Source organism: Xiphophorus couchianus, chromosome 24, assembly GCF_001444195.1.
Source record: "Xiphophorus couchianus chromosome 24, X_couchianus-1.0, whole genome shotgun sequence".
Taxonomy (NCBI): domain Eukaryota; kingdom Metazoa; phylum Chordata; class Actinopteri; order Cyprinodontiformes; family Poeciliidae; genus Xiphophorus; species Xiphophorus couchianus.
Window position 1 is genome coordinate 12,773,343 of NC_040251.1, and position 144,179 is coordinate 12,917,521.

General features: G+C 39.6%; 4 protein-coding genes and 2 long non-coding RNA genes across 9 annotated transcripts; 2 read left to right on the forward strand and 4 right to left on the reverse strand.

Moving 5' to 3' along the window:
- Nucleotides 1-28,086: 28,086 nt before the first annotated feature.
- Nucleotides 28,087-36,473, forward strand: LOC114141030 (uncharacterized). The gene is made up of 4 exons (XR_003594745.1): nt 28,087-28,097; nt 32,593-32,594; nt 34,918-35,106; nt 35,817-36,473. It is a non-coding gene; the product is annotated as an uncharacterized LOC114141030 (long non-coding RNA).
- On the forward strand, nt 28,334-31,429 carry LOC114141031 (uncharacterized). The gene is made up of 2 exons (XR_003594746.1): nt 28,334-29,456; nt 31,188-31,429. It is a non-coding gene; the product is annotated as an uncharacterized LOC114141031 (long non-coding RNA).
- Nucleotides 33,559-44,164, reverse strand: LOC114141029 (NLR family CARD domain-containing protein 3-like). The gene is made up of 8 exons (XM_028011433.1): nt 44,035-44,164; nt 42,409-42,589; nt 41,866-41,939; nt 38,189-39,941; nt 36,759-36,938; nt 35,598-35,771; nt 34,911-35,061; nt 33,559-34,391 (listed from the first exon to the last, which is right to left on the reverse strand). The coding sequence occupies exons 2-8, from the start codon at nt 42,522-42,524 to the stop codon at nt 34,371-34,373; spliced, it is 2,469 nt and encodes an 822-aa protein (XP_027867234.1). The 5' UTR covers nt 42,525-42,589; nt 44,035-44,164; the 3' UTR covers nt 33,559-34,370.
- A 7,185-nt stretch (nt 44,165-51,349) lies between these two features.
- On the reverse strand, nt 51,350-57,064 carry adamts1 (ADAM metallopeptidase with thrombospondin type 1 motif, 1). Its single transcript, XM_028011432.1, has 8 exons — nt 56,095-57,064; nt 54,859-55,199; nt 54,638-54,770; nt 54,083-54,540; nt 53,790-53,976; nt 53,516-53,694; nt 53,244-53,419; nt 51,350-53,131 (listed from the first exon to the last, which is right to left on the reverse strand). The coding sequence occupies exons 1-8, from the start codon at nt 56,714-56,716 to the stop codon at nt 52,390-52,392; spliced, it is 2,838 nt and encodes a 945-aa protein (XP_027867233.1). The 5' UTR covers nt 56,717-57,064; the 3' UTR covers nt 51,350-52,389.
- A 2,324-nt stretch (nt 57,065-59,388) lies between these two features.
- On the reverse strand, nt 59,389-76,674 carry adamts5 (ADAM metallopeptidase with thrombospondin type 1 motif, 5 (aggrecanase-2)). 2 transcript variants are annotated; one of them, XM_028010405.1, is made up of 9 exons: nt 75,065-76,673; nt 67,361-67,493; nt 66,800-66,967; nt 65,637-65,920; nt 64,322-64,508; nt 64,070-64,245; nt 63,480-63,655; nt 62,949-63,369; nt 62,719-62,863 (listed from the first exon to the last, which is right to left on the reverse strand). In XM_028010405.1, the coding sequence occupies exons 1-9, from the start codon at nt 76,133-76,135 to the stop codon at nt 62,849-62,851; spliced, it is 2,631 nt and encodes an 876-aa protein (XP_027866206.1). In that variant the 5' UTR covers nt 76,136-76,673; the 3' UTR covers nt 62,719-62,848. The 2 variants fall into 2 exon arrangements, with proteins under 2 accessions (XP_027866205.1, XP_027866206.1); XM_028010404.1 differs by having other exon boundaries at nt 59,389-63,369; nt 75,065-76,674.
- A 2,578-nt stretch (nt 76,675-79,252) lies between these two features.
- Nucleotides 79,253-102,896, reverse strand: LOC114140489 (sodium- and chloride-dependent GABA transporter 2-like). 3 transcript variants are annotated; one of them, XM_028010409.1, is made up of 15 exons: nt 102,803-102,896; nt 91,503-91,747; nt 91,291-91,425; nt 89,955-90,095; nt 89,784-89,874; nt 89,562-89,694; nt 88,588-88,722; nt 88,387-88,490; nt 87,972-88,096; nt 86,906-87,018; nt 86,674-86,811; nt 86,343-86,445; nt 84,355-84,455; nt 82,094-82,264; nt 79,253-82,009 (listed from the first exon to the last, which is right to left on the reverse strand). In XM_028010409.1, the coding sequence occupies exons 2-15, from the start codon at nt 91,714-91,716 to the stop codon at nt 81,860-81,862; spliced, it is 1,854 nt and encodes a 617-aa protein (XP_027866210.1). In that variant the 5' UTR covers nt 91,717-91,747; nt 102,803-102,896; the 3' UTR covers nt 79,253-81,859. The 3 variants fall into 3 exon arrangements, with proteins under 3 accessions (XP_027866210.1, XP_027866207.1, XP_027866208.1); XM_028010406.1 differs by lacking the exon at nt 102,803-102,896 and adding an exon at nt 93,466-93,716; XM_028010407.1 differs by lacking the exon at nt 102,803-102,896 and adding an exon at nt 91,874-92,209.
- Nucleotides 102,897-144,179: the final 41,283 nt, after the last annotated feature.

The window sequence follows — 144,179 nt, forward strand, 5'->3', positions numbered from 1 at the left end:
ACATTTTCGACGTCATAGTATAGCATGTCGTTTTTTTTGACATTTTCGACGTCATAGTATAGCATGTCGTTTTTTTGACATTTTCGACGTCATAGTATAGCATGTCGTTTTTTGGACATTTTCGACGTCATAGTATAGCATGTCGTTTTTTGACATTTTCGACGTCATAGTATAGCATGTCGTTTTTTTTGGACATTTTCGACGTCATAGTATAGCATGTCGTTTTTTTGGACATTTTCGACGTCATAGTATAGCATGTCGTTTTTTTGGACATTTTCGACGTCATAGTATAGCATGTCGTTTTTTTTGGACATTTTCGACGTCATATATAGCATGTCGTTTTTTTGGACATTTTCGACGTCATAGTATAGCATATGTCGTTTTTTGGACATTTTCGACGTCATAGTATAGCATGTCGTTTTTTTGACATTTTCGACGTCATAGTATAGCATGTCGTTTTTTACATTTTCGACGTCATAGTATAGCATGTCGTTTTTTTTACATTTTCGACGTCATAGTATAGCATGTCGTTTTTTTGGACATTTTCGACGTCATACTATAGCATGTCGTTTTTTTGGACATTTTCGACGTCATAGTATAGCATGTCGTTTTTTTTTACATTTTCGACGTCATAGTATAGCATGTCGTTTTTTTGGACATTTTCGACGTCATAGTATAGCATGTCGTTTTTTTGACATTTTCGACGTCATAGTATAGCATGTCGTTTTTTTGGACATTTTCGACGTCATAGTATAGCATGTCGTTTTTTGACATTTTCGACGTCATAGTATAGCATGTCGTTTTTTTGACATTTTCGACGTCATAGTATAGCATGTCGTTTTTTTGGACATTTTCGACGTCATAGTATAGCATGTCGTTTTTTTTGGACATTTTCGACGTCATAGTATAGCATGTCGTTTTTTTTGGACATTTTCGACGTCATAGTATAGCATGTCGTTTTTTTGACATTTTCGACGTCATATAGCATGTCGTTTTTTTGGACATTTTCGACGTCATAGTATAGCATGTCGTTTTTTGGACATTTTCGACGTCATAGTATAGCATGTCGTTTTTTTGGACATTTTCGACGTCATAGTATAGCATGTCGTTTTTTGACATTTTCGACGTCATAGGATAGCATGTCGTTTTTTTGGACATTTTCGACGTCATAGTATAGCATGTCGTTTTTTTGGACATTTTCGACGTCATAGTATAGCATGTCGTTTTTTTGACATTTTCGACGTCATAGTATAGCATGTCGTTTTTTTGGACATTTTCGACGTCATAGTATAGCATGTCGTTTTTTGGACATTTTCGACGTCATAGTATAGCATGTCGTTTTTTTGGACATTTTCGACGTCATAGTATAGCATGTCGTTTTTTTGGACATTTTCGACGTCATAGTATAGCATGTCGTTTTTTTGACATTTTGACGTCATAGTATAGCATGTCGTTTTTTTTGGACATTTTCGACGTCATAGTATAGCATTCGTTTTTTTACATTTTCGACGTCATAGTATAGCATGTCGTTTTTTTTGGACATTTTCGACGTCATAGTATAGCATGTCGTTTTTTTGGACATTTTCGACGTCATAGTATAGCATGTCGTTTTTTTGGACATTTTCGACGTCATAGTATAGCATGTCGTTTTTTTGACATTTTCGACGTCATATATAGCATGTCGTTTTTTTGGACATTTTCGACGTCATAGTATAGCATGTCGTTTTTTTGACATTTTCGACGTCATAGTATAGCATGTCGTTTTTTGGACATTTTCGACGTCATAGTATAGCATGTCGTTTTTTACATTTTCGACGTCATAGTATAGCATGTCGTTTTTTTTACATTTTCGACGTCATAGTATAGCATGTCGTTTTTTTGACATTTTCGACGTCATAGTATAGCATGTCGTTTTTTGGACATTTTCGACGTCATAGTATAGCATGTCGTTTTTTTACATTTTCGACGTCATAGTATAGCATGTCGTTTTTTTGACATTTTCGACGTCATAGTATAGCATGTCGTTTTTTGGACATTTTCGACGTCATAGTATAGCATGTCGTTTTTTTGGACATTTTCGACGTCATAGTATAGCATGTCGTTTTTTTGGACATTTTCGACGTCATAGTATAGCATGTCGTTTTTTTGGACATTTTCGACGTCATAGTATAGCATGTCGTTTTTTGGACATTTTCGACGTCATAGTATAGCATGTCGTTTTTTTGGACATTTTCGACGTCATAGTATAGCATGTCGTTTTTTGGACATTTTCGACGTCATAGTATAGCATGTCGTTTTTTTGGACATTTTCGACGTCATAGTATAGCATGTCGTTTTTTTGACATTTTCGACGTCATAGTATAGCATGTCGTTTTTTTGGACATTTTCGACGTCATAGTATAGCATGTCGTTTTTTTGGACATTTTCGACGTCATAGTATAGCATGTCGTTTTTTGGACATTTTCGACGTCATAGTATAGCATGTCGTTTTTTTGGACATTTTCGACGTCATAGTATAGCATGTCGTTTTTTTTGACATTTTCGACGTCATAGTATAGCATGTCGTTTTTTTGGACATTTTCGACGTCATAGTATAGCATGTCGTTTTTTTGACATTTTCGACGTCATAGTATAGCATGTCGTTTTTTTGGACATTTTCGACGTCATAGTATAGCATGTCGTTTTTTTGACATTTTCGACGTCATAGTATAGCATGTCGTTTTTTTGACATTTTCGACGTCATAGTATAGCATGTCGTTTTTTTGGACATTTTCGACGTCATAGTATAGCATGTCGTTTTTTTGGACATTTTCGACGTCATAGTATAGCATGTCGTTTTTTTGGACATTTTCGACGTCATAGTATAGCATGTCGTTTTTTTGACATTTTCGACGTCATAGTATAGCATGTCGTTTTTTTGACATTTTCGACGTCATAGTATAGCATGTCGTTTTTTTGGACATTTTCGACGTCATAGTATAGCATGTCGTTTTTTTGACATTTTCGACGTCATATATAGCATGTCGTTTTTTTGACATTTTCGACGTCATAGTCATGTCGTTTTTTTGGACATTTTCGACGTCATAGTATAGCATGTCGTTTTTTTGACATTTTCGACGTCATAGTATAGCATGTCGTTTTTTTTGGACATTTTCGACGTCATAGTATAGCATGTCGTTTTTTTGGACATTTTCGACGTCATATAGCATGTCGTTTTTTTGGACATTTTCGACGTCATAGTATAGCATGTCGTTTTTTTACATTTTCGACGTCATAGTATAGCATGTCGTTTTTTTGGACATTTTCGACGTCATATATAGCATGTCGTTTTTTTGGACATTTTCGACGTCATAGTATAGCATGTCGTTTTTTTGGACATTTTCGACGTCATAGTATAGCATGTCGTTTTTTTGGACATTTTCGACGTCATAGTATAGCATGTCGTTTTTTGGACATTTTCGACGTCATAGTATAGCATGTCGTTTTTTTTGGACATTTTCGACGTCATAGTATAGCATGTCTTTTTTTTGGACATTTTCGACGTCATAGTATAGCATGTCGTTTTTTTACATTTTCGACGTCATAGTATAGCATGTCGTTTTTTTGGACATTTTCGACGTCATAGTATAGCATGTCGTTTTTTTGGACATTTTCGACGTCATAGTATAGCATGTCGTTTTTTTGGACATTTTCGACGTCATAGTCATGGTGTTTTTTTGGACATTTTCGACGTCATAGTATAGCATGTCGTTTTTTTGACATTTTCGACGTCATAGTATAGCATGTCGTTTTTTTGGACATTTTCGACGTCATAGTATAGCATGTCGTTTTTTTGGACATTTTCGACGTCATAGTATAGCATGTCGTTTTTTTGGACATTTTCGACGTCATAGTCATGTTTTTTTGGACATTTTCGACGTCATAGTATAGCATGTCGTTTTTTTGGACATTTTCGACGTCATAGTATAGCATGTCGTTTTTTTGGACATTTTCGACGTCATAGTATAGCATGTCGTTTTTTTGGACATTTTCGACGTCATAGTATAGCATGTCGTTTTTTTGGACATTTTCGACGTCATAGTATAGCATGTCGTTTTTTTGGACATTTTCGACGTCATAGTATAGCATGTCGTTTTTTTACATTTTCGACGTCATATATAGCATGTCGTTTTTTTGACATTTTCGACGTCATAGTATAGCATGTCGTTTTTTTGGACATTTTCGACGTCATAGTATAGCATGTCGTTTTTTTGACATTTTCGACGTCATAGTATAGCATGTCGTTTTTTGGACATTTTCGACGTCATAGTCATTTTTTTTTGACATTTTCGACGTCATAGTATAGCATGTCGTTTTTTTGACATTTTCGACGTCATAGTATAGCATGTCGTTTTTTTGACATTTTCGACGTCATAGTATAGCATGTCGTTTTTTTGACATTTTCGACGTCATAGTATAGCATGTCGTTTTTTTGACATTTTCGACGTCATAGTATAGCATGTCGTTTTTTGGACATTTTCGACGTCATAGTATAGCATGTCGTTTTTTTTACATTTTCGACGTCATAGTATAGCATGTCGTTTTTTTGACATTTTCGACGTCATAGTATAGCATGTCGTTTTTTTGACATTTTCGACGTCATAGTATAGCATGTCGTTTTTTTGGACATTTTCGACGTCATAGTATAGCATGTCGTTTTTTTGGACATTTTCGACGTCATAGTATAGCATGTCGTTTTTTTGGACATTTTCGACGTCATAGTATAGCATGTCGTTTTTTTGACATTTTCGACGCATCTATAGTATAGCATGTCGTTTTTTTGGACATTTTCGACGTCATAGTATAGCATGTCGTTTTTTTACATTTTCGACGTCATAGTATAGCATGTCGTTTTTTTGACATTTTCGACGTCATAGTATAGCATGTCGTTTTTTTACATTTTCGACGTCATAGTATAGCATGTCGTTTTTTTGACATTTTCGACGTCATAGTATAGCATGTCGTTTTTTTGACATTTTCGACGTCATAGTATAGCATGTCGTTTTTTTGGACATTTTCGACGTCATAGTCATTTTTTTGGACATTTTCGACGTCATAGTATAGCATGTCGTTTTTTTGACATTTTCGACGTCATAGTATAGCATGTCGTTTTTTTGGACATTTTCGACGTCATAGTATAGCATGTCGTTTTTTTTCATTTTCGACGTCATAGTATAGCATGTCGTTTTTTTACATTTTCGACGTCATAGTATAGCATGTCGTTTTTTTGGACATTTTCGACGTCATAGTATAGCATGTCGTTTTTTTGGACATTTTCGACGTCATAGTATAGCATGTCGTTTTTTTTGACATTTTCGACGTCATAGTATAGCATGTCGTTTTTTTGACATTTTCGACGTCATAGTATAGCATGTCGTTTTTTTGGACATTTTCGACGTCATAGTATAGCATGTCGTTTTTTTGGACATTTTCGACGTCATAGTATAGCATGTCGTTTTTTTGGACATTTTCGACGTCATAGTATAGCATGTCGTTTTTTTGACATTTTCGACGTCATAGTATAGCATGTCGTTTTTTTGGACATTTTCGACGTCATAGTATAGCATGTCGTTTTTTTGGACATTTTCGACGTCATATATAGCATGTCGTTTTTTTGGACATTTTCGACGTCATAGTCATTTTTTTTGGACATTTTCGACGTCATAGTATAGCATGTCGTTTTTTTGGACATTTTCGACGTCATAGTATAGCATGTCGTTTTTTTGGACATTTTCGACGTCATAGTATAGCATGTCGTTTTTTTGGACATTTTCGACGTCATAGTATAGCATGTCGTTTTTTTGGACATTTTCGACGTCATAGTCATGTTTTTTTTGGACATTTTCGACGTCATAGTATAGCATGTCGTTTTTTTGGACATTTTCGACGTCATAGTATAGCATGTCGTTTTTTTGGACATTTTCGACGTCATAGTATAGCATGTCGTTTTTTGGACATTTTCGACGTCATAGTATAGCATGTCGTTTTTTTGACATTTTCGACGTCATACTATAGCATGTCGTTTTTTGGACATTTTCGACGTCATAGTATATAGCATGTCGTTTTTTTGGACATTTTCGACGTCATAGTATAGCATGTCGTTTTTTTGGACATTTTCGACGTCATAGTATAGCATGTCGTTTTTTTGGACATTTTCGACGTCATAGTATAGCATGTCGTTTTTTTTTACATTTTTGACGTCATAGTATAGCATGTCGTTTTTTTTGGACATTTTCGACGTCATAGCATCTTTTTTTTGGACATTTTCGACGTCATAGTATAGCATGTCGTTTTTTTGGACATTTTCGACGTCAGTATATCATGTCCGTTTTTTTGGACATTTTCGACGTCATAGTATAGCATGTCGTTTTTTTGACATTTCGACGTCATAGTATAGCATGTCGTTTTTTTGACATTTTTCGACGTCATAGTATAGCATGTCTTTTTTTACATTTTCGACGTCATAGTATAGCATGTCGTTTTTTTTGACATTTTTCGACGTCATAGTATAGCATGCATGTCGTTTTTTTGACATTTTCGACGTCATAGTATAGCATGTCGTTTTTTTGACATTTTCGACGTCATAGTATAGCATGTCGTTTTTTTGACATTTTCGACGTCATAGTATAGCATGTCGTTTTTTTGGACATTTTCGACGTCATAGTATAGCATGTCGTTTTTTTGGACATTTTCGACGTCATAGTATAGCATGTCGTTTTTTTGACATTTTCGACGTCATAGTATAGCATGTCGTTTTTTTTACATTTTCGACGTCATAGTATAGCATGTCGTTTTTTTTGACATTTTTCGACGTCATAGTATAGCATGTGTTTTTTTTGACATTTTCGACGTCATAGTATAGCATGTCGTTTTTTTGGACATTTTCGACGTCATGTTTTTTTTGGACATTTTCGACGTCATAGTATAGCATGTCGTTTTTTTGGACATTTTCGACGTCATAGTATATAGCATGTCGTTTTTTTGGACATTTTCGACGTCATAGTATAGCATGTCGTTTTTTTGACATTTTCGACGTCATAGTATAGCATGTCGTTTTTTGGACATTTTCGACGTCATGTCATTTTTTTTGGACATTTTCGACGTCATAGTATAGCATGTCGTTTTTTTGACATTTTTCGACGTCATCATATAGCATGTCGTTTTTTTTACATTTTCGACGTCATAGTATAGCATGTCGTTTTTTGACATTTTCGACGTCATAGTATAGCATGTCGTTTTTTTGGACATTTTCGACGTCATAGTATAGCATGTCGTTTTTTTGACATTTTCGACGTCATAGTATAGCATGTCGTTTTTTTGGACATTTTCGACGTCATAGTATAGCATGTCGTTTTTTTGGACATTTTCGACGTCATATATAGCATGTCGTTTTTTGGACATTTTCGACGTCATAGTATAGCATGTCGTTTTTTTGGACATTTTCGACGTCATAGTATAGCATGTCGTTTTTTTTGACATTTTCGACGTCATACTATAGCATGTCGTTTTTTTGGACATTTTCGAGTCATGTCGTTTTTTGGCATTTTCGACGTCATAGTATAGCATGTCGTTTTTTTGACATTTTCGACGTCATAGTATAGCATGTCGTTTTTTTGGACATTTTCGACGTCATAGTATAGCATGTCGTTTTTTTGGACATTTTCGACGTCATATATAGCATGTCGTTTTTTTGGACATTTTCGACGTCATAGTAGCATGTCGTTTTTTTGGACATTTTCGACGTCATAGTATAGCATGTCGTTTTTTTGACATTTTCGACGTCATATATAGCATGTCGTTTTTTGGACATTTTCGACCATGTCATGTTTTTTTTGGACATTTTCGACGTCATAGTATAGCATGTCGTTTTTTTGGACATTTTCGACGTCATAGTATAGCATGTCGTTTTTTTGGACATTTTCGACGTCATAGTATAGCATGTCGTTTTTTTGACATTTTGACGTCATAGTATAGCATGTCGTTTTTTTGACATTTTCGACGTCATACTATATAGCATGTCGTTTTTTTGGACATTTTCGACGTCATAGTATAGCATGTCGTTTTTTTGGACATTTTCGACGTCATAGTATAGCATGTCGTTTTTTTGGACATTTTCGACGTCATATTATAGCATGTCGTTTTTTTGGACATTTTCGACGTCATAGTATAGCATGTCGTTTTTTTGGACATTTTCGACGTCATAGTATAGCATGTCGTTTTTTTGGACATTTTCGACGTCATAGTATAGCATGTCGTTTTTTTGGACATTTTCGACGTCATAGTATAGCATGTCGTTTTTTTGGACATTTTCGACGTCATAGTATAGCATGTCGTTTTTTTGGACATTTTCGACGTCATAGTATAGCATGTCGTTTTTTTACATTTTCGACGTCATAGTATAGCATGTCGTTTTTTTGACATTTTCGACGTCATAGTATAGCATGTCGTTTTTTTACATTTTCGACGTCATAGTATAGCATGTCGTTTTTTTGGACATTTTCCACGTCATAGCATGTCGTTTTTTGGACATTTTCGACGTGTCATGTCGTTTTTTTGGACATTTTCGACGTCATAGTATAGCATGTCGTTTTTTTGGACATTTTCGACGTCATAGTATAGCATGTCGTTTTTTTGGACATTTTCGACGTCATAGTATAGCATGTGTCGTTTTTTTTGGACATTTTCGACGTCATAGTATAGCATGTCGTTTTTTTACATTTTCGACGGTCATAGTATAGCATGTCGTTTTTTTTGGACATTTTCGACGTCATATATAGCATGTCGTTTTTTTGACATTTTCGACGTCATAGTATAGCATGTCGTTTTTTTGGACATTTTCGACGTCATAGTATAGCATGTCGTTTTTTTGACATTTTCGACGTCATAGTATAGCATGTCGTTTTTTTGGACATTTTCGACGTCATAGTATAGCATGTCGTTTTTTTGGACATTTTCGACGTCATAGTATAGCATGTCGTTTTTTTTACATTTTCGACGTCATAGTATAGCATGTCGTTTTTTTACATTTTCGACGTCATAGTATAGCATGTCGTTTTTTTGGACATTTTCGACGTCATAGTATAGCATGTCGTTTTTTTGGACATTTTCGACGTCATAGTATAGCATGTCGTTTTTTTGGACATTTTCGACGTCATAGTATAGCATGTCGTTTTTTTTGGCATTTTCGACGTCATAGTATAGCATGTCGTTTTTTTGGACATTTTCGACGTCATAGTATAGCATGTCGTTTTTTTGACATTTTCGACGTCATAGTATAGCATGTGTCGTTTTTTTGGACATTTTCGACGTCATAGTATAGCATGTCGTTTTTTTGGACATTTTCGACGTCATGTCGTTTTTTTGACATTTTCGACGTCATAGTATAGCATGTCGTTTTTTTGGACATTTTCGACGTCATAGTATAGCATGTCGTTTTTTTGGACATTTTCGACGTCATAGTATAGCATGTCGTTTTTTTGACATTTTCGACGTCATAGTATAGCATGTCGTTTTTTTGGACATTTTCGACGTCATAGTATAGCATGTCGTTTTTTTGGACATTTTCGACGTCATAGTATAGCATGTCGTTTTTTTGGACATTTTCGACGTCATAGTATAGCATGTCGTTTTTTTGGACATTTTCGACGTCATAGTATAGCATGTCGTTTTTTTGACATTTTCGACGTCATAGTATAGCATGTCGTTTTTTTGGACATTTTCGACGTCATAGTATAGCATGTCGTTTTTTTGACATTTTCGACGTCATAGTATAGCATGTCGTTTTTTTGACATTTTCGACGTCATAGTATAGCATGTCGTTTTTTTGACATTTTCGACGTCATAGTATAGCATGTCGTTTTTTTGGACATTTTCGACGTCATAGTATAGCATGTCGTTTTTTTGGACATTTTCGACGTCATAGTATAGCATGTCGTTTTTTTGGACATTTTCGACGTCATAGTATAGCATGTCGTTTTTTTGGACATTTTCGACGTCATAGTATAGCATGTCGTTTTTTTGGACATTTTCGACGTCATAGTATAGCATGTCGTTTTTTTGGACATTTTCGACGTCATAGTATAGCATGTCGTTTTTTTGACATTTTCGACGTCATAGTATAGCATGTCGTTTTTTTACATTTTCGACGTCATAGTATAGCATGTCGTTTTTTTGGACATTTTCGACGTCATATATAGCATGTCGTTTTTTTGGACATTTTCGACGTCATATATAGCATGTCGTTTTTTTGACATTTTCGACGTCATAGTATAGCATGTCGTTTTTTTGGACATTTTCGACGTCATATATAGCATGTCGTTTTTTTGGACATTTTCGACGTCATAGTATAGCATGTCGTTTTTTTGGACATTTTCGACGTCATAGTATAGCATGTCGTTTTTTTGGACATTTTCGACGTCATAGTATAGCATGTCGTTTTTTTGGACATTTTCGACGTCATAGTATAGCATGTCGTTTTTTTGACATTTTCGACGTCATAGTATAGCATGTCGTTTTTTTGGACATTTTCGACGTCATAGTATAGCATGTCGTTTTTTTGGACATTTTCGACGTCATAGTATAGCATGTCGTTTTTTTGGACATTTTCGACGTCATAGTAGCATGTCGTTTTTTTGGACATTTTCGACGTCATAGTATAGCATGTCGTTTTTTTGGACATTTTCGACGTCATAGTATAGCATGTCGTTTTTTTGGACATTTTCGACGTCATAGTATAGCATGTCGTTTTTTTGGACATTTTCGACGTCATAGTATAGCATGTCGTTTTTTTGACATTTTCGACGTCATAGTATAGCATGTCGTTTTTTTACATTTTCGACGTCATAGTATAGCATGTCGTTTTTTTGGACATTTTCGACGTCATAGTATAGCATGTCGTTTTTTTGGACATTTTCGACGTCATAGTATAGCATGTCGTTTTTTTGGACATTTTCGACGTCATAGTATAGCATGTCGTTTTTTTGACATTTTCGACGTCATAGTATAGCATGTCGTTTTTTTGGACATTTTCGACGTCATAGTATAGCATGTCGTTTTTTTGGACATTTTCGACGTCATAGTATAGCATGTCGTTTTTTTGGACATTTTCGACGTCATAGTATAGCATGTCGTTTTTTTTGACATTTTCGACGTCATAGTATAGCATGTCGTTTTTTTGACATTTTCGACGTCATAGTATAGCATGTCGTTTTTTGGACATTTTCGACGTCATAGTCATGTTTTTTTTGGACATTTTCGACGTCATAGTATAGCATGTCGTTTTTTTGACATTTTCGACGTCATAGTATAGCATGTCGTTTTTTTGGACATTTTCGACGTCATAGTATAGCATGTCGTTTTTTTGGACATTTTCGACGTCATAGTATAGCATGTCGTTTTTTTGGACATTTTCGACGTCATAGTATAGCATGTCGTTTTTTTGGACATTTTCGACGTCATAGTATAGCATGTCGTTTTTTTGGACATTTTCGACGTCATAGTATAGCATGTCGTTTTTTTGGACATTTTCGACGTCATAGTATAGCATGTCGTTTTTTTGGACATTTTCGACGTCATAGTATAGCATGTCGTTTTTTTGGACATTTTCGACGTCATAGTATAGCATGTCGTTTTTTTGGACATTTTCGACGTCGTTTTTTTGGACATTTTCGACGTCATAGTATAGCATGTCGTTTTTTTGGACATTTTCGACGTCATAGTATAGCATGTCGTTTTTTTTGACATTTTCGACGTCATAGTATAGCATGTCGTTTTTTTGGACATTTTCGACGTCATAGTATAGCATGTCGTTTTTTTGGACATTTTCGACGTCATAGTATAGCATGTCGTTTTTTTGGACATTTTCGACGTCATAGTATAGCATGTCGTTTTTTTGACATTTTCGACGTCATAGTATAGCATGTCGTTTTTTTGGACATTTTCGACGTCATAGTATAGCATGTCGTTTTTTTGACATTTTCGACGTCATAGTATAGCATGTCGTTTTTTTGGACATTTTCGACGTCATAGTATAGCATGTCGTTTTTTTGGACATTTTCGACGTCATAGTATAGCATGTCGTTTTTTTGGACATTTTCGACGTCATAGTATAGCATGTCGTTTTTTTGGACATTTTCGACGTCATAGTATAGCATGTCGTTTTTTTACATTTTCGACGTCATAGTATAGCATGTCGTTTTTTTTGGACATTTTCGACGTCATAGTATAGCATGTCGTTTTTTTGACATTTTCGACGTCATATAGCATGTCGTTTTTTTGGACATTTTCGACGTCATTTTTTTGGACATTTTCGACGTCATAGTATAGCATGTCGTTTTTTTGGACATTTTCGACGTCATAGTATAGCATGTCGTTTTTTTGGACATTTTCGACGTCATAGTATAGCATGTCGTTTTTTTGGACATTTTCGACGTCATAGTATAGCATGTCGTTTTTTTGGACATTTTCAACGTCATAGTATAGCATGTCGTTTTTTTTGGACATTTTCGACGTCATAGTATAGCATGTCGTTTTTTTGGACATTTTCGACGTCATATTATAGCATGTCGTTTTTTGGACATTTTCGACGTCATAGTATAGCATGTCGTTTTTTTGGACATTTTCGACGTCATAGTATAGCATGTCGTTTTTTTGGACATTTTCGACGTCATAGTATAGCATGTCGTTTTTTTGGACATTTTCGACGTCATAGTATAGCATGTCGTTTTTTTGACATTTTCGACGTCATAGTATAGCATGTCGTTTTTTTGGACATTTTCGACGTCATAGTATAGCATGTCGTTTTTTTGGACATTTTCGACGTCATAGTATAGCATGTCGTTTTTTTGACATTTTCGACGTCATAGTATAGCATGTCGTTTTTTTGACATTTTCGACGTCATATATAGCATGTCGTTTTTTTGGACATTTTCGACATTATAGCATGTCGTTTTTTTGGACATTTTCGACGTCATAGTATAGCATGTCGTTTTTTTGGACATTTTCGACGTCATAGTATAGCATGTCGTTTTTTTGGACATTTTCGACGTCATAGTATAGCATGTCGTTTTTTTGGACATTTTCGACGTCATAGTATAGCATGTCGTTTTTTGGACATTTTCGACGTCATAGTATAGCATGTCGTTTTTTTGGACATTTTCGACGTCATAGTATAGCATGTCGTTTTTTTTACATTTTCGACGTCATAATAGCATGTCGTTTTTTTGGACATTTTCGACGTCATAGTCATGTTTTTTGGACATTTTCGACGTCATAGTATAGCATGTCGTTTTTTTGGACATTTTCGACGTCATAGTATAGCATGTCGTTTTTTTGGACATTTTCGACGTCATAGTATAGCATGTCGTTTTTTTGGACATTTTCGACGTCATAGTATAGCATGTCGTTTTTTTGGACATTTTCGACGTCATAGTATAGCATGTCGTTTTTTTGGACATTTTCGACGTCATAGTATAGCATGTCGTTTTTTTGACATTTTCGACGTCATAGTATAGCATGTCGTTTTTTTGGACATTTTCGACGTCATAGTATAGCATGTCGTTTTTTTGGACATTTTCGACGTCATAGTATAGCATGTCGTTTTTTTGGACATTTTCGACGTCATAGTATAGCATGTCGTTTTTTTGGACATTTTCGACGTCATAGTATAGCATGTCGTTTTTTTGGACATTTTCGACGTCATAGTATAGCATGTCGTTTTTTTGGACATTTTCGACGTCATAGTATAGCATGTCGTTTTTTTGGACATTTTCGACGTCATAGTATAGCATGTCGTTTTTTTACATTTTCGACGTCATAGTATAGCATGTCGTTTTTTTGGACATTTTCGACGTCATAGTATAGCATGTCGTTTTTTTACATTTTCGACGTCATAGTATAGCATGTCGTTTTTTTGGACATTTTCGACGTCATAGTATAGCATGTCGTTTTTTTGGACATTTTCGACGTCATAGTATAGCATGTCGTTTTTTTGGACATTTTCGACGTCATAGTCATTTTTTTTGGACATTTTCGACGTCATAGTATAGCATGTCGTTTTTTTGGACATTTTCGACGTCATAGTATAGCATGTCGTTTTTTTGACATTTTCGACGTCATAGTATAGCATGTCGTTTTTTTGACATTTTCGACGTCATAGTATAGCATGTCGTTTTTTTACATTTTCGACGTCATAGTATAGCATGTCGTTTTTTTGGACATTTTCGACGTCATAGTATAGCATGTCGTTTTTTGGACATTTTCGACGTCATAGTATAGCATGTCGTTTTTTTGGACATTTTCGACGTCATAGTATAGCATGTCGTTTTTTTTGACATTGTTGACGTCATAGTATAGCATGTCGTTTTTTTGGACATTTTCGACGTCATAGTATAGCATGTCGTTTTTTTGGACATTTTCGACGTCATAGTATAGCATGTCGTTTTTTTGACATTTTCGACGTCATAGTATATAGCATGTCGGTTTTTTTACATTTTCGACGTCATAGTATAGCATGTCGTTTTTTTGACATTTTCGACGTTATAGTATAGCATGTCGTTTTTTTGACATTTTCGACGTCAAACTATAGCATGTCGTTTTTGGCATTTTCGACGTCATGTCATGTTTTTTTTGGCATTTTCGACGTCATAGTATAGCATGTCGTTTTTTTGACATTTTCGACGTCATAGTATAGCATGTCGTTTTTTTGACATTTTCGACGTCATAGTATAGCATGTCGTTTTTTTGACATTTTCGACGTCATAATTAGCATGTCGTTTTTTTGACATTTTCGACGTCATGTCATTTTTTTGGCATTTTCGACGTCATAGTATAGCATGTCGTTTTTTTGACATTTTCGACGTCATAGTATATAGCATGTCGTTTTTTTGACATTTTCGACGTCATAGTATAGCATGTCGTTTTTTTGACATTTTCGACGTCATAGTATAGCATGTCGTTTTTTTGACATTTTCGACGTCATAGTATAGCATGTCGTTTTTTTGACATTTTCGACGTCATAGTATAGCATGTCGTTTTTTGACATTTTCGACGTCATAGTATAGCATGTCGTTTTTTTGACATTTTCGACGTCATAGTATAGCATGTCGTTTTTTTGGACATTTTCGACGTCATAGTATAGCATGTCGTTTTTTTGACATTTTCGAGGTCATGATATAGCATGTCGTTTTTTTGACATTTTCGACGTCATAGTATAGCATGTCGTTTTTTACATTTTCGACGTCATAGTATAGCATGTCGTTTTTTTGACATTTTCGACGTCATAGTATAGCATGTCGTTTTTTTGACATTTTCGACGTCGCATGTCGTTTTTTTGGACATTTTCGACGTCATAGTATAGCATGTCGTTTTTTTGACATTTTCGACGTCATATATAGCATGTCGTTTTTTTGGACATTTTCGACGTCATAGTATAGCATGTCGTTTTTTTGACATTTTCGACGTCATAGTATAGCATGTCGTTTTTTGACATTTTCGACGTCATACTATAGCATGTCGTTTTTTTTACATTTTCGACGTCATAGTATAGCATGTCGTTTTTTTTACATTTTCGACGTCATAGTATAGCATGTCGTTTTTTTGACATTTTCGACGTCATCCTATATAGCATGTCGTTTTTTTGGACATTTTCGACGTCATAGTATAGCATGTCGTTTTTTTACATTTTCGACTTCATAGTATAGCATGTCGTTTTTTTGACATTTTCGACGTCATCCTATATAGCATGTCGTTTTTTTGACATTTTCGACGTCATAGTATAGCATGTCGTTTTTTTGGACATTTTCGACGTCATAGTATAGCATGTCGTTTTTTTGACATTTTCGACGTCATAGTATAGCATGTCGTTTTTTTGACATTTTCGACGTCATAGTATAGCATGTCGTTTTTTTGACATTTTCGACGTCATAGTATAGCATGTCGTTTTTTTGACATTTTCGACGTCATAGTATAGCATGTCGTTTTTTTGACATTTTCGACGTCATAGTATAGCATGTCGTTTTTTTGACATTTTCGACGTCATAGTATAGCATGTCGTTTTTTTGACATTTTCGACGTCATAGTATAGCATGTCGTTTTTTTGACATTTTCGACGTCATAGTATAGCATGTCGTTTTTTTGACATTTTCGACGTCATAGTATAGCATGTCGTTTTTTTGACATTTTCGACGTCATAGTATAGCATGTCGTTTTTTTGACATTTTCGACGTCATAGTATAGCATGTCGTTTTTTTACATTTTCGACGTCATAGTATAGCATGTCGTTTTTTTACATTTTCGACGTCATAGTATAGCATGTCGTTTTTTTGACATTTTCGACGTCATAGTATAGCATGTCGTTTTTTTTGACATTTTCGACGTCATAGTATAGCATGTCGTTTTTTTGACATTTTCGACGTCATAGTATAGCATGTCGTTTTTTTGGACATTTTCGACGTCATAGTATAGCATGTCGTTTTTTTGACATTTTCGACGTCATAGTATAGCATGTCGTTTTTTTGACATTTTCGACGTCATAGTATAGCATGTCGTTTTTTTACATTTTCGACGTCATAGTATAGCATGTCGTTTTTTTGACATTTTCGACGTCATCCTATATAGCATGTCGTTTTTTTGACATTTTCGACGTCATAGTATAGCATGTCGTTTTTTTGACATTTTCGACGTCATGTCATTTTTTTTGGCATTTTCGACGTCATAGTATAGCATGTCGTTTTTTTGACATTTTCGACGTCATAGTATAGCATGTCGTTTTTTTGACATTTTCGACGTCATAGTATAGCATGTCGTTTTTTTGACATTTTCGACGTCATAGTATAGCATGTCGTTTTTTTGACATTTTCGACGTCATAGTATAGCATGTCGATTTTTTTACATTTTCGACGTCATAGTATAGCATGTCGTTTTTTTGACATTTTCGACGTCATAGTATAGCATGTCGTTTTTTTGACATTTTCGACGTCATAGTATAGCATGTCGTTTTTTTGACATTTTCGACGTCATAGTATAGCATGTCGTTTTTTTGACATTTTCGACGTCATAGTATAGCATGTCGTTTTTTTGACATTTTCGACGTCATAGTATAGCATGTCATTTTTTTGACATTTTCGACGTCATAGTATAGCATGTCGTTTTTTTGACATTTTCGACGTCATAGTATAGCATGTCGTTTTTTTACATTTTCGACGTCATAGTATAGCATGTCGTTTTTTTGACATTTTCGACGTCATAGTATAGCATGTCGTTTTTTTGACATTTTCGACGTCATAATAGCATGTCGTTTTTGACATTTTCGACGTCATGTCATTTTTTTGGCATTTTCGACGTCATAGTATAGCATGTCGTTTTTTTGACATTTTCGACGTCATAGTATAGCATGTCGTTTTTTTGACATTTTCGACGTCATAGTATAGCATGTCGTTTTTTTGACATTTTCGACGTCATAGTAGCATGTCGTGTTTTGGGACATTTTCGACGTCATGTCATTTTTTTTGGCATTTTCGACGTCATAGTATAGCATGTCGTTTTTTTGACATTTTCGACGTCATCCTATATAGCATGTCGTTTTTTGGACATTTTCGACGTCATAGTATAGCATGTCGTTTTTTTGACATTTTCGACGTCATAGTATAGCATGTCGTTTTTTTGGACATTTTCGACGTCATAGTATAGCATGTCGTTTTTTTGGACATTTTCGACGTCATAGTATAGCATGTCGTTTTTTGACATTTTCGACGTCATAGTATAGCATGTCGTTTTTTTGACATTTTCGACGTCATAGTATAGCATGTCGTTTTTTTGGACATTTTCGACGTCATAGTATAGCATGTCGTTTTTTTGACATTTTCGACGTCATAGTATAGCATGTCGTTTTTTTGACATTTTCGACGTCATACTATAGCATGTCGGTTTTTTTACATTTTCGACGTCATAGTATAGCATGTCTTTTTTTTACATTTTCGACGTCATAGTATAGCATGTCGTTTTTTTGGACATTTTCGACGTCATTATAGCATGTCGTTTTTTTGGACATTTTCGACGTCATAGTATAGCATGTCGTTTTTTTGACATTTTCGACGTCATAGTATAGCATGTCGTTTTTTTGACATTTTCGACGTCATCCTATATAGCATGTCGTTTTTTTGGACATTTTCGACGTCATAGTATAGCATGTCGTTTTTTTGGACATTTTCGACGTCATAGTATAGCATGTCGTTTTTTTGGACATTTTCGACGTCATAGTATAGCATGTCGTTTTTTTGGACATTTTCGACGTCATAGTATAGCATGTCGTTTTTTTGACATTTTCGACGTCATAGTATAGCATGTCGTTTTTTTGGACATTTTCGACGTCATAGTATAGCATGTCGTTTTTTTGACATTTTCGACGTCATAGTATAGCATGTCGTTTTTTTGACATTTTCGACGTCATAGTATAGCATGTCGTTTTTTTGACATTTTCGACGTCATAGTATAGCATGTCGTTTTTTTACATTTTCGACGTCATAGTATAGCATGTCGTTTTTTTGACATTTTCGACGTCATAGTATAGCATGTCGTTTTTTTGGACATTTTCGACGTCATAGTATAGCATGTCGTTTTTTTGACATTTTCGACGTCATAGTATAGCATGTCGTTTTTTTGACATTTTCGACGTCATAGTATAGCATGTCGTTTTTTTGACATTTTCGACGTCATAGTATAGCATGTCGTTTTTTTTGGACATTTTCGACGTCATAGTATAGCATGTCGTTTTTTTGGACATTTTCGACGTCATAGTATAGCATGTCGTTTTTTTGACATTTTCGACGTCATAGTATAGCATGTCGTTTTTTTGGACATTTTCGACGTCATAGTATAGCATGTCGTTTTTTTGACATTTTCGACGTCATAATAGCATGTCGTTTTTTTGACATTTTCGACGTCATAGTATAGCATGTCGTTTTTTTGACATTTTCGACGTCATAGTATAGCATGTCGTTTTTTTGACATTTTCGACGTCATAGTATAGCATGTCGTTTTTTTACATTTTCGACGTCATAGTATAGCATGTCGTTTTTTTGGACATTTTCGACGTCATAGTATAGCATGTCGTTTTTTTGACATTTTCGACGTCATAGTATAGCATGTCGTTTTTTTGACATTTTCGACGTCATAGTATAGCATGTCGTTTTTTTGACATTTTCGACGTCATAGTATAGCATGTCGTTTTTTTGGACATTTTCGACGTCATAGTATAGCATGTCGTTTTTTTGACATTTTCGACGTCATAGTATAGCATGTCGTTTTTTTACATTTTCGACGTCATAGTATAGCATGTCGTTTTTTTGACATTTTCGACGTCATAGTATAGCATGTCGTTTTTTTGACATTTTCGACGTCATAGTATAGCATGTCGTTTTTTTGGACATTTTCGACGTCATAGTCATTCGTTTTTTTGGACATTTTCGACGTCATGTATAGCATGTCGTTTTTTTGGAAACTTTCGACGTCATAGTATATAGCATTGTCGTTTTTTTGACATTTCGACGTCATAGTATCGCATGTCGTTTTTTTTGACATTTTCGACGTCAAATATAGCATGGCGTGTTTTGGGACATTTTCGACGTCATTGGTTCATTTTTTGGCATTTCGACGTCATAGTATAGCATGTCGTTTTTTTGACATGTTCGACGTCATCCTATATAGCATGTCGTTTTTTGGACATTTTCGACCTCATAGTATAGCATGGTCGTTTTTTGACATTTTCAGACGTCATAGTATAGCATGTCGTTTTTTTGGACATTTCGACGTCATAGTAGCATGTCGTTTTTTTTGGACATTTTCGACGTCCATAGTATAGCATTTCGTTTTTTGGACATTTTCGACGTCATAGTATAGCATGTCGTTTTTTTGACATTTTCGACGTCAAACTATAGCATGTCGTTTTTTTTTGGACATTTTCGACGTCCATAGTATAGTCATGTCGTTTTTTTGACAACTTCGGACGTCATAGTATAGCATGTCGGTTTTTTTGAACATTTTCGACGTACATACTATAGCATGGTCGGTTTTTTTTACATTTCGACGTCATAGTATAGCATGTCTTTTTTTTACATTTCGAAGTTATAGTATAGCATGTCGTTTTTTTGACATTTCGACGTCATCACTATATAGCATGTCGTTTTTGGACATTTTCGACCTCATAGTATAGCATGTCTTTTTTTTTACATTTTCGACTTCATAGTATAGCATGTCGTTTTTTTGACATTTTCGACGTCATCCTATATAGCATGTCGTTTTTTGGATATTTTCGACGTCATAGTATAGCATGTCGTTTTTTTGGACATTTTCCGACGTCCATAGTATAGCATTGTCGTTTTTTGGACATTTTCGACGTCATAGTATAGCATGTCGTTTTTTTTGGACATTTTCGACGTCATAGTATAGCATGTCGTTTTTTTTGACATTTTCGACGTCATAGTATAGCATGTCGTTTTTTTGGACATTTTCGACGTCATAGCTATAGCATGTCGTTTTTTGAATTTTCGAGCAACTAGCATGTTTTTTGACATCATTTTCGACGTCAAACTATAGCATGTCGTTTTTTTGGACATTTTCGACGTCATAGTATAGCATGTCGTTTTTTTGACACTTTCGACGTCATAGTATAGCATGTCGGTTTTTTGACATTTTCGACGTCATACTATAGCATGTCGTTTTTTTGACATTTTCGACGTCATACTATAGCATGTCGTTTTTTTTGACATTTTTGACATCATATTATAGCATGTCGTTTTTTTGACATTTTCGACGTTATAGTATAGCATGTCGTTTTTTTTGACATTTTCGACGTCATAGTATAGCATGTCGTTTTTTTGACATTTTCGACGTCATAGTATAGCATGTCGTTTTGTGGGACATTTTCGACGTCATAGTATAGCATGTCGTTTTTTTGACATTTTCGACGTCATACTATAGCATGTCGTTTTTTTGTGACATTTTCGACGTCATACTATAGCATGTCGTTTTTTTGACATTTTCGACGTCATAGTATAGCATGTCGTTTTTTTGACATTTTCGACGTCATAGTATAGCATGTCGTTTTTTTGACATTTTCGACGTCATCCTATATAGCATGTCGTTTTTTTGGACATTTTCGACGTCATAGTATAGCATGTCGTTTTTTTGACATTTTCGACGTCATCCTATATAGCATGTCGTTTTTTTGGACATTTTCGACGTCATAGTATAGCATGTCGTTTTTTTGACATTTTCGACGTCATAGTATAGCATGTCGTTTTTTTGGACATTTTCGACGTCATATATAGCATGTCGTTTTTTTGGACATTTTCGACGTCATAGTATAGCATGTCGTTTTTTTGACATTTTCGACGTCATAGTATAGCATGTCGTTTTTTTGACATTTTCGACGTCATAGTATAGCATGTCGTTTTTTTGACATTTTCGACGTCATAGTATAGCATGTCGTTTTTTTGGACATTTTCGACGTCATAGTATAGCATGTCGTTTTTTTGACATTTTCGACGTCATAGTATAGCATGTCGTTTTTTTGGACATTTTCGACGTCATAGTATAGCATGTCGTTTTTTTGACATTTTCGACGTCATAGTATAGCATGTCGTTTTTTTGGACATTTTCGACGTCATAGTATAGCATGTCGTTTTTTTGGACATTTTCGACGTCATAGTATAGCATGTCGTTTTTTTGGACATTTTCGACGTCATAGTATAGCATGTCGTTTTTTTGACATTTTCGACGTCATAGTATAGCATGTCGTTTTTTTACATTTTCGACGTCATAGTATAGCATGTCGTTTTTTTGACATTTTCGACGTCATAGTATAGCATGTCGTTTTTTTGGACATTTTCGACGTCATAGTATAGCATGTCGTTTTTTTGACATTTTCGACGTCATAGTATAGCATGTCGTTTTTTTACATTTTCGACGTCATAGTATAGCATGTCGTTTTTTTTACATTTTCGACGTCATAGTATAGCATGTCGTTTTTTGACATTTTCGACGTCATAGTATAGCATGTCGTTTTTTTGACATTTTCGACGTCATAGTATAGCATGTCGTTTTTTTGACATTTTCGACGTCATAGTATAGCATGTCGTTTTTTTGACATTTTCGACGTCATAGTATAGCATGTCGTTTTTTTGACATTTTCGACGTCATAGTATAGCATGTCGTTTTTTTGACATTTTCGACGTCATAGTATAGCATGTCGTTTTTTTGACATTTTCGACGTCATAATAGCATGTCGTTTTTTTGGACATTTTCGACGTCATAGTCATGTTTTTTTGGCATTTTCGACGTCATAGTATAGCATGTCGTTTTTTTGACATTTTCGACGTCATAGTATAGCATGTCGTTTTTTTGACATTTTCGACGTCATAGTATAGCATGTCGTTTTTTTGGACATTTTCGACGTCATAGTATAGCATGTCGTTTTTTTGACATTTTCGACGTCATAGTATAGCATGTCGTTTTTTTGGACATTTTCGACGTCATAGTGATAGCATGTCTTGTTTTGGGACATTTTCGACGTCATGTCATTTTTTTGGCATTTTCGACTTCATACTATGCATGTCGTTTTTTTGGACATTTTCGACGTCATAGTATAGCATGTCGTTTTTTTGACATTTTCGACGTCATAGTATAGCATGTCGTGTTTTGGGACATTTTCGACGTCATGTCATTTTTTTGGCATTTTCGACGTCATAGTATAGCATGTCATTTTTTTGACATTTTCGACGTCATAGTATAGCATGTCGTTTTTTTGACACTTTCGACGTCATAGTAGCATGTCGTTTTTTTGACATTTTCGACGTCATACTATAGCATGTCGTTTTTTTTGACATTTTCGACGTCAAACTATAGCATGTCTTGTTTTGGGACATTTTCGACGTCATGTCATTTTTTTGGCATTTTAGACGTCATACTATAGCATGTCGTTTTTTTGGACATTTTTGACGTCATAGTATAGCATGTCGTTTTTTTGACATTTCGACGTCATAGTATAGCATGTCGTTTTTTGACATTTTCGACGTCATAGTATAGCATGTCGTTTTTTTGACATTTTCGACGTCATAGTATAGCATGTCGTTTTTTTGGACATTTTCGACGTCATAGTATAGCATGTCGTTTTTTTGGACATTTTCGACGTCATAGTATAGCATGTCGTTTTTTTGACATTTTCGACGTCATAGTATAGCATGTCGTTTTTTTGGACATTTTCGACGTCATAGTATAGCATGTCGTTTTTTTGGACATTTTCGACGTCATAGTATAGCATGTCGTTTTTTTGACATTTTCGACGTCATAGTATAGCATGTCGTTTTTTTGACATTTTCGACGTCATAGTATAGCATGTCGTTTTTTTGACATTTTCGACGTCATAGTATAGCATGTCGTTTTTTTGACATTTTCGACGTCATAGTATAGCATGTCGTTTTTTTGGACATTTTCGACGTCATAGTATAGCATGTCGTTTTTTTGGACATTTTCGACGTCATAGTATAGCATGTCGTTTTTTTGACATTTTCGACGTCATAGTATAGCATGTCGTTTTTTTGACATTTTTGACGTCATAGTATAGCATGTCGTTTTTTTGACATTTTCGACGTCATAGTATAGCATGTCGTTTTTTTTGACATTTTCGACGTCAAACTATAGCATGTCGTTTTTTTTGACATTTTCGACGTCATACTATAGCATGTCGTTTTTTTGGACATTTTTGACGTCATAGTATAGCATGTCGTTTTTTTGACATTTTCGACGTCATACTATAGCATGTCGTTTTTTTGGACATTTTTGACGTCATAGTATAGCATGTCGTTTTTTTGGACACTTTCGACGTCATAGTATAGCATGTCGTTTTTTTGACATTTTCGACGTCATACTATAGCATGTCGTTTTTTTTGACATTTTCGACGTCATACTATAGCATGTCGTTTTTTTGACATTTTCGACGTTATAGTATAGCATGTCGTTTTTTTGACATTTTCGACGTCATCCTATATAGCATGTCGTTTTTTGGACATTTTCGACGTCATGTCATTTTTTTGGCATTTTCGACGTCATAGTATAGCATGTCGTTTTTTTGACATTTTCGACGTCATAGTATAGCATGTCGTTTTTTTGACATTTTCGACGTCATAGTATAGCATGTCGTTTTTTTTGACATTTTCGACGTCATACTATAGCATGTCGTTTTTTTGGACAGTTTTAACGTCATAGTATAGCATGTCGTTTTTTTGACATTTTCGAAGTCATACTATAGCATGTCGTTTTTTTGGACATTTTTGACGTCATAGTATAGCATGTCGTTTTTTTGACACTTTCGACGTCATAGTATAGCATGTCGTTTTTTGGACATTTTCGACGTCATACTATAGCATGTCGTGTTTTGGGACATTTTCGACGTCATGTCATTTTTTTGGCATTTTCGACGTCATAGTATAGCATGTCATTTTTTTGACATTTTCGACGTCATAGTATAGCATGTCGTTTTTTTGACACTTTCGACGTCATAGTATAGCATGTCGTTTTTTTGACATTTTCGACGTCATACTATAGCATGTCGTTTTTTTTGACATTTTCGACGTCATAACTATAGCATGTCGTTTTTTTTGACATTTTTCGACGTTCCAACAAGTTGTTGGACATTTTCGACGTCATGTCATTTTTTTGGCATTTTCGACGTCATACTATAGCATGTCGTTTTTTTGGACATTTTCGACGTCATAGTATAGCATGTCGTTTTTTTTGACATTTTCGACGTCATAGTATAGCATGTCGTTTTTTTGACATTTTCGACGTCATAGTATAGCATGTCGTTTTTTTTGACATTTTCGACGTCATACTATAGCATGTCGTTTTTTTGGACATTTTCGAAGTCATACTATAGCATGTCGTTTTTTTGGACATTTTTGACGTCATAGTATAGCATGTCGTTTTTTTGACATTTTCGACGTCATACTATAGCATGTCGTTTTGTGGGACATTTTCGACCTCACAGTATAGCATGTCATTTTTTTGGATATTTTCGACGTCATAGTATAGCATGTCATTTTTTTGACATTTTCGACGTCATAGTATAGCATGTCGTTTTTTTGACACTTTCGACGTCATAGTATATAGCATGTCGTTTTTTTTGACATTTTCGACGTCATAGTATAGCATGTCGTTTTTTTGACACTTTCGACGTCATAGTATAGCATGTCGTTTTGTGGGACATTTTCGACCTCATAGTATAGCATGTCGTTTTTTTGGATATTTTCGACGTCATAGTATAGCATTTCGTTTTTTGACATTTTCGACGTCATAGTATAGCATGTCGTTTTTTTTGACATTTTTGACGTCATAGTATAGCATGTCGTTTTTTTTGACATTTTCGACGTCATAGTATAGCATGTCGTTTTTTTGACATTTTCGACGTCAAACTATAGCATGTCGTTTTTTTGACATTTTCGACGTCATACTATAGCATGTCGTTTTTTTGGACAGTTTTGACGTCATAGTATAGCATGTCGTTTTTTTGACATTTTCGACGTCATACTATAGCATGTCGTTTTTTTGGACATTTTTGACGTCATAGTATAGCATGTCGTTTTTTTGGACACTTTCGACGTCATAGTATAGCATGTCGTTTTTTTTGACATTTTCGACGTCATACTATAGCATGTCGTTTTTTTGACATTTACGACGTCATACTATAGCATGTCGTTTTTTTGACATTTTCGACGTTATAGTATAGCATGTCGTTTTTTTGACATTTTCGACGTCATCCTATATAGCATGTCGTTTTTTGGACATTTTCGACGTCATGTCATTTTTTTGGCATTTTCGACGTCATAGTATAGCATGTCGTTTTTTTGACATTTTCGACGTCATAGTATAGCATGTCGTTTTTTTTGACATTTTCGACGTCATAGTATAGCATGTCGTTTTTTTTGACATTTTCGACGTCATACTATAGCATGTCGTTTTTTTGGACAGTTTTAACGTCATAGTATAGCATGTCGTTTTTTTGACATTTTCGAAGTCATACTATAGCATGTCGTTTTTTTGGACATTTTTGACGTCATAGTATAGCATGTCGTTTTTTTGACACTTTCGACGTCATAGTATAGCATGTCGTTTTTTGGACATTTTCGACGTCATACTATAGCATGTCGTTTTGTGGGACATTTTCGACCTCACAGTATAGCATGTCATTTTTTTGGATATTTTCGACGTCATAGTATAGCATGTCATTTTATTGACATTTTCGACGTCATAGTATATAGCATGTCGTTTTTTTTACATTTTCGACGTCATAGTATAGCATGTCGTTTTTTTGACATTTTCGACGTCATAGTATAGCATGTCGTTTTGTGGGACATTTTCGACCTCATAGTATAGCATGTCGTTTTTTTCGATATTTTCGACGTCATAGTATAGCATGTCGTTTTTTTTACATTTTCGACGTCATAGTATATAGCATGTCGTTTTTTTTACATTTTCGACGTCATAGTATATAGCATGTCGTTTTTTTTACATTTTCGACGTCATAGTATAGCATGTCGGTTTTTTGACATTTTCGACGTCATACTATAGCATGTCGTTTTTTTGACATTTTCGACGTCATACTATAGGATGTCGTTTTTATTGACATTTTTGACATCATATTATAGCATGTCGTTTTTTTGACATTTTCGACGTTATAGTATAGCATGTCGTTTTTTTGACATTTTCGACGTCAAACTATAGCATGTCGTGTTTTGGGACATTTTCGACGTCATGTCATTTTTTTGGCATTTTCGACGTCATAGTATAGCATGTCATTTTTTTGACATTTTCGACGTCATAGTATAGCATGTCGTTTTTTTGACACTTTCGACGTCATAGTATAGCATGTCGTTTTTTTGACATTTTCGACGTCATACTATAGCATGTCGTTTTTTTTGACATTTTCGACGTCAAACTATAGCATGTCTTGTTTTGGGACATTTTCGACGTCATGTCATTTTTTTGGCATTTTCGACGTCATAGTATAGCATGTCGTTTTTTTGACATTTTCGACGTCATAGTATAGCATGTCGTTTTTTTTGACATTTTCGACGTCATACTATAGCATGTCGTTTTTTTGGACATTTTCGAAGTCATACTATAGCATGTCGTTTTTTTGGACATTTTTGACGTCATAGTATAGCATGTCGTTTTTTTGACACTTTCGACGTCATAGTATAGCATGTCGTTTTTTTGACACTTTCGACGTCATAGTATAGCATGTCGTTTTGTGGGACATTTTCGACGTCATAGTATAGCATGTCGTTTTGTGGGACATTTTCGACGTCACAGTATAGCATGTCATTTTTTTGGATATTTTCGACGTCATAGTATAGCATGTCATTTTTTTGACATTTTCGACGTCATAGTATATAGCATGTCGTTTTTTTTTACATTTTCGACGTCATAGTATAGCATGTCGTTTTTTTGACATTTTCGACGTCATAGTATAGCATGTCGTTTTGTGGGACATTTTCGACCTCATAGTATAGCATGTCGTTTTTTTGGATATTTTCGACGTCATAGTATAGCATGTCGTTTTTTTTACATTTTCGACGTCATAGTATATAGCATGTCGTTTTTTTTACATTTTCGACGTCATAGTATATAGCATGTCGTTTTTTTTACATTTTCGACGTCATAGTATAGCATGTCGGTTTTTTGACATTTTCGACGTCATACTATAGCATTTCGTTTTTTGACATTTTCGACGTCATAGTATAGCATGTCGTTTTTTTGACATTTTCGACGTCATAGTATAGCATGTCGTTTTTTTGGCATTTTCGACGTCATAGTATAGCATGTCGTTTTTTTGACATTGTTGACGTCATAGTATATAGCATGTCGTTTTTTTGACATTTTTGACGTCATAGTATAGCATGTCATTCTTACTGGACACCCGAGAAGGCAGATGGCGACTCCAGCCGATCGATTTGTCCCATGACTGAAGAGAATTTTATCTCCCGTTGCTGCGACCAGAACTTCACGTCAGATGCATCAGAATGAGTTTCCTGTAAAAAGGTGCAGTGTGCTTGTTGTCCTTTACAAAACAAAAAAACTGCTTTCCGTTTAAGTGAGTCTTTTAGTCCCCTTGTGTTAAAAGAAACAAAAGAAAAATCGGTTTTTAATTGAAAAGTAGAACACATGAACACATGAACAAACGGTTTAGCAGAGTGAAAAAAACCTTGAGTGAGAGTTTAACAGAACTGTCCTCTACCTTTCCATATTCATTTCTGCTGCATCTCAGTTCTCAGCTGAAGAAATATCCATGATGCGTTTTCCTTCAATGAACCCAAACGGGCCCTGAAACCCGCAGCTTTGCCTTCTCTTCTTGCTTTTTCAATTTTTGGCCACAGAGCTTGTCTTGCTTTCCAATCTTCTGCTGTCAAATCTTCAGAGAAGCGAACTCCTTCTTCTTTGCAGACTGGAGAAGTTTTAGTTCTCTTCCAGATGTGTCTCTCAAGGCTCGTCTCACAAACAGAATGATGATCTGTCTGTCCCTGTTATGCATCTTTCGACCCACTCTGTGGTCAACATCAACCTCTTCATCCATCTTTGAAGCCAAATCAGGTGCAATTTGCACAGAAGCGCCACAACTTCATCTCCGATGTTCTCACCAGACTTTTCCTTTTATGCGGAGGCTCCACCGTCTTTTATATCTTTCACTGTTCAGGACTCCTTCATGTTCTCTTTGGAGAGTGTATCCACTTGTTTCTCCAATTCTATTATTTTCTTTTTGCAATCGTTTAGCTCCTCTGAGTTGAGCTGAACCGATTTAGCAATAGCCGCTAGCATAGCACTGTGCTGCTTCATTTACATGCCAACTTCTTCCATGCGGTCATCTAATTTCTGTCCTAAGGAACTTATAGCCTCAGTGTTCATTTGATCCTGGGACGAACCTTTAGTTCTTTTTTCCATGTGTGTATTTTTTTCCGGAGTGCTGGTCAGGGTTCTGGTCGGGGTTCTGGTCGGGGTTCTGGTCGGGGTTCTGGTCAGGGTTCTGGTCAGGGTTCTGGCTTCCCTTTCCCGTTTGCCAGCTGCAGCTGATTCCATTGGCACAGAATAGTCGTGATCACTTTTAGACTGCAAAGTCTTGACTGCAGGTGGCATAAACTTATTGCTTTTCTTCATACTTCAAGCTGAGAACTGATTTTTACAAATATTTACTAGTAGTTTTACTATTTTTTTAATGGATCTTTATTGAGAAACAAAGTACATAACAGTACAAACACAGAAATGTCTGCTAGGTGTCACCGACACATACGGTACATCACCATGACGTTACATGAACACTTTTTTTTTTTTTTTAACAAATTAATCAGAAACAAATAAGGCAATTACAGTATGTCAAGAAAACTGGTAGGGGGTTTGAGATCTATCCAGGTACACGCAGAAACAGGTGCATGAAAGCCTGAGAGAAATAAAGCAATCTTGTGTTTTGATTTATAATGATTGAGTGTTTTGATAATGATTAAGTTGAACATGTATGAATACAATAGGTAAAATGACTGTATGTAAGTAATCACTGAATGATTCTGAAGTGTACGAATCATGATCTGTAATAACATGACAACAATGAAATGATTAAGGTTTGATGATTTATAATAAGTGAAAGACATGACAACAATGAAATGATTAAGGTTTGATGATTTATAATAAGTGAAAGAGGTGATTAATGCTTATGATTAATGCTTAATGGAAATCAGCACATAGTTTTAATCAGAGAAAAGCACATAGTTTTAATGTTAAAAGGAAAAGGGGAAAAAGGAGAAGGGTAACTTGTGAGTTCCTGCTGTCGCAAGCAGTTCTGAACAGATGGCCAGACGCACAGGATGGGTGGGGCGGTATGGTTGGCTAAGAACAACACGCTGAGGAAAGGACGGGACTTTCCATCCCAGCCAGCAGACAGGAGGGGCCGACGGGGGTTTCCGTGAAATCAGCAGATGTTCAGGAAACCACGTAAACTAACACTCCCCATACACATACATGGCAGAGAACTGTATATAAGCAGACGGAAAAGGAGAAGTTCTTGTTCTTTGTCTGCGGCACCGAAGTAGAGCTAACACGAAGAAGCAGATCGAGGAAACAACAGCAGACCACACCCTGGAGCCACGGGAAAAGCTGAAGCTTCGTGCCACCAAAGGGAGACAAGTTCCAATCGTCCAACCCGGGTTCCTGATTCGATCGTCGGTCTTACCTCAACCCAAACATTGCAACAGACTTGGAGAAAGGACAAAGGTCCCGGAGGGATAAAGAGTTGGGTTTTCAAAAGCAATTGAGCCCTCTCTACTTTGCTTCCATTCTAAAGAGGATTTTTTCACACAAAGGATAAAGACTCAGACCAAGGTTTTCGGACGTTCCTGTTGCCAAAGATCCACCACCAACTGGGTATGAGTTGAACTCGCTTCCTAAAAAGCTATCTCAGAATCTGCGACATAGGTTAGGGAAAGAGACAGGAGGGTATGATTGTACATGTTGATCTTATTACACTGCTCTTGACTTATATACAATTGATTATTGATTTGTATGTCACATATCCCTGCTTAAGCTTGCTTAATAAATTCTTACTCTAAAATTCTAATGAGGTTGGTGGACATTGGAATTAATTGAGTCATTTAATCATTTTTCAGTTCTTTTAATAAAGGTGAAACTAAGGTACATGGTTCTAGTGAAAAGGAGGCTTCATAATTTCCTTTGGCGAGAGTAAAATAATGACCCAGGGACTTACATCCAAGTCACTAAATTTAATCTAGCCGGTTCCAAGAGCAAGTTATATTTTAGAAAGCGAGCTACCGTTAACAGGAGTGGTTATTGGAATTATGCAGCTGTGAGGGCTACTCAGCTGACTGTTTCTTAACTGAAAAGGGTCGTAACTTCTGGATTGGAGGTAGTTAGAGCTAGACGAATCGCTTTCGACACCAGTTTGAATAGATTATCTCTTATAGATCTCTTTTAGGGTAATACCCAGGTCTTAGAGATTTTCCGGACCTGTTAGACAGAGAACTGGTCAGTAGTCAGCCCCGGAGGGTTGTGATGAAGTGGGCGGGGCTAGCTATTGCAGGATAACGGACAAGTAGTGGAATTCTGTATAAGGCACATATAGAAGAGGCATATTTAAAATGGAATACAGAGTAATATTGATAATAGAAAATTAGTATTACAATAAGTAATAGTGAAACAATAGCTAAAAAAAAAAAGGCAAAGGGGGATTCATGTATTAGGATTAATATACATCAGTGGGCAATTCCATTAATATTTCAGCCAGGGATTCATATGATTCAATACATTTCAAGGATTTCAAATATAACTGGAATTCAGATAAGACGATGTTAAATACTGGGGATGATCTCAGCACTCTTTGTTTATGAATAAAGAATTTTGCCAAACAAAATATTAAGTTACAACAGAGTTCTGTAGTTTTGTTTATTAATAACACTCCAAAAGTTACCATATCTCTAGAAATAGATTCAGGAAGTGTGATTTTTAAACTGATCCACCTTTCTAAGCAATTCCAGAATGTTTTGGTTTGGTTGCATTCATAGAAGATATGGTCTATCGTTTCAATATCACGTTCACAAAATGAGCACTTATTGTCATCGATATTAAAGCGATTTCTTAATAGTTCTTTTGAAGGGTAAATTGCATTTAAAATTTTAAAGTGTGTTTCTTTAGCTTTTGGTTGTATGGGGAGTTTAAAATAAAGAGTTCTTAACGTTTCAATTGATTTATTATCAAACTTACTAGTAGTTTTACTTCATAAAGTAATTTAGAGTCGGGACCTCTTAGGGAGCTCAGAGAAACATGACTGGCCTGTCCGCCATCTTCTCGGAACTGTCTCTGTTAGTTATAAAGCGAAAACAGCGACACCTACTGTCGTTTCTGTAAAATATTTCAATCCGTTCGGCTTTTGCTCCGTTTCACTTGATATTTTTCTCCACTTTCCGCCAGAATGACAACCACCAGCTGACTACAACAACAATGCTCAGTGAGCATGCGCACTGTACACGGTAACATGCTCGCTACTTCTATTCCAAGAGAGAAGAGAAACAGCGCGGCCGCTAGCGCCCCTAGTGGTGTGAGGTCACAACAGCATCCTTACAGAAACATTTTCTACATCCAGGAATACTGATTTTATATTTCATTCATTAATTTAATCCGAGTTATATTTGATCTAAGGGCAGCTTGATAGTTTTGTTCAACAATCCACACTGTAAAAGTGTAAACTTTGTTATTTTGTTTGGTAAATAATGAGATTTTTATGCACACTTACACTAAAACATTACATAAAAAGTCAATTAAAAGTGTAAACCCTGTATAAAAAAAGTGTCATTATTTACAAAATGACATTTCATGACAACATTTATAAAGAATCCTATGTCCTTTTTACGTGCACCCCTTCAAATAAAGTCTTACCAAATTTACTTCCTTGCAACAACATTGTTTTAAATAATATCACACCCTGGTTCACTTACACCTGCTTAGTTGTTTATGCTGTGGATTAATTTCACATTGAAACATTGTAAATAAAACATCAGCAAAACAAGAAGTGAACACTCACCTGATCCAGACGCTGCTCTTCTTCTTCTTCTTCTTTTTTGGCGGTTGGCAAGCAACTTATTGATGTGCATTACCGCCATGAACTGGAATGGAGTGTGGATCGGGATGCTACATATATTTTCCCCCAACACCCCAAAAAAAGAAAAATAAAAGAAACCTTATATCCTTTCTATCAATTTCGTTTTCTTAAGATAATTTATTAAATAACAAAAATATACAGACTCTGCTCTGCTGCTGCATGGAGTCTGAACCGGTTCTGATCCAAACCTGACTAGAGCTGACACACCTGAGGCTCCGCCCCCTGACCCAGCTGAGGCTCCGCCTCCTTCCAGGTGACAACAAACACCTTTATTTTCATGTTTTCCTTTGTATGAGTTGAGCTGTAAAACTTTAGGTCAGATTTGAACTTTTTCAGGTTTTTCTCAGTTTTCTGCTCATTTCCAACCAACATTTTATTGCAGGAAATCATTTCAGGAAGGAACCAGAAGATTCAGGAGTCTGGGAGATGTGACTGTAACCGACCTGAACACTGAGGCCCCAGAGCGCCCCCTGCAGGATCTGCTGCACCATTAACCAGACAGAAATGGCAGTTTTATACAAGTTATTATTCTAATTCAATAGCTGATGTAATTAATCGAGTTTTGATTGAAAAGATTGATTCTCATCTGTTTTATTAAAAAACCATCTTCAGTCTGAATACTGCAAAAATAAACTGCTGGCTAAATTAGTAGCTTAAAGCTGAAATCAACTTGAGATGTTTCTGCTTTTACTAATTTAAGCTGTGAAACTAAATGTGAAAACTTATAATACAGCTAAAACTGGCATGGAGGATTAAAATGAAGGTTTAGTTATTATATGTGTACACAGTCAGCTGCATAAAAAATACACAAAGATTTTTTAAAAACTTTATTTGGTCGTTAAACATCCAGCAACCCACATTGCATTAGAAGAATTATGAAAATCAAACATGAACCAATCAGCACATTATCCCAGTGATTCTCTGAGGTTTGAATAAATCAGTAAAATCACAGTAAAGAGCCTGAAGTTCTCTAGAAAACTCAGAACATGAAATATGGAGTTAAAAAAGTAAAAACCAAAACAGAGAAATTAAAGCTGAGAATCAATGATGACGTAAAACTTCAAGATTTAGCTTTTACAATGAACATAAAATATATAAAATCTATTTTTTTCCAGGTTCCACATGTTCCTGAAAACTGCTCTAAGATCAGAGTTTCTGTAGGACATCCAGTTCTAAACTGGTTAAACTGGTTTCTCTGATGGAAGCTGAAGTTTCTCTGCAGTTTCCAGTAAAGCATCTTTTTATCTGTGGCGCTTTGAGGAACATTTTCATGTCAGCAGAAGGAAGAAGCAGCAGAGAAAAGAGGTTTGAAGTGTCTTTCATTCTCAGACCATTTCTGGTTCCAGGATCAAAATGAATCAGAGAGAAAAAAGATCAACTTTCCAGTTGAATCCAGTTCAGATCAAAACTCCATGAAGCCTCTAAATGGAGCCCAGTTTGAATTGGATCTTTATTGATCCAAAGAGACAAACAATATCAGACACTAAATGACAGACACGAGAAAATAAACGGGAGGAAAACCTTGGAGGTCAGAGGTCATCATCATGATCCAGTCAGAGTCTCTTTAGACTCAAACTGCTGCAGCTTCAACCTCTGAGGATCAGCAGGACACTGAGACCATTCTCTACTTCACAGAGATCAGAACCTGCAGAGAGAAGAAGGAAGGAGAGAGCAGATCAGTGAGTGTTTCCAGCCTCTCTCCAGCAGCAGTCAGTGACGCAGCACATCCACTAGATGGTTTCCAGGCTGCAGTCAGACTGATCTCAGAGCTGTGACCAAGATAAACCTGATCAGTTGTTTCCTGTTGAACTGAGAGAACAAACAGATCTGAGATCAGATCTGCTGCTGCCACAGTTTGATGGATGAGGACCACTGTCTCTAGACATGTTGGACGGCTGGACGCTGGAGTCCAGCTGGACTTCCTGGAGACATGGACACAGCAACAACACTCATCTTCACACCAACACAAACGCAGGAACACAGCAAGCTGCTGCTCCTCTGATTGGCTGATTGCTGTCTCTGTGTCCAATCAGGAAGCCTGAACCATTCTCCTCCCACTGAGAAGCTGCAGCTTTACTGGGAACACTGGATCTTTGCTTTGATGCTAACTGGGTTTAGTTCAATATGCTGACAGCAGCTGGACTCACTACAAACATTTACTTACATTAAAGTCTTTAAGATTCTTCAGCTGCTGAACATCTGAATCCTTCAGGTTGTTTCCTCCCAGGTCCAGTTCTGTCAGGTGGGTCGGGTTGGACTTCAGAGTTGAGGCCAAATAATCACAGCTGATCTTTGACAAACTGCAGCCACTCAATCTGAATAAAGAATAAAATATGTGAGCTGAAGCCAACAGGATGCAGGTTAACCAGTCCAACAGAACCAGTTAAAGATTCTCATCAATATTAATGCCAACAAGCTGCTGCTTCAATAAAGACCTGCTGACTTCAGAACCAGAACCAGAACCAGAACCTGGTACTGGGTCATGTTGTGTTGGAGGATTTTAGTCAGTAAAATCATTCCAGGTTCTGATCAAAGTGTTGAAGCATCAATCATTGATTATTGATTTGTTCCCGTCAGATTCCAGCAATTCACTTTTCTAGACTGGGTTGAATGACCTTTGACCTGCTTCACATGAGGGGCATTTCTACATACTGGTGGTCCGAATGCTGTCCTGTTCTGACCTCAGATCAGCAGGTCCAACTCAGTTACACAGAGGGACTAAATTAAACTCTGGATCCAAGTCCAGGAACAAACTCAGAAAATATTTATTAGAACAGAAGAAATTAATTTGATTTATGATCAATTATATATAATTATTCACAGAAATATCAATAATTATAGAATTACATACTCCAATATCTCCAGTCTGAAGCCTTCAGTCTGTAGAAAACCACAGAGCTCCTTCACTCCAGAACCTTCCAGGTTGGTGCTGTACAGCTCCAGTTCTGTCAGGTGGGTCGGGTTGGACTTCAGAGCTGAGAACAGAGAAGTCCAGCTGGCCTCTGACAAACTGCATTCGTTCAATCTGAATAAAGAATAAAAGATGTGAGCTGAAGCCAACAGGATGCAGGTTAAAACTGAAACATGAACAAATAAATAATAAAAATGTAGAAAATTAATTTCCCTGAATGTAAAAGAAACATGATGAACTGATTCTAACATCTGATCCAGTCAAACTGGTTTAAAGAGTCCAAACCAGCAGAACCAGAACATTTGATCAATAAATAAACTCAAAGTTTTCTATCAGCCTGGATGAGTTGAGCTATTTCTGCTGGTTCCTGATCATCAGCTGGAGACCCGACTTGGTAACTGGATCAGAACCACTCAGTTTGTTCATTAATGGCCTTGGGTTCTTATTAAAGCTGCTGAAAGCCAATGGAGGCCATTATTTCCTAAGGAGACGTGACCTGATGAAGCATCATCACAGAGACGAGGCTCCAACCGACTGACAGCTGTCAGACTGAAGAGGACGGTTCCTCTCTGACCCGGCCCAACAGAACCACAGCTTCAGGACAAAGCTGAGGAACCTGCTGCTGCTGCAAACCTCACTTTCATTCATTTCATCTAGATTTGCTTTTCTACAATCAGTCATTTCTTAGATTTGGTCATTAATGATGATTTGAACTTGTCAGTGTTTGTGGCTCGACTCTGGAGGAACAACATTTCATTCTGGATGTAAAGATGAGAATCAGAAATGAGAAATAAAACAATCTGAATCTTTACCAAACCAAACTGAAACATCTCCATCATTAATTTACATCATTTGAATTATTTTACTCATTTTGTTCATCAGTAAAAAAAATTTTAAAGTAAAAAACTGAAAAACAAAGTTCAATAATCTCAAAGTCTGATATAAGAAAAAAATAATATACAAGGTAAAAAGTTTTAGAGATTTTATTCTGACATTTAAACAGGTTGTTTTAAAATAAAATATATTAGAATAAAAGCATTAATTAAACTAATATTTAAAGTATAAATGAATAATTTTATTGTATAAATAAAGAAAACAAACCTCAGATTCTTCACTTTACTAACTGAACTCTCCAGGATCTCAACCAGAGGCTTCAGATCAGAGTCTCCACAACCATTCATGAGGATCTGATTTATTTCCAGTTCAGTCAGATCTGGGTTGGACTTCAGAGCCGAGGCCAAAACTTCACAATCAGCCTTTAGGAGCAAACAGCCACCAAGTCTGTGATTAGAGAAGAAATAAATTCAGTTCTAATGAAATCAATCTGGATCAGAAACAGACTAAAATATGATAACAGTGATGTCATCATCTGATCAACATCTGATCTTCAATTTACTGAGTTTGACCCCACAGAGAATCTGTGCAGTTCCTGGTTAAAGTCCAGGTTCTGGTTCTGGTCCAGGCTTCATGTCCTCAGACCTTCAGCTGCAGTCAGATGTTGAAGATCTTCTATCATCTGTGAAGGAAAGTTCAGTTTTCTCTGCAGCATCTGATGGAGCTGCAGCATCAGAGCCTCAAAGGAGCTGAAGCAGCTGATGAAGAGGCTGACTGAGCTGATGAAGGAAACTACTGGAGATGATGGAGAGGAGGAGGAACTGCTCACGGCTCGGACTTGGACTAGACCGTTTGGCTCAGAGGAACAAAGGTTTGGATGTTAGAAGAAATTGTTGCTAAACTCTTACAGAGCTGAAGACCAAAACAGAGCGTTTGGGTCCAGCAGCATTTTTCATGGTGAAGCAGTGAAAGTTCTCCAGTAACTAGAAGAGGCTGGGATGTCTAAAGAGTTGAAGCTCATGTCTCTCCAGGTCTTCATGGCTAACAGCTTCAACAAAAGCTGCAGATGAAGAGTTGATGAGGAAAATGGTTCCAGCTCTGGAAGCAGAGTTCTCAGAGCTTTGGGAGGATCTGACAGAAACTAGGACTTTTTCTGGAGCCAGACAACAATCACCACATTTTGCTCTCATTTACAAACTCAGAGGAAACTAGTGGGAGGAGGAAAAGTTGGTTCACTAAGTTTCTAACTGGTTTCCATGACAACAGCAGCAATTATTGGGGTTATTTTAAATTGTCCATCAAACCTAAACAGTGATTTTATTTTAAAAAGACAAAGATCCTAAAAGGAGTAGCGGCTCAATGAGTGAAGAGGAGTTTAAAGTGTAAAAGTCTCTCTGGCTGATTGGATCTTTCAGACAAAATAGATTTTTTTCTAGAGTTCAGGGTTTTCTATTCATTTAAACATGAAAACTGATAAAAAGATAAATATTTTTTAAATGATCAAAATGTCTAAAACCAGAAGCTGCAGCTGTCCTGGATGAGCTGAATGTTTAGATGGTTGAATGGCTGAAATAGTCCAGAGGATGAAGGAAGAAGTTAAAGACCAAAAACATCCAGAAGCAACTTGAAGAAGAAGAAGAAACAGGAGGACAATAGAGCTGAATCAGCATTCACACAATGAAAACATCTGGACTCACCGAGCCTTTCTGCAGTTCCTCACAGCTGGAAACAGTCTCTGTCGTCCATCCCATGATGTGTTGTACTTCTCCAGGTCCAACTCATCCAGAACCTCTGACATCTGCAGCATGAAGGCCAGAGCTGAACAGTCAGTCACTGAGAGCTGCTTCCCTGAATCCAGCAGCCGTTGGATCTCCTGATAAAATGAGACGTCGTTCATCTCCACCAGACAGTAGAAGATGTTGATGCTTCTGTCAGTAGAGATTCTATCAATGTTCATCTCCTTCAGGTTGGTGATGATTCTCTGGATGGTTTCTGGACTGTTCTCTGTATGACCCAGCAGATCTTCTAAGAGTCTCTGGTTGGACTCCACAGTGAGACCATGAAGGAAGCGGACAAACAGGTCCAGGTGGCCATTTTTACTGCTGAGGGATTTCTCCATGACTTTCTTCATGAACTCATCTAGAGATGTTTCTCTGTATTTTTCTCCCAGGAACGTCTTGATCACCTCTGACTTCCTGCTGGTGAAACAGTGGAGCATGTAGACTGCAGCCAGAAACTCCTGGATGCTCAGATGAACAAAGGAGTAGACGGAGATGTCGCACGTCCCTCTCTCTCTTTTAAACATTTCAGTGAACACTCCTGAGAACAACGCAGCATCTTTGATGTTGATGCTGCACTTTTTGAGCTCTTTGTCATAGAAGATCAGGTTTCCCTCCAGCAGCTGCTCAAAAGCCAGTTTTCCTAGAGACTCAATCAGCTTCTTGTTCTCTGGACTCCAGATTGATCTTGTCTTTTTTCCTCCATCATACTTTTCCTTCTTGATTGCGAAGTTAACCTCCAGGAATGCTATGTACATCTCAGTCAGAGTCTTTGGCAGTTTTTCTCCCTCTCTGGTCTTCATCACATCCTCCAGAACTTTAGCAGTGATCCAGCAGAAAACTGGGATGTGACACATGATGTGGAGACTTTTTGATTTCTGGATGTGGGAGATGATCCTGCTGGCCTTCTCTTCATCATCTCTGAATCTCTTCCTGAAGTACTCCTCCTTCTGGGGGTCAGTGAACCCTCTGACCTCTGTTGCCATGTCAACACACTCAGCAGGGATCTGATTGGCTGCTGCAGGTCGTGTGGTTATCCAGAGGAGAGCAGAGGGAAGCAGTTTCCTCCTGATGAGGTTTGTCACCAGAACATCCACTGAGCTGGACTCTGTAACATCAGTCAGGATCGGATTGTTCTTGAAATCCAGAGTAAATCGACTTTCATCCAGACCATCAAAGATGAACAGAACCTGGAACGTTTCAAAGCTGCTGATTTCTTTGGTTTTAGAAAATAATTTATGAATCAGTCCTAATAAGCTGAACTTTTCTTCGTTCAACATATTCAGCTCTCTGAAAGTGAATGGAAATATGAAATCAATGTTCTGGTTGGTTTTGCCTTCAGCCCAGTCCAGAGTGAACTTCTGTGTTAACAGTGTTTTCCCAATGCCAGCCACTCCCATGGTCATCACTGTTCTGATTGGTTGATCTCTTCCAGGTGGGACTTTAAAGATGTCTTCTCTTCTGATTGTTTCTTGTTTCCTGGATGCTGTTTCAATGTGTCTGACCTCATGTTCCTGGTTGACCTCTCTAGTTAACCCCTCTGTGATGTGGAGCTCTGTGTAGATCTGGTTCAGAACGGTTTGATTTCCAGGTTCAGCGACGCCTTCAGAGAGACTCTGGAACTTCTTCTTCAGAAACTCTTTAAGGTCAGGCTGATACTGACCAACAATATCTGAAGAAAGAGACAAAGACAGGAGAGGAGACACTTCAGCTGAACATAAGGAAAACAATAATTTTTTGATATTCTCAGAGACAATTTGTGCATCAGCTTTAATGGATGAGAAAAAAGTAAATCAATAAATAAAAAGCCCAAATTTTATAAAAACTCTGCATGATAAGAATAACGAAAGTCACGACTGTAACTACGGTTCGATGAATCCCAGATGACCACCAGAGGCGGTGATTAAAGCACTGAATGATCTCTCTTGCACAGGTCGAGAATCTGATACCAACATGGTCACATGTGACCCCCGGTGACACCAGTAAGTCTAAATAGTCACGCGACAATGACAGCTCAGTCCCTTAATCTTCTCGTGAAACACGATGATTCTGAGGGACCGAACGCTCTGGCGGTCATCCGGGATTCATAGAACCATAGTTACAGTCAAAACTTTTGTTCTATTTCATTCATACTGACCGCCAGAGGCGGTGATTAAATCACTGGATGACGATTACCGACAGAGTCCTGAGAAATCACACACAGAAAAGAAACAACCCCGAAAACATGCCCACCTCACTGGGATGAAGATGAGCGCTGGGATAGAATCCCAGGTGAAAGGTGGCCCAGTTAACCCTGTAAAACCCAGCAAAGGTATTTGGGGATGACCAAGAGGCTGCTGCACATATAGCCTCCAGAGTGACCCCAGACACCCAGCATCTCACGCTCACAGGACTCGGTCAGGTCGAGCTGAAATCGCCACTCTTGACCCGTAAACCGACGAGCGATTAGGCCAGGAAACACGGCTGCACAATGTAACAAAAGCAAACCTGAAGCAGCTACGATAATAAATAAAGACAAGCCAGATATGGAGGCAGAATATAAGAAAAAGCAATCCCAAAAACGGAAATTAATTGAAACCTTCAATTCATCCATGTGCTGAAGATGTTTGACCATCAATCTGCAGGCTCTCTGTTCTTCTTCATCACAGCATCTATTTTGTTGCGGTCCTTGTCTGCTCTGGTTTGGTTCTTCTCAAGTTTACCTTCTATCTCTGAATGTTTAAAGACGCGATCTGATAGAAGGTCATCAAGGAGCTGTTAACTCTCAATATTATTGGTGAACATTGTGATGAAAATATTGACTGATTAACAAACATTTTCATAATTTTTTTCCTTTCTTTACCATCATCACCAAGTCTTCATCTCAGTCTCTAAGTTTTAGGTTCTCTGTTACCAAATGTTGGAATAAAAGACACAGCAAGTCTTTGCATCTGAGATAATAAATTAGCCATATGTCCTCCTGTATTGAAGTCAAATATGTTTCTAAAAACCTCACAGCTGGTTTTAAATATTCTGTAATTAAGACGGAACTAAGAACCTACAGCAGGTTCGAAGTCTTTAAGTATTTTAGTTTTTGAAGCAGATCAGCTTAAAGATGGTCAAGATAGTGAGAAATTATGTGGAATTGCCCTTTAGTCATTTTCTGAAAACACATAAAACACTTGAATAATATATTAATTGCTTAAAAGATTAAATGTCAAAATTAAAACCTGGATCTGCCCACAAATAATCAATTATTACACAACCATTATCTGATTGATGATCTCTTTATCCATCCTGTCTGCATTTAATTCCTCTGAACCCTGTGATTTCTCATCATATTGATCCTATAAAGTGTTTCACTAGAGCTGGTGGCATGGGTTATGGTGCAAAGCGACCCTTCAGAATAAAATCAATTGTTTATTTTTCTGAACAGGCTCCAATTAAATGAGGACCAAGTTAACCAGAGTTACCAGCACATGAGTTCCAGTTACACCAGCTGAAATAATTGATCACTAAAAGACTTTTAAACCTTAAATTTCCAAATCTCAACTAAAGACGTGGATCTGGTCCAACAGAGACGACAGGAGGCTCTGATTGGAGGAGTTCAGTCTCACCTGGAGAACAGCTGCTCTGATTGGCTGTCGGCCGTTCAGCTCCTGTTCTGGGTCTTTCTTCACACTCACAGCTCCTGTAAAGACATTTCTTCATCAGTGAAATATTTCACTATCAACAGGCTGGAGCTGAACATGTTCATGAAGGTCCACCACAAACTAGAGACCAGAACTGGGTCAGAACAGAACCTGAGATCATTGATGATCTCTGGTGTGAAGTTCTTCATTGTATCATATCTGGTATCATGACTGATACCAGTGTTCCCAGTCTGGAAGCTCCAGTGCTTCACTGGGTTTAGAGACAATCTGAGTCGTTGCTCCTCACATTGTTGGTTGTTTTTGTTTTTATGCAACATTTTCATCATCAATTCATTCAGACTTTCATTCAAACTCCGATTTACTGACCAACATCCTTCATGACTAACTTTAAATTAATATCTCAGAAAATTAAGTTACTGTTTATTAAAACACTGAGATCAACCAGTTAATATCTTTTATTTTATATCTCTATAGATTCACATGAATCAGTTAGAAAATGGTTCTTACTTTTTGTCTGATGGTTCAGGTTCATTACTGAAGACTGGAGGATCATCTTTGGACCGGTCACTCCTCATAGATGGACTGATGGGTCCTGGAGGTTCTGCTCTGTCCTGATCTTCCATCTTCTGGCCTTTTGGAGAGAGAAACCAGAACCAGTCAGTCCAGTGATCCGGTTCCAGTAACTGTCCTGTGAAGCAGAAAGCTGGTTCCCATCATGTGTTCAGAGGATCAGAGTGAATCATTTGAATGAATGAGTGAACATTTCCTATGAACTAGTGAACTTATTTAGCTCCCAGTGGACTTGAACGCATCATGACTCTATTGTAGCTCTGTATGGAGGGAGTCAGTGAGCAGAAGGTTCTGAGGGAGCAGCAGCTCAGGTCGGGTCCACAGCTCTCCTCCAGACAGAACCGGGTCCAGCTGGGATCTCAGCAACATGTCAGCCTCTGTGTGCAGCTCAGCAGGATTTCCTCTCAGCTCAAGAGACACAAAGCAGCTTTCAGGGACCACAGCATCCAGCTGAGGTACCAGCTGGACCCACTGCAAGGAATCATGGGTAAACAGCTGCTTCAATAGGGGGATGAAGCCCCCAAACACTCAGCGAGGCCTGAAACATATTTAGTCTATTGATCTGATTGAACTTCAAAATAAAGAGACACATTAATGCAACTCTTTTAGTTAGAAACTAGTTTGTTACAACTGATCTAAAATGTTTGTGAAATTATTTATTTTATTATTATTGCTCCATTTAAAAGTTTTGTTATTTTTAGGGTTGAACCGACTGCAGTTTTCTGGCTGATCGATTCCAATTTTGCAGATACTGATTGCTAAACACAGCAACCTTTCAGGTAAGAGTCAGTCTGGATCTGGATGCATTTTTCCAGCAGAGCTTTGAGAGACAAAGAGTTTCTTCCTGCTGAAAGGAGCAACAAGAGGAAAACCTGGAAAAAGATCAAACTCAGTGAGGAGGAAGAGAGGAAATCTGTGGACGGCTTAAAGCCGGTTCTGATCCACAGACAAGAGAAACATCAGTTTCTGCTGAACCCCAGACTGATGAGGGAGGGAGTGATGTGATTCACTTCCTGCTGATTTCAACAAGCAGAGAAACTAGTTTACAATGTTTTAGTTCTGCTTTTTAGGTTAAAACACCAGAGAGAGTCGCTGCAGCAAGAACTGATGGACTGTAAAAGTTACATTAAGTTCTCAGTTTATTTAGATTAAATCTGAAAAGTTCATTATTGCTCCACACAAACAGATCAGCTTTAGATGCTGCTGTCATGGTAGATCATAGCTGATCATTCACCAGGTTAACTGCGCAGTAACTGAGCTGTGTGTTTATAGTGTGTTCAATATTTCTCTTTTTGTTCCTTATAGTTGCATAATGTAACCTCACTTAGCATCACTTTATAAGCAGCAACGTCTCACAATAAAGTTTTTCCATTTGATCTAATTCCTTTCTAGATCAGGCCTTCAATAAAGTAAACAGAGCGCTGCTGCGGGGACCAGGCCCTATGAGAGCCGAGCGACCCAGGCCGAGGTGACTGAGGCCCCGGGAAGCCTCGGTGGGTTCATCGGTTAGAAAGGCTCCAGAGAGCCGAGAGACACGGAGGGACCCGGAGCGGCAACACTTACCTCTAGTAACAAGTCAGCAAGTTATTTCCATCCTGCAGCTCAAAATGGAGGCTGATCTGAAGGAGACCAAAGTTGGTTTCAGTTTCTATTTTCACAGGAAGTCAGTAACTTGTGTTTTCCTCTAGAGCCAAAGTTTGATTCATCTGAATAAACATTAATAGTTCAGTTAGATTTAACAGAGTGAAAAAACTAGAGTGAAGATGGAAAAGCTTCAGTATTTCTGTTTTGCTGTTAGTGAAGCAGATCTGAAGCTGAGCAGCTTTTTTCATGGATTCAGCAGAAAACCAGCAGAACAAACTGCAGTTTAACAGCCGTTTGATGGAGGATTATGAGCGCTCACTGCCCTCTGGTGGTGAACTATCGCAACTACAGATATTCCTCTTCATATTAATTACAGTTTATTTGATCTCATTTTCACTTTTATCAGGCCAAATCAAATCAACTTACATTAATGTTAAATAAGAGTCACTGCAGGTTAGTACATGGAAAATAAAACTTATTCTATAAAAATCCTCCAAAAACGATTCACTGTGGGAAATTTTGAGACTCAAGGCCTGAAAAAATATAAATAATAAAAAGGTGTTTGAAATAAAATTCAATCACCTGCGATAGGAGCATCAAGCAGGATGAAAGGGGCTAATAGAGAAAAAATAAATATAAAAAGAGCAGGACACACGCTGCAGCTAATGGGGATAGGGATAACATCCATTTCCTCCCTGAGATTGTGCCACACATTATAAGACTTGCAAGTTACTTACCACTGTGGACAGGAATAATGGTTCCACTCTTCAAAAGCACCAGCCTCACAGCAAGCTCAGCCAATGTTGAAGCTGATTTCAAAATTGTAAAACATGGCCTGTTCAAACATGAGAACTTACCCATGCGAGTCGATTGCTTCATTTCTCTGCATCTTTCCTTCATCGAAGGAAATATGCGGATTTGCTCTGCAAAAGCAAAAAAAGAGGAGGAACAAGTTGCATCAGCAGAAGATGCAGAAGTTAATCCTGCATCCATAATTACCCACAATGCTGAAGGTAACAGAGAAATGGATTCTAGCGATTTAATGGAATCTGATGCCAGCAGAAAGTTTTCCACAGCAGATGAAAATGTGGTTGAAAATTGGAGAGGACAAATTCTTCCACCCAAAAAGAGGAAGAGGACTTTATAACTGAGTTCCTGCACTGAATGGCTCCATGCAGATTCATCATCTGGGGCCAAAAGACTGAAAGTGGGATTATTAAAAAATGGAAACATGCATCAGCCTGTCAAAGTTGGGAAATTGTCTCTCTCTGTGTTAAACACCTTTTCCTTTGATGCCCTTTGTCAGTGCTTATGCTGTACTTTCTGTGACAGCTCTGCATTTCAAAATGTTGTCATGAATGACAGTGATAACACACTCTTGCAGCTGGTGAAATCCATAACTACAGATGGTGTGACCCCAAAGACATACTTGCAGAGGGCAGATCTACTTAGTTCAATGTTTGTAAAAACAAAGTTGAGGTCTGGTACCCACCAAATCGATGCCCAGTGCAATATTGCCACTGTTATTGGGAAGACAATGAGAAATGTATCGAGCGTTTACCTATCAAAACATTGCTCTTCACAATACTGCTACCTAAACAAAGGAATGACCAGGGAAGTACCATTTGTTTCACCTGAGATTTCTGTCCTGAAGAATTCTGGCATGGCTCAGCTTGGCACTTCAGTAGAAAAAGGACTCTTCTTTCCACCGTCTCCCTGCCTCCGACCACTGCAGAATGAATCACAATGTCCATCTGAATTCAAAACAGGAGCCAATACCTCAGGAAATGTTCTCTGCACAGGAACCGTTACTCACAGCTACAGCATTGGAGAAATAACATGGATTGACAGTGACCTTCCAAATCCAACTGAATTCGCCTTGAGTGAATTTCCCTCCATTATGGTTCTCCAAGGAAAAACACTTACTTTGAGAGAGGTCATTGCTTTCAGGGGAAGCTTGACCAAAGATGGCCTGGGACATTATACTGCATACTGCCGGAGAGCTCCATCTGTGTGGGAGCTTTATGATGACCTGGCAACTGTTGTGAAGACAGTATCTGAAAAGCAGAAAATACTACCACATGCAGTGCTATACACAGCAGATCTGTGAGGGAAGAAAATTGGGGGAGAAAGTTTGAAGACCAGACCAAAGGCAAATAGCTTCATGCCATGTTTCTGAAAGGAGTTCACATGTAAGGAGTTGTCTATTCAAGACAGGAGAAATTAATTTCCAATTATCAAGACACTGTTTGTTTTTGTTGTTGTTGTTATTGTTTGAATTGTTAAAGTTCATTGTTCAAATCAACACAGTTTCTTATTTTACTGTCAAATTATATTGGATTTTCAAAACAATCACTTTCATGGTTCATTAGTTCTCAAGTAGGATAGAAACCCTTTGCCTCACAATACAGATATTTGGGTGTGTCAATAGCAAACCATAAGGTATTCAAGTTTATACATCACCAAAAAAAATATAAATTACCAGAAAAATTGTCTTACTATAACTGTATTGATTATGCCATGAATTCTTGCAAATAGTCCCCTTTCTACAAAAATACAGCAACCTCAATTACATGAAAACGACACTGAAACCAAGACTTACCTGACAGGAATGTGCTGGAAGAGAACCGGAAGTAAAACAGGAAGTACAGCCTGCAGCAGGTGAAATTAATTGTCCCCTAATTGGGTGAATGTCATCGCGTGAATGTTAAACTCTGAAAGCACCAAATAAAGTAAAATCAGATTTAGTTGTTATATTTAGAAAAAAGTAATAATAATAATAATAATATCGTTATCTGAAATTATCATTTGTATAATATAATCCTTGGGTAACATTGTGGCCCAGGCTACATAGTGGCGGCGACGTAAAGCAAAAATGTTGATGTTTGGAGCAACATGGGGGGATGGTGAACTCTGATGACCTAAAAAATAACTTTTAATATTTCAGAAACGAAAGCTGCACAAACGACCGTTTTAACTGCACAAACCTGCACAAACCTGCACTAAGGGAGCACTAACGAAGTAGCCCAGTTTGTTTTGGCGCAACATGGGGGGGTGGTGACGTCATCGGCCAAAATTATAACTTTTAATATCTCGAAAACGAAAGCCGCACAAACGAAAATTTTAACTGCACAAACCTGCGCAAACGGAGCACTAACGAAGTAGCCCAGTTTGGTTTGTTTTGGAGCAACATGGGGGGATGGTGAACTCTGGATGACCTAAAAAATAATTTTTAATATCTCAGAAACCAAAGCTGCACAAACGAAAATTTTAACGGCACAAACCTGCACTAACGGAGCACTAACCACTCAGAGTATTTGCCGAATTTTTTGACGTGGGTGGGTGCACGCCTGCGTGCGTGGACGCGCTTCCACATCACGACATCTGGCGAGATAAAAGCAGAATCAAATTGTAACCAACCCAAGGCCACACAATGGCCATTTTAATCACAACACGACTGCACGACACCCGCTTCACCTCTCTTGTTAAGTTCGCACTTATCTCCTAAAGTGCGGCTCGCGGGGCCATTTGCGGCTCTCTGGTTGCTTTTGTGCGGTCCTCTTGAGGGGGGAAATCAGGCCTGTTGAAGTAGATGCACACACGTTTTGGGGCAACACAATAAACATAAAAATGTTTAATATATTACAGTTTAGTACAGGAAGTTTCTGATTCATTAACCAGGTTTCGGCATTCATCTAAATGCTTCGGTGCTAGCATTTTTGTGGCTGTAGGTTAAATTTCTGGATTTTGGCTTTTACAGTTTGGACAAAAAGCACTAAAAGCATCCCTTACAACATAATGCTGCCAGCACCATTTTTCACAGAGGGCATATTGGGTTCAGAGTGTTACCATTACCTTTTATTTGTGGCTGTTTTTTCCCAATCTTGAATTGTTTTAAGATAAAAAGACAACAGAGTTAACTTAAAAAACAGTTGTAAAATGATGAGTTCCTTAAGAGGGCAATAAAAAGCAACCCAAAGCATCCTGCTGTATAGTTTTGCACATCACTGTGCATATAAAAAAATGTAAAAAAAGGTAATATTTCACCTTCAAAGCTGGAGGCCACGGTGCATTCACGTTCAGGTGGGAAGAGTTCTTCACATTTTCTCTAATTTAAACTAAACTTTTACAGGCAAAACCATGGGGTGGCAAAAGGATGAGGGTAATTTAGCTCTCGGAAATGCCACCCACGTGGAGCTGCGATGATTCATAATGCCTTCCAGATGTTGCTTTCAAGTTGTAATAAAGTGCTGCGAGAGACATGTAAAAACAAGCAGGTTCAACTCAGCAGGCAGCATTTTCAGTTCGAGCACTAAAAAAAGCGACATTTTCTATCATTGCCTTAAAAAAAAGAGAGAAGGTTTTCACAAGGCTTCAATTTTTTCACATTTTGTTACATTGCTAAAACGGATTTTGGTATACTTACTTATACTGTACAAATAAATGAACTGGTCTTACTTTTCTATGACGAAACAGAAAATCACCCATAATTACGAAGCAAAAATGTGTTTTTTTTTGTTTTTGTTTTTTTAAAATGTGTTTTTTGATCATTTCTGTGGTGAACGTTTAGATATCAAGAGGGAGGTCAGCATTCACACCTTTTGAGATATCAAAATTGAACTCAGTTGCATTTATTTTCTCACTATACTTAAGATACTGATTGGAGTCTACCTGTGGTAAATGTAGAAAATTAAACCTGATCTGGTCTAAATCTAATCTAGAAGAAGGTCTTAGCAGGCTAAATATTTTGTATTTTGTGAGCTATTGATACTGCAGGAGATTCCCTGTTAAAGGAGCGTTGTCGATGACGATGCAAGTGACGGTCCACTGTCGCTACATGCTAATTCAAGATGATTCAAAATGAGCTTTGTCCCATTTGTTCAATTTGTGTGGATATTTAAATGAAACCATACCCAACTATTATAAAATATGTTCATAATGTAGTGAAATATGTAGTGAAAATCTACTTTCTAGTGGCGGTGAATATGTCGACACAGAAAAAACATGTTAAGTATGACACACTCAGTGACACATTATGCCACATCACAGATTAGGATGATGGCCAATCTTCATAAGCACCATTAATTAGAGGATAATGATTTACTTTGTGTGGCAGAGCGGAAGATGGTCTTCCATATAGAGCCACAGGAAGTTCAATGTGGGCTAGGGTTGTGGCGCTGTCTAATATTCACTAGCATGAGAGTGGGGAAATTTACCAAGCAATTTTTAAGCAAGGTATGGGTGCAATCAAAATTAAAGAGCACCATATCGAAATAAATCACAGGGTAGTTTCTCCCCCTAACCTTGGCCCTTATTTTTATACTGCCGTTTTGCTTCAGGAAATTGCTGGCGTAGAGCAGCTAGACTCAGGGACCGCTTGATTGATGAATCGAAAATCACTTCTACTTTGATTAAAGCAATTTGGATGCGGAGGGAAGGTAAGTCACTTTCTCAAACGGTTGCTTTACGTCAGGAGGGGTGACGTAATTCAGAGCAATCTCACAATCAACCAAAGCCTCATTGTGATCCAACGCCGTAAGGGAAATGAAAAAATCCTCAGAGCTCTAATATCAGATTAAAGCTGCGAGGTAAGTGATTACTTTAAACTGTCCAGTCAATACGTATTATAAAACATTAAAACACAATCATCTCAATAAGTTAGAATACTTTCAATCAATCAATATACAAGAACTGGATGGGTGCCAAGTCCTGAAGGAAAATGAAGTTAACATCTCTATGGAGCTTGTCATCAGAAAGCAACATGAAGTGCTCTAAAATTTCCTGGTAAAATAGCTGCATTGACCGTGGACTTCAGGAATCACAGTGGACCAACACCAGCAGATGACATGGCAACAAAAACCCTGAAAAACTGGAAACTTTACTCTGTACTTCAAAGAACCCGGATTTGTGTTCTCTGACTCTTGAATGAACTCTTTTTCAGTCATCTCAAGACGGTACAGTTTCACATAACTTTCAGTTATTAAAATAAGTAAAAAAAAAAGAAAAAGCCTAATTGTGTAAAGTGTAAGTTTCACTATAGTTTTTTTACTGAGATGCACTTCAAGCCTACTAAGGTGTAGGTCATAAGAATCAATAGTTTTCTGTTGCCCTCTAGTGGCACACAGAAAATTGACGTGCAAAAATTAAAATAGTGGGAAATAAAGATATCCCACTGAAAAATGTGCGCATATTCCTCTGTCATTAAGCTCTGGAGATCTTGCTTCTCAGCATCCTTGTTTGCTATGTTCACAGTTTCCTGACCAACATTCAGAGAATCTCATAAAAGTTTCAAAGTTCAAAGAAGAAGAAGAAAAAAAAACAGGAAAGAAGGGTTTTGGAGATTGAGAATATTAAAAGATTATAAAGGAAACTTTCTCACTGGTTTGCAGATTCTTATAAACTCTTGGGAGAGGCTCTGGCTTTTTTGGAGTGGTTGGAGATCCATGTGGGAAAGGTAGATTGTGCCACTGGGAGAGGCGGGGCCCTGCTTTGAAACCAACCATTATAGGGAGGACATGTAGGTGGTGGGAAGCTTGACCTAATTAGAGGATCTGCTGGCGTACGGAAGTGACATTGAGTAAATAAACAAGCCATGGACTGTCAAATGTGCTTCCAAGAAGCTTTTAACTACTGCGACACAGTTGTTAACTGAACGGCCTCTGGCAGTTTCTTGTGTCCAGGCCCTCCTGATGAGCTTGATGAGAAGCAGGTGTGTGCCAGCTGCAATCTGCTAAGCCCCGCCCTCTAATATATCTATAATATAGATATCTATACTATCTATATTATTATAGATATTATAATTATCTATAATACTAGATAATTCCAGTATTATCTAAGAAATAATATTAGATTAGATTTATTTAAGCAGAGATTCACTTGTATTTTTCTTCATTTAATGAGTACTGTCTGAAACTTTAAAGGAGCTGGCTGATTCCAGTTTAGAGAGTAGTTGCTCTAGTTGCTTATGTTTCTTTGTCTTGGACAAGGGTTTTTGAAAAGTAACAAAAATTAATGTCTGATGGACGATATTACTAAAGGTAGTTGTGCTGATTGGGGTAAATGGATACGTAATGCTTCTAAAAAATCAGAGGTGAGTAAATCATCTTCAAAAGACAATAACTGCTCACAGTGTTATCAAAAAAAACAATGCACAAAAATCATTGGAATTCATTTAAATAACATTATGGACCTACTCAAGTCAAGTCAGTGTCCACAGCCAAAACATTATAGAAATTAATTGCCCTTTGGGAACCTAATAAAGGAAATTGAATTGAAATTGAAAGACAAACCACTCTTGAACAATTCAAAGTGATGCTTTATTCATGAATCTAGGACCAAATATATATATTTATAAAACCGCATAAATACTCTATATAGTCTACATCCTTCTGTAATCTTAGTTGCAATAAAAAATAGTATTTTTTTTAAAAAAGGCAAATGATTATATTTAACAGGCTGTACAAAAATAAATAATGTTCGTATATTCTACACAAAAAAAAAGGAACAAATGAAACACAAAGCCTTCGCAGAAGGCAAGAGAGACTTCCTTATGAAGTAGTAACAGGAGACAAGTCCCTCTTTAAGTCTCCAAACAGACATACACACACACACACACACACACACACTCCCATACATTCACGCTCTCCTCTTTGGTCTTTTGAGCTCCCCTTCATTAGAGGTTGTGTACATGAAGGCAAGATATGGCTAAAAGACAGTTCTGAGGCATTTTGAGAAACTGGGTAACATGATGTGCCAAGAAAACAACAAAAAAAAAAAGACAAAATTGAAGTGCTTCAGGTTTCTGATAAATAAATGTGGACATAGGTTTGAACATAAACACTATGAGCAATCTTGTTTTCCATACCTGATGGGGTGAGCAAGTAGATGAGCAATTCTTCTTTATATACATAATATAGCACCCCCTCTGCATCCCCTACACTACATCTTATTGGTTTGTCCAGCCCAGCTTGGACAAACATTATATAAATGTATAAAAATATCTTGACACACAAACACTCTCATGCTAACATTCCGAGTGCGGTAGCAGCATGCTCTTTCCTGCTAAATTAAGGGAAGATGTGCCACTGCTGACAGGACAGGAGTAAAGATGTGCTCAGCCTTTGCCGCTGCCACGTTTGTTCAATATTCGGCCCTTGGATGGAGAGAGAGAATGGGTAAACATTGGTAGTCACAATCACAACAATAGCAGACTTATGTGTAGCTTTGGTTGATAACATTCATCAATTTCTTTAGATTGTCCAAGGGAAAAGTGATGCAGGGAATATCTGTCTTTTTGTAGCAGAAAGGAAGGAGTTAAGATCGTAGATGCAGTCATTAGCAGGCCCTCTGATTGCACATTTCCAGCAGGGGCCGCGGACGTTCTTTGGGGTCACAGTTGTCAAGGGTTAACGTGTGTCCATCATGCCCAATGCAGTGCAGCGGTCGTTTGCGAAAGCCCCGACCGCAGGCCTTGGAGCATTCTGACCATTGACCTGGAAGCCAGGAGGGACACGGGTGGGAGGCGCAGGTCCGTGAGACCAAAGGTCGAAGCTCCTCGGGGCAGTCTCTTGATGTATGTCCCTGCGGGTCCAAGCATACAACTTCTCTTTGCTGCAGACCTCCTCCACATGTCTGAGAACATGGACCCCATTCCCTTAGGGTCCACTCGGCTCCACCAAACTCCCGGATGGCATTAATTGACGGGCGACGGCCTCCGTTGTTGTTAGAGGTGGAAGCAGAATTATTGGGTCTAGGTGCAAAGTAGCTGTACTTAACTCGTGGCCTTGGGGCTTCACCTACAGACAACACCTGGATGGTGATGGGCTCTGGAAGTGGGGCAAAGCTTCGGAGACGTTCTAGGTTGGCAGAAGAACCACTGTATCTCAACAATGCCCCTTGGAGGGTGAGATCAGTCTCCATAGTCATTAGTTTATAATCGCCGTTTAACAGGTATGTCCCATCCTGTCGGCGCACTGCCAGATAGCTGTTATCTTGACGGCCATTGCCTGGAGAACGCTGTTTAACGTCCAGGTGAGTGGCACCAGCGGGAATAGTTACAACATCCTGATAGCCAGGCCTGGAACAGAGATAGATAGAGGCAAAACTTAGAGATTAAAAACACTTTGATAAATTTGTAATACTTGGTTAAAGTTAAGATCTAATGCCTTGAAGATCTGGTATATGCTTACCTGGAACGCTCCAGAGAGCCTGACACTTTCTTGCAGGAAGATCCGTCCCCACCACAAACACCACACTTATCAAAGCGCCGGTTAGAGCCAATGATACGATCACATCCAGCCTTGACACACTGGCCTTGGACGCAAACTGAGGTGGAATCTGGGCTGCAGGGGGTTCCATCAGCCACCTGGGGTCAGCAAAGGGATAAGAAGTTTATAACAAAAATCTTACTGAATATGATACTTGGGACAGATGGTAACATAACCTTATATTATTAGTTTACCTTAGGTTTGAGGACAAAAAAGTATCCAGTCCCCTTAGCCCGACACACCAGTTTGCAGCGGTCTTTTGGTGAAACTCCAGCATACTTGGGCACCCACTCAACACCGTCGCCTGAACCCAGCGACAATTGAGCCGACATATCGTTGTGGGCCAGACACTGTTCCTCACGAAACGACAAGCCTGAGTAGCAGAAGCACAAAGATCAGATTTACTTCTTCCCTGACAACTAAGCCATTTCAGTCACTTATGGTTCTGTGGCAGTCCAAATCTCTTACCGTTGGTGTCTGGGCAGACATCAGTGTTGCAAGAGCGATACTGGATCCTTTTGCCTTCACAGTACTTCCCTCCATTCTTCGGTAAGGGATTGTCACAAGAACGGAAAGAATACTGCACCCCGCCTCCACAGGTTCGAGAACAATCCCCCCAGGGACCCCACACGCCCCAGCCACCATTAACCGGAGTCTAGAAGGAATATACAGCAGGACATTTAGAGAAGGCCAGACTCAGTTGACATATTCAACAAAGTGAAAAGTTATGAGGAGCAGTGCGTGTGGGCATTTTGTCTTACCTGATGTTCAGCAGCCTGAGTCTTATTGAGACATCGTCCAGCCAGGCAGTAACTCTCATGCCCACAAGATGTCCCATCAGCCCAGGGGAAGTTCTTGGTCTGGCACACCACCCAACCATTGGATGTGGTCACAGTACACCAGAGAGCTGCACACGTGGTGCTTAAATCTGGGCAGTGCTGGGAGTCCTCTCCAAAAGTGAGGCGACACTGTTGATCAGCGCTGTACACTGTTCCTGGCAGAGGCTGAGGGAGCGGCTGAGCCTTGACCGGCTTATCCAGCAAGCACTGTCCGTGGCCATTGTCCAGAAAGCTGGTGATCATGAGGGCAGAGCAGGGAGACCATGGCTGCCGCTGATCCAGATTGGACAGGGTGGAAGCCATCATGTGGGAGCTCCAGTGGGCACCATTGACCCCTGAACAAAGCTGGGCATCATCATGAGGCATATTGAAGACATGGCCTAAGAGAAATATATCAATTTAGACTGTTAGCACCTGTATTATGAATGTGGACATAACTATATAATGTTTGAAAGATTTTTTTCATTATTCACTCACCCAGTTCATGAGCCACTGTAAATGCTGCCTGCAGGCCATCATCCTCAATGATGGAGCAGCTTCTCTCAGGGTCACACACTGTGCCAACATCTGCCATGCCCAAAGTATCACAAGAATGGGCACCACAGAGATCCTAAAGAGGGAGGCAAGGGAACATCAATGTTGATGTGAAGACTACAGGTTATTTCTTCTCCCCTTTAATCATCTCTAATCAAACTTACCATTCTGGTGAAGAGTATGGCCGTGTCGTAGTGCTCTGGGTGGCGGTCACTTGGAGGGTTGTGCTGCCTCTGCCACTGACAGAAGTTGCGAAGGGTCATAGCAGCATTGGTTGACACTTGAGGGCCTCGCTCCTCTTCGTACACCACCAGCAGCTTCACCACAGCCAGGCTGATGGAGTTGTGGATGCTGGGATGGTGGTACAGGCGGGACGCCACTGCCATGATGGTAAGAAGGTACGGCTTGAGTCCCGCACCATGGAACTCGGCCATGGACTGGTCAGCCACCAGCATGATCTCCAAGTATCGTGGGGTGGAAACAAAGCGCCTCATCCTCTGGTTGGCTGAGGGGAGAGAGATCAGACTAAATGGTCATATGATGAAAAAAACAAACATTTTCAATGATTTATTGAGTCCGACAGACTTTTAGAAACTGTTGTACAAGTTGAAAAAGTATGTTATGCGTTAGACATTTTTTGTCTTTAATAATCAGCCTGGCTTCTGTGACTCACACCTCACACCATTGATGGCTCCTCCTTCTTGGCAGTCTAAATAAACTGACTTTTTAGTGTGGAAAAATTATGCTAGTGAGAAAGGGGAGAAAATCCTTTCAGGAAAAATAAACTCAGATTGTGCGAGTTGTACCAGGGGGTCTCAGCTATGTTGGCCCGGCTTCACCCAACCTCCACCTCCCCTCCCCTTTTCTGTGCTACTCCTCCTCCCGCCTTCACTGCCTCTCTATGGAGCTCCAAGTTAACCAGTCAGTCTGAACAACAGAGGAGGCGCTACGTTTTCCTCTCACTATCTTACACAAAATATTTTAATGAATAATAAAATAATTGTGACTTTAAAATTATGGACTTTTTGAAAAAAAATAATATATAGATTCACTATGTAGAAAGAAAATATGCTTTAATTAAACGTATTTCTTTCTAATTTTATTATATTTTAACATTTCTTTTTAATGACATTTTGGCACTTTTGGCATTGTAGACCATCTACTCGCCTGTAAACCGACAGATGGATGAGTTTATGCCACATGCTGCGCAAAATCGGCACAGCACATCCTCAACTTCTTTTTAAACATAAAAATTCGTTTTTGCTTTATTATATTGCACAATCTGAAGAAAACGTTTGTGGTCTTTTCTTCACTCTAACTCTAACTTCACTCTAATTTCACTCTAACAAAAGTGAGTAATAGTGCGTAAAATGCACTCCATATTAGGTTCCAATTATTACCTGTCTGGTCCGCGTTAGGGGCTCCGTGACCGGCCTCCTGTTCCAGATTTCTTGGCACCCTCTCCTCGTCCTCGCTGACCCCGCACTTGGAGCTGCCTTCCTCAGCCAAAGTTGCGCGGCTTCTCCTGCGGACCATGTGCGCACTCTCCTCTTCTCTCCCCGGGAGGAGCTCGCTGGAGTTCAGCGGCTGGATGAAGTACTCCTCCCCCTGGAAGTAGAATCCTCCAGTGAGTCCGTGGCACAGGTTGAGCGCGGCGGCGGAGCGCTTCTCTCCGTTCACAGTGCCTGAGAAGAAGCAGCCCGGCTCGGCGGCGCCCTCGGCTTCCCGGACCGGTGCGGACTCGGGGCTGCCCACGACGTGGAAGACGAACCCCGGCGCCAGGAACGTCTGATCGGGCTCCAGCTGCAAGACCAGCTGCTTCCCAAAAACGTCCAAGCGGTACAGCCTGGTCTGCGCCTCCTTCTCCTCCTCCTCTGCGGACAGAGTCCGCCATGGTTCGCTCCCGCTCTCAGACTGGTCCAATCTGAGCGGCACCACGGTGCTCTCCTCCCAGGCGCAGCGGACTGCGCCGACGCACAAAATGACGATTAAACCAATAGAAACGCGTGGAAACCACATCATGCAGCCGTGAAATCCAACAAGTGGATAGTTTAAGATTTATAAAAAAATTAAAATAATAATAATAATAAAAAAGTCTCTACAGTGAAAATCAGTAAAATCCTTTAAATAGGCTATATTTCCACAATGAGTTTCCACAAAACAAAACAAAACACCCCCCACGAATTCCAGTGCAATTAAAGTTACGAGCAGGCTTGACTCTTAGAAGAAAAGTCCTGGAGAACAGCAGTAAATTCCAACAGATCGCTTTCTCTATCGCTCCTTTCCCCCTTCCAGATGTTTCTGGTTCTGGTTTTGAGTTCGGGGAAAAGGGTCTGGTCTGTTCTCCTGTCTTGCAGTCAGATGAGGAGCCGGTCCCTCCTATTTATTGCATCCCAGCTGGCCGAGACCTCCCCCTTTCCTAAGCGCTCTTTGATTTGGGAGAAAGGGCCAAACCAGTGCGCAAGGAAAACGCACCAGCGACCTGGAGCGCTGCCATGACAAATCAATCACTGCGGAGGACGGGGAATCTTTTTTGTTTCTTCTTCTTTTAGAGTTACACACAGTACCTATTTCTAACATATTAGAATTTAATTCAACTTCTGAATTTGCTTTAACGGGTTAGAGTGAACTATCCTGACATTTATATCTCAGCGTTCTTTTACTTTTATTTATTTTTTGTAAATCTAAGCTGAAGTGACAGACAGTGTGCGGCTGATGTGCAACTGAAGAGGAAAAAAGGTGGGTCTGGCCGGGTCTTCCCGAATCATAGTCACCTTCGTCGTGCCAAGCCGGCTGCGGTGCGTCTTGATCGGCTTCCAGCGGCTCCGCTCCGCGGGGAGAGGGAGCGCAACGGGGCCGCTGAGGTCTTAAGGTGGAACGGCTTCTCCACCGGGCTGGATCCGCGCTCCAGGGAAATGAGGCGAACCCCCCCGCCGTCCTGGTGTCATCCCCCGCCCGCTCTTACCTCTCCAACCTTTATAACAGACAGGAAGAGTTTAAACTTGGATTTTTAATAAAACAGCCAGAAAAGAACAGATGCTCCAAAATATATTTTTTTACTCACACAAACGTATATATATATTTTTTTTAATAACTAAAAAAACCCCATATTTTAAATTGAATAAACCACTAAAAAGGTCTTTCTGCGTATCACACAAGCAAATATTTAGAAGGTTTAATAAACAGATTACACTTCGAGACTTATATGGCAGTCAGAATTTCCCACTTTGACACACAAAACAGAAATCACTGATGAAGTTTAAGGCCAGATCTCTACAGTCCACCTTCAAGGCCTCTGCTCTAAAAAGAGACATAGTGTAATTCAGTAATATTCCACTAGATGGCAGAAACCCCTTTGGAAAGCCCTCACGACTCTTGTAGATGCTGTTCATGACATTTCGAAGGTTTGACCAACAGGTGGCGCCTTTGTATCTCTATTAAACCTCTTTATTTACGACGGACTGACCACATGGGGGCAGTCTATCCATGTAGTTTCCGATACTGGGCTTTTCAAAAACCAATTTCCTTTGCACTTGTTTATAGTTGATCAGATAAAACAAACATGTTTGATGTATAGAATTAGATTTTTATTTTATTTTTTTTTGCCATTTTTGTTGTTGAAATTATGCATGTTAAAGGATCTAAGTCATCTCAGGCCAATTTCATAGAAAATAGCCACATTTCTGGAGAAGTTTATCCAGGAACAACCCACAATGACACTTTGAATGTTACAGACCCCTCGGAAATCCCCAAAACCTCTTATTTAAAATTGTGGCTGACTTTTCAGCAGCTGCTATCACCAAAGTCTTGCAGCAGGTCTGCATCCAATTGAGATTGTTTTTTTTTTTTAACCTCAGCCAATTTAGGATTTTAGTAGCGGCGCCTGATAGCTTAGCCTATTTTCTGCATTCATTTAACTTTACATGTCTAAACTTCGCAACATTCTGGGCCTCTGCTAAAGTACTTTAGGTTCCATTTTCCATTCTATGTGCAAAACAATGACCTCCTTCCTGGACATTTTTGCAAATCACCTTGACCTAACCTATTTCTTATAAGTGAGGTGTTCTGTCTCAAGAATACCTGTGTAGCAAAGGAAGTCCCTGATTTAATTACTAGGTGTGGGAGGCCACACCTAGTAATTAAAAGTAGGATTAAGATTTGAATTTGAATAAAAATCCTCCCAATACTGACTTTATTTACCTATGTTGTTCAATTAGTTTCATGCAAACACTTGAACAGTTTTGCTGGTGATGCTAATTTGCATAGTTTTAGACAAATTGCAGTAATTGGTCTAAAACAAATTTTAAATATTTAAAAAAATATTTAAGTGATCACTAGTTTCTGCTGATTTTTTATACACATTAAGTCAGTTTTATATTTCCTTCATATTTTTTAAGTGTGTGGTTGAGATTGCTCAAAGGACAGGTAAGAATTCCTCCATCGCACTGCTTTTTACACTGCCTTCAGTCAGAGGCTTTTCAGAGTTAATGTAATACAGACTGCTACAGGAGATCCTTTATGTCCACAACTCTTTGAGGAACCTTGAATAGTACGAGTTACAACATTTAAGTTAAATTGCAGATTTTTTTCAATTTCCACCTTTATGGGAACACTTCAGAGGATGAGAAATGGCAGCAGCTCATAAAAACCACATTAGCTTGTAAACCAGTGTTAAATGACACGGACACAAAAGGTGTTTAAATATATAGATTTTATATACATATATTCATGTGGATGGCTAGAAAAGAAAACACTATATTCTTACATAGGATTGTTTGAGCACAGTCATATTCCTAAAGTTAAATAGTAATTTGATACAAAATTACTATAATAAATAAAACTCATCTCATTGTTTCTTTATTCACACAGAGCAGTTGTACAAACAATAAATTACAAGTTCAGTGCTGTGTTTCTGGCGGTCTGCAACAGGCGTCCTCCCTCCCCCGACTGGAGGAGTAGTGTTGTGTTGTCAGTCAAAAATACTAACAAATATGTAACTGTCAGAATTCTTTTTTTTTACTGCATGTGTGTGTACATTTCTGCTAAATATATCTATATGCTTTAATACTTAAATGTATGCAAACAATCTATTTATTGTACAAATATGTACTTTGTCAATCTGCAAAGTGTGAGGCCTTTCGGTTGCAAGCTGACCCTGGGTCTTGTTTGAAATATTTCACTCCTGTTGGTTGCATGGTTGCTCAATGGATGTAGCACAATGACAGGAAGGTGTATAAGTCCAGAATATATTCAGGTTACTTTAATCTGCCTTGTTCAACATGAGAGCTGAGGTAATGTTGTCAGGAATATTGTTCTTTTTTTTTTTTATTACACAAATGAAAGGTTTCATAATAGTACAGTGCTTTGAAAACGTTTTCGTCACCTTGCAGGTTTCTTCTATATTTGCTGAAAGAAACAAATCTTAATGTTAGACAAAGATAATCCAAGTAAACTCAAAAGGGGTTTTGTATGCAGAGTCTTTGAAGATCTTTATGTCTTCGTCTTGTTGCCCGACAGGTGCTGTTAACACAATGATTCAGTAGATCACTTCAGTCTAACCAACCATAACCCAGACCTGAGGAGTGCAGAATCTGTAGAACTGAGACAACATGAAGTAGATTAAAAAAATCTAAAGGAAAAACAGCACATTATACCGGAACTTTATACAAAAATGACGTTTTGGTTGACATTCAGATTTGTGAGACAATAGAACAGAACCCGAAGACATCTGCATGGAGACAAATACGTTTTCCTGGTACTATATATTGTCTTGAAAACAAGCGGATGCATCTTGTCCTGAATTACCAGAATAAAGGTAATAATGTCACACAGATATGTTGAGGATTGTCAGGAGTTGGTTCACCTAAACTACAGAAGAGGATATTCCTCTTCTTTGATATAGAGCATATTGTCCTACTATCAATATATTTTCTTTTCTTAAAGCAACAGTTCAAAAATACACTTTTTAAATTTTATTATTATTATTATTTTTTTCAGAAGTAGCTGAGACGAGTGATACTATAGTCAAATACTGTTGTGTCCCGAGGTCACGCCCTGTTAGCTTAGTGTAGCATTAAAAAGTGAAATGGGAGAAAGTAAACAGAAGACAATATGACAGTTTTGGAAAACAAAGCAAAAAAAAAAAAAGCATGAAGGAAAATAAAAAAGTTTTCAAATTCCACAGTTGTATAATGTCAGACAAAAAGTTGAGTTTACAATCAATTTTATGTTTTTTTCATTACATAATATATTCTTTAACTTTGTAAAAATGATTTGTTAATAAGTGTGTTTTCTGAAATATTTTCTCTTAAATGTAAAATAAACCTTTTCCTTAACCGTCCCACTTTGCTTTAATTCTTTTAGTTGTTTTCATATAAAGATAATCACTAAAAATCTCCAATATATAATTTATTGTTATTGTATGTTGTTTTCTGGAGATTCAATGAATTTTTCATTTATTGTGTTTATAACAGATTAAATAAAAATAGAAATACTCTTAAGTTAGATACAGCATCCTATAGTCTTTGGAAAATGACCGGTTGTCAAAGCGGGGAACAAAACATCCCTAAGTTGTGGCCACAAACTATCCTGAGGGAGTAACTCCTTTTTTATCAAAAACAAGTTGGCATGTAAAGATGACAAAATTAAAAGTATGAAATAGCAGAGAGTATCTGCGCTGATGAAGCTAGTATAGTTGTAAAAAAAATATAGACCCTGCTAAAAGGCTACATTATCATCTCTCTTCCTTGTCTTTGCAAGTTTCCCGGGCACACATTGTCATATCAGAGTTTTCCGTTAACCTGATAAACACACAAAAATATAACAACAAAATCCAGTTTCCATGAAAGAAAGCTCAGAAAATGATCGAAGGCCGTTTAAAACAGTTAAGGTACGACATTAGCGAACGTGCTAGCTCAGGACGTGCACCGTGTCGTTTTTCAGTGATGATTATCAAAGTTGGTAGGACCGATACGTCTGTCTTTACTTCTGGACCTTCAACCCACTTTCAAAGAGGAGGGGGAAACATTTAGGAGATGTACCTGATGGCGTCCAAAAACACTTTCCAACCAGACTGAATGTAACAAGAAAAGTAAATGAGTGAAGCTGAAATTGGCTCACTGCTGTTAATGGAGGTAGTTAGAGCTAAGTTGGTGAGTACGTGTGAAGTGGGGTACTCTAACCACTTTTGAACTGCCACCTTAATGTGTGTAAGCAAACACCAGGATGGTGGTGATCTGCCTCTGATTGGCCAGCTATACCCAGCTAAGACGCATTTGCAGATGTTGGAGTTTTAAAGTATGACTGCCAGAAACGTATTTAGGCGATCAATCAGAAGATAGGAAACCCCCATTAATAGCAAGTAATTTATAATTAGTGGCGTAGTTGTTGCTTAGCCACAGCTAGCCACAAATATGGATGATAATCCAGTGAGAGGGTTTTCAATCATTCTTCCAGTAGATTATAAATTAAGAAATGTTCAGTAATTCGGAATCCGAGCTGAGAGGAAAGGAATGTCGAGTGCTTCCCACTGATGGGGCTATTGTCTCGGACAAACTCAGGACAAGAGACAAAGCAGTGCGAGCTGACTGACAACAGCACTTGGAAGCATAAAAAGACACTCATGCCATAAGAGGACAAGACTCACTAAACCTCCAGGGTTTGGAGGGTAAAGTAAAGACAACCAATTATTGTCCATGTGGAAACTACATGCAACTCGAGTCCTTAGCTACGCCAGGGCTACGCCGGGTTGAAACCTCATGTTTAGCTCATGTTCTGCATAGCTAGAAGGATTCCAGGTCATTCCTACGTCAAATATAGTCCATTTGTACATTTTTCCAGTCCTCTAGTGTCTGATCCTGGCCTTTTCTCCATCAACATTCACAATCCCCTTTAAGACTCCAGATCTTAAATTCGCTCAATCAATGTCCCTACATCCAACATTTCAGATCTTTTTAGATCTATAGACTAAAACGTCTCTCTATATCCGTCCTTTCCGGCTGCTTCAGCATTTCTTCACCAAACAGTGTTTGAAGGCGGAGGGCCGGGCACTCAGAACGCAGCCCTTGGACAGCTTGCCATCCTGGTCCTTGCACTGCACCGTCCGGCTCTGCCAGCCGGTATCACAAGTCCTGGAGCAAGTCATCCAAGGTCCCGTTACCCACTTGGGACCTGGAAGAGGGGTTGAAGAAACAGAAGCTGTAGTTGGCCTTAGCAGTAAAGCAGCAGGCGTAGAGGAGACGGTAGTGGTGCTAACCGTGGCGGACCGCGTTGTGGTAGACGTTGTGGTGGTGCTCTGCAAAAGGGTCAACTTGGAGTTCAGATGCTGCTGCGGGGCTGTCCACCTCGGCATGTAGTAACTATAACGGACATCGAGGGGCTTTTTCGAATCTGTGGCTAGAATCTGGACCACCATAGCTTCTTTGAGAGCCCCGGGGCCCATGCTGTGGAGCCACTCGTCGTGATGAGTCCACCCGCTGTAGTTGAGTAAAGAACCGTTGAGCGGGATGATGGTCTCTGAGGTGGAGATCATGAACTTGCCATTTAGGAGGTACTCGCTGCCGGGTCGGCGGAGGGCAAGGTAGGCAGTGAAACGGGTTTGGTCCTTGGCCATGTGCTGACGGACCTTGATGTGCGTGGACCCTGCGGGGATCTTCACGATATCAGTGTAGCCTTTGCTGTTGGTCAGGAGAAAAGTCAGAGGAGATAACATGACTAGTTGTAACTGAAGAGACCGAACAAGTTAATAACGAATCCAAATCGCCAGGATTGTCTCTCCAAGTCTCACCTCTTCTTGGTGAAGTTCCCAACGACCCGTATGCATCCCAGGCTGTCACCTCCACATATACCACATTTGTCGAACTGGAGCTTGGAGCCGATGATGCCGTCGCAGCCCGTGCGAATGCATTTCCCTTTCACGCACACCGAACTGCTGTGAGGACGACACTCGGTGCCATCTGCTACCTGAATGCAGAAAGCCAAGACATCAACACCATCTTCCCTTTCTTTATGCAACATCTGGGCATAGAACTGCAACTAAACAATTAATTGATTATTCTATTGATTATTTGGACCATTAATTGATTAATCAAATGAAAAAACTTGGCATTTCTGCCTTATTTATGTCATATTAAAAGTGTGATATGAAAATAAACAAATGCTTCAGTTCCTTTCTTGAATAAGAAAATAAAACATTTCGTCGCCTAAAATCCAATAACAGCATTCCTTAAGTGAACGGTTGATCGTTTGTTGTAAAGATGCTTCCGCAGCTAAAAAAATATTTTTTAGATCAACATAAAGTTGAAAAGACTAAATTAGGTGATGGTTATTTTAATTGATCACAATTAATCGATGTATTTTCTGTGTAGCTTATATTACCCGTTGAGAGAATACCACATAGTAGCCTGTCCCTTTTGCTCTGCATGTCAGCTTGCACACATCCTTAGGGAGAATCCCTGCATACTTTGGCACCCACTCGACAAAGGTCTTCACCCCTTTGGGGTCCGTCTGGGGGCCGTTGCGGACTTCACACTGTTCTTGACGGAAACTCTTACCTGCAAAAACAAAACGCTTGTGTTAACCACCTGACCTCTTCCAGTTTCTCAGTTATTCCTGTGCTGTTTTGCTCACTTGAGGGCGGGCATGGTGGGAAGACGTTACAGGTCCGATAGATGGCTCTCTTTCCGATGCAGTAGCGCCCGTTGTTTCGTGGCGCCGGGTTGTTGCACAGGCGCTGGGCAAACTGCACTCCGCCCCCGCAGGTCCTAGAGCATGCACCCCACGGGCCCCAAGAACTCCAGCTGCCGTGGTTGGACGTCTGGGAAGCCAAACGAGGGGAAGAGGAGAAAAAATGAAGCAGATGAAGGAAAACATTTAGTGCTTCTAAGAGATATTGGATGCTATCAGCCAAGGGAAAGCTGGCGAGAGATCTGTGATAAGTAGAAATGCATCCTTCACTGTGTCTAAGAAGAAGTCTGCCATTATGTGATGATAACCAACGTCTGGTGACAGACGCATGGTCCGTCAGAGGATTGCCAGAATCAAATTCTCCACATATTTCCACTTGTTTATGAGTCATTAGTGAGGAGCGGATGAGTAATATTTAGCACATCATCAGCTCTTTTCTAAATAAGCTTTTCCATATTTTTTGCATCGCCTTGCAAAAAAATTGACTATCCCTTTAACTTTTAGACATTTTGTCTCCTTATAATCAGAAATTCAATGTATTTTCAATGGGATTTTATCTTATAGACCAGCAAAAAAAGTCAAATATAATTACAAAGTTGAAGGAACACGATAGGTTTTTCCTGTTTTTACAAGTAAAAATCAGAAAATTGTGACATACGTTTGCATCCATTCATCCTGAGTCAACACTTTTATACTTTTTGCTGCAGTTAAGTCATTTATTTCCATTACAAAGGTGCACACAGAAGGAAATATAGCTGGATTAAAGAATCTGAGGTCTAGAACACTGGGAGCATTGGGAGGTTTATGCTGGTAGAAGGCGACCAAAAAGAAGCCAGTCACCACTTGGGCTGCATCCACGCATACAGCCGTCTGCCAAGGATCAAATTACGCTCGTGACAGAAAAACATAAAAGAATCGTTCCTTTCATCCCTTTTCTAAACATCTTAATCCCTTCTGACTTCCACAATCGTTTTCTCTCCCTCCTGATAGCCTGCCAGGAACAGATTTGGTGTCCCTACAGTTACATTTTATTTTGATGTTTATGAATAAGGCCAGAGTTGAAGTCGCATAAATAAGCCAGACCACACAGTGAAACCAGACAAAGAATCTCTTTCCCTAGGAGAGCCTCTGAGTACTGTGTGTTTATCTGTGTTTATTGCTATTCCAGCAGCAATTTGACTCCTACTAACAACTGTGGAAAGGTGAGCTATTAAAAGAAACCTATTTTTGACCGCGTTTCTGTTTCGTTTCCCCTCACCGAATAGTGCTTCTTTCGAGTTTTGTCCACACACTTTCCCTGCAGGCAGATGCGCCCCTTCCCACACGGCGTGCCCTCCACCGCCGGAAGCTTCTTGGTCAGACACACCATCTGTCCCTGGCGGATCACGGCGCACCACAGGCGGGAGCACACGTCCATGCCCGGGCAGACCGTGTACTCGAGGCCGAAGGCCAGGCGGCACTGTCGGACGGCGTCGTAGCTCTGGCCTGGGAGCTCCTCCGGGCCGAGGAGGGGCTGACGAGGGGAGTCCAGGAGACACTCGGCTGTTGAAGCGTAGAAAAAAAAAAATTAGGAATAAATGAAGATCCTGGACGGTTAGTGATATATTTCAGTCTACTCAGGCATTGTGTAGGAAAGCTTTAAAATCCCGCATAAAATAATCAGCAAACCGAAGCTTTAAACTCTTCAAAAACAGAACATTTGAAGGATTTTTGGTCAACTTTTCTGTTCAGATATCTTAGCACATTTTAATAAGACATAACTAACTATACAACTATACAGATATAGAAGCTTGTTTTAAGTAAATAATTCCTTAAAATTAATTAAAAAGTAGTTGCTGTATTTCAGTCATAACTGGAAAATAGTATTAAACTTTTTCATCAACATTAATGAATTATCGACTTAAAACACGCTCCTATATCTTGCTGAAAAATGACTTTTTAGTCATTTAGAAGTGTGCTGAGATATTTAAAGTAGACCAAAAAAAAATACTTAGTGTGATTTTGTGTTTTTGCTCTGCATTATGGTAATTTACAGATCTCTGCCTGCATAATCCTAATAAACTTGGCCTGTGATACTTTAAACTCAATAAAAGCCCTGCAGCTGCTGCAACAGATACTGCCAAGCCTGAAATTATAGTGTCGGCGCTTGAATTATGCCAAAAGCCCTGGAACTGCAGTGCAAAGTGTCAGCAGCAATACTTTATGGCTGTCATGAATGAAACTGCTGGATGAAACTGGAATGCGAAGCATGAATCACTTTTCATCTCTGGCTGCACTGCAGCTTCACTCACAGAGAAGGTTTATAGAAATGTAAATAATGTCGGCCGACTGACATTGCAGCTCTGAGAGATTTTGATCAGAACTGAAATGATCGCGGATTGTGGTGTGTTGTTATCCTCCTGCGTTTTCCTCCCGACTCACCATTCCCGTCGTCGAAGAAGTCGGTGATGGTGGACGAGGTGCAGCGGCTCCAGGGCTTAGAGGCGTCGATGGAGGTGAGAATGGACGACATGAGCTGCTTGTGACTGTTGACCCCAAAGCGCTCCTCGCAGAACTTCGAATCATCGTGGGACAATCCCAGCAGGTGACCTGAATCCCCAGATAGAGGCGACACAGAGTGAGCTACATGATGTGCAACTTCAAATAAAAATCCTACTGCAGATGACAGGATCCTGGAAGTTGGCCAAAAATATCTCTGATCTGACCAAATAAAAATAACACTCCTAAAAGTGTTCGTGGTAATAATAATAATATCAATAAACCCCACATTCCGATACGGGTTGGGAGCGTCGCGGTGAGATGTTTTTGTTCCACATCAAACCGTGTGCCACTTCATTCCAGTAATGTGAGGAATGTCAGGTCGTGTCTTGAATATGCCAGTGCACCGCGCAGAAAGAATTTCAAGCCGCCAGAAGGAAGCGCTGACAGATGCATTCGCGTGCCCCGGCGTGACGCCGGTCGTCCTTTGTGTTTTGTGCTCACCTATCTCGTGAGCGACGGTGAATGCGGCGTGAAGGCCGTCGTCCTCGATGACGGCGCAGCTTCTCTCCGGAGAGCAGATTGTGCCGACGTCCGCCATGCCCAGGGTGTCACAAGAGTGGTGGCCGCACAGGTCCTGGACAAAGGAAGCGATGCACATCTAAATCACTGCTTAAATGGGAAAAAGCAGCATAACACCTGGAATTTCTTTCTGTGAAACAATGCAATCACAATTAGACTTTTCGGAAGCTTTTGGATGAGAGATAGGCCTTGGTATACTAAAAACAGGAAGTGAGCAGATGGGTAATGATGACAAGAAAAACGGACAATATTTAATGAGAATATGTTAAATGAGTGTGTGTCAGTTAGCAGTGACATAGGTAAAGAATGGAGTGGGCATTTTCCTGTTGTGGATATAACAGGTAGCATGAGTGAAAGGCAAGAGCTCACAACGGGAAACTCCAGGCGTTGTTTGTGAGCATAAGGTTTATCAGGCCAGAAAATGCTTCTGTTGCAGGGATTTTTGCCGTTTATGACAACTGTCAGTACAAAATATCCACTCATTGTGCTAAAACAACAATTCCACTAAGTGTTCTTTATGTGTGGAAAAGTGAGACCTGCACAAACGACTCGGTACGATGAGTCATCTTGATATCTGAATGTCACAAGGCCAAGTCGACTACTGAGTACTGGTTTATGAAGGGGTGAGTGTTGGCGTGTGATTGGCTGAATGTGGCACTATTGTAATGTGCTTATTAATCTCACACTGGGGAAATTCAAATGTGAAAATTGAGTCTATTTACCTGCTGATTTACACAGTTGTTGTGAGGTACTGTGCTGATGCATGCCCGTGCACATCAGAGTGTGTGCCGATCTGAATGCTTTTTCGAACTGAAGTTTCGACAAAGGTAATCATCAAACACTGTGGTAAATCATAACGCAGATTCTGCTTACATCACACTGCTTTTAAATCTCAGTGCAGGTTGCCGCTTTGTTAGGTCTCTACTGCCTCCTGACCTCTCTCCCGTTTACTAACTAAATTACCATAGAAATATTCACTTTAAGTGACTTTTCCATCACTACTCTTGTGCTTTGTGGCCACTGTGCAAAACACTGATCCCTTATAAAAAGTAACGTCACTATTAGGAAGGTTTAAACTTCTGTTCTTGGCTTCTTCTTTGTAGAAATCTTGTGCTTTTGGCCAAGATAAAGAACGTAGCTATTGTAAACTTCAAGCCTGTTTTCTGAGTTTCCATAAATTCCGTCCTTTAAAGTGTGCTTCCCCTCCAACGGGTCAACTTTCTGTCACTCCCTCAATAACCAGTTTCACTAAGTACTGATGTTGTAGAGGCGACTTTGATGCCAGTTTCCCTCCATGTGCCTTGAAGCGAGAATCGATTCCTGCTTTGATTCCCACACATGTCCATGCAGACGAGGCCTCAGACTGGACGGCCTGGCCTCGCTGAGAGCGGAGATCAATTTACTAATCGAGGGGGTGTGCGCGCGTGTGTGAGCGCGCGCGCACACCCCAGTTCGAAGTGTACATTTAGACTAGGGTCGTGCATGGATGCATGAAGACAAAAGTCTGTATGGATGAACATTAGAACATAAACGCACACACACGTCCCGGGGAGAAGATGAATCGTCATGTTAAGCGGTGCTGACAGGCCTGCTGGGTCGTGTGTGTGAGGCTCTGTGGGGAGGGTGTTTACCCGTTCCGGTCCTATCCATTTGGAACAAACTCCCTTGTGTTTTGCACTCTCACACATGACTGACTGGGTGGGACACAGAAACACATACACACTCAAATGCACCACTTATAACTACATTTAAGTGGATGGGCGCATTCTTACAAATAATACAGAGAACGCAAAATCACGGATGCTCACAACCCATACACACTCAATGTGAACAGGAAGCTTCTGCCGGCTGACTGCTGGATACATGAGGAGCAAACAAAGGCTGATTCTGACTGCATGGACGGCTGCCGAGAGCCGAACGGAGCAGAAGTTTCTCCAGACTTGTCTGTGCGCAGACAGGCATGAAGAGCTGCTGCACTTAAAATCAGAAAGTCGGTGGATGTCAAGAAAAGATTCACTGCTTCTCTTTTCCCGTTTGTCAAACGCCTTCCTCCCGATTTCTTTTTATTCATTCATCCATCCCCTCTCTGGATCGGTTTCAGGCACACCTGGATCTGTGCTGGTGAAACAGTGTAAAAGGAAACGTGCGGGCAAAAAAATTGGGGATCTCCTGCTAAAGAGCGACACGTGAATAATACCTGAATTAACCTCAAACCACATGTCAGCTTGTCTAATTCCCTCCTCTGCCAAGACTTGGCAGAGACTTGCTTTTTTATCCTGAGGGCTCTGAAGAAGAAGAAAAAAAGAGGGAGGGCGCGAGAGAAACAAAAATAAGTTCAGGTATCAGACGCCGGGGATGGAGGGGAAAAGACGGAGTGGTGCCGGAAATTAAAGCAAAGAACAGAGAGAACAAGGGGTTACAGTAATATTGGCAGAAACAACATGGGAACAGGTGGGACGCTGGCTCACAAAGGTCAGGGCCTTGATCCCAGCTGTGCTTGTGTGTGTGAGGTATGAGACCACTTGAAATCTAAGCCAGCACTGGTGTTAGGCAAACTGAGCCAGACACACACACACACACACGCCCACACACGCCTCGTCTCAGAGAGGGTTTAGCTCACTCTAATATCCACTGCCAAATGATTCCAGCAAACCCTATGAAGATACAGCCTAAAAGGTGATTCAGTTCATTTTTCACATTCAGGTGTATCATCTTATTTGGTCCAAATTTACATCAAATTAATCAAATTCTGTTTCAATTTATGTGACAGCAGTTTTAAAAGCTAAAGCTGCTTATTAACGAAAACAAAACCTGGCCTAAATAATTTTTTAAGCCAAAACAGAAGGATTGATATACTTGGTGGTTCTATCTCAGTTCATACTGCTACCAAGCATGCTAATGTTTAAAACAATGATTTGGTATTTATGATATGGTGATGCTAGCTTTAGCATGTAAAGTTACACACATGGAAACATTGACTTGTGTAGAATACTTACACAATTTTTCCTGATATGGTTTTTGTCACATTTAAATTCTCAAAGAACGTATCAGACAAAGATGATAAGTTGTTAGCGCCTCTTTTTGGAGGGGTTTAAGTTAGCCACGGTAAAGTGAAGTAATTTCAATCAACGTATAGAATCAGGAATCATGATTCTTCAATAACCTGAATCACGTTAATGGTAGAAGTCAGAGTCCATGTTGCTGAAGGTATTTTTTTTCTTTCTTTGCATGAACACATGAACTTGCCAAAAGTTGGTGCTCAAAGGAAATTTTCAACCTTGATTGTGAGCAGGAGTGGGGTACATCTCACTTATGCATTTCAGTTTGAGGACTATTTGTTGTTCCAGGACAAATCAAGATCCCTGGCCAGTTGCATATTGTCGACAGCCAAAGAGTCCAGGCTGTGGGTATAGGGTCCAGGAGCCGTCTGCAGGACGTCGACATGTGCCAGACGAAGTAAAGCATGTGTGAAATCTCAAGGGCATTTAAAACAAACAGAGGGACTGACTGCGACGGGGGCAGAAGGCTGGGAAATGTACACTGTAATGTACAGACACTCAGGGAGGAGACTGGAAATGACAACAGAGTGGAAGGGGAAGACATTGGACTGGTACTGATGGTATCTTTATCAACATAGTTTAATCTCTTTAAATCACACAAAAGCTAAAGTCACTGTGGCTTAAATGATTGATCAGTTTTTTTTGATATCGTGTTTGAACTGTACAGTACAAAGAGAGTTGTAGGTTCGTCTTCTAGCAGGATGACACCAAAACAGCCAGACCTAGTCTTACGAAGCATTTTTGGCAAAACCAGAAAATTCATGTTCCCAGATCCTCTCTGTCCAATCTGATCAAGCCTGAGCTATTTTGCAATGAGGAATGGCCAAAATACCAATCCGTGGCTCACAGAAAACAAGTAAATCCTCAAAATCCATACAAACACTTTAGGGTTTGTAGCAGTAACAAGACAAATGTGGAGCTTTGTCTGCCACCCCAAGCTCAAAGCAGTCCAACCATGCGTAACATTTAATGTTCCCACTTACACAGAAACACTCTCTAGCATGTCTGCAGTGTCCTCAATGTACCCGTTGTCTTGTTTCGGTGCTGGCATGTATGGAACTGGGTGACACTGTCGTACGGGTCAGCTCTCTGGGAGCACTGGGTCTTGGAGTAATTAGACGCAACCACAAAGAGGCGTGTTCCCTCCAACCTTGTTCCACTTGTGGCCTGCCAATGTGGGAACAAAGGCCTGGTCTGACTCCGCAGTCAAGATAGGATCCACTTCAGAGCAGAAAATTAGAGCCTCTTTTAGAGCTGCTCCAAATTTTCGTATAAAAGAACTCACTTTACACTACTTAAGCTTATTTCATACCTTTGACAATCTAAAGTGTTTCCCCATTTCCGTTCAGGTTATTTTCCTCTGAAAATCCTTAACACACATTTCTATTTTTAAATACACCAAACGTGCCCTATTTTCCAACTCAAATGCTGGAAAACAGGAAGCAAATTATGTTTTGTTTTTTTCGGCTGGCACTCTGTCAGTGGAAACACTAATGGGTGTAAACGGTTTTCTGCGACTCCTAACGTTTTCTGATCTCTTCTGCTCTCCTGAAAAAAAGTGAATTGTGGTGTGGAAACTTGTGCAAGTGTGGCTCCTGAGAGGAATGCGGCTAACACGGACATGTTTTACAACTTTCCGTCACAGTTTAATGACAATACAGAAATATAGGTGGAAACAAATCACTGCAGACAAGTGAATTGCAGAGGAATGCAGCTTTAAAATACCGCTTTCACTTATTCCTCAGGAGCTGTATGGCATGCCTTTCTACTTGTTGAATTTGTTGACAAAGTAACCAGAACTGATCCAGATAATAGCCTTTAATAGCCAAAGAGTTTAAAGGTTAACGTGAGTTTGCCTCAAAGGCGGAGCATTAAGAGTTTCTTTTACAAAATGACAGGATTTAAAAGCTGTTTTTTTCCCCTGCAGGTCTTCAACAGAAATAAACAAACTAACTATTTATTGCTAATACTGGGCAGAGATCTGCTTTTCTACTGAAGGAATTGCCTGAATTCCTTCAAAAAGATATCAGAAATATCCCTTAGGGGTTTTTTCCCCCAAAATTGACATGATGGCATCAAGCTACTCTGCAGGTTTCTCGATTGCCTATAAACTCCCATTCCATCGAATCAAAAAGTCGCTCTGTTGGAGGGAGATCTGGTGGCTGTTGAAGCCATTGGCGTACAAGAAACTCATGGTCTCGTTCAAGGAAACAGTTTGAGTTTATTTCAATTCGTAGGTAAATTTAGTCATGAGTATTTTCATAAGATCAAGGTTGCATTAGCATGAAAAAGAAAAGTACAGTTCACTGCCTTTCCTGTGATATTTTATGAGAGTTTCCTGTCCACTTTGATTACTGGTGTCTGGATCACCGTTTTCGTGGACTGCCAAAACCAAACATCCGACGATTACACCTCTCTCTACTTTGGCTCTCTTGTTAACCCTCACGCAGGTGTAGTGGCAATAGGCTTACTGAGGAGCCACGAGGTGCTTGGCATGCAGAAACTGTGCCATGCATGCCAGCCGGCTGACCTCTGGAATGCACTATTAGCTGCCTTGCCAAAGCACAGCTGTGACAGCGAGACACGAGTTCAGGAGAGTCAAGGCAACACCAGTTTTTTTGCTCTATGACAAGACTTTGCATGGCTTGGACACACCACAGTCCAAGGCGAGCATTCTGACAAGTAAACCAGAGTTAACCACCATGAAGCCACACCCAGAGAGATGAAGAATGCCTGCAGGTTTGCTGCTGCCCTGTGGCTTTTGGACCTGGCAGTTAAACGAGGGCTGAATGGAGGAGGGTAATGAAGGAGGGTAGAGAAAAGGATGGTGAAAGAAGGGTTATGCGAGTGTGGTCTCCGTAACTGTACGGCCTCAAGGAGGGAGTATGTGTTTGTTTTTCTGACAGCCCTTCCAGTCTGTAACTCCTGGACTCAGCTGACAGACACTGCAAAAAGCAGAGGGGAAAATATGTCCAAGCTGGACTGATGAGAGACAGAATTGGGAGGAATGGGGTGGGTGAGTAAGAGACTAAACAACGACGAGCAAACACAATCACTTCCAACACTTCCGCTGAAGTGTTGGAAGTATTTCTGTAATGCAACGAGCAGCTGATTGGAAGAATCTATCCAGGGAAGAATGTACGGCAGTGGTGTGAGTGCGCCTTAGATTACGCATACTCCGAGGCTGTCAAGGGACAGGGAGGGGGAGGATGGAGACAGAGGAGCTCGCCTAGAAAAACACCAGGCGTAGGAAATAGTGTTTTTTTTTTTTTTTTTTTTACGTTTTTAGAGTTGCATATGCACAGTTCAGCAAAAAGGAGATGTGTGGAGGGAAAGTATACAAGGGCAAGAAGTATCACAAATCATTGAAAAATGATTCATATACATCATAATTTAAACAAAGTTGGACATAGTTGCTTAAATGTGCTAGTAATGCTTTACATACTCAATTCAATGCCTACATTTGAAATTCTTCAGGCATAGTTTTATTCCATTATATCTTAAAATCATACAGGATCATTTCATGTTTATTTTTTAAATGTTTCCGTGCTGCAGTGCACATTGAAATATATTTAGCTACTATGATGACTCATGAAATAGACCCTAATATCTGATTGGTTAACCCAACTTCTGACCAATTACAGTGGACCACTACCTATTTTGAAGTTCAGTATTCAGGAATTCACCTATTGGCAGTTTTTTTATGTGAAACTTATTCACAGAAAATGAAGACTTTTTCGATAGATATTTGCTGAAAATGCAGCGTGAGAACCTGAAATACTTAGACACAATCCATTTGCAACACTCATTTTGATTGGCTGTCCCCAAGAGCAGAAACAAGGAAGAGTGTTAGCTATGTTAGCCAATGTTTGTGGATTTCAGCCACTTGTGGGCAGTTGTGGCCCCTAACTCATTTAGTAATTTGAATGAAATTGTGGCATGTTTGTGTTTCCATACATGTACATGTACTTGCCAATGTTATTTATTATAAGTCACTAGGGTGACATATAATAAATCAGTCCCACTGACATCAGGCAAACTGTCAAAATAAAAACAAACAATGTCACTTCATTTCATTCTGTTTCACCCAAAGTTTCTTCTCTCTGTGGAGAAATGGTCACAAACATCACAATTTGTGTAACTTACCATCAGCAGCTTGAAAATTAGGAGAGTAAATGACAAAATGAATCCATTTTCCTCTCCAGTGACATCTACTGTTTACAATGATAACTACAGTGAGTGTAAGAAGCCTGCTACCTGCGGAAGGCTAAATTTAAGCTGACACATATTTTATATGTTGCTGCACACGACCGCGAAACATTTACTGGCTTTCTGTTTCCGCATTTAATTATGTATTTGTTTCCAATTCAATTTATGGGTTATTTTTTTATGACATTGTCAAACTGTTGGACCTCCACATTTTGACCTGGTGGGTTCCTTTATTCAATTATTGACATTCAGATGTAACGGTGATGCCGTTTCACGCAATTGCCAAAGCTTCTCCTCCCAAAGTGGAACAAACAGGTGGTCGTGCGTAAAAGGCGCGGGGCGGGCGGAGTTTGTTTACCTGCCTGGTGAAGAGGATGGCTGCGTCGTGGTGATGCTGGTGGTCGTCGTCTAGCGGGTTCTGCTGGTTCTGCCACTTGCAGAAGCTCTTGAGCGTCGCCGCCGCGTTCTTGGTCACCTCCAGCCCCTTCTCGTTCTCCAAGACCGTGATGACCTTCACCACGGACAGCCGGATGGGGTTCTCGATGCTGGCGTGTCCGTACAACTTGGACGCGATGGATGCCAGTGTGAGCAAGTAGTGGTTCAAGTCCCTGCCGTACTTCTTGGTCATGGAGTCGTCCGCCACCAGGAGCAGCTCCACGTGCCTGGCGCGGGACACCGACCTCTTGCGCCGCGCGCCTGGCTCTTTAACGAGGCGGCTCCACCATCTCCTCCCTCGCGCGCCGTGCCCCTCTTCACCGTCCCGTCTCCCCTTCCCGCGACCTCGGTGCCGCCGTCTTTCAGCCGCATCCCTGCGCCCTCTCTTCCCGTCGCGCGTGCCGCAGCTCTCGCGCCCCTCGCTCAGAGCCTCAAAGCTGAAGCTCTCGCGCGTGAACACGTGGAGCGCGCTCTCCGCATCCCGGTCGTGCAGTGCGCGCGTGTCGTGCTCGTGTCCCTTCGCCCGGATGATGGGAGTGATGGTGTAGCGCGAGTGGTTGACGGCGAAGAAACCCTCCAGACCTCCGCCGCAGAGGCTGAGGACGGCGAGAGACTCCGGGTTGGAGTTCACCGTCCCGCGGTACGCGCACTCCCGCTGCAGAGGCGCGGGACTCTGTCCCATCATCGCGAGCGCATACTGAGGGCTGAAGTGATGCGACAGCACCGACTCATCCCGCTCCATGTCCAGCTGAAAGCGCCTCCCATCCAGGTACACCAGGTAACCCACCTTCCCTCCACCGTTGTAAATCCGATCGATGGTCCGCACCACCCCGTCCGTCCTCCGGGCAGGTGTGTGCAGCGAGCCGGTCGCAGGTGGAAGATAGAACCCCTGGAAGGTAGACACCCCGGCTCCAAACTCCACGACGCACAGCAGCTGCAGCAGCAGCCGAAACCAGAGCATGCCCCCGGTCAGAGCGCCAAGGAGCCGCGGCATTGTTCACTCCAACCCGAAAAACATTTAGATCTCCACTAAAACATCCCCGCCGTGGCTGAAAGGGACAACTTTAGGTGGCTGCTGTTGTCCATGCGTAAAGCGCATCCTCCTCTCTCCGTGTCCGGATCCCCCGTGCACAAGGCGCACAGCAGTGACCAACAGGCAAGAAAACAAAACCATTGAAGAAAAAGTGGGAAAAGGAGAGGAAAACAGAGCGGCGAAGAGGAACTCTGCGCAGCTTGGAAGAGGACTAAGCTGAACTTGGGAGAACAAAAACACAAAGTTTGCTCTTAATAGGACTCGGAGAGGAAAAGTCCTGCCCCCTTTTGCGCTCAATCACCACTCCTCCACCCCCACCTCCTGTTCTCTCTGTCTCCCTCTCCTCTTCAAATCAGAGTAAAATCAAGTGGTGGAGGAGAGAAACCTGAACAATGCCTACTAAATCTTTTGCTAAATCTAGCAAAAGATTTAGTGCTTTTGCTAGTGTTTGCAAAAGCACTAAATCCCACATTGTTGCTCTTGCAGCTGGAATGTAAACATCAGCACCAACAGGACCTGCATCAACTTCTGTAATCCCTCCATTGAACACCAGCATGCTACTTTTCCACTTTGAATCCTTTAATAATTGAAGTCTAACTTAGTTTAGCTGGAGAGTTTCAACAAATGACAAGGGAAATAGATAATTTATGACCATTCCCAAAGAAGAAAGTCATGGAGTTCACTATTTCCATGCCAGACATTTCATTGTGCGGTTTGGTTAAAACTCTTAGTTTGCATACACTACGTGCTGCATGACTCTATAGTTGGGGGAGAAAATGACTCTGCAGGTGTGTGTCTGCGTCCGGAGCTGCCATGATTATTTATTGGAGTTCCCCAGCTGCCCCTGTGGGATGTTGCACAGAAGTTCGTCAGAACTGAAGTCACCATTGAAGTCATGCACAAACATCCTCCCAGAGGGCTGCTGGCAGGGAAGGCGCGTTTTTAAAGTTTCATGCTCAGCTGCTGAGTCACAAAAAAGTTTTTATTTTTCAGTGTTCGCCACGAGGATGGCACAGAGCTTCTATCCATTTATTGTCTTTCACTTATCTGAGATCAAGTGGCAGGGGTCAGAGGTCCATGAAGGAAACCCAGATGCCTCCCCAGTGATACCCTGTAGCTTATTCTCTGGGATGCCAAGATGTTTCCAGATCAGAAAGGATGTATAGTCTATCTAACAGGTTCTGGATCTGACTCAGCTTTTTCTTCTAGTGAAACGTATCCCAAGAACATCCAGATATCCAAAGCACCTTCAGCCTCTCTTTAAAAACTGGATTGGCAGCGTCTCTGGTTCCTTCATTCAAGGAACCTCCTCCCCCATTTGTGAGGCATAACGTATACCTTCCAGTATGTTTAATCACAAAGCCTGTGGGACTCAAATATTACTGTTTGTACCTAAGGTCTTCTAAGACTCTCAACGAACCCTAATGAGCAAGAGGAAAGACAGAGGGGCATGCTAAGGCCTTAAGGCTTAGCCACCCAAAGAGAAAAACCTTCCCTCAGGAACCTTTTCTTTTGGTCTTGATCCACAAGGCACAAGAACACACAAAGGTACGCCTACTAAGGTATACCAAGGTTTAAAAAGGTGCAGTTTCAATAAACTGCACCTTTGACATGCAAGAGAAAACGTCAAAGGTTTTTGAGCAGTACAGACACTTCATACACATTGAAAGTGTGCAAAGTCTACTCATTTTTATAATTAGGGTCATCTTACAGACTGTTACCTCAACAGAGGTATGAGCCCCCAATCCTCCCCCAACCAATCACTTGATGTGGAATTTGATATGTGATCTTACGTTTCTAATTTGCTACGTCAAGGGGTGGGAGGCCGTGTCGGCTGTCCTCTAAGCTCTTAATCCGAAGCATTCTGGATGACTGATCGGCAGCGTGGGCAGTGTGGATGGAGAAGGGAGTGGGAGGGTGGTGGAAAAGTCTTGGCTCTCCTCATTAATCCACATTCTGTAGAACACAGTCCTGTCTCCTTTTTCCTTTACAACCTTCCCCTAAGAACTTCATATGGAGATGGGAGGGGCCTCAAGTGATGGAGGCACTTAGGTTCATGACCCCATGTTATAAAATCCTTGCTGTTCTTCTCCTGACGACAGACACCAAGATGGATCCAATATCAAGTTGAACTTGGTGCCCATATCACCCTCCTGTTATGCAACGTATCTCCCACCCCCACTGCCCGTCTCCTTTTTCTTTCAACCACCACCCTCCCCCTCCCACAGACTGCTTCTCCTTTACACCAAACTGCCAAGTGCACTATCTGAGGCGGTGAGATGCCCCTAAGCTCACTAGAGGTGTCATACCTCTGGAAGGAGGCAAGCTCTGCTTCTCAAGCTGTGATGAAAAATGATGCAGATGCAAACTTAGTGGCGCCAAGCTTCAGCAGAAATTAACTATCCCACAGCATCTTTTCAAAGCTCCGCTAACACAACACACGGCTTTGGTTCTCTCTGCCTCTCTCCTCTTTGAATCTCACACGCTAATCCTCCCATCATCTGAAAGGGAGATGCGTCTATGCCAAGGCATCCATATGGACGGAAACCACCCCCGTTTATCCACACACACACACACACACAAAAGAAAAAAAAAATTACCAGAGTCACACGTGGGAAGCTGGCTGCACTATGATGTTGCAAACCAAAACAAGTTGTGTGTGTGTGTGTGTGAACGTGCCGAGCCACGTGCGCGCAGGGACCGGCCCACTTCCGCGGCGACTGAGCAGAGAGGGAATCCAATACGGCTAATTGACAGGCTGAGCCGTTTATGTAACCGCCGGGTTCTGTCGGCTTGAAGCTGCCGCCCTTCGCTTCCTCTCTGGTCTCCATGACACCCTCCGCTTCCTTTGCCCACACGCACTGCTTCCTCTCCATCCCGTCGTGGACGCCCAAATGATCAATTCCCATCAGGATGAGGAGTCTTGGTTTGCAAGGTGCGCTCCCAGCATCTTTTACATCTGTCGCCGTGGTGACGGTGTGACTGGACCACAAGTACATCATGTCTCAACACCGGCACGTCCACTTTCACACAGCTTGACACTCGTCTGGAAACAAACAGGCACAACGGACCCTTTTCTCCACAATCAGTATATATATTGATTCAGAAGAGAACAAAAGAGGCACAGCTGTAAACACAGATGCTAACAAGTTGATGAGTCAATGCAAAGGCTTAAAGCACATAAAAATTCGGTTAGAAAGACAGCTCCTTCTAAGTTTGCTTACAGGTCCTCTTACATGTTTAAAACATCACTCCCGGTCATGAAATGTTTCTTTTCCACTTGATTTCAGAGATATAAACAAGCGATCCTAGTGTACAGTACATTTTGTCCCGGACTTACAGAACAGGAAGCTGAAATCGAGACCCATAGTGAATTATTAAAGCATGTCTGACTGTGTAAACTTACACACGTTTACATGAGAAATAACATCAACAACAACAACTAAAAAAAAACTTGCTGTTTATCAGGGCAGACATTAAAGTACAGAACAGAAATATGAAATAGTTTCAGTAATTCTTCATGTTTACATTCTCATTCTGTCACATACAGCGTCTCTCAAACGTGTACACAACCCTGCTGAATTGCTGTGTATTTCAAACATTTGCAATTTATATCCTGTTATACTGTACATCCTGAGCAGTTAAAGGGAGGCAAATCTAATGAAGGGAAAAATATAAAAAATAAAAAGCTGATGGATAAATTTGCACCTTCTTGAAGCAGCTTTTGTGTTCTAGAGTTAACCAAAGATTATTAGTTGTAGAAAAGATGTTTCTGACATTAGCTAAAGTCAATGTTTCCAGAAATATTGCAAAGGGTCAAAATTACACCAAACAAAGTTTTAAGCACATCACCAGAGAAAAACACCATACGGTTTGGAATAATCTAACCAGAGTCCAAATATATATCCGACAGATATATATGCATAAGTGTGCACACTTATTAACTATGCACACTTGGGTGCATAGTTTTACAATGATTTCTAATGGTTTCATTTTTTTGTCACACTGTTGAGAGACACTGCTATTGATAAAAAAATATTCTTATGCTGATGTTGACTTTGAAGGCTTGAAAGAGCTTTTCTTAAAAAAAACCCCACAACAGTATGTTTTCAGAATTTATAGGATTTAAGTGTGAATTTTTAGGAGAAACTGAAATGCAATATAATTTAACAGGAAAACATTATTTACTTCTGCAAAGCATAAAAACTATCAAACTGCTTGGGATTAGCTAATCCCAAGCTAATCTAAACTAATCTAATCATAGTACATGATTTTTGCATCATGTACTATGCAGCATTTTTGTTTTTATTTTGATTGAAAATTTTGTAAAAACCATAAAACTGTGAAAACAAACAAAGAACCAAATCTCCACGGACATTAGCTCTAGAGCTCTAGAGAATATACCATTTTAAAAAAAATAAACATTTTAAAATTTAATCTTGAGGATTGTAAACTGTGCAAACTTCACTCCTGTAAATTTAATGCAAATAATTCTAGGCATGTTCAAGCTGTAACTTTACTCCTTCCCTTTGCCCCCTTCATCATTACAATTGCCTCCTTATTTACCTGACATCACTGAAACACCGAACAATACAGGCAAACATCTTAAAAAAACAATCATGACAACAAAAAAACTTAAACATTTGGTGCAGACATTAAAAAATATTGTATAGTTCTTTTTTTTTTTGTTCTTTGAAGCAGCAGTTGTTTAAAAAAAAATAATTTAAACGAGGTTTGCAGAGACCTTCAAAGAAGGTATACTCTATTATGATATATCCTTTCAGCCGCTTTTCAATTTGAAGCGCTGACCTGTTTGACTAATTGTTAACTTTAATCTTACAAATAAGCAGGGAAGCATTTCAGCAACCCTTGTTTCATTTTTAATCAATATGACTACGTTTCCCAGCTTATATTCTGTTTATTATTGCTTATAACAGTTGAAACAAATGTACTGAAGTTTTTACTCTGGAGAAACCCACTAAATGATCATCTATGCCGTTTCTAAAGAAACGCAAAACTACCGCAAACTAGTGCATGTTTCAGTCAGATCTGCTGTCGTTAAGGTGTTCACAGCAAGCTTCAGAGCTTGGCAGCAAAAGTGGCATTTAGTGGACGCAACTCAAGTATTAACCCCACTTGGTTTGGATGAGAAATTCAAGAAATCTCCAGATAAATCATCTGACATCACATGTCTGACTCATGGAGTCATTTCGGCAGACATGTTAACACTCTCTGAGTCTCTCATAGAGAGTATAGTGTAGCTGAGGACTGCGTGCTGCTGCCAAACAAAGGGAACGTCTCTAGGGGTTGTTGTTGTTGTTACATGGTCCTCAAGTACAGCAACTAAACTGTAAAATTAGATGAAAAGCTATGATAGCAAGTATGGAGGCAAAAACGGTTAAGATTCAGGAGTGTGTGCTGTTTTTGTATGGAAATGACCAACTCGGGTGGGCAGGAACAGGAACCGTGGCTGATCTGAACGGCCAATCAAGTTTTACCCCAGTTTAGGGTCGGATGCTCTGATAATTCTTCCAAACTGTTGCCTCAAACTGTTGACTTTTTGGTAAATTCTAACATTTCTCCTTAAACATTCTTTGAAATAAAGTCTTCTGTTGTGATCAGCTGTTCTGTTCGGCACACCTGATTGGCTGAGCAGCATACAGTGCCACAAAGCGTTCGTTATTGTCATGTCTTCTTTTCTGGGAGGAGCTCTATCATTTGCTGCTTCCCGTTGAGAGGCGCCACAGGGCTGTAGGTCAGCGGCGAGCCGTTGGTGAAGAGGTGTTGGAAGGCCATAGACGACTTCTCAGCAGGGGTGCAAAGCCGATGGAAGCGCTAAGGAGTCGAAAAAGTTCCGGTTAGAAAGATAAAAATCCCATCGTTGCTGTGAAGTTTCGAGTCATCGTCGAGAAAAATCACCTGTGGCAGGGTTCCTGGAGTGGTGACCAGCGCGTACACAGCCCAGATGGGGAGCAGGGAAACCGAGGAGAGGGTCAGGATCCAGCCGAGCGTGGTGGCCCAGACCGGAGCCACCAGTCCTTTCCCCAGGCTCAGCGGAGACCAACGCACCAGGGAGAAAATAAAGGTAGCCTGAAAGAAGATGGAGGGATACGACTCTTTGATTTCACCACTCTATTCCAATATTTAAGTTATGAATTGGATTCTGTTGAAGGAGGGGTGAAAAGATAAGGACTAAACTGTAAAATGACACCAAATAACCTCAATATCTGGATCTTGTTAGTAGCAAAATAAATTCTGTGGATATGTTTTCATTTTTTAGATGCATCTTGATGCAAACTAATCCACACCCATGCGAGGAAATAAAAAAGTTTCTCAACCACTTTAACTTGTGCTTTGTTTTCTGGTTAGAATCAATAAATGTCAAGTTAGCATGCTAACCTACATCTAATAGCTGATGAAGTTTTAAAAAGGCATTACTGTCGTACTCTGGTGGAAAAACAGTTGTAAATATGCCCTGCAGCTAAAATGGTTTAACATTATATCAACAGCTAATGCTAGTTTTCATCTCTTTGATAATTTGTGGCCACATTTTAACTCTATTTGTTGCCTCCTGATCTGTTCCTGTCTCATGCTCATTTTCTTTCTGACCAGTTTGTACTTTCAAGAATAATGGAGATAAGTAATAATAATTTCCAATTTGTTCAGATTTTCTGAAGACTGCATTTAGTGCCACTTTCATTTATTGTGGTTCTGATCCCTGTTTGGGCCAGTACATGCTGACAGAAGAGTACAATCCTGGTTTTGTGCCAAAAAAACCAAACAATTCATGGAGGATAGAGTACCATCTGGGAAGTTAATCAGGTATGAACTGATGCTAACAACTGATATAAAACTGATCAGTACTTACATAAAGTACGGTGTCCTAAAAATATGGATTCATTTAAAAAATATCTTTAAAAATCTGTGGCGCCCTCAACAAATTGACGCCCTGGACTACTGCCCCTGCAAGCACTTTCTAAAGTCTGGCTCAGCTTGCAGCCTGCGGCGACATCCAACGGGAAAAAAATGCAACAACTAAACTTTGTTCATTGTGGATTGTCAGAGAACAATTCAGTTATGCGGAAGGCAAAGGAGGTTAACTGTGTGACTCTCGTAGAAAAATTGTGGAACATGCTCAAAGTGGAATAAAGACTTATTAGAGTTGTTCGATAAAGGCTGAAGGACACTGTTGGGTAAAATTGTCTCTAATAGGTATTTAGACCTGACAGACACCCGTTCCTGTCCTGGGTAATGTGCCGAAAACCTTCCATGATGCTGCGCTGCAGTTGGACAATGAGATGAAGCTCATTCTTCAGACAAACCTCCAACAACAACAGATGGATTCCTTCGTTGGAATGCAAAGCAGCGCTACTCCTCAGTCGCTTCCACAACAGACGGCAGCAGCAAGGCGGGATTTTTCCCATTTTTACAAGGCTGCGCCCAACTACCTTGAATAATGGCTTTTTTTTTTTCCTGACAGCAACTACTGGAGGAATGTTGTAAACTTGGCACTGATCTGTGATGCAGTGGAGGCCGTCCAGATAACGGAGAACTGTACGAAAACTGGTCAACCTGGCTTCTAGCAGGGTGTTAATGTCAGAATTCAAAAGTTTTCTAGACTTAAATTTCAATAGCTCTCAATGAATTTCCCCATTTTAAGTAGCACTATTAAAGAAGACTGAATTTATTGAAGATAAGAGGCACTTTAACTACCTAACCTGTGACTAGATGAATGTTTGGACACATAGTCTGAGTATGGAGTGTTTTCATGGAAGAAATGGTTGACTGGATGGTTCAATGAATGCATGGAAAAATGTTTGAATGGATGATTGGACTGATGGACATAAAGAGGAGTGATTAAAAGATGGAAAAAAATATATTTTGCACAGTCAGATAGGAAATAGAGTCTGGTAATGCAAAAAGCTTTCCATTTCCACAGTTTTCCAGGCTGGAAATCTATAAAATGGAATTGGAAAGACGAGGAATTCTGCTCAAGCCACAAATAAACCACAAATTGTTGCTGTTGCATATCTTTTTTCAGCCTCCTCATCATAATTTTCTGCATAAAGAGAGTTTTTTTCTTGTTTCTCTACCCCGTAGAAGTCCAGATATTTTAGTGGACCTTCAAGGTTCTGACTGAGGTTTTTGGTCCAGTTTGCCAACAGGCAGAGGTTACTCACAGTGCACACGGCAGGAGTCAGGTACTTCCAGCACAGCTTGAAGAAAGGCAGGGGGTTGTAGCCCGTCATATCTCTGATGTTGCCGCTGAAACGCTCGGCTCCTGATGAGCAAGAACACAGTAACAACAAAAGGAGTTTAGATTCTGCTGTCTTTTACTTGGCGGCAGAGAAAGCAAGAAAATAAATAAACATAAGAAAAAAAAAGAGTTTATTCTGCAGTTGAACCTTTTTATTCTTGCTATAGTGTCACCTGTACAAAAGCCATCCACTCTTTGACTATATGTTAAGTAGAGTCCTTAACAACAGTAGATTCCCACAGCTGTAAAAGAGCTGAGAGTCCTGACCGCTGTGCTACCCAAAAGCCGTCGACTCAACTGCTGGGAGAGCGATAAAACCTGTCTGGCTTCATCAAACAAAAACACACAATGTGAACGGATTCGGCCCATTTCTGATCCCCCGCAACAACAATTGATCGCTTTTCTCCAACAGCTGTAAAGTTAAATGCTGAACATTAACTGGGCTGAGCTAATTGTGAACATACCACTTTCTCTCATCTCTCGTTTAAGTCGACAGCGTCTCGTGCCGCATTAGGAGACCAATTTCTGCCCGAGATAGGGGCTCCCTGGGGCCGCTGGCCTGAGACTGAAAGGGGCCCAGGGGGCAGATTTAGGGCCCAGAGGAGACAGGCAGACGGGAGGATCTGGCCAGGAGCCAGCCTCCTGACAGCAGAGGAAGACTGCAGCCAGATTAATATACCGACTCCTGACTGGAATTGGAATGTAGGAGGAGAGGAGGCGGACATCTTCTATCAGAACCAACTACATTCATCAATGAAAGCATTTTAATATAATTCTGACAGAAATTTAACTCGGAGGGGGAACATTTATAAAAGTTAAATAAGAGAGGAATAGATCCATTAAATAACAAGAAAAAATGAAGAGTAGGAGGGAAAACAGCTCAGTGTGGAAAAAAGTTATTAAATAAATGACTCCTTATTTATAGTGCACTGCAGCTGTATTTACACCCCTGAGATTTTAAGGGACACAACACAAAGTAGCAGAAGAAGGCAAATGATGCACAGTTTTCAACATTATGAAAACCTGAAAAGTGTGGTGTACACATGCAGTCAGTGGATAAATACTTTGGATGCAAATCTTCAGCTTTCCACATTTAGACACTCAGTTTCTGCAGGTTTCACCAACTCAAACTTACGGCTTTTTGAAATTTTAGATCTACATCATGACAGAAATTTACAAAAACAAAATTGCATATTTTAAATAGAAGTTGTGCTTAGATGTTTTGCACATAATGAATGTAACATTAAGGGGTTGACAACAGAGACGAGCCAGAGGCAGAGACGGATGTCATCCAGTCACCTGGCGATAAATCTAAGCTTAAACATGGTAGATGCAAAAATGCTAGTTAGCTAGCAAGTGTATGCTAGCAGGTAGTTAGCGTTAGCCTCAACAGAAACAGAAAGCAATGAAGATGTTTCAAAGTTTTACCAGATATAAAAGTCCCACGAGAAAAATAAACTACACAGAATAGAGTTGAAATAGCCCTGCCTCAGCAAAATGTAAGATTAAAATTTTAAAGGCCAACTCACTTTTTAAAAATATTTAAGATATTTTGAGACCTTAATTTTAGATACATGAATTTAAGGCTTTTTAAGGATGTGCAAAAACCCTGAACCTAGCATTTTTACCCAGGTTCAGCTACAGAGTTTTTCAAGACTTCCCAATAGAAGACTGGATTGCTCTGGACTTTGACTAGGACACTAACACTTCATTGGATCTCTGGCTGTATTTTTACGTTTTTTCCTGTCTCTCACTCCATGATGCTGCCACAGTGCTTCACCATGAAAATGCTGTGTTCAGGGAGACAAGGGGTAATTTTACATCATACAACGTCGGCCAAAAAGGTGACGCCGGCCGACATTGTACCCTGACTTGAATGTTACAAGTGGTGCAGTAGAGCTGGATTCATACCGTAGATCCAGCCAACAGCCAGAGACTGGAAGATGGAGAGAAGCAGCAAGCTGGCTCCACTGCAGGAGAAGTGGTCATAGATCTGGAACACATAGAGACCACCCTATCCAAGGTGGAAACACATGGAGAGGACAGAGAGAAAACAACAACAAACATGACTCCTTTGTTCCATGTTATGGAAAAAAACCAGCTAACAGAAAGCATGGGCGTCTTGTTTTTGTAGCTCTTATTTTGCAGAAATCAGACTTTTCATAGAAAATGACTTCTCAGAATTAATGAATTTCAATAAACTCACTGAGGTCATGTAACACCATAGTCACATAAAACTCACCGGCGTGACCATGACCAGCCCAATGAGGAAGCAAACAATGCACACCAGCAGCAGCAGCAGCTCTCTGCGGTATCCGCGCCGGATCACGTGGGGATACAGGTCCGTCACCGAAGTCATGAGAGCCTCCAGGCTCACGAACTGGATCCCAGACGAGAGGAAAATGTTTTTGTGTGTGAGCTGACAGTTACACACTCCGCTGACGTCACATCATAATATGAAAGAGAGCGTCTACCTGCGTGTCGAGACCCAGCATGATGATCATGAGGAAGAAGCAGACGGCCCAGAGCTGAGGAACGGGCATCATGGCCACGGCTCTCGGGTAGGCGATGAAGGCAAGACCCGGTCCTGTCAGAACACACCATAAAAAGGGATTAACAGGGCTGTTTTTATTATTACTGTTGCAATTTTAACCATTAATAGGTTTATAATACTGTGTGCATGTATATTTTCTTCCAAATTGAAACACATCAGTCTTCTTAAACACCAGAAAGCCCCCAAATAACTCACACTTGAAATCATTAGAAAATTATGTCAGTTTTGCAAATGCTGCTCCAAAAAAATGTATCTATTGTTTTCAGTTTCAACAAGTCAACTTCTTAAACCTATTCTTAAATACTGATCGATATGAATAATATTGTTGGGATTTTAACCCTTCAAGTGTGAGTACGTTCACACAGCTTTGCTTTTTATCAACATTCTATCAAATACTAAAATAATTTCAGTAAAAACATTTGATTATAGTTATTAAGTCTTCAAATGTATAATTAATTGCAAGTAACATTGACTTTGATGAACTATTATTTTTGCATTGTCAGATTAAAAAAATAATTCCTCACAAATAAAGTACTAAAAACAGAAAATGTCCCAAAATTTGCTACATATTAAAACTAATATAAACCAAGTCAGTCCTTTTAAACTACATCATCTTGAAATATTCAAATATTATTTATATTTTAGGATTTTTAACCCTTCGAAATTCAGCACATTACACTGCTTTTATGTATAAAGAAAAAGAAAAAAACCGTCGCTAAAATAAGCAAATAAAAAGGCTTAACTTTATCTGCATGCTTTGAATGAAGTGTGTTAGTTATTTTTATTAAACGTAAAAAGGAAGCATTAGTTTTTAAGAGTTTTGCTTAATTCTGCCTATTTGGATTCAACTAAATAAGATGACGATGCTAAATTGGTTTTAAATTAAAAACCAAGTCACGCAAAATGTCCACAGAACTTCTTCAGAGTTCAAAAGGATCAGATGACGACATTTTAAAGACTTTGTGCCTCTGAGAGCCAGCTTTCACCTGACTGAGCCACGGCGCCTATGTCAACGCCTTGTTCTTCAGCCATGAAGCCCAGAACCGAGAAGATGGCGAAACCGGCCAGGAAGCTGGTGCCGCTGTTCAGGAGGCACAGCATGAAGGAGTCCCTGGGAACAAACAAGGAATATGATGCAACGCCCCATGATTTAGCACAGAAAAATTCAGTTTTGCAAAACAAGAGATGGATTTGGAGACTGGAGGCGCTCAGGGCTGAGTGTGTGTGGGAAAGTGAGACTGTGGGAAACATGGCAGTGAGGGATTTTCTTTGAGGTGTGGCTGTGTTGGAGTGTTTTCTCTGCCCATTCCTGCCATTCCTTCTGGAAGCCATCTGACTGATGGGAGCTAACATCTTACATTTCAGTGTGTGTGTGAGCATGTGTGTGTGTGTGAGTCTCACTTATAGCAGTCATTGTTGTATTTGTTGTAACTGCCCAAGGCTGTGAGACTTCCCAAGCAGATTCCATAAGAGAAAAATATCTGAGTACCAGCATCCATCCATACCTAGAGAGAGAAGAAGAAGAAGAAGAGGAGGGAATAAATGGGTAGAATTAAATACAATTTCTTATAAATCTGTACAATCTGAGGGGTGTTTGTGCACCTGAGGGTCAGCCAGGCGGGTGATGTTGGGTTTGAGGTAGTAAATGATGCCCTGTGTCGCTCCAGGCAGAGTGGCACCGCGCACCAGCAGCACAAGCAGCATGATGTATGGGAAGGTGGCCGTCAGGTACACCACCTGAAAGACGTGCAAACGCTACATAAACCCATCTTTATTCACTTCTTCAGCTGGAATAGATATAGAAAATTAAATAAAAGTACTCAAGAGGACAAAAACAAAACAAATCTGGACATTTTGAGAGACTCCTGAGCAATGTGTGCTGAAAATGATGTGTGGCTGCATTCAGTTGTGGAGGCTGATTCACAGGCTTAATTGGAGTAGAAGGTGATTGACCCAGTAATTAAGAGAGCATTGGGGTACAGGGTGTAATTGTGTCCGACTAAATATGAGTTTTCCGGCTTGGCAGAGAAAACCAACAGCTTACGAAAAGCAGAAAGATGCAACAAAACATTCGTCATAGTTCAGGAACTTCCTGGGAGATTTACTCTTCTATTTTGAATCATTGTTATGTTTCCAGGCTGTCTTTTGCTTCAGTGTTCTTGTTTCTGATGATCTCACATTTTCCTCATGGATGCAACACTTTTGTTATTTGAAAAAGTCTTTCCATTGCAGTTCTATGGACTACACTAATTTCGATAATTGACTTGTTTCAATTAGGTAAATTTATTTTCCGTTACTCCAATATGCACAAATTTATGGTCAATGGAAGTGCAGCTAGTGAGAATAAAAAACATGTGTTGTTTTATAAAGAAGATATAAATCTCTGGTTTCAACTGGATATACTTTGTTTCATAACAGACTGATAAATGAACAAACAGTTTGTACCGGGTTAGTGAACTGAATCCTGTTAGTTTTAACTCTGTTACATTTTGACTTCAACACAATCATTTAATGAACGCTTCCCCGTATTTATGAGAGGTGTAAGTACAAAACAATGTTATCAGATTGCTGCTGACCTTTCCAGTGGACTTCACGCCCTTCCAGACACAAAAGTAGCAGACGAGCCAGACGACGGCCAGACACAGAGCCAGCTTCCAGCTGACCGGACCCAGCTCATCTAAAGTTCCTGACAGGCGAAGCACTTCCCGTCTGGAACACACACAAACACACACGAGGATGATATCAATCCGAGACATTGACTATACCTGTAAACAGCATGAGGACTTTTCTACACTTACTCCCAGAACTCCATGACCGGGGAGGTGGCATTCACAGGCAAGCTGCTGACGTTTACAGTCTGATTGTATTCATCGAACAAGAAGCATGCTTCTGCAAAAGTACCAACACGTCCAACCTTAAGAATTTCTATAAAACCGCTTCACCGGCAGCTTGTAAACGCCGTCACCGACCCGTGTTCCACGTGTTGTTGCAGTGCGACCACGGCAGCTCGGCCTGGAAGCTGTAGAACAGGTAGAAGAGGGCCCAGGCCAGGATGACGACGTAGTAGACACAGCCGTGCAGAATCATCACCTGGCTAGCGTAGCCGAGACCTGCAGGGACACGACAAGAAGCTTACATCCCTTCCAAGTCGTGTGGGTTTCAGATGAAAGCGTCTTTTTTTTATTTTTACTGCAACTCTCAAGCTTTGCAGCCCACACCTCGTGTATCTTCATTAGGAATGAAGGATCTGATGATCTTGAGTGGGTTACAGACAGAAGACTGACTGTCTGGATAAAGAGCCTGTTTGTTGAGTCTGCTAATGAAATTCAGTCCTTTAATCTGCTACTGAAAAGTGCGGATCAGAGAGAAACTGACAAGAACAAATCTCTTTGTTCCAGGAGTTGACATAATACAAGCAAAGTTTGCAATTTTCTCTCCGAGGTGCAAAAAGCACACAAAGGACAGAAAAAAAACTTTTTTAAGCAATAACCCAACACAAAATAGCTTGCTTTTTATGTTCTGTACAAATAAAAATCTGAAAGATCAGCATGCATTTGTATTTGTCTTTTCTCTAACACACAAAAACAGGGTCCAATGTTGTAAAAAGTTACCTCTTTGTGTTTGAACTCTTCCAAATCTGTGTCTAAAGTCAAGGTTATCATCCTCTCTTCCCTCCCCTGTGTTTGCAATGTGGAGCTAAACATTCCCATACAGACGAGGATTTATTTTCTATCCCCCAATTTCCTGCTAAGATAAGTTTGTTTTATATTGTCTAGAGCTTCTGAGGGGCTAATAGCTTAAAAGAAGAGAAGCTGTAGCGGCAAAATAAAATGCATGGAAAGAAAACAAGACAAATAAGCAGAATTAATGAGGGAGAAAGGAGATTTTAGACAGCTGTTAGTTTCTCTTTAATAGCGTAAAAAGGATTTATTTGATTTCACTCTTGCGAGGGCTCGATATTCAGAATGACGGGATAATTGAAATCAAACAAATCCAAAAGGAAAGATAAAAAAATTAGTATTTCATGAACATTATTAAGACTGCTGCACAAAAGTTACACAGATTGCTGTATTTAAGCACATCACCTGAAAGCTTAGTGGAAGGAAAACGTGTGGTAGGAAAAGGTGCAAAAACAAAACAGATAAATACAGATTAGTTGAAAGCTGTTATTGAAGCAACCTGGCTGATTGCTTCCATGCCAAGCTGCATTAGTGCAGTAATTCATGCAAAAAAAAAAAGCACTTTTCATTCCAAACACAAACAGGAAGTGCAAATAGATTACTGATGACTTAAAAATAGGATCACCTCCAAATAATGGGCAAATGGTCCTCCAGGCGCTGACCCCTCCCAAGCTGGTGAACTGCCCCAGAGAGGTCTCCAGGAGGAACAGGGGGACGCCACACAGCACCAGGAACAGCAGGTAGGGGACAAAAAACACACCTGTACACAAACAGAAGGTTACAGAAATCTGCAAAACAAGAAACCGGAAAATTCCAAAAAATTGTTTTTCTCTTCACCTCCTCCGTTTTTATAGCAGAGGTAGGGAAACCTCCAGACGTTGCCCAGTCCGATGATTTGCCCGGCCACCGCCAGGAGGAACTCGGCCTTGCTGGCCCACTGGCCCCGGGCCTGCAGGCCGTCTCCCAGGGCTTCTTTCCTCCTGGGGAGGCTGGAGTGGGGGAACTTTGTCAGCGGCTGGTCGGCCGGCTGCGAGAGAGGCTGGTCGGCCATCACCGGTTCTGGCAGGGACACACACACACCCCTGGGGCGGGAAGAAAACAAGACAAAAAAGCAGAATTAATGAGGGAGACGAGCACATCTTGCAGCTAACGCAGTCAGAAGAAGCATTTTGACACATAAAGGAACAAGAAGAGCCGGAAGAACTCACATTGTCGCGGCTGAGCAAGAGAAAGTAAAGGCTGGGAGGAATTCTGACTGTTGGTTCGGCTGCTGTTCTTATCTGAGCTGTGTGAGTCCCAAGGACAACTCCTGTGGGTGTGTGTCCTTTATCAGACGTCTGCAGGACATCAAATGCCTAAATTTGTCCATCTCTCATTCATCGCAAAGAATAAATGTTGCTTTTGTAAACGGAAATGTTTCAAGCATGTGCCTAAGAATGCTGATTTTTGTTTATAAAATCTTTTATTTATGCATTTTACCCATATTTTAATCCAAACTTGAAGAAAAGCAATTTTTTCTATAATATTTGGGACTCTGTTTATTATTGTGATACATTAGTATTATTAATGCTTCCATTGTTATCCTTTGCCGGTTTTCCGTTTGCAATTTTTAGCTAAAAACATACAGAGTCTTGCCAAAATAATCATATCTGTAGAACCTTTTCACATTTTCATAATAATGCTTTATTTTATTTTGATTTTATACAGCAGACCAGAGGCGGAGGGAAAAACGTACATGGTTTAAATTTTTTTATTTTTATTTTTTACACATAAGAATCTGAAAAGTGTGGTGAGCATTTGTATTCAGACCCCTGTGGGTCAATACTTTTGTAGAAGCAGTTTTGGATGTTTGAAAATTAAGATTTTTGCCAATTCTTCTGGGCAAAAGAGCTCAGTCAAAACAATGTTCAAGCACTGGCAGATTTTCATTTGGAATTACACCTTTAGGACTTTGACTAGACCATTTTATTACAAAGTTATGGATATGTCTGGATCTAAATCACACCATCGCAGCTCTGGCAGTATGTTTAAGATTGTAATAACTGACTGTAAAAGACTGCTTCTCAAAGATTATTTTGACATATTGGGTAAATATAATCACATATTTCTACTGTTATGTTTGTTTTCACTCACTTTTTTAACAAAGTCTCAAGAGTTTAAGCATTTTTTTTGCACGTTTTCCTTCCCTTATATCTCTGCTGACGAACGCAAGTGTTACTTATGATTTTCTTTCAACAATAGCTTTCTTTGTTACAGAACTACTTTCTGCTACATTTCTAACATAAAATGTGAAGAAGTTGAAGGGCTCTTCATGCTTTTGACACTTTATTTTGATGTAAAGCGTCTCAAACTGCTTGTGCCACTTTTTATCTGTAAAATCCAGTGTTTGTTGAAGGATGCTGCACTGAGAATCTGATTTTTGTGTAAATTCCTCATATTTTTCGGTTCGTTTTTCATCCTCGTCGCTCCATTACGAACCATGTGATCAAATAACGCTGATGTAACAAGTCCAAGTCACCTTTCATAACTCCAGTTTTACTATCCACAGTATAGCCCTCAAATACACACAATAATGAGGTTGTGAGCATTATTCGAGGGTCATGCCACCTCTACTGTATTAAATCAAAAGTAACACACGTCATGTAACGGTGTCGGTGCAGGACTGAGCAGCAGAGGCGTGTTGGAGGCTGGGGATGCTCCTCCAAATCCCGCCTCACGCTACAGAGCCACCACGTTAGTTTTCGCTCTGGAAGCGGTATGAAAAGACAAAATGTAGACAACTGGACATGACAGCGCCTACCTCTGCGTTTCCGGTGGCTCTCCACACCTCGGACACCCCCCCGCGCGCGCGCTGAAATGGTCTATTCCGGGCATGGGCTTCAGCAGCGACTAGGAACCAAATTTACACCGTTGACTGAGTTTCAGAGTCCATTCGGAAGACCGGCAATATAAACAGGTTACAAAATGAACCGCGCGGCATCATGGGTATTGAGTACTCTTTCCCCCATACCGTCTCATTGTTACCAAACTTCAGAGAAGCCGCCCTTGATGACGACTTTGTCTCTATTTTTTGTTGCTTCCGCAACCTGCGCAGTAACTTGCCCTAGGGGATATTTTGTCCTCCATGTTACTTATTAATGAGAGTCCTCCTTCCTGTGCTGTGTATAATCAGGCAGGAGTGTGATAAAACTGAAGCAAAACGCATAAAAAGGCGTCTTTTGCGGCATAATAAACCAACAGGAGCGAGCTACAGCTTCCCGATTCGCTGCAGTTCGTTTGTATGGAAGACCGAAACTGATTAAAAACAAAAGCAGAAATATATAAAGGGTCAAATAAATTAACCAGCACACTTAAAATTACCAGTTATTAAAAAAAAAAGAAAAATATGCTTCATGTTTTATAATTTAATTTACCAAATTCTTTCTGTTTAGTCCTATCAATTTATATCTTAAAGTACACAGTGTAAATATTACTGTTTTTAAAATGCATAATTTCTCTCTATTTTAAAACTTTCATATCATTTTCAACACAAGTGTGTTTTATTTCCATGTGTTCTTTTGACATTTTTTGTCACCCATTTTTATTTTACTGTATGAATTTCTCTCATTATAAAAATGAGGAGGGGGTGGGGGGCTCCCAATGCTTCAACTTCTGCCTATTGGTTGCTTAGCACTACACAATATAGCTCAAATCAACAAAGATATGTAAATTCCTGTATTTGGAAAAAAACAAAAAAAGCAATGCTTTTTCATAATCTGGGAGACATTGAAGTTTTTTTGGTCCTCCATACATTGGGTTCTCCTCTACTTTCAGCACAACGTTAGTTTAATTTTTGAGCAACACAGACTTGTGAATGACTCGGGTACAAAACTCATCAGACACCACAGCAAAAATGGGTAAATCTTAAATGGTAAATTACTCAAACTAGAATGACCCTATGTGTAAAAGCAACCTAACTGGTTGTGCCTCTCTTGGCGACAAGCATTGCGGTTTTGAAAAGATTGGCAATAAGTGCCTCACTGTGGAGAAAGTATTTTTTGTTTTCTGCCACATTGGAAGGTTTTTCCAGCATCTTGGTTGGAACTGAGCCTGTAGAGCTGGTGTACTTCAGCTATAAGCGTTTTTAATGGACTATGTCATCACCTGTACCCAATCAGCAGAGCCTTTATAGCTTCAGTAACACAATGCAGTCTCTTGCTAACAGTCTGCTCTATGGACTTCATTCAGAAAATCACATTCCATTGCTCGAACATATTAGGCAACATTATCTGCAGTATAAATCACAAGCAAGAGTAAAAGAGCTTGTACTGTAACTTGTGCATATGAGCAGTCATGCATGTCAAAGGCTCCAGTTTCGAGAATAATACAGCGATCTCAAGAAAAGAGTAACCCATTTGTTTGTGCAATCTGAAATTAATTAGAGTCTTCATAATTTCTGAGAACCGTAACCTTGATATTAGCCCTTCAGGCACTGGCGACCAGTAAGTTCTGCTTTTTAAATCACTCTTCATTGTTAAAAAGAAACAGAAGTTTGGATTTAAGTCAGGTGGCTGAGATGCTCACTTTATCAATCCATAAACATGGTAAGCATGACACTGCTCTGATAATCTTGCTAATTTTGACTGCTAAGAGCCGTTAGTTCTTACAGCACTCATGATTTATGTGTATAGCTTGTTTTACAGTACATTAGAAAATGTTACACTTTCCAAGTCTGTCTCCAGCCCAACAAAAACTGTTTTTATCCAAAAGATAAAACTTTTGCACTACTGAGAACTCAGCCACACTCACATGGATTAACAGACACCCTTCAGCTTATTTGTAATAATTTTATAACATTAAACGCAGCATTTGAAAGTTTGTACTTTGTTTTTGCTCATGCAAAATGGGTAAAGTTACCATGCAAATAAACACCATGTATCACATACTGTATAGTGACGACAGTTGTGACACGAACACCACCACTTGAAAAGTTAAGGAAGTAATTCAAACCAAAGGTACAAACAGCCTTATGCATTTGAAAACCATTTGATTAATCTTTATGCAGATGCTATTCTGCATTAATTACAAGTGTTCTCCATGAGCTTAGCTGTTCTTTTCATGTGATTGATTTAAAACGCAGTTCGTTCTGTTCACATTCTTTTGCCTTACCAAACAAGATTATTAAAATACAAAAGGGGAAGATAATGCTTGGAAAATGTGAATCACTCAGCTGGGAAAAGGCTGTCATAAAGACAAAAGTTGAAAACAAGTCACCTACGTATATAAGCCTTCATGAATATTCCTCAAGTCACGATGGTTTAACTTGACTTTTAACTCAACTTAACCTATTGTTCTTGTCAAAAGAGTTTTTATTGGTCACAAGGACAGGACATCTATTTCTGTCTGTTTGCAGGTTATCTTTATGGTTTTGGTGATATGTGTTAAAGATAAGCTGAATGCTGCTAAAACTGTCAAAGGTGGTCATTAAAACCAGGATGTCTGATCTTAAACTCATGTCTTGATCCACTTTTTAAAGCCAAATAAAAAACATACATCAAAAACAGACACTTTAGAGGCAGAAGAAGAAAAATACAATTTCTTCTACATACCAAACTTTAAGATGTGAAAGAACCTCAAAATATCCAAATCTGAAGCTGTCTCCCCCCACCTCCCAAAAAATAAAATTAAATAGACTTTTTTATATTGATTAAAAATCTAACTTTACAGCTAAAAATGTCAACATTAAAGCAAATCGAGCTACAGAAAAAAAGACTTCTGCATTGTGGAAAGAAACTTCCACGTACTCCTCAAGTCTGAAATTAACTAGCAATACAAATTAATGTCAGATTATTTCAGGATTGTTCATTGCTTGGAAACTTTGCACAAAGGAAGCCAAGATGTTAAAGGTCAAGAGCCAGGAAGCGGTAAAAAGTCTCAACAATACATGAATTCCTCAACTACACGTGTGCTCTCCACACGCAGCCTCTCCACATACGAATGCCTGAATTCCCAGGGGTTAAATAACCCCCCGGCACCAGGAGTCCTTTAATACAGCCTCTGTTGTTCTGCCGTGACAAGCCTCCTTAAAGGCCCCGCCATTGCATGTAACTCAGACAAAGTGCAGCCATGCACACTTTCTAAGTGCTTTATGGATAGTTTTATAGGTGCGTTGTACTAAGGGCACTGGGTCACTGATATACAGTCAGAGGTGTTGAGAAACTCTGTTGCTCTTTGCAATCGGCTGCTTTGCAAAAACATTAAGAGTTGTTACTTCCGAGTTTAGAGAGAGATGCAAAATCAGTCACGATCATGCAAGAGACATTGAGCAGAAGCATGACCACAGCCTAATTTCTCATTGTCAAGATGCGACTGCAATGATTTTTTCCCCCGTTTTGCAAAAGTTGCGGCTTTTAATCTGTGCTGATTGGTTCATTTTGCTTTGGGTTTGGATTTTCATCTTGCTGAAAAACCCAAGAATAATCACTGAAATCTGATGCCTTTGGAAGAGTAAACGGTCCCACAGTACCACAGAGCCTCCACCATACTTTACAGTGTGTGTTAAGCACTGCTGCTTGTTTGAGAGTCCATTGCCATGGATCCATGTCTACAGCATGTGTGCTGCTGCAACAGAATCAATACAAGATGGAAATATTTCATCAACGTCCCAATAATAACACCGTTAATCTCATACTACATTAAAAGAAAAAGATTCATTTATCTCAGCAGACTGGATCCTGAAAGTGAAACTTACAACTTGACCTAGTTTGCGAATGATCTAGCTAACATTTATCTGGCATTTATCTGGCTCATAAATGTTAAATATCTCATAACATTTATGAGGCACTTTTTGCATGATTAGTTGACTCCTAAATATTAACAAGGACTAAAAGAAGATGGTTATGTAACGGCAAAATCAAGATATGCAGCCCTAATATGAGGATACTGAACTGTACACCCTTTATCCCAGTAGTGAAGTACTATTCAAATCAGAAGAGGATCCACATGCATAAATTAAATGATAGAGGTAAAAAAAAAAAAAAAAAAAATTGGTATAATGTTTTAGTTGTGATTGAGCATTATAAATGGCAATATAAATATGTGTGTATGAGGTCAGAGATGGTTTGAAAAGCAGGTGTCTTCTGGTTTAGCAGCTACAGACAAGATACCCAACACCTTCCAACTGGCTCACTGTGACCCGATCCGGCCCCCAGCTGCAAGCTAACAAGGCCCATGCAAACACACTCTCTGCAACAAAAATCTCTTAGTTTCTGACAAATATGTTCTTTTTATAGTATACAGAGATGTAAGTCGGGAGGATGAAGTGTGAGCAGATTTGCCTTTTGTTGCAAATTTGTTTTATTTCAAATAAAATCTTTTAGCACTTTTCTTTGAATATTTTACTCATGTTAATATTTATGCATATTAAGTAAAAGTTGCTGATTCACCATGAGAACACAGCTGACAAAAGCTGTTGGGAGTCTTTGCTCCTACCTATTGTTCAGCATGAATATCTGTTTGTTTAGGAATTATACAACTTGAAACAAAAGATTAAACTCTTACTGAGAGAAGTAGTTGAAATACTCACCTACTTCCTTTGCTGACATTATGCTAAATCTGTTTGTATACATGCAGAAGGTTTATTGTTGAATAGTTATTCCTGACTTTAAGATTTAATCATTTGCTTTTGAAATAAAATCCTTACATGGCATCTTTTAATAATCTGAACTGAGCACAAAGAAAAAAATCCACACCACACTAACGTTAACAAGATTATTTCATCAAACGCTTATTTAAAATTCCTGGTGTGGTTTGCTTAAGAGCTCTAATTCCTTGGACTTTCCTGTGTCTGCTTCTCAAATCCTCAATAGGTAAACATTTTAGCAGCTCAGTCAGAAGACATTTATAGAAATACTCCACAGTATTCCACTTGTAGAAGTTGTTATGATGTATCAAAGGAATATGAACTTTTGAAGTGGCGTTTTTTAAAAAAAAGGTTAAACGTGGAGTGTCTTACCTGCTGTAGATAATGTCTATGTTCTTAATTTGGAATAAATCCAGTTTATTTGGTCACTGAGGGTAAAGCTAATGGCCGCCATCTCAAACTTATCTTAGTGGTTACGGCAAACACTATTTTATCATTTATTTAACATTTCAGAGAAACATACCTTAGCAACCTGTCAGTGGCTGTAAAGCAGTGTTATAAATCAATAATTAAAAAGAATTCCAGCCAAGAAAGACAAATTAAATGATCAACTTAATTTTTACTTTGGGATCATAAAAAGCAAATGCACAAACATTAAAAATTAGGGAATTTAAATTAAGTACAAAGATCATTCTGACGGGAGATTAAAATCTGGCTTAACGTAAGTAGAAAATTAGCTTAGCTCAGTTTGAATTATACAACATAATATTTTCCCTTATTGTTACAATTTGTTCACAGAAAAGATACAGAAGCTAATCAACTAAACAAGGTGAGCTAAGTATAGTATGTACATATTTCAGCTAACATCTTTATCCTCATTGCTGAAACTAATCACACTATGGATCAGAAATGGAAAATCTGTAGGAACTTTAGAAATCCCTAGAGACTTGAGTCTAAAGTATTCTAGGAAAGAATGCGAAGACAGATGTATAAGTGGAAGCAAATCATTTGATTAAAATGAGATAAAGCCACTTGGAGATGATGAAATACCAGTTCCTAGCTGAAATTTGACAGACTATCTCTTGTCCTCCTGTTGAACTTACCTCTGTTTGTGGATTCTCACTAAACCCTCGAGATGGTGCCTTAATGAGCCGGATTAATTGAGACCCTGCTCATCCTGATCATTTTACAGAGTAGTGGGTCCGACCCCGTCTCTCTCCCGTTGCCCATCCAGCCTCAGCCTGTTATAAACCAGACTCTCAGGCAGACCTGAGTGATCTAAACAAAGCCGGATTCCTGTTGATCACTGAGCCTGAAGTCGAGGGGCTAAATCATCACATCATGGGACTGGTAAGAGCCTGGATGGTTGACTCGTGAATACTCGACCCTGAAGCAGCATTAACAGTTTCCCTCCTTTGCAATAGCAGGAAACAAAACTGAACTCCAGTATATACCGTAAAAGCTACACATCTTTGATTTGATGGAGTAGAAGATACATCAAGACGCTTTATAGCATCAACCAGAGTTTGGATGAGAGCGTAGAAGTCATGCCTTTATCCAGGACGTCAACTGTACAGTAATTAATCCATCTAATCTGCCTGAGGCTCCCAGACCTTCACTCTGGGCTGCAATCGGCCCAAGGAGGAATGCAGGGAGGGATTATCTGAAAACCTCATCTAATAAGCCCTTCTGCTTTCACTGATAAACTGTTTTTGCTATCAATGAATTAAAGGTATGAAAAAAACCTAACTTGAGGATAAGATGTTTTTCAGTATTAATTTAAATTAATCTCAATGGGCTGGACTTCTTCACTTAAATGTGATTAAAAAGGATAAGATTGTATAATTTTAAGATCAGTGAAAGACAACCAGAGTATATACAAAGTGTATTTTTTATTCAGTAAGGGGTAAAAACTGTCAAGAAAGAAAGTAAAAACAATACTCCTGGAGAACATACAGATACTAGCGGTGCTTTGATGAGTTTGTGTGATGCATTTCATTATGCCAAAGACCAAAAACAATCTATGTTGGATTCAAAACCTCCACAAAGGACAGAGAAATATCACAGAAAATGTGTTTTTACCATGATGTAATCCCCAAAAAAGCTTGAGGTGATTCTTTTACGGTTTAACATAAGTTCTATTATTGGCACAAAAGTGGCTTACCTCACTTATGACTACATTGCTGCCACAACAAATGAAGTCCCAGTGATGAGATCTACTGGGAATTTAAGGATCTGGTAGTTACTCATGTTGACTTCGTAGAATTGTTTTCATTCAGCCCCAATTGACATTGATTTTAGCTTAAGCCATTTAGTTTGTGGGTTTGCTCCTGGAGTAATTTTGGTAGGCCAGACCTAGAAAAGGCTCACCACTTCCTTTCCGGTTCACAAATTGAAAGATTATTTTAAAAAGCCTGAGTTTTTTGTTTTTGTTTTTGGTCTTCATCTGATATTTCAAATTTGATGATCTGAAATATTTGAGAAGCAAAAGCAGAAGAAATCACTCTAGCTTGTCCTTCCCTTGTGATTAGTTGTACTCTACCAGCCCCTTCCACATAAATCAGCTTGAGTCTGTGTTGACTGACCAGGTTGATAACCAATGTGTTGACAACACTTCTCATCATGCAGATAAGCCACATGAATGGCTTGGCTTGAATAATGCTGACAGCTCACTGCGGCAAATATGACCTTAGCCCTTCCAGTAGGTAATGAGGAAGTGACACATGCAACTATCCCACCCAGCCTGCTACAACTACTATACATTAGCACATTATGAAACAGAGCAGTTTCATAAACACAAAACGGCACCAGGCCCACATCATCGACTCCGGCGAAACTCTCTAATGTTTCTACCAGTGGCTCATGGAAAACTGGGAGACTGCTTAACGAGAGAGTCAGTCCCCCCTCACTGCGATGACAGAAAGCGGCACTTCCTGAACGCAAGAAACTAAATCTAAGAAGCTGCCTCAGCGTATGTGGCTAAATCGCATGAGAGCGATGGAAACATCCGTGGTCACCTTTGGCAGACGTTAGAAAGTCCCTCCGGCTAAACACAGCCTGAAAATAAAACGCACGCTGCTGCTGACGTGACATCACAACACGTCTACATCAGCACAAACAGGGAGAAATAGGTCTTTAGGTGAATGTAGTCGTGTTGCTGGCGAAACATGGTGGCTGCCATGTGAGTGGGACTGCCTGCAGATCAATTAAAGGCTGCTTTACCTTTAATTATAGTATTTTGGCAATTGCACGTTATACTGTAGAGCTCAAAAAACCTTATGTTTACAAAAGAGTGACTTCATACTGTATGCAAACTCAGATTACTGTATTTTATCAGTTGTTTTATGGAAACACAAAACTGTTCATAATTGTGAAGGGGTATGAAAAGTGTGCCATGCCTTAATAATTAGGCAAATTCCACAAACTCAATTAGATTCAGGTTTGGACTTTGACTATGCAGTTTTAAAACACGAAAATATTTTGTTTGGATCTATTTCAGACTCTCAAGCCTTAAGAAATAATTGCTTTATCCATCTTCTTACCCAGTCTGCCAAATGTCCCAGCTGAAAGAACAAACAGAAAAACAATCCAACATAATGCTGCCACCACCATGTCCATGTAAGGATCAAATTTTCAATGCTAGTTTTTTAATCACCCTGTGTTGCATACATATTTAATTTATTCTTCATCTATTTCACATTAAAATGCATTTCATTTCTGGCTGTAATGTGAAAAAAATTTAAAAAGTAAATAATCTGAAGATTTGTATTATTGATTATTTATTCCTGCTGCTAATCTGGTCTGTTCTTCCTGTGGCCATGTAGCCATGGAGAAAAGAGAACCTGCGGAACCACAGAAATAGCAGATGATGTGTAAACATCAGAGCAGATAACACAGATTAAGACATGTTATCTTTTGATGGTCAAACAAAAGGAAGTGTGAAATGCAGAAATACAAGTTTAGGTCAAGCATAGTAAGTTTGCGCCTAGCATGACTCAGCATTTTGTATAAGCAGGGTTGTGATGCAAGTCATGGTTACAAAACAATTTGTTTTAGGTTACAGTGTCTGATCAGGAACTCTTAATCTGTGTTCTTAATTAAAACTTTGCCTGTTTTTTTTACTTTTTTGTCATGTTTTTAGAAAAAATATTATATATAAAAAATTACATGAATATGGCCACACCGGTCTCACACATAACCCAGAGTCAAAACAGTGTCATTGTCTTGTAATTTAATCCATTATTTTGTATTTTGTATGTAATTAAAAGCCACATTCACACACAAACATTTGCGCACACGTGTCTTTCCTCTACCTGCGGTAACCTGAGACTGTCCTCTTTGTACTCTTCCCCTGCCTGGAAACATACAGGTACTCAGCAATAAAACATCCACACAAATCAGGTGGGAGGAGTAAATCAGCTCCAAATGTCCAGGTGGGCTCTGTTTTACTCCTTTTACTACGCGGTTAAAGTTCACATCTAAGCTGTTTTTGGATAATAAAGAATTGCTTGCTTACCTCGTCCTCACGTCCTGAGAAATGACTGAAACGGGCCCAGGGACATGACAGGTGTAGTCGTGGGGGAGGAGCTTTGGACCAGAGAGCTGCTGAGGCAAAACAGAGCATCAGTGTGATGACACAACTTTGACTGGGCCATTTCAGCACGTGAATATGCATTGTTCTAAACTGTGTTTTGTTGGAGTGTGAATCTCCGACTCAGTCCCAAGCCAGAAACTTCTCTTCGGGACGTTTCATTAATTCACATTTTACATTTAGCATTAAAAAAACAGTCACCATGAGCATGGTCTCTACTGAGGGACAGGTGTATGCATGAATTTTTTATGCATGGACCCATGCATAAAGAACCTTCAGTTCTCAGGTGTGTCACTCTACTTTACTTACTTTACTTATACTTACACAATAATGTCAGGAATGCTGTCATTCCTGATACAACATTCAAGTAGAGACTTAGCAAAGGATCTCCACTTTTTGTTTAATCTAAGTAGGAGGCAGCTACAGCAAATACATCGAGTCATTATTTGACTTACATTCTATATGCAGCATTCACTATTGATGTGAAACAATACCATCTGTCATATAGACGTTCTTAGAGGCATTTGATGAACTGTTGAAAGTGACACACCTTGATTGCTCAATGAAACACACCTTTGTAATTCTATGGCTTTGGCCTCTATGGCTATTACTTTTTACATGCTTTATACACAGATGTGTGTATAAAGCATATAGCGTAGCAGCTAATGACTTTATAATGTACAAAGTCAATAGCTGCTGAGAATTTTCTCTTTGTGACAAATGGAATATAATTCTTCAAGATGTTCTCAAGTTGTTTAAGATACTTTGAGCAATTTAAGTTGGAAGTTATACATTGCTGTAGTTTGTGTGGTTATAGCATGAGGGTCAAGTTTACAACCTATTGTTTAAAGGGGCGTCTAATCCTTGGATTTAGTGAGGTCTGTGTGCAATATTCCACATTAGCCTGCATGGTTGGATGTCTGTTATTTACTAGGCTCTCATTTGATGCTACTGTGGCATTTTGATTTGATAACCTCTCTTGCAGCTTTATAATCTGACTGATTGCCAGTGATCTTGTCATCACTTGCTTTTTTACTTGTTTGGAGTATCAGGTGTAAAAACAAAAGGAATGAAAGAACAGAAAGTACTTGAAAACCGCCATCATCGTTCCCACTGGGAGGACGAGCTGTACTGCAGCAAACAATCATTAAAGAAATATAATTTGATAGGGTTTGCTTTTATTCACGAGAGAAATATTTTTTTCTGTTTTCTGTCTCACTTTAGTTATGACAGATTTAGTTCCACCCGTATCGTTGTGATCCTATGATAATTCTTTCCCGGTTATATTTTCTCATCTTTTTTCTGATGCTGCCGATCTCCCATAACTAGCAGGGGGGTTTCTACTTGTCCACACAAAACACTTGTGACCCAAAACCACACTACAAGTGGACCAGCGAGACTCCCGTGAAATGCCGGATTGTCCATCTTAAGTCCACTTCCACTGTGAAACAAATCTACTAAAATACAAATCGTACTTTAGTATCTTTCCTTCCTCCAGCGGTCTCCTCCTGATATCTCAGTCTCATTCCTGTCTGACCACATCATGTGACCTTTTCTCAGAGTTATCTTGTGTAGTCTGGGTATTCTGTCTCGACATCCAGTTAGTTGCGACATTCCTGGTCAGCGTTGGGGTTTATGCAATATCTGAGTCGTCACACGACGACACTATATTGCAAAAAGTACTTCTGTAGGAATAACCTGCTGCAGAATGGAACAGATAATTGCTCTAATCTGCTTGTATAGTGATACTCGTGCTTGCACTAGACTCCAATATATAAAGCCAATGGAATGATGGCATTTTTAACAGGGTTATGGATGAACAGCTTTTTACGTAATTACTATATTTTCGTTTATTAGGAGCTTGTTTCCTCCGTTCCAGCCTCCAGCCATCTCCTGTGTTGTTTAGGGCCACAGAGCTTTAACAAGGAGGAACAGACAACATTTTTGGAACAACGTTTTGGCCACAGAACCAAACACGAGATGGAAGTCAGGAGGAGAATTTGGGTTGGCCAATAAAAAGGCAAATAGAGCAAAACTAGACTGTAGTCGTGATGCATTAGAAAGCTATAAAATCTTTTACTGTCAACAACCGCGGTGGAGCCTGTTCAAAAGACCCTGATTGATTTCCAAAATAGATTTTGTGGCCTGAATTTACAAATATTTTTTTTTAATCTGCTCTGGCTCGACTTTGCTTTAACCGCTTGCAGATGAAGCAGCTTCTTCTGTCAAGGAACTGCAAACATGTGGTCTGCTAATATAGAGCGTAATGGGAGCCATCCTGTTTTAATCATATTCAGTGCAAAGGCTTTAAGAAATCTAGCTTTCCAAATCTGAGTTGGTGTAATCCATATTTGTTTTGACACTAGGATATATTATTAGCAAAGTTCTTTTTTAAAAACCATTGCGTACAGTGATGAAAATGTAACTGGTGCCGACGATGACAGGCGGCATGATGGATGGACATGAACTCATCAACGTTCCTCTCCAATGTGTCACTGGTGGCTATAAATCTGTTGTATTTTCAGTTTTTAAACTGACTGCGGATAAAAAAAGGACAATTAAATCCCCAGCATTTGGCTGTCAACTTTAATTTTTCTGATATTAAAGTATGATGCAGTCATTTAGGGCGTAATTGCACCCACACCCAATCCGACAACAGACAGCGGAACATGCATTCCATGATTCTTTGCTCAAACACTTTCTACGCCAAAAGCAGGATGGAAGACATCTCCAAACAGAGCCACATTAAATTAACAAAAACAACAACAATATAAACAAGTTACACATCTCTCTACAGCAGACAGGTATTTAAGATTTTCAGTTAATTGATTTGACTCTAGCTAGGACTGTGAAACCATAAACCTACTAAACTCTCAATAATAAAACTGAAGACAAATGAACACACACTATCATAATTATTGGCCCAGGTGTTTGTCACTTGGGGAAAAAGCTGTACACACACACTAAGCAATCCCATGGCTTTTGAGGCAATTTTTAAACTGCTACTTTTCTAACTTCTAGCAGCAGCTAGCTGAGCTGCACTATTAAAGCTAGCTTGTATGTAAACATGAACAACAAAATAAGATTTTTAAGATTCAGATGTGCTATTTTTTTGTTTCGTATCCTCTCTTATAACAGTGACACTGTTGACACATTACATAACTCCCAGCTTATTAAAAATAAACTAAGCTTTGTGGTTTTGGGTCTTAAATCCTGCTGACATCAAAAAGCACTCACTTCTATGTCAGTGACAACAAAAAGAGGTTTTCCCTGCAATTGTTCCAATCCCTTTCCTCTATTATAACTCTGTTGCTGTTGAGAACATTTCTAATAACTTCTCAGTAAATTACAGAAAAAAACATATCCTGTCATTTGTCTAAGTTGTATATATTTTACAACTAAAAGCTCCCACTTCCTGTGCACACTCTTACAATAATGATCTGCCTAAATGGTTCCTACATAACAAAAAGTAATAAACAGATCCCAACAATACCACAACTTTTGAAGTAACTTAATTTTAAGCAGCTACTTTTACTAACTTCCTGCAGCAGCTAGTTGTACTGGGGAAGCTAGGGACCGCTTTCTGTGCAACTGCTGCAGCCTGGTTGAGATTAAAATGATAACACATGGATCATCCTCTATGAAACGATATTTGACTAATTAATGTTGGAACTCTTTTACGGTGTAAAAGAGTTCACAAGCTTAAACTGGCTTAGTAGCGATTTGCTGACCGGTGAAATATCTACAAGCTATTGACGATTGAAACACACAGACTTCTTTATCACAGCCGCCACCTTTCAACAAGAACTTATTTATTAGAGTGGTTGGAGGATATGAATCTGACAAATTAGGCTCACTGTGAACTGCCAAGATGTCCTCCTTTAATGACACTTTTGGATTCCTTAGCTGTAAACAAAAGCAAGGAAAAACAAAAAAAACAGCAAACCTTGCTGCCAGAACACGTCTCCACAGCATCAACATTCCTCTGGAAATATACGAGGATTGTAAGAGGAGCCGAGGAGAGAGGGATGGGTGTCGGAGTCAAAGGGTGCAGCAAGTATTTATGGATATTTGGCATGAGTAGAGTTGACTCTTCAGATTTTGTGTGTGTTTAATCTCTTGCATATTTTACTTGCTTTGCATTGCAAAATTCTGAGAATTTTGTTGTTGCTGTTGTTGTTACAAGGACCCGGTGAAAACATTTTATAGAAGGGAGGGTTCTCTGCTTTCAGCGTAAACAAGGCACCAAACCTCAAACCCCTCAGCTGGGACTGTAATTACAGGACCTTTGTGTGGGTCCTGCCCTTATACCTTAACCTGAGCCAGAAATAGGATTGTAAAGAGCTACGTAACAGAACAGTCACCCTCTGCATGTCGACTGCATTAGAAAACTATTTGTTGCAAAACCAGTGACATGCATCACAAAGGAAAGAGGCATATTCTCAGTGGATCAAGTCATGCTAAGAATTACACCATGAAACCCCAAGAGAGCAATAAAAACACCTGGGCAAATACACCAATCGTTAAAAGATCAAATCCTAGAAACCGCGAGATGTAATCATTCAGTGTGGAGGTAATGTATTTATAATTGGTTCAAGCTGAGGAGAAAGTAAAGAGGAAGGACTAGGAATATTACAAATATCTTTATACATGTGCAATTACAGTGATTCAGGGGTTGAAATTCACTGTTTCCACAAAGGTTCAGTTTATAACGGCTTCTACTGAATGCCAAGCACAAACTTCCATGAAAAAAACAACAATCTTTGTTCAAACTATTTATTTATTTTTTTAAGTTCCTTTCACTTTGGGGACATTCATACTTGATTTAGACTTGTGTCCTAAAAGTTTACTTGGACTTCTGGTCTGATTCTTGAGTCTTATTGTTCATTGTGTGATTTCTAATGTACATTTGAACATCTTAGCTATTTAGAAGTGAGAATGGTTTCCCAATGTTATAAATAAAACATGACACTTGCCTCATGGCTTGCCTTTTGTCTCGACTGAGAGGCATATCTCTGTGGAGTCCAAGAGGTCGTTGCAACACTTGCCCAGATACCCCCTCTGGGTTTTCAACCCCTTCATCCTGTGATGAACTACCTCAAAGACACAACAAAGACCAGCTGTCCTCTGAAGTGTTTCTTCTGCACGAGTGAAGGAACTTCCTCAAGGTCGGGGAAAAAAACCTGAACACTTCGGGAATCCAGAGTTCAGTTTATATTTGGCAGAATCTTACTCGGATTCTTCTCCTCCCTTTGAGGCTGTGACCCGAAATCTATTAAATAGGACTGAGAGGTGTCCAGAATCAGCAGTTTATATTTTTATTATCTTTGTTTTTCTGGATGGAATTCAGCAGCGGCTGTTTTTGCTGGAGAGGACGCCATCGAAACACAGAAATGTGTCGGTGGACTACAGATAGCCTTAAAAAGAGATGAGGTTTTAGCAGTGGAATAGCATTATTTATGATTACCTGGTCGTAAAGTTATAATTTTCCACTTGAATGGTTGATACAGGGAGATAACTAATCAATCCTTCAATTAAAGCTTAACATTTTGTAATCATGGGCTTCATTTAGTGGCAAAAACCTCTTATGAAGTGTGTGTATGTTGCTGCTTTTGAACAGCAACGTTCAATTGGCTGAAAAACTATGTGGCGACTTGTGGCAGCAAGTAGCCAGTCCGACAGGGAAATTTAAGAGGAGTAGAAGCAGAAATGAAGAGATGTAAGAAAATCTGGCGAGTTGTGCGAACGAACGCCTGACCTAAAACCTCATGGCAAACTCTGCCCTGCCTCTCGCATCGCCTGAACCCAGAACGTGAGACGCGGAGACATGAAGCCAGACGATGGCAGGAGGCAGCTGACGCACGCCGCCACAAAAATGCTCCTCAATTGGCTGCAAAGCTGAAAAAGCATTAAGGGACGCTGCTGGTTGGGAATAATGTCACATGATGAAGAATATGAGGCCATGAGAAACATTGAGAACAAATACCGTTTTAAAAATGACAAAGGATTCATGTGTTTTTAATTATAAGTAAGTAAATAGCTAGAGATAAGACAGATCCAGAGCGACATGTCTTCTGAAGTTTGAGTTTGAATACTTTCTTGACAAACAGAAGGTTTGCAAACATTTGATAAGCTTTTATTTTATGGTCAGCAAGTCTAGTTGTGACCCGAGTCGCCATGTTTTCCTCTGGGAGGATGTGCGACAGGAAACAGTAACTGGTGTGAATTTCTCGCAGGTCTGGGCAGACACTTCCTGTACCAACCCCTGTCAGCATGCAGCGGAGCCCAGACATCATGAGAAAATGCCGTCTTAGCTGTCCTTTGACCAATGACGACAATGAACGATCCGTGATCTACAAACAATTTTCTAAGCCAGATATTTACCTACACTGTATAAAAAAAACAACCTTCTTATTCGCCTTCTCGTTCTGAATCAGATCAAACCTTTGATTCCATTTTTTCTCAAGTTACATGCACAAGTAAAGAGCGTATCCATATTCATTATTTTCAGAGATCATTTTATGCAACTTAGGAAAATATTGGAAGCTTCTAATATGTTAATTCACAAATTTGTTCATAAAGGCACATCTAAAGCAGTATTTGAGGCAACAACTCAAACACACTTGTTCCTTTCTGAAATCAGACAAAATATTGGGAAAAAAAACTGTGGACTTCTGCATGTCTGGTTCAGGCATCAGGTACAGTTTCCTGATACATGAAGGTCCTTTCAAACGAACACGATGCTAACGTCTGACTATTATCCAGTTCCAAAGAGAGATTAACATGATTTGGTGGAAATATGTGAATCAACCACAGAACAAAGAAGAAAACTGATAAAAATGTCATTATCCAGTGTAAAATGAATTCTGTTCTGGCATGGGCTGGAGAAGAATTCATTACACCAAAAGAAAAACAAAGTGGAGGGATCTAAACTCTGATGGTGAGAAAAAGAGGGTCATCTTTCAAAAGAAAATGTTTGCTGGAAGTTTGTACAAAAAGCTGAGTTTAGGCACCACTGAAGGTTGTTTCCAAATGATTTGTTCTGCTTGATATTTCTTGATTGACGACAGAAGAGAGGCTCTGAAACATTAGTTGACCAAGATGAAAGCAGCTCGACTAGGAAGCAGAGAAGAAAGAGGTTATGGATCATGAAGGAGGAGAGCTGGAGCCGGGGAGGAAGACGAGAGGTTCCCTGAGAAAGCACAGCTGACGGTGCAAACCTCCAGCACGTTCATGACAGGCCAGACCACATCAACCCGTTGACTTGATTTTTTAGCCGCCAGGAGTTCAGGCCCACACACACGCTCCTGACCCACTGCACTGTAATGTGCTTCCTGCTCGGTGTGTGAATCCCTGATTCAAAGGCATATAACAACATATTCTATGGCTATGTTCTTTGGCTTTTGATCTGGCTTCTTTTACACTGAAGTCAAGCAGAAAGGCTCAAGTGAAGCGGTGAACAAGCATCCCCAGAGGCTTGCTGCTACAAATTAAACTTGGCATCTTGCTTCAAACAGGAAACCTTGCTAATATATTGGTTAGTAGGTTTAATAAACTCAATTCTTTGGCCAAAACTAGTTCAAAAGACAAGTTCAAAAGTGAAGGTTTCTTTGGATTTTAGAGTCTTTAAAGAAAAGATCACACAGCTTCAGAACCAGCTACATCCTTGTACATATTCTCTCTTTGAAAAGTTATACATTTTGCACTGGAACATAAACCAAGCACTATTTTTCTTGGAGAAAGTGGGAGTGATTTATTCAAGTGATGCTCCAAGATTTACATTGAGTTATGTTGGAGCAGGAATGGAGGAATGCATGCAACACCTGATTTAGAGGGTTTTGCATACAGTGCGGTATAGATCTAGCACATATTTTGAGACCTTTTTTTTTTTTTGCCTAAGTTCATTATATTCTCATCATCTACATAAAATACATCATAGACCAAAAATCTGGAACAAACTTCCAAGAAACTGCAAAACTGCAGAAACACAGAGTTCCTTTAAATCAAAGCTAGACAACCATTTTCTATTGAACTGTTTTTAAACAGATTAAAAACAGCTGGAAGAGCTCAGAGGCAAAAGATTGTCTATTTAATGGTTGCTAAAACAAATAAAAGCAGAATGTCGTCTCTACATTATCAGATTAACTCATCAATATTACTAACTTACTGTAGAGGAAAAGCTTGACATTTTTTATGAGAAGTGAAGGAGTTTTAGCGTTTTTGTAGATTTAGGGGAACATTGTGAACCTAATTATGTGTTTAATATTACAGCTCAAAATTGTTTTTTTGACGTGTGCAGATCCACAGTGTTCTTAATTACTAGACGGGGGGTGAGCACTTCAAAGTTCTCACCCCGATTTCCATGGGGAAGCCTTCACGTGTTCATCAGTCCTCTTGTCAAGTGACAAAGCTGGTTAGCAGGATTTGTTTTAAGTCTGTACCACCTACTGTTGTTTTTGTGGCTATGGAAGTTTTTCGTGTGAAACGAGGACTGTGTGTTTAAACTTTGACCTCGGCCTGTCTTTGGGTGTAGATCTCAGCAGATTACTGGACTGTAAGCTGATGGAAAAAAAGGACGGAGCGGCTGGCTTAATGAAAAACAGACACACTTAATTAACTGACGAAGATAGGAAATGAGCTGTGTAGACGGTTTGCCTTAGCTTGGTGGAAACGTATTTGTGTTGCAAGTTTGCACACAGCAACTTTAATGTGTCTCTTTCAATGCTTCGGTCTGATTCTTTGGTCTTCTGTTGACCCGAAGAAAAATGTAAAATAGTTTAGAATTAGAGTCGCTCTAATTTCCTAGAACTTCTCTGTTGTTTTTCCGACCTCTTTTTCTCACTGCCACTTTCTCCTGCTGCTTTCCATTAATGTATATTTCCAGTTTTCATACCATTAATTTTGTGTTGCCTCCATTTTATTTTCCATAGAAAGCACACCTGGCCTTTAGCTTCTGCGATTAGCTTTGTCTCTTTTGTGGATGAAGTTGTTGACAGAGCAATTGCAACCATAGGCCATGTGTGATTTTTGTTTTCTTTTTCTATACAGTACACTTTGAATGGGCAAGCATACATTCACAGCCTTTTACTTTAAAGGAATAATCTTTAATTTGAGAACATCAGGATTAACAGTGAATTTTTAACTCAAAAAGTGTCTAATAATCTTTAATATGCGATTTATTGTTTATATGGGGTATAAATATGAAAGGGAAAGACTGCTTAGAGATTGGATGTCTGTTCCCAAGTTTTCAATGTTAGATTATGCTGCTGGAATAACACTATATCTGCTGGTGTGTAAATCTGAACAGTACATAGGAACAAATGTGAATATTTAATGACAAACATGACTCCTTCCTTTTAGTGTCCTGATTAAACACAATGCCCCATGAAGGTCAACATGTGTTCACATACTCAACTCACTCAGACGTTTCTGATACCATGTGGGCTCTCAGAGGAAGAACCATGACAGAAAACCACAGGGGAACAGCCAGCGAGCCCTGCCCTGGAAGAGCTGCTCCTCCCAGGGTGGCAGACCTATTGAAGCCTGGGTGGAGGTCCGGCGGGTGGTGGAGGAAGGAAGCGGAAAGCCTGGAAGGGAGGGTCCTCAGCTCTGAGAGGTCCTCATAGCAGCAACCGACAATATCCTTCTGGCGTCTCGCACACATGGAAACGCGCCAACTGTATGCATCACTCATCACCCTTGGCGACAGAAGCAGCTTCCTCTTTCAAACACTCGCACACCATGCCAATATCAACACACCCACATTGTGTTTAATCTGTGTTAAGATGCAGCTTAGTGCAGTAATATTTTATGTGAAAGTACTGCCTCTAGTCCCAGATACAGAAATCCTAAGATGACCTTCTATACTTGAAATGAACACAGATCCTGGCCTGAATACATTGTGTCTAGTGTCTTATGTAGTATAGCATTCAAACTCCTTGTACTTTAGGTTTTGTCACACTACAACCATCCATCCATCCATCCATCCATCCATCCATCCATCTTCTTCCGCTTATCCGAGGTCGGGTCGCGGGGGTAGCAGCTTCAGAAGGGAGGCCCAGACTTCCCTCTCCCCGGCCACTTCTTCCAGCTCTTCCGGGGGAATCCCGAGGCGTTCCCAGGCCAGCCGAGAGACATAGTCTCTCCAGCGTGTCCTGGGTCTTCCCCGGGGCCTCCTCCCGGTGGGACGTGCCGGGAGCACCTCACCAGGGAGGCGTCCAGGAGGCATCCTGACCAGATGCCCAAGCCACCTCAACTGGCTCCTCTGGATGTGAAGGAGCAGCGGCTCTACTCTGAGTCCCTCCCGGATGACTGAGCTTCTCACCCTATCTCTAAGGGAGAGCCCAGCCACCCTACGGAGAAAACCCATTTCGGCCGCTTGTATCCGCGATCTCGTTCTTTCGGTCACGACCCAAAGCTCATGACCATAGATGAGGGTGGGAACGTAGATCGACCGGTAAATCGAGAGCTTCGCTTTTTGGCTCAGCTCTTTCTTCACCACGACGGACCGGTACAACGCCCGCTTAACGGCAGACGCTGCACCAATCCGCCTGTCGACCTCCCGCTCCCTTCTTCCCCCATTCGTGAACCTCCTCGGTTGCAGAAACTGGCTCTTGGGACGTGGAATGTCACACTACAACCAAAAACATTAAAATATCTATTTGGGATTAGATGTGATGTGACGCACAAAGAAACAGATAGTTGTGAAGTGGCAGTAAAATGAATCATTAACTTTTTCTCCCCAAATAAAAAGTGTATCTATGTTTGTATTCAACTCATTAAATCAGTAAAATCACCTTTCTCTGCAATTAGAGCTCCAGTTATTTTGGGGTAGGTCTCTTCTTTTCCACCTTTCTACACTTAAACTGAAATTTGTTACCTTTTTGGTGCAAAATAGCTCAAGTTCAACCCAGTTAAATGGGAAACATCTCAATCTTGCATTAGATTCTGAACTGGATCTTGGCAGGAACTTCAACCAGAAGAATACACTTTGTAGTGCTGGCCTCTAACAGACTTAGCTCCATCCATCGTCCCATCAACTCGGACCTCCTTCAATGCCTTTGCATAAGAAAAGCATTCCCCTCAGCATGATGTGGCCACCACCAAGTTTCACCATGAGTTTGGGATGTTAATTTTTGACCACATGCACTTTCGATGCAGGCCAAAATATTCAGAAGATTTGAAAAATAAACAAGATTTCTCATGTCTATCTTTCAACAATTGCTTTCTTCTTGCCACTCTTCCATAAAGTGACACATACTTTAAGTGGATTTTTATATGTATTTTTTTTTAAATTCTTTAACTTTTACATTTATGTACTAATATGAGTCAGTGTTAAAGCCTAATAAAATAGTTTCTGGTTACAACACATCAAAATGTAGAAAGGTTCAAGGTGCAAAATATTTTTGAAAGGCACTGTAGATATTTTTGCAGAAACTGAGAAATCAGTTGTCAGAATTTAATACACGCTGTATTAAATTTACACACATGCATGATGTAGATTACAGTATTCACAATAAAATAAACCCAGAGACCCTCTCAAGCTGACAGTTCAACCAATTACCAAAGGCATGTCTGAGGTTTCCCCACAGCAAAGATGACAGTCAAAAATGAAGGTGTTTTAAGGTTCCCAGAAGAAGAAGAAGGAGAAAACCCACTCATGCGGTTCTGGTTTTGTTTTCTGCTGTCACTGAAAAACAGACTTTGCAGAGCCTTTGGTTTGTTTGGCCTGCTGGACGGCTCCTGCAGGCCAAGAATGTTTGTTCTGGTACGAGATGATGAAAGTGATGACGGCCGTGCAGATGGCTTCAGTAGTTACTGCAGAGGAAAATAACTTTCATGGCGATTCTGGGATACAGAGAGAGTGATGCAGAAGGACAGAGTCGAGAACCATCACAGCCAGAAACAATCACCGTTTCTGAAAAGATGTGATTTTTACAATCACAAGTTAGCAACTGTAACATCAATGGTCATGTTTTACAAAAATATGCTGCTTCTTAGTGACTGTCCACTGATTAACTGTCAAGTCAGCAGTTTTATGCTTGAATGTTTGTGTAAGAAATAGCATTTCTTACACATTTTGTTTTTTTTACAAGTTTAAAAATAAGAGATGCTTAAAAAAAAAGTATTTTAAAGGAAAAAGGAAACTCGAGGGCATCGAGAACACAGCCAAAAGCTGCAGAAAGTTGTAACAATATTACATCTGGTGTTCCAGAATCCACTTAAATTAGCAAATTATCCTGTGTGGAGCAGGATTATGGGAGAAATGCCTCAGCTGAAACAGAAGGTAAAGGACAAAAGTAAAAACTGCACTAAAGAAAAGCAATGCGTTACTTGACAAACTTTATGCTCCCTCTGTGGTCTGGCTGTTGTCTCCATGCACAAGCTATCTGACCAGCCTTCACCCAGTTGTTTCATAACCCTAGGGCTAATGAAGAGACCGTTCATTTCGTACAGATGATCTCTGATTCTGTTTTCTGCGTTCATCACATTACCGTGAAAAGGTCTGTGTTCGTCAGTCAGAGACTTTGGGTTCAGTTGATGCACTATCAGTCATCCAACTTCCAGTTTTCAAAAGAACTATGTCAGCAGAGGTAAAAAGCAGCTTTTAAAATTACTTTTATGCTTAGAAAAATTTTCAGTTTGTTTTATGTTGCCCATTTGAGGCTGAAAACACTTGAAATAAACATGTAAATTACCCAAAAGAATCCAGAGAACAGCCACAAATTGTGTCCAGTGGACATCGTCTATGGCTCTCAAAAGGCCACTCAAATAACTCATAAAATCTGCATAATAACTTCCATGTTTCTATTGTCCTTTTACAATGATAAATCGATGGTGTAAGAAACACTTTTGGTATGAAATCACACGGCCCTGGCTGTGGGACAAACATCCAAATCACATGATCACAAACTGAACACTACACCTCAAAATGTGTCAAATTAGCTGCAGGACATGAACGCTCTCTGACTTGAATGAGGTCTTTGCATTTCACACTTTGCTGAAAATCTCCATAACTACTGCTGGGCTCATAAAACAATGTTGGCAAATGCAAAAGAAGGAAAAACTCAAGAACAACAACAAAAAAAGCGCATAACTGGGGAATCTCTTGCAAAGAATGTGTTGATCCTTCACATTTCTAGTTTTCATCTAAGAAAAACTAGTTATTAAGATTTACTTTGGACCCAGAGGTAACCACTGTGCTCCCACAGACTTCTTTCTATAGATTTCACTTAATGAATGCTCACATTTTTGCTATAGTTGTTGATAATTTTCAATTTCAGCTGTGCCGTCAGCCTAAATAGGACTGAACTTCATAAAAAAATAATATAAAAAGCCCATCTCCTCTTATTTCTCTCCTTCTTAATTACTGCAAATCAGAGTCAGGAGCTCCTCTGCATCTGTCAAGGAGGGGACAAAATACTTTCCAGATGACGTTCAGCTGGCAGCTTGTCCATCTCCCCATCTCTGTTTGTCTCGGCACGTCAGAGACGAAGGGACGACTTCAGCCTGTATCGTTCCTCGGCTTCTGTCTTTTCTTTCTCTCCATCGGCTGTCAGGAAACATCCGGTTCCCATTAACCGGGTTCCTGCTCTGGACTTCATCCAGCCGTCGTTTGGAGCAAACGCCATGTGGTTTTCGACTCCTGCGCCTGTTTTTCCAGAAGATTTGCTGACATTTACTGGCTCAATCGCGTGTTGCTGAAAGCTACGTCAAAGCATATTAGTCAGAGACGGACAATAAATATATATTCAAGCAATGTGTGATTGTTCTGTTTAGCCTGCTGATAACGCCACTCAACAATTGTCTCTCTCTTACTCAGAGATTTCTGGTTTCCACATTTCAAATTAAACGTTGGCCTCAACCTCTCCTCTTTCTGCAGGTACCGACCTGAACAGACTTACATCAAATTAATCCTCCTGCCTGATACCTTCTGCAAACAAAGGATCATCTAAGCGTATGCTTGAATACCTCACGTGCAAATTCTTTGGAAAATACTCCGGGCAGAGGAATGAAAATGTAAGCAACACGGTAACCTGCTGCCAGCATCTGTCATTCTCCAGTTTGACAATACTTAATCCACTAAGAGGAATGAAAAGGGTTAAAGGGTGTTTCACCGTGATAATAGGTGCTATGTGGGTGAAAGGTGGGACATCAACCAATGGCACTGACTGAAAAGTTGCCTGATACGAAGAAATCGGTTGGTTGAATTCAACCACCTTTCTGGCAGAATTATTTTAAAAGAAGTTTAAATTCAGAGACAAAATCTGAAGGTGTGTGTCTTAAAGAGAGAGAAAGAGAAAAAAACATTCTATAACTTTTACTAGAAATTAGTATGACCTGGGCAGACAAAGCAGAACAATCCTGGACTCGACTGTGGAGCTTTTGTGGAGTTCATTGTCTCCCGTTGAGATACAATCTTTCAGAGCCTCCCTGCAATTTTACCTGGCTGGTCTCAGAAATAGCCTGTCACACCGGCCCATTCATTCTGATCCGAACCACAGACCAGAGTTCAGTGTCTGGCTTTAAACTACAGAGCTGCGGAGGAAAAGTAATTGCTGCACTATCTAGGAACAAAGCCAGTGTGAACTCTGGAGCCACAGAGAAATTACAGACTTCTTGTATATAATGCCTGCGGAGACAAGTCACAGCTAAAAGAAAGAGAAAATGTTCTGATATACAAAGGCTTAAAATTAAAGACAGCCTAATTGGAAGGTTACAATTATCAGAGTTTAGAGAAAAATAATTCTTCACCACGATCTTCTTTAATCAGAGTGGCTAAAGGTAAAACATAAAAGTCTATTTAATTACTAGCGAAGACTTAGTTGGTACATGTCTTACTCTGTACCCTGCCGGAGTGTGTAATGTGTAAAAACAGATTAAGAGATAACTAGGTTTCCACTTTTTCAGCTGCAGAAGCGCCGTTTTGCAACTATAACAAGGAATCCCTCTGGACCATGGCTTTACAGTGTTTGTTGTAAACAAACACCGCTTGATGCACATAGTAGTAATAGATTAAAGGTGGAAACTATGAATTGCTTTGATACATTTAAGGTTGAATCTTTATTTTAGAGATTTCTGTGACCCTTACACACAGGGATCACACAGGAAATGGAGAGAGAGAGAAGTTGGGGGAAAGATGTAGCAAAAATCCCAAGGATGCAAATAGCATAATCTTGGTACTGTGAGTGTGAGTTCAGTGGTTCTGTGTTCCTGAGCTGCCAAGTGAGGTAAAGATATTTGGGTTTCAACATATGAAACCCAAATGTGTGACTTAATAGTTTAACTGTTGAACAGATGGAGAATTAAGAGAAATCGCTCCTTTTGGAAGACCAAGTTCATCCAAAAATGAATCCAAACTTTATGCTCACAAACAACATAAAGGGTGGGGTTGGGGGGATGTCCTGCAAACTTTTTATATCCAGTCTTCAGCATATATCCTGGTAATGCTTTTTTTGCAGGTTAGACTCCACCAGGGCAGCCATTTATCTCAGATCCTGTTTGTGTTGAGTCACAGAAAGGAGTGGGGGATCCGATTTAGGAGCCTCTTTATTTTTTGTGTCTTCACATCATGACCTACAGCGAGCGCTGGAGTGGAGCGCGAAGAGGCCAGGATGAAAGTCAGCTCCTCTGCGTCTGTGGCCATGGTTCTCAGAAAAGGTCGGATTGCTTCCTCTGCATCACAAATCTTTGACAAGCGGAAGAGTATAGAAAATTGTGTAGTAAAGCAACATGTGGTCCTTCCACTGGACAAAAAGTATATTTGAGTGGCCCTGTGTATATTTCATGGTTTACAGAGAAAGAAACAAGCGACGCACCCAGCTCTGCTTTCCACTATAATTCTCATTTCTGCCATTGCTACCCTATTTATGTCTCTCTTCAATTGGACATCTGGAGACAATCTGGACGCTGTGCGTTCCTGTGTCTGTTTTTGCATCTCCTGAAATGCTGACTTGGAGGTTTTTACGAGGGCAGACAGGGTTGAAAAGAGGGATGCACAGCGAGGGGGAAAGGGCTTTCCACAATGACTAATTCTGGTTAATCTAGTTGGGGGAAGAAATGTTTGGAGTCAAGGTCGGGAGATTATGATTTTTTTTCCCCTCCACGGTAGCTTCTACTTCTTGAGCTGTTTGGTGCCTTGAACAGATGTCTTGTAACATGTAGAAACCAGAGACTTCAATGGCCCAATCAAAGTTGAGGCACAAACCCAATTGATAATTCGTAGCAAGACTTTTTATTTTTTTTAAATCTGTCCTCAATCTGCTTTGTCTTAGCCACTATCGCAAAATCTCAACATAATGCCTTCAACTCAAGGCGTATGAGTACTTTGGCAAAACACTGCATATATGCACAAACACAATAACCCGTTAATAGCACATTTGCTTGTTCTCCAGCCTACAAATACTTTCCCTCTTTCACTGCATTAGCATGTGGCAATGTCAGCAGTAGGTGCCAAGCCAACGTTCTCACAGTGGGATTGGTGTAAGCACAGCCGGAGCCAGGGCCAGAGGACAAGGTCAGCGGCTGCAGCTGTTCACATGTCCTCATCCTTGAAGCAACCATGACCTCACCACGAGCGCTGGTTCTACCTCACTTCAAGGGTGAACCTTGAACTTCACAGCTTAAAGCTTAGCCAAGCTGAGATCTTTTATTTAAATGCTGTTTCTCATTGAAGGTCTTGGATAAGTTCTTAATGGTGTGTTAAGTGACATAGAAAGGAGCGTTTACTGGTTGGGCTCCACCAAACTGACTTCAGAATGTCACGAAATCCTTTTATTAAACCAATATCAAAATCCGTAAAGCTCTTGCGCTGACAGCTACAAAGTGTGTCCTTTTCTGCATATCATTAAGGATGCAGACTCTTTTACTCTAAGCAAAGACCTTTCATTCCTTTATCACTTTGTTCACCCTGAATTCCCCCTGATAGTGTCCAGAGGCTCTGTTTTTCATCATCCGTAACTTAATGGCCCCTAATGCAAAGCAGTCGCCTGGATCATGTTCTCGGCCCGATAATACCTCTGAATGCGCAGCAGAAACAACCAAACACATCCCGTTTGGGTTCCTTACTGATAAAAGTTAACACACCATGGAGTAAAACACAAACATCCTAATTCAATCAAGCACTACATTATGTCCTTGTCTCTGAGTTGAAATTCACTATATTTGGAAAATTGTAGGGGATATTTCCCTTGCCTGGATCAGCCTATCAGACTCCTGACTGTTTATTTGGTGTTAAGAGGGAATTCCTTCAAGGGATTTGACTTTTCCACTTAAAAAGATTGTTCCGGGACTCGAGGGTCAAAAGTCCGTTCTGTGTCTTTGACGTTTGTATTCTGCGGCTGGATGCTTTGAGGGCCTGGTTTGAGCACAATTCTGACAGAAAAGCTTTTGGGACTTGTTAAATTTGATTAATTTCTGAACTTTTATGCACTCAGCAGGATTTGAGTTACATTTCTTGGATTGATATGCTATGTTGAGCTAAGTTAATGTTTTTAATCCAGTGAATCTAATAATGGAATCAGTGATCTCAATAAAAACAAAAGAATCTAAAGGTTTTCACACACTTTTCAGGATTAAAATTTATTTAATAATACATTCAGCAATACATGGGAAAATTCATAGGCAACTGGTAATTATGGTCAAAAAGCTAATATCGATTTACCAATGATTTAATCAAGTAAAGAGACATACTAACTATCCTGAAAACAGAAACTAATGCTAATCCTACACTACACACCACATCTAAAAGTGGAAATAAATCCATCAATTGCAAAAATTAAGTTCATTTCATGTGGGTATTACAGCTTAAACTTAATACCCAACAATTATCTTAAAAGGAGCAAGGATTCAAAGTTTCTGAACCACAAGAGATCAGAAGGCTTAAAACACCAGAACGACTGAGACGAAGTAGGAAAAAAACAAACATAAAAAAGTGCAGTCAATGATCCAAGGGGTTACAGGTCGACATCCCGCTGGAACAAAATCTGTCTGAATTATAATATACTGGAGCTTGAGGGTTGAATGTCTTCTCAGTAGGAGAGGTCATTTTGTCTCATCTGTCAGCACATACTCCAACGTAAGGCCGGTTTTGTGTTAGCCATGAATTGATGACAGGAAGTTGCTACCCATCGGCAAACTGTGTCACTCAGCCCTACGGCATGGCCTCTGACACACTGACACACTGACACACCAAACAAAAAAACTCTGCTCACAGATAAATCATTGTCAGAAGGCTAAATGGGGCAGTCAGTAAACAGAGAAGTGGGTCAGCGCCCTGTGGCAATCGTCAGTGTGCCAGCATAGCAGCATAATTACCAGAATACCCCGAAAGAACCTTCCCAATTGGATAATCGAATATCCAGCCTGAGCTTTATTAAATGTTGTCCTTTTAGCCTTATTGCTGAGTATAACCGCAGCTGTTTGAATAAAAACTTGTTCAGGAACCAGATAAGTGACCCAGAATTTTAATTGCTATTTTGTTACATGAAGGTCAAATAGTACATGCGAGCGGCTACATGGTTCATGTCAGTAAGGCAGCTAACATCAACAAACAGTCTTACTCTGTCCGTAAAGGCCCTGTGCACATGTCTTTATCTGCTCTGACACACCACAGCACTTCAGCAGAGTGTCTCCTCCACCTTCACACATGTCAGAAGACATTTGTGGACTTTACTAACAAGAAGCACTTAGAAGCTGCTCCCCCCCGAAAGAAAAGGTCTTAATGTGCAGCAGTTAGAGTTACTAAATGACACAGAGTTGTTTTTCCAACAGTCATTTTAATGAAGCACGACAAGGAAATGTGAGATTTTCTCAGCACCATAATGACCCACAAAGTAAAGATTAGCACAACTGTCCTTCAAATAATATAAAAGATGCTAAGTTTTAAGATGCTAAGTTTTGCCCACCAAACTGAGAAATACATCATTGTCAACCACAATGACAATTGTTTTTAAATCTATAAAAGCAAACTTCAGTCCAAGAAAGTTACTTCACTGAATAAGTCTCTTTTCAAATGGAATTGTAAGGAAAGTATACAATTATGTACATTTTCATGGCAACATATAATGAATCAACAAGTTATGAATAACAGATTTTGCTAATATTTTGTACTTTCTATAGCAATTCTTCTTGATGGCCTGACAATCTTTAGAAATTTTACCAGTAAGCTAGCACCTAACGTGTCCATCAGCCCATGTTATTAGCAGTTACTGCAAAACGTTTTTCAGTAATTTGAGCTTCCATGATGTGAAATTCCCACTCCACCATATCCCAAAGATGCTCTACTTTATTGAGATCTTGTGACTGGGGAGACCACTGGAGTACAGCGAGCTCAAGAAACCAGTGTGAGACTATTTGGACACTGTAACATGATGTATAGTCCTGTTGTAAGTAGGCATCAGAAGATGGAAAAATTGCAGTCATAAAGGGGGAGTTTTGACCCCAAAGGGTCAGTCTCTACACTGAAATATTGTTTTTCTCTCTTCCAAGTAGGATCCTATCAGGTGGAAAGCTTGAAGAAAACAAGATGTTGTGGAATGTGATTCTTCAGGGAGTTAAATCCATCACCAGAGGGTGTGGATATTGCATGACATTCAGATATAGTTTACCTCCATATCATTCCTTGGTTGGAAACATCAGCTCAAGCAAACGTTTCAGATAACCTGATTAACAAGTTACTGTTTCATTCTCGTCCTATTTTACAACTTAATCTTGACCTGCCTGCTCGCCTCTCCTCTTCCTTCCTCCCGTTTTTTTGGGACATCCATTGCCTGTCTGAATGTTCTGAGGCAGGAATGTGTTTTTGTAACCCACATCCTTTCACAAAGCACATGTGTGTTATTTACAAAACTGGAAAGGCATCTGAAGTGCTCACATACTTCTGCTATTCCCTCCTTTTCCCCATCAATAGTCAATCTTCAGCCTTTATACTTTTGGCCCACTCTTTTCCATCTCAATATTCCTGACAATATTCCCAAGCAGCAGGAAATCTAATCAACAAGGGAGTGTCCTGACAGATTCTTGAAGGTGAAAGTTAAGTTATGGCTGGCAGTACAATACTCAACCTCCATCTGATGGAATTTCATGAAAACAGAAGTCCTGCAGCTGGAGAAAACCAAGATTTATTTTTTGTGTAACAAAGGGTAACATTGAGCATTCACAATGGAGATTGTAAAAAATGAAAAAGATGGTTCCTGTCGTCTGTTAAAAGTATAAATTGAAACTTTTTGATTCTAAGAAGTAATAGAAGTAAAGAAAGTTCTTCCAGCTCACCAGTTGTGTTTCATGTTTCCATTAATTAAGAATCTTAGTTTTTGCTTTTAGCTCTTTTAAAGCCATATTGCAAATTTTCTATGAATAATCTATATAATTGTATACATGGTGCCAGGAACCATTTTTAGCCAAAACAGTGTGGAAATTTCAACATTATCAACATTTTAAAACAGGGGTATGCACTTCTAAAGGGCTGTTAACCTGCAGACTTTAAATACATTCCTTGCACCAACATGCTTATTAGCATGCCATCAAGTTTGGCAAAGGGCTGGTAACTAGCCAGGCATCTGATTCAGTTTTGCTGGTGCAGATACATCTAGCTCAGTAGCTCTTCGGATCAGGAGTTGAAGATCCCTATTTTAAAAGGTCAAAATGAAAGGGTTGACCAATTCCAGTCTCAGCATTTGGTCCTGGTTGTTTTAGATGTTTCACCAGATCAACATACCTGAATAAAAGAACTGCTTCATTAGCATGCTCTGGCAGAACCTAGTGACACACCGAAGAGGTAATTCAGACATCTGAATGTTGCTGCAGAGACATCTTAAAGATGTAGGACACTGACTCAAAAAATGCAGTTATCCTCCCATTGTGTTATCCAACATCCCATTGCAGAATTAAGATAAAGATTATGGTAAGGGAAGGGTCAGATATCACTCCCCTGGCAACATTCTCCAGCTCAGTCTCCCAATGGCTTCCTAGGCCATCAATAGTCCCTCATGTAATCTTGGGATCTGTCAATCAGACCAATGAGCTTGACCGAGCTCTACTTCAAGCTCTCTCTAGGTAGAGCTCCTCACCACCAAGAGAATCAGAGATTAGAAGGATCTGCATTACTGCAAACTAGGCCACAAATCTATGGTGCAGCTTTAGGGCCAAAATTAATACTATTGCACACCCAATTGTAGCTATTTCAGTATATGTGTTCTGATTGATGATATGCCTCACTGTACTAATGGTCAGCAGAGGAAATGGGCAACACAGCATGTGACCAGCCTCTGCATGCTAAGTCACTAGCCTTGCAAATGCCAATGAAAGTGAGTTGTCTTTCTTATCTGCCAGAGCTGGTCTCTCAGTTTCTGATGCTGGTTGCTCGGCTGCCAGCGTTGGCCTATCATTAATCATTAATCAGATATAGCCTTCTACACCAAGGCAGTAGGTATTGTTGGGCGCGCAATGCCAATTTGTCTATCCATCTTCCGCTGCATCCTACAAACACTTGTGAACAAGACACCGGCAAGAGGTGGAAACTGATCCCTGATCTAGAGGGAGCACATTGAATTTTCCAATTGCCTCGGGAGTAAGAGCTTTAAACCTCTGGAGTATTCACTGAAGGTCATGGTTTGAAGACCTCAACAGAACCCTATCATCTGGTAAAAGGCAAAGATGTGACCCTGAGGTTACAAAACCAGACGCCCTTCTCCCCAGAACTGCACCTTAAGATCCTGTCCATTAACCCCTCAGGGTCAGAAACAAGGGGCAGCTCAGGAAGAGTCCAACTTGCACCCGCAACAAGCTTGACAATGCTGGACAACAAACTTCCTATGAATTTACAAGACACCAAGTCTTTCAAAGTATCCTTTACACTCCATACTCTGGCAACAACCCCTAGAAGAAACATTGATGTACAATACATAGAACTCTGCAACAAATTGATATTAAATGCAACATTTCTGTGCATTCATGTAGTTTTAGGCTAACATAATTGTACCCACATGTCACCAGGACTTGACTGATTTGTGTTGTGCAAATGTGTATTTCTGATTAGTTGTGAGGTGATGAAAGATAATCACTCTGGAGATTTACAAACAGGATTGCAGGCACGATGCAACATGTTTCTGGTGTCGAGTTATTTTAGGTTTCTTTGACTACCTTGTTTGTTAGTTTCCATTTTCTTCTACTCCACCTAAAGGCTTGACATCTTCATCTGCTAACAAAAGATGATTAATTCCTACAAGTTTCTTGAATCATTTTAACATGTAGACATAAAACTATTTCTGTCAGCACATCCAGTGGAAGCTTATATGTTTGCTGGCTGGAGATATTCAAAATACTTAGACAGAAATCCAAGTTAAATGTGAAACTGGCTACGTTTATGATCCCTCTGACATTTCAGCTGCAGAATACAGATGTGTCTACATTATATGTGGTCTATATCTCCTTGTTCTTTATTCAGCCTGTTGCAACTGGCTGGTCCCAAACAAAACAGAGACCTGAGCTGAGCAGACAGTCATGGGGGTTGGCTCACACAGAGAGAAAAGTTGAAGCCAGTAACCTTATCTCCCTTCAGCAGTAGTTGGTGATAGCGCTTAGAAATGGAAAATAGAAGACAGATGAGAATAAAAGAAGATCAGAAATGTCAGATTGTTTCTGCTGCCTCAATACTTTCTGGCCCTAATCTGTTCTGCAGAACTAGCAAAGGAAAAGGTAAAAAAATATATAAAGGAAATGCACGAATCAGTGACTGAAATTCATGCATATCTGATGACACCATTGAACATATGATGAATGTGGGAGTTACATCTGGCCAGAGATGCATCATGGGGTGATCGGTCATTCAGCATTTAGCCATCGTCTTCCATTTCTCACGCCATCATCCTTCCATCACTTCATGTTGTCTTTGTCTTTTCCGGCAGCAGTAACATCACGTTGTTGATTACGTAATGAGTGTGATGTGAAAAGAAGTGTGTAAATTGATGTGTTTCCAATAACCAAATTTGTTTTCATAATTCCAATTATATGGTCAATGGAAACACAGCTATTCTCAGCTAAGTTCCAGCTTCCCAGATGTGCACATTGATGTTTGAATATTTAAGAATTTTAGCTTAAAAATGGTTCATGTGACTTGTGGTGTACATAAGTTTGTTAGTCTGGTATGCTACACAAGTTCAGTCCATTTCCCATTTGGTGTGGTTGTTTACACCTCTCATCCTGTTCAGTTTATGTCTTCTAGTCATGTTTAAGCTGAAATCCAAACAATTCTCACTCAAAGCATTGTATAGAAGGCAGAAAATTGGCATTATATCCTTAAAGACCTCTGTGGCATAGTGTGAGATCGGTGAATTGGGTACTGCTGTCTAATTCTTGTGTTGCTCACAGAACCAACGACCTTTCTACTAACAGGTGGCCTTCCCTACTCTCTACTTTATGAAAAGCATAAATGGCCCCAGAAAACGTACTGCACATACAAACAAGACGACAGAAATATTTACACACACACATGCAGTTTATATATTGTGGCTATGGCTGGCACCAGATGATGTGTGTGTGGAAACACCAGACTAACCCTGTGGGATGAGCTGTCAGTCTCAATGTGTTACATGAGTGATGTCAGACGGCGGGCATTATTCCCGCGGTGGGCTGGGAAAAGAGTTGGTGCAAAAATGGCTGTTTTTCTTGCCTGTGAAGGAGTTCAGACTTGGTGTGGGGTATCTCTGTCCATCTGCTGGCCCCTTGGAGTCTAAAGAGTCTAAGGAAACAAGAAAGGTCTCAATTGAGAATTTGCTGACACTGCTTTAGGATTCAGTCTAGGTTTTGTTAGGTGAAAGGTAAAAGCAAAAGCATTCAAATTTATGGTTTTACAGTACTTATGCATTAAAGTCCTTTTGATGAGTGACCAGAGTCATGAGAAGGGCAAAATTGTCTGTTTTGGCCTCAAAAAACACAAAACATTTGGAGAAGATGATGAAATTGAATCAGAGGAAGCCATAGCTTAGTATTCTTTTTCACCTCACAGATTAGTTCGGTCTTCATTTATAACGTACAAGTTAAAAACTTTTAAAATGATCTATTTTCATCTCTCACACCCTCAATAACTTTAACAAAGACGTGTAGCCTCTATAGGTAGATGACATACCGCTGTAGGGATGTAATTATTATAATCAGAAGATATCTTGATTTCAGGAGTATAATGTGCTTGTATTTGACACCAATACCTAATAGAATTACATGTATAAATACAATTTGCATAACTCTCCAATATCAGAGGTTTTATTAAAGATTTTTACCCTTAAGAAAAGTTTCTTTGAAGATATCTGTCTGACATTTGGCTTATTTTCATGTGTAAAAAGATGCTGATGAAGATACATCTTCGTGCAAAGATCCAGTCCAAACATGTCTTTGATGGATCATAATGTGCTCTCAAATGAGCTTCAGGGCTATGAAATGGCATCCACCTGTTTCCAGTTTGATACCGAGATTAGCTCGTGAGACTAGGAGAATGTTTTTGGCTTTTTTTTCTCCAATGCCTACAAAGCAAATACAATGCATACTTCTCTAAGTTCACTGCCCGCAGCAGTCTTCACATCCCCTCAACTCTCACGTTTGGTTCAGGAGGTAGAAGATAATTGTGAAGTGGAAAGAAAAGGTACACATGGTGCCTATAACCAAAACAGAGTGCGGTGGGGAAAAGAAAAGAAACCTCCGGATGCAATAAGGTAAGAAACTCAGGAAACCCAGGAGCCATAGATGGAGAGTAATTGGGGGAGTAATTAGTGCAGGTGTGGTAATTAGCAGGAATATTGTCAGCTGTGAGAGGAGCAAATATGAGATGCTGAGAGAAAGAAACTGAAAGCATGAAGATCTGGTGATCACAGTGTCCATAAGAGGAAAAACCAGAACCCAACGGAACATGAGAATGAATAGCAACTAAAAAGAAACAGAACACAGCAGAAATCCAGAACATAGAGTTATGGTACTACAATCCAAATCAGAATTAATACCTAAAGAACTCACATAAGGAATCTTAAACTTGTAGATAAACATAGTGGTGGCAGCATCATGCTGTGACTTCAGATCAGATTTTTAGTTGTAACAAAAGAGAAATACAACCCCTCTGCTTCATAATAATGCACAATTTGATTTGAAATCCTAATAAATTCTAATAAAGCTTGTTTAGGTGTGTATTTATAAAGTGAAATGGGGGCAAATACTTAAGGCACTGTATTTTTGTGTTTGGTTGAATCTCAGTTCATGGAAACTAACTTCTATGGCAAACCTTCACAAACCTGGATGATTTCCCTCTTAAATGTTTGTATTCTGGGAACCTCCTCTGTATGAACCACCGAGATAAATCATTTAAACTTAAGAACTTTATAGTTAAACTACTTAACCCCCTTGCCCATTATGATAGACTTATAGGAGAGCTGCTGGCCAGCTGAACGCTGACTGTCATGACAGATGAAGGAGTTTGGGGGATTCTTTGGAAAGTAGCCGTCCACACATCCTGCCTGCTGCAGCTGGACTCTGACTTGATCTCCCAGTGGACACACAAAACCCAAAATCATCATCTTAGGCTCAACTTGCATTATCTTCTTAGTTACCGTTTTGTTTTCCTTGCTAGATTTGTCTCATTTAGGGAAATTCTTCACTCTCGGCATGTTTAACCTTGTCAAGAGGAGGCCGAGTTAGCTGAACATGATTCTCCTGCTTCTTTTGTGACCTCTGTCACTGAGGTCAACCTTATTTTTTCTTTATTTATTTCAGTCTCAATAGTTTCCGGCTCGCTTCGGCTCCAAACCGCTGAGCCATATGTCTGCTGGGCGTCGAATCTCCATCGATGTGGGTGAGCTGAGGTTCAACGCCTGCTGCGTCCCAGAGCGCCCTGAACTGTATGTTATTTCCTTTGCTGGCAGAGCTGAACAGAAACATGCAAACCTAATACTTTTTTTTACATGTTGCTTATTTCAAATGTCTGGAAATGAGATTAGATGAAGCCCCGGTTTTCAGGGTGTTCTTAAATTAGCAACACAGCAGGGCAGGGATTAAATTGCCACATGCCTCCTCCTTTCTTTGTCCGCTTCCATCAGATGGACGGGACAGGAGCAGGGGTCTTCGAGACCCCAAACGGGCAGCTGGATAAACACCAAGCTGCAGTCTGTGGAGTGGGAGGGAGCGATCCTGCGTTTTACTGATGGCTCCTCCGTGAGAAGATCCCTTAATCAGCATGTGGATGAGTCACTCGCGTGCGTAGGACGAACTGTCACTGTCTTCATTAGCTGCACCCACAATCCGGAATAAAATGCAAACCGCATCGCAAGTCGCTTTAAACAAACAACTCAGGTTTCTTGCTGAACTGCTGCAGCTTGCACTCAGCTGACCTTTATATGAGAAGAAGTTGTCTAAAACAAAATGAGCAAATGCGTTTCAAGACATTTTGTTTTCTTTTGGTCAATGTTTGCAATGACTAGCTTGCAAACGTATAAATGTAGTACCTCTGAAAATCAAACTTCAATGTATTTTCTTACCCTTTTACATAATAGACACAAAGTGGTGAATGACTTTAAAAACATGATAGGTCTGATATGCATATACATTTATACTCCATTACTCTGGGTTCCCTAAATAAAATCATCAGCTAATCTGAAACACATCACCTTTGTCCTGGTTTCAGTTTAGTGTTCAATTAAATTTTCAATTTGGTGCAATAAAAAAAACTCCATCATATTGCAGGATTCAAATGTTTATTCTACGTAAATTGACCTTTGAGTTCTTGTTCTGCCCTTTTGAGTCTGGAAATATCGCATCATTAAAACCTTTCTTGACAAACGATTTAATAAAAGCTCCTTTCACTATATTATGGTATAGTCTTCCTAAACACTATAATTTAGTTTTAATTGAAAATAAAGCTGAATACATGAGGATGCAAAACTTTTTAGGTATTTTTTGCTAGCATGTAGCATTTTCCTTTCTCTTCATAGCTACACACTATTTTGTGAAAAACATCAAACTCGTGTTTTCCATGAAAAAAACTGAAAAGGTTCAAAGGACATGACTTCTTTAAGACTTCACGATTTAAAGTTTAAGTTGTCCAAACATTTATTGATTTATTCTCTGACCTACCCTCAACTCTTTAGCTGCTAACCCCATGGCAGGTTTATGGTATGAAATATGGCCTACTGTTAGAATAACATGCCTAAAACCATTAAGCGATGCCAGAAGTACAAACTCTCGGTGTTATATGTCTTTTTTGATGGTCCACTTGGATTCAGTCATTGGTACTGATGCCACCCTGCAGCCAAATCCATCTAAAACCAGCGAATCAGTAAGAGAGTCGGGCCACTTCCTGGTTCCATGCCGATTCTTTTAATGCCATTACATCAGTTTTCTCTCACAGGCAAAGTTCTGGCACTCACACAGAACCTTTCCGCACTCTTTGTCTCTGTGTCCAGGACCAATGTGAGAACTGAAAATGATACTACAGTGAGTAATGAGTGAAATTTGCAGGGGTGAGCATGTGTGTGTGGAGTGTGTGTAATTCAATCCGGTTTAATGGGTAGCCTCTCACAGGACAAAGCCAAAAGCAGCAGGTGTGTGAGACAGAAAGACAGAAATGTTTATCTCGTTAGACTCTGATGGCTGAGTGACTCTGAATCCTCAAAGGATCCAATTAATGGTGGAAACAAAATGGATACGTGTAAAGAAATTAGTGTTTTGTACATAGTGCTCCAAGATGCTGTCGAGTTCTGGGTTTAGATTTCCACTAGTTTTGGTTTTACGGAGCACCCTATCATCAAACTAATTTAAATATCACACAACTATAACCTGAGTTAATAACAATTAAGGCGTTTGGGAAAATATTCTGTGGACTGACTAAACAAAGGTAACTTTTTAGATCTGGGATAAACCTAACCATTTAAAGATAGGGCTAAAACTCAAAAAATGTGGCTGAATTAGAATAATTTTGCAAAAAAGACTGGACCAAAGTAGATTTTAGGTTTAGTGAACAATAGGGCTAGGCTTGTCTATGGAGCTTTTTTCCTTGCATAAATTAAATAATCATTTTTAAACTGGCTTTTGTATTCAATCAGATTATTTCTGTCTAACATCACATTTTGTTTTGAAAATCTGAAAAGTGTAAGTGTGCTGGAAAAGTAAAAATCACCTGAAATCTGTAAGGAGGTGATTACGTTTTCACAGCACTGTAGGTCAGACCTCTGTTCCTCTTCTACCATAACTTACACCGACAGGCAGCAACACCTCATTTTAGCAGCTGGAACAAATTGGTCCGAAGCGAAGCTGAAATAAATCCCGACCAACACACGCTATAAAGGTGGAGCTTAGCTTCAGTCAAAACCAATGTTGACTTAACCCAGGCCTGCAAGCTGCCTGCCGTCCGCACTTCCAGGTTCAGTCTGATGTTCGGGCCTGAACTCTGATCTTTCCAGGTCGGCTGGGGCTAAGCAGACAGCATCCCGGCTGAGTGACACTGTTTTTCTTTGGGTAGCAGAGGCTGCTTGTTTAACAAGACAACCGTCGTTAACAGCAACAGGCGATGAAGAACAAAGCAAAGAGGTTTGGACGGAGTTCTAAACAGATCATGAAAATCTGAGTAAATACAAATATTGGGCAAGTTTCTTTTTGCATTCAGCCCATTTTTTCTGGAAAAAAACAAAACAAAAACAAAACCTCCTTCTTAGCTATTTATTGGTTCACCAAAGCTGCACGTTAAAATTAACCCATATGCATGAGTTTGCATGTGAATCTGACATCAAGTGGGTGAGGAATATTGACCTTTGCTTCTGCATATCCCATGAGACACCCACGCTCTGCAGACGCAGCATTAATCTTGTGGCCCATATGTGTTAGAAGTTTGTCCCGCTGCTTTAAAACACAGCTAGTTTGGGATGATCTCATTCTCGGTGAATGCCTTTGAAACACCCAGCTCCGAGCTGGTGCTAAAGCATCGTGGGGATGTGGAAAATTGTGAGCAGGTTTTTTAAATTTTTTTATGCTTCATTATATTTGCATTTGCAAAAACTATATGAATATCCACTAATATGGCAGATAACTGAACTGGCCCCAAGATTAGTGCACATGAAAATGGTGTGATGAAGTCATTCGTGTCGGTGTTGATCATTTAACCCATACAAATCATTGAAGTCAGGTATTCCAAACACTCCCCTGGTCACAGGTGTTTCAACCCCACACCCACATGCAGGCTGCTCCCAAAAACATTTGTGAAAGAATGGATGATGACAATAGGGGAGGGAAGGGTTATCTGTCTATGGGATTATCCACTGAGCTGCTGTTCTTTTCTTTCCCAGGCAGCACCTGGCAAACCTCCATCAAATCAAACCTGTAGACAAGCAGTCTGAACTTTGACCCTGTGTGGCAGTAGCAATCCTTTTAGAGTAAATCCTTTAGTTATTTGTGTTTATGTCTGTGTTTTCCTTAAAGGTGTCAAGCTTGAGTTCATCTTTGGAAAGAGTTTTCTATTATGGATCTGTCTTCACCTGCAAGGATGTCTGGGAGTTCCCTCAACAAGCCACCAACAAGTTCCCTCAACAAGCCACCTTTAAAGGTTAACAAGGTTCACAAAGAGCCTATTTTCACTTCAAGGACCTCCAATTACACTAGAATCTAAATGTTCCCCAAGCACTAGAACAACTTGAAGTTATTTAATGACCAATATTAGTCTTCCAGTCAAACAGCAAGACACAAACCAGTCCTCTGTCCTCTTAGAGATTCAATAAAACCAGAATCCTGAATCAAACACTCATTACAGAATCGAGAGTCATTCTTTTGTCAATAAAGAACGGTTCAGTCATGTCCAACGTGGTACAGTAAAAATTGTTTTGAAGTTTCTTTACCACTAAGATATTTCACATTCAACTGTTAGTGGGAAAAATTGACAATGACAGTAACTCAAAAATATTATTTTCCAACATCAGCGTATGACCTTCCAATGTGCTTCTGGAAATGGCCAATTAAATTCATTCATCAACGCACAAGTAATCCGTGTGAATAGCTCCCTCAAAAGAGTTGCAGCTCCACAGCAGTAGAGGATGGGTGGGTATAATCAAACCCTACAGGTTAGGAATGAAATGTCTGAAGGTAATCTTTGTGGGAAGGGAGACTTTTGACTTTATTGTCAAGAAGGAGAAATTATTATCCACAGACTAGACTCTCTACTCCTATTACCAAGTAGACAATAACAACCACGTAGACAATAACATACAGCATGGGACAAAACATTACACCACCACACAGGATACAATACAACATAAAAAATACATGACAGCACACAATATCCTCTTTTTGCTTCCACATTTTATGCTTCTCTCAATTTTATGCTGTTCTAAAGTAAAAAATAAACATTTTTGTGTTTCTATTTTCTCCATTTCATGTCGATTAATAAAGTTAATGTTTGAACCCATTAAATATTTTTAATTGTTGCCCTTTTTAAGTTTATGATCAGCTTTAGCATCAAATCAAAAGATGTGAATCACAAACCAATTCATGACCTCACTTCAACATGAGGACATATTGTTCCACTGCTTACACTAGGCACTATGTAAGCCTCCCATAAGAATTCATTTTATTATTAATCAGCCCACTGTCTAAACTCTGATATTTGTTTTTTCAACATTAAGCAAATATAAAGGTATTTCTATTTCTAAATGCGCGGAAAATTTGGAAACAGGAGCAGAAATTACTAACTTGTTGAGTTTTCATGAACAGGAAACGTGGTTAGTAGTTTCATATCCGTTTTTTTTGTTTTTAGTATTCTACATTATGAAATCTGTTTTTATTTATTTCTTCATTTATCTAATTTCTGTCCAGTGCAGCTGTACTTTCGACGTATTTTCATAAAGTTGGAAGTCCTGGACCGCCTCATGTTCTTTCCATGTGTTAGACATTTTCCTTTCTAGGAATCACAGAACAATGCCCTGTGGGCCTCTTTCTGCTGGAAGCACGCTGGTAGCCCATGATGCATTGCAAAAATACACCCATCGGTCAACGTTCAAACATGTGCTGAAAACATACAATCCATATCGCTAATGAAAACTCAAAACATTCCCAGACTCTGTGAAATAAATCTTCCTCCACATCAAATACTAGCTGTATATGATGGACGATAACAGAAGAATAGCAAAACAATCACATGTTCAAGGAATCCTGGCGAGTTCATTGGTCACTTTATAGCCACACAGGCTCTAACATTAATTTAATCACTGGTACCATTTGACCTGAACATGAGGTTCAGACCAGATGAAGAGTGAGGTTTAGTGGGAATGTTCAGAGCTGAATTCCTTGAAGAAATAAATAAAAACAGTTTGGACGTTTGAATGTGTCTGCCAAGAATTCAAAATAAACTATTTTTAATATCTAGATTAACCATCATCACAAGCATCTAGCACGGCAAACATTTAACCACCTAAACAGGCGAAGCTTTTAAATATATACTCTAGTTATTTCATTCTTTGTTGGTCAGATTAAGACAATTTTAAAGGTACGAGTTGAACATCAGATTATACATTTTTACAGCAAATTTTACTAAAAAAAAAACTAAACTAGATTTTTTTTCCATATTGTGTATATCCCTGCTAGTCTTAGTATAAAGGTAAACAGGACGTCTTGAGAGCAGAATGTGTGTTGAGGTGATCAGCTGACTAATAATGACTGTAGCAGACATGACAGATGCTAGCCTGGATTTTAAATCACCTTCATCTTGTTTGACATTCCTGCTGAGCTATAATACCCAGATGAAGAAGAAGAATTCAATGCATATGACAGAGGTTGGGTTCTAGTTGTGTTCAGGTCAGCATTAGTGTCAGGGTCAACCTTCAGAGACTCTTGTTGGCTTTGCTGACCTCGGGGTCAACCTGGTGAACTCTGGGCCTTGTCGTGTCAGCCTCCGGTCTGCTCGACCGTATTCAGGCTACTCGCTTGACCTCGCTTTATTTTTTCTGGTCCGTCTTTCTGATACCTGCTCCACCTGCCCAATCTTGGGATGATTTTATTTTTTGCCTTGTTTTGATCCTTCCATCTAAAGCAAACGGTACTATCATGACTCTTTCTTTCATTTTTATGCTGCAGTTTTGTGTTGAAGTCATCTTCATAGTGAAATTGTGCTCTGTTATGTTTGAAAAGTGTTTTTCTTTATCTCTATATTTTCCTCGTGGTGATTTTTCTATTTTGTCAGATGTTTCACATTTATTAATTTGACTCACCTGTACCATGTCATCGTAATCACACTACAAAGTTTTTACCTCCTTTTCTTGCCTTAGGATGCTGAATTGTTTTTCTATATATCTAACTGTTGGATTTTCTTCAACAATATAAACAATCTTTCTTTAGTTTCCTTCAGGTTTTGACTGGAATTATTTAATAGTATACAATGGCTTCAGCCTATTCCTTTTTTTGCTAAGTTATTGCTTTGTAAAACATTGTTTCATTTTGCTTCCTGTTTTTGAATTGTAACTTTACCCCCCAAAAATCTAATCTGAATCTGACTTAAAAAGCGTTGGCTTGGAGATAAGAATGAGTCGCTGTACTGTGCACATAGCTGATACTCTTGGATGAATGTTGAGTCTTTGTGTTCTCATCAATTAACGGCTTTCTGCTTTCCGTCACTATAATGCTACACAGCATTATAGTGGGGACTTTTGCACACCTGCGCAAAAGTCCCAGAACCTTTTTCAAACTATTCTGACGTTCACAGGACATTCTCTCTCACTGGGTGCGAATCTGGCTCATCGGAGGGGAAATTACACCCAGTGGTTTGTTGTGCTAATAGATCTTGTAGCCCAGCTTCTCAGGGTGCAAACTGTGTGGTCCATGGCTTCAACTCGTCTGCTAGTGTGCTGGCTGCGGCGTTATTTGTTGAGTTTTTCGCCACTCATGTTTCTTGGGGAAAAAAACTGTACTCTAAGTTCTCTCTAACTGTACAGAAAAATAATGAGTTCATTATGAGCCACTGCTGCCAATGAGACATATTTCCATTTTCATTTTCACCATGACAGAAAACTCATAAATGAAACTGTTTCTTTTTAGGAGGCATATATATACAGATGTGATAAATGTGGGTTCAATATGAGTTTTATACAAAATGTGGGCAAAAACGTGTACATTAAACCAACGTGAATACGTAAACTACTTTTCCCTCGAATTTCCATCATTAAATTGTGAATTGATGACCTTACAGGATGAGCTTTTGCAGTCCCAGAACACCCACGATGAGCGGCCCACTACAGGGCCAGCGTAATGCAGCAATGGTATGTCTGAAGCAGTTTTACAAAGCTGTTTCCAGACTATCTGAAGTTTAAGACTAATGATAATCCACAAATAGAAACGTGACAAACACTCTAGAAGTGGCAAGTTTAGCTAGATGAAGAGGTTCCCCTTTTCGCCTGCAGAATTACCTAATCTGTACCTAATCTAGTGACTCTGGAGGTCATTGTGGAACAGGGAACTTACTGTATATTCATGTTCAAGAAACCAACATGAGGTGATTTGAGTTTTGTGACCAACTAGTTATCAGAAGTTGTCATATTTTAGCTTAATGTACCAAATCTAAACATTTTATATTAAATCAATTTGCATTTAGTGTTTTCATGAGAAGCTTTATACTTGCCTAATTTTATGTGTAGTATTTGAAAACAATTTTTTATTTTTATTTAACACACAGAAAGAAATGAACAACTGCTGATAAATCTACTGAGCAGAACCAAATTTTGTTGTCAGTGCAGATTGGCATTCAGATAAATGTAAACTCTCTGCTTGGATAGGCTGATGCGATTCCTCCTCCAATTTATTTGTCTTGTATTTGAGGAGACATGCTGCCAATCAAAACAAACTCTGGCCAACCTGTATGATAAATAACCACAATTTCCTATTCTTAGTTGACAATGCTTCGGTCTTCTGATGCTCTAACCCCCCCTTTTTTTTTTAAAGATTTGATGTGTTCTGAGATGGTTGCTGATTGTAACTAGTTGTTTGGGCTACAATTGGATTTCTATCATCAAATTAGGAACCATGTCACATTCAAAGTCCCTTATATTTGCTTTCTTCCCCATTCTGAGGTGCACTTTGAATTTCACCAAGCTGTCCAGACACCAGAATGTCCTGGTTTGCTGCTGAGCCTGATTCTGTACTCGTGTTAAGCATTTGAACAGGTGAATCTAATAAATTGCACACGGAGTCAGTACTTATTTGTTTTTGCAACATTTGATGCAGTGGAAAAAGTTCCAATTTGCTCTAGTAGTTGTTGGCACAGCATAAGGCTGGCTTTGTAAACTTGCCTTACTTTTTCGAGCCATGGCAGTGGAAGCATTTTTAACACCAGAGGAACGTGGAACAAACCAATTTTGGTTTTTTTTTATAAGTCCGTGATATTCCTTTGGGATCGCCAGCCTAAATGTCATATTTGAATGGAAAGCTAGCATGGTGCAACGTTTTGGACACCGATATCTGTAAAGTTCATTATTGCTACTTAAGGTCTTGTAAACTTCTGCAAATTGACTTTTTAATTTTTTTTTTTATTTTGGCATTTCGAAAGTAAGTGAGAAAGAAATACACAAAAGTGAAAACAGTGTTGTGTGGAAATTTATAGCTCCCAGCATCTGTGCCAGTAGCCATGCCCAACCTATCTCAAACATGTTTCCGGACCAGTTGTGTCACAGTTTCACATGGGAGTGTGATCGACTGCTTGGTGGGGGTGGAGTACCACGGAAGTACCACGAGGAGCAATTAGACTTTTATGAGAGGAACTGAATTTCCAGTCTCCATGTTATTATTACAGTAATTTCATGGGAGAAAGGCAAAGAAAAGCTATTTAATATAGGAAAGACAAATGGAGATTAGAAGGAAGACCGGAAGACCTCTTCCCCTGTTAATCATCTAAAAGAGAAGCTTGTTAAGAGGGTTTAGGTTGCTCTCCAAATTCCTGCAAAACTTTCCATAGTGAGAGCTTGTAAACCGCACCATCATTAACAACCTTTCCACCCACCATGGAGGCAATTGCTGTCTGCTAAGTAGGTAATATTTTTACCCTGGGAAAGCCACTGCAAATAGATCTGCCTCCTCTTCAAAGTCTTTGCCTTTCTTACGTTTGTCCAATTGATGTGCAGATGCTGCTGCCAAGACCCAAAACAGGAATGGGCAGAAGATGAACTGGATGAATGGGGGTGGAGAAATGTGTGCATAATGACAATGATGTGAACATGTCTTCTGGGAAGGAATTACTTCTAATTGGAACTACAGAAATAGTTTGTCCCAGAGGAAGGTGAACATTCGCAAAACAGTGTTTGAACTGAATGCCCCACAGTGACAGAAATGTTGCAAGAAGTTTTCATGAAGAGATTCTTATCCTGGGGGAAATTAAACAGGCTCAAGTTTGTAAAATGATCAAAGTATTACAGAGGTATACCACTTAAATATCACATTTTAAAGCATTTTAAACCTTTTTTCTTAGAAATTGTGTTTGTTGGAAACTCATGTTGCGCATAACACACCCAAAAATTAAAAATGCAAATTAAGCTCCCCTCGAGCTTTCTAACATCTGGTTAAAACTTCAACTTTTATTGTCATTTGACCAGAGAATATTCTTTCACAATAAGTAATTCCCAATAGACATATTTCTGAAATTTCTATTTCAAACTACTTGTTGGCAACAAGTCATTTAATCCAAACATACAAAGAAACCAAAGTAAATTAGTCCTCAAATGAAGTAAGGCATAAAAACACAAGAAATCTGTTAATATTTAGAAAGCATCCCATCTCTTTTGCACAATATTAGCTTGCTCATTAATTATTTTTTTTTATTACCAAAGTAATGCATATTAAGGACTTACTGGTAAAAGCAAGTACCTCAGTCCAGAAGTCATACTGTTGCAAAACCTAACAATTGCTATAGTTCCAGGTGTATGTCTGAACTTCTGAATGTTCCAGTAAAAAACATTTTATTCATAATCCTGTGGTAAAAAGAACAAATTCATCATAAACCAGCCATAGGCAAGTAGTCCTTGTAGGATTCTTGAGGAATCAAAGTTACAATCAGAAAGGTTAACCAAGAACCTAAAAGTACTCACAGAAAGCTTCAAAAAGACCCGAACAGGAGGGGAAGGTTTTCTTATGTAGTGCACAAAAAATGCAACAAAGACTCCACTGATGAAGAAAGTGAAATATTACTTTGTGGTTCTCACTCAGATTATGCCTCCACGTCACTCCCATGATGTTCTGCATGTTTTCAGAACATATCTGGAAAGCAGATGGCCACAGAAGCTTTCCTACCAACGCACATCTCCAAAGTATAATAAAAGTTTCCATAGTCCAGAACTTAACATAACACATGGAATTGTTGGCAAGAAAGTATGCCAAGCATCCTTCTGAGAAAAAAGAAGGCATACAGGGCAAATAATTTTTTTTTTGCTATGTTCAGTGTTTGATAGAATCTCAAATGGTTTTCCTTTAACAATGACTTTCTTTTCATTACTTCCTGGGTTTGTTTATCTCTGCAGCTCCTCCAGAGTGATCATCAACCTCTAAACTGCTTTACAGATTAACATGCTCCTTGCTCAGCCTGTCCATCTTCAGATGTTCAAAGCTTGCTGATAACACAACACTGCTTCAGACTTCTTAGTCTCTGACTTGTCTGCTGTGTTCCTTGGTCTTCATGATTGACATTTTCTCTGTGTATGATCGCCGTTGCCACACTGAACACTGATCTGAGGCCAGCTAGGACTCAGATCTATGTGAGTCATCAGGGGGAGACATCTGCTGACCATGCAGAACAGAGCCAGTGGGAGCAGAGGTCAGAGTTATGGCAGAAGAGGAAGCTTTTCCTTCTGCCGACAGCCGACGCGGCCCTTCCTGTGGGATTCTGCTTTCACGATTATGATCTCGAGCAGTGTTTCGTAAACATACCACACCGAAGTGTTTTCCTTTCAGCGCCTGAATCTTCTTTCATCCTTATCTGCCTTCCTCTTTTTTTATTTCTTTTGCTCGCCTTGAGTTCTCAGCTGCGGTGCAACAAGTGTTTGAAGAGTTAGTGGTTCTGTTTGTTTTTTCCAACTAGCTTGTTTTGCATTTGATTTGCATCTAAAATTTAATTCTTGGAGAGTTTTGATTGAAAGTTATGCAATCACAGATCATGATACTTCCTCTACCATGCTTTTGCAGTACTGTGTCTATAAGCAGTTTCAGCTTAATTGCTCTGCAGTTTTATGAGTCCAATCATTGTAAATTTTCTGAAGTTATGCAAAAAACGATTTTATGAGTGCACTGATCTTTCAAAAATGCTTCCAAAGATTTCTCCACTTTTCTTAATTATGGGGCATGGATCAAGTTAACTAATGCAAGTTGATTAATGCAATAAATTTATCTCTTAGAGCAGTGACATCATTTCAAACAAACAGTGTTTAAACAGTCATGTTTGTTTAAATGCACAAAACAGACGTTTTATGTACTTTTAGCTCATTGCCAGAGTACAACTGCTACAATTGGCTTAATTCTAACCAGAGTGCATTTTATGACATCCTTTCAGGCTTTTCGTAAACATTTCCCGACTAATAAGTAACAAAAAGGTCCTGGAATAATTTGGAGAGGCAGTTAAACTCACAGATAAATAACATTTCAACCAGCAGAGTTATTGGAAGCTCATTTAAGCAGAGGTAGGATTTTCTCATTGGTGTGATGTTGCTAGGTGCTCCTCCGGTTTCCTACAAACAGTAAGCCACGTACAAATATTTATAGCACAGATGATGAGTTGCAAAGTGAGTAAGAGAATTCCCAGAATGCCGAGCTGTGGCTTTACAGGAACTGAGCAGAATGACATCAGAAGTGCTAAACAAATGCAAACCAATTCAATCAAATAAAATCACGCTATTTTTCTCTTCTTGAAACTGCGTCAATAAATGAACATCTTTCCAGCATTCAGTCTGAATGCAAATATGACTTTTTAGAACAACACGTCTTAGAGCATGAATAAGTAATTGTCTTTTCTCCAAAACATGTTTAGAAAGGTATAAATATATATATTGCACTGTGTAATATATTTTCTAGATTACCGTGTTGGGGAGATCCCCACAAATGATAACTTATGCAGGCTGCCTGGTGATCACTGGAAGGCCAAAAACAGAGATCTGTTTTTACTTTTCAATTCAATGTATAAAGTTCCAGCAAGTTTATTTTGTTGTGCCGTCAAACAAGTGCGGTGGAGACGAAACCCAGCTCAACCAGCTGGGTAACATTTTGTACTGGTAATTTGGTTCTGAAGTCCAAGTGAGGAAACCACAGAAAAATTCAAAGGCCTGTTCCAGGAAGGGACCCACCGGCAGATTTTAGTCTGCTCAGTTCTTTCCCCCAACTCAACGTTTACACTCACACATTAAATTGGCTGCAAACAGATGTTCAATTATACAAACGTACATCTTTGAAAAGTAGAAGTAGCGCAACCAACAGGAATGCAGCTGGTGGTTTCTGGATGGTAAGTCAACATCAAAGCACTTGTCTTTTCCAGCAGCCATTGTACAGCACATACGGCAGCAAATCCAACTGAGTTCAGCTTGGGTTGCTAGGTGCTAGGGGTAGTTTTTGAAGTGACACATTGTCCAAGCACCAAAAACATCAAGTTACTGTCAAAAAATGGCTGGGTGTTTTTTTTAAGCACTTGGGCTGTTTTTAGAAGCTATCGAGACCTAAATAGAAGAACAAAAATATGTCAAATGAAAATTTTACATAATAGATCCCCTATAGATCCCCTATAACATCAAAGTAAGATATATGAACAACTTTGAACGCATCGTAAAGGATCAAACGAGTCAATCTGCCACATTTTTTGACTTAACTTTTATTCTTAAATTTCCAATTAAAGGTTTGACATGTCTATGCTGGTCATCTTGCTACCACTTTAACCTGAAAAGTTAAAGTGGTAGCAGCTGGAGTGTTGCAGTTTTGCAACACTCCAGCTGCAAAACTACAGTTTATTTGTGCAGCACCGCTGTGACCAAAGCAAACAGCAAGCCTGGCCTCTGCCTCTCGGTCTGTCGATGGCTTCTTCAGCAGCCACCTTTACTCCGAGTCCAGCTACGCCTCGTAAAACAACTTCTAGACTAGATCTTGAGGGACTTTCAGGAGGCCGAGACCACCGGAGGATAAGAATGGAGGCCAGGGCCGGATCACGGGGGCTGCCAGGTGCGGGGGTGTGGGCCCTGTGGCCGGCTGCACTAGCTGACCCGTTGTACGGATGTTTTAAACACGTTGTGTCAGGGGGAGGGAAGCGGGAGCTGATTCATATGCTCATGAAGGAGCGTGTGCATCATGTGACACAAGAAGAGACGTTTTTGGAGCACATAGACAATGTGCATGTGAATCATGCATGTGCGTCTGAGAGGTTTAAGTCTAGCTGCTCCCCCTTAGACAGCGAGACTGTTATTGCAGCTGTGCCTACCCCACCCTCCTTCACCTCCTCTTCTTCTTCCACTCCTGACTAACACTTCAGGTGCTTTCCAATTTTTTACTTTCTTCAAACCTCCCTTCTCCTTTTTTTTTTTTGTCCCTGATCTTGGTTTTCTCACACTGCCCACTGCAGTTGTAACCACACACATTCAGTTCATACCTCCCAGAGCTTGACGATTTAACTAGACAGGCTTCGGACTCTCTTATTAACCCCCCACCCCTGCTATAATGTTTGTTGCCGTGGCAACGGTCAGATTAAGTGGGTTTACCTACTTCCTGCCCTTTGAGCCAAGTGGTAATTTGAGGGTGTGTTTAGTAAGTCTGACCCTGAATGTCTGCATGGGTGGGGATGCCTTTATCTCTAGCTAATGTTTTCTGTTGAAAGCTTGAACAAAGTAACTTTCCTTGCACTAAGTTGTCTAAAAAAAAAAAAAAACAGCAAATTGGACAGTTTCTATTTGGAGCTTAAATTTCTTCAGAGTCACTTATTAACACACTGCTTTATGTAAGCGCCAATTACCCTGGAATGCTGTCAAAATACATGCCTTGAAGGGAAAGAGACCAAACTTTTCCCCAAAATGGGGCCAACTCTTTACCTGTGAGCCTTTTTCAGAACAGATTAGATTTCTGATAAGACAAAGAATTAAGGTTAAGCCCTTTTCAGTCACGAACGTCGGGGTGAGAAAGGAAAGGTGCCGTACAAACTTGTAGTTTTTACTCTTGCAGAATCTAAGAACTTAAAGGCATTTCAACCCGTGGATGATTGTGCAGCCCTCTCACCCACGTATGTGCTGTCAAAGAAACAAACAAAGAAAAAAGAAAAAAGAAGTTCTGAAATTTCTTAAAAGATGAAGATCTGCAAAGTGTGGTGTGCATTTGTACTCCGCCTTCCTGATTTAATTTGTAGAACCACTTTATGGTGGGGCAACATCTCCATGTTTTAGGGATGCATGGGACAAAAAGTGAAAGTAAATTTTATTAATGCATTTGGATTGAAAGCAACTTGGACTAGCTTCCTGTTCTCAGCAGAAGAAAAGCTAGCCGACGCTATGATGCTGCCACTACTGTGTTTGGCCATGAAGATGGTATTGTCAGGGTGAAATACAGTGTTAGTTGCCAACAAGTTTAATTTTTGTGTCATTGGACTTTGTTCTACATGTTTGCTGTACCCATGGCAACCTGCAAATGATACATCTTCTGGCTTTCTTCAAGAAATTAATAATTTTGCACTTCCTAAAGAAGAAAAATGCTCTTTTAAATTGTTGTGTGTCTCAGTTTTTAAGCATGTTTTCAGACAATTTCACATTATTTTTTACTTCTACATATTATTTTTTGATTTAAGCTCTTTCCTGTTGAATTTTGATGACCTTGAAGAACTTTGGTCAATTTGGTGTTGAGCCACATGAGCTGTGGCTCTCTATAGTTCCTCAAGAGACTCCATGCACCTTCTGCATTACATTAACGTTATGTAAATGTATTAGCATATGACTTATTTCATAATCTCTTGTTCAAATTTATTTCTTTTTTATGTTTTAATATTTCAAAATGTGATGTTTTTCTGAAAAAATGGTTAGCATCACAAAATTTAAAAGAATGCAGATGATGCAGTACATTTTTGGCAACACTAAATCATTTTTTTCCATATTTCGCAGGATGCAGTTTAGCAATGAGAGGACGTTGCTCAAGAATCTCTAAAGTGCACATATTTTCCAGCCACTTACATTCCTTCATGTCTCTGACCTCTAAAGCTCATGGAAATGGATATTTTTGAAATTGAAGGAAATAAGAAAAAAATCTAAACCGGGAAGGAAAGAGGGCAGAGGACCACTCTGTAGAGACGGGGATTCAAAAAGCT

Excerpts from the sequence above, each read along its gene's own strand:
- adamts5 (XM_028010404.1), bottom strand. The coding sequence starts at position 76,135 with ATGCCGCGGCTCCTTGGCGCTCTGACCGGGGGCATGCTCTGGTTTCGG. Across the intron at positions 66,968-67,360 it reads CACCGTCGCTCACGAGATAG|GTCACCTGCTGGGATTGTCC; the intron begins GTGAGCACAAAA and ends CTGGGGATTCAG. Across the intron at positions 63,370-63,479 it reads GGGAACTTCACCAAGAAGAG|CAAAGGCTACACTGATATCG; the intron begins GTGAGACTTGGA and ends CCTGACCAACAG.
- LOC114140489 (XM_028010406.1), bottom strand. The coding sequence starts at position 93,539 with ATGCCCGGAATAGACCATTTCAGCGCGCGCGCGGGGGGGTGTCCGAGG. Across the intron at positions 89,695-89,783 it reads CCGGTCATGGAGTTCTGGGA|ACGGGAAGTGCTTCGCCTGT; the intron begins GTAAGTGTAGAA and ends TGTGTGTTCCAG. Across the intron at positions 88,491-88,587 it reads CCCGCCTGGCTGACCCTCAG|GTATGGATGGATGCTGGTAC; the intron begins GTGCACAAACAC and ends TTCTCTCTCTAG.
- adamts1 (XM_028011432.1), bottom strand. The coding sequence starts at position 56,716 with ATGATGTGGTTTCCACGCGTTTCTATTGGTTTAATCGTCATTTTGTGC. Across the intron at positions 54,771-54,858 it reads CCATACTCTTCACCAGAATG|GATCTCTGTGGTGCCCATTC; the intron begins GTAAGTTTGATT and ends CTCCCTCTTTAG. Across the intron at positions 53,695-53,789 it reads TGTCTGCCCAGACACCAACG|GCTTGTCGTTTCGTGAGGAA; the intron begins GTAAGAGATTTG and ends TCTGCTACTCAG.
- LOC114141029 (XM_028011433.1), bottom strand. The coding sequence starts at position 42,524 with ATGGAAGATCAGGACAGAGCAGAACCTCCAGGACCCATCAGTCCATCT. Across the intron at positions 35,772-36,758 it reads AGTAAAGTGAAGAATCTGAG|ATTGAACGAATGCAGTTTGT; the intron begins GTTTGTTTTCTT and ends TTCTTTATTCAG. Across the intron at positions 34,392-34,910 it reads AGAATCTTAAAGACTTTAAT|GTTCTGATCTCTGTGAAGTA; the intron begins GTAAGTAAATGT and ends TTCTCTCTGCAG.